General features: G+C 51.9%; 9 protein-coding genes across 17 annotated transcripts; 4 read left to right on the top strand and 5 right to left on the bottom strand.

Moving 5' to 3' along the window:
- Positions 1-22,858: 22,858 nt before the first annotated feature.
- SDHAF1 (succinate dehydrogenase complex assembly factor 1) lies at positions 22,859-23,941 on the top strand. Its single transcript, XM_082676692.1, has one exon. The coding sequence runs from the start codon at positions 22,927-22,929 to the stop codon at positions 23,281-23,283; it is 357 nt and encodes a 118-aa protein (XP_082532818.1). The 5' UTR covers positions 22,859-22,926; the 3' UTR covers positions 23,284-23,941.
- A 6,078-nt stretch (positions 23,942-30,019) lies between these two features.
- SYNE4 (spectrin repeat containing nuclear envelope family member 4) lies at positions 30,020-33,832 on the bottom strand. Of its 2 annotated transcripts, none has more exons than XM_082676341.1 (8): positions 33,690-33,832; positions 33,340-33,490; positions 32,700-32,840; positions 32,273-32,467; positions 31,953-32,201; positions 31,083-31,160; positions 30,322-30,380; positions 30,020-30,229 (listed from the first exon to the last, which is right to left on the bottom strand). In XM_082676341.1, exons 1-8 carry the CDS (start codon positions 33,815-33,817, stop codon positions 30,052-30,054), a joined length of 1,179 nt encoding a protein of 392 aa, XP_082532467.1. In that variant the 5' UTR covers positions 33,818-33,832; the 3' UTR covers positions 30,020-30,051. The 2 variants fall into 2 exon arrangements, with proteins under 2 accessions (XP_082532467.1, XP_082532468.1); XM_082676342.1 differs by having other exon boundaries at positions 32,288-32,467.
- A 529-nt stretch (positions 33,833-34,361) lies between these two features.
- Positions 34,362-39,396, bottom strand: ALKBH6 (alkB homolog 6). Of its 7 annotated transcripts, none has more exons than XM_082676346.1 (7): positions 39,374-39,396; positions 38,432-38,514; positions 38,048-38,116; positions 36,660-36,720; positions 36,145-36,317; positions 35,824-35,940; positions 34,362-34,660 (listed from the first exon to the last, which is right to left on the bottom strand). In XM_082676346.1, exons 2-7 carry the CDS (start codon positions 38,510-38,512, stop codon positions 34,397-34,399), a joined length of 765 nt encoding a protein of 254 aa, XP_082532472.1. In that variant the 5' UTR covers positions 38,513-38,514; positions 39,374-39,396; the 3' UTR covers positions 34,362-34,396. The 7 variants fall into 7 exon arrangements, with proteins under 7 accessions (XP_082532472.1, XP_082532471.1, XP_082532474.1 ...); XM_082676345.1 differs by lacking the exon at positions 39,374-39,396 and adding an exon at positions 39,304-39,373; XM_082676348.1 differs by lacking the exon at positions 39,374-39,396 and adding an exon at positions 38,631-39,282 and having other exon boundaries at positions 36,145-36,296; positions 38,401-38,514.
- Positions 39,397-39,780: 384 nt separating this feature from the next.
- Positions 39,781-51,302, bottom strand: CLIP3 (CAP-Gly domain containing linker protein 3). The gene is made up of 13 exons (XM_082676160.1): positions 51,122-51,302; positions 47,975-48,114; positions 47,796-47,889; positions 47,447-47,608; positions 46,913-47,031; positions 46,167-46,403; positions 43,746-43,881; positions 43,478-43,606; positions 42,695-42,838; positions 42,504-42,627; positions 42,232-42,296; positions 41,779-41,851; positions 39,781-41,308 (listed from the first exon to the last, which is right to left on the bottom strand). Exons 1-13 carry the CDS (start codon positions 51,285-51,287, stop codon positions 41,254-41,256), a joined length of 1,644 nt encoding a protein of 547 aa, XP_082532286.1. The 5' UTR covers positions 51,288-51,302; the 3' UTR covers positions 39,781-41,253.
- Positions 51,303-53,595: 2,293 nt separating this feature from the next.
- THAP8 (THAP domain containing 8) lies at positions 53,596-65,366 on the bottom strand. Its single transcript, XM_082677955.1, has 4 exons — positions 65,218-65,366; positions 56,399-56,591; positions 55,845-56,237; positions 53,596-54,139 (listed from the first exon to the last, which is right to left on the bottom strand). Exons 1-4 carry the CDS (start codon positions 65,298-65,300, stop codon positions 53,999-54,001), a joined length of 810 nt encoding a protein of 269 aa, XP_082534081.1. The 5' UTR covers positions 65,301-65,366; the 3' UTR covers positions 53,596-53,998.
- A 635-nt stretch (positions 65,367-66,001) lies between these two features.
- Positions 66,002-111,477, top strand: WDR62 (WD repeat domain 62; the record flags this gene model as incomplete). The annotated part of the gene is made up of 32 exons (XM_082677754.1): positions 66,002-66,178; positions 68,978-69,069; positions 70,439-70,501; positions 74,701-74,758; positions 74,996-75,166; positions 76,036-76,173; positions 76,589-76,771; positions 78,134-78,294; positions 79,730-79,919; positions 87,804-87,941; positions 89,589-89,767; positions 91,357-91,448; positions 92,984-93,109; positions 96,030-96,097; positions 96,178-96,299; positions 97,107-97,182; positions 97,964-98,075; positions 98,171-98,234; positions 98,837-98,962; positions 100,636-100,769; positions 103,186-103,238; positions 105,216-105,434; positions 107,260-107,387; positions 107,724-107,827; positions 108,182-108,289; positions 108,598-108,732; positions 109,025-109,139; positions 109,263-109,404; positions 109,486-109,546; positions 109,728-110,411; positions 110,962-111,119; positions 111,214-111,477. 32 exons carry the CDS (start codon positions 66,002-66,004, stop codon positions 111,475-111,477), a joined length of 4,641 nt encoding a protein of 1,546 aa, XP_082533880.1.
- Positions 111,478-116,075: 4,598 nt separating this feature from the next.
- On the top strand, positions 116,076-118,017 carry OVOL3 (ovo like zinc finger 3; the record flags this gene model as incomplete). Its single annotated transcript, XM_082677351.1, is given in 5 exon segments — positions 116,076-116,169; positions 116,244-116,308; positions 117,093-117,159; positions 117,162-117,293; positions 117,809-118,017. Coding segments are annotated over 5 exon segments (567 nt in total).
- Positions 118,018-118,068: 51 nt separating this feature from the next.
- On the bottom strand, positions 118,069-119,536 carry POLR2I (RNA polymerase II subunit I). Its single transcript, XM_082677205.1, has 6 exons — positions 119,226-119,536; positions 119,093-119,147; positions 118,727-118,800; positions 118,565-118,639; positions 118,406-118,457; positions 118,069-118,174 (listed from the first exon to the last, which is right to left on the bottom strand). Exons 1-6 carry the CDS (start codon positions 119,282-119,284, stop codon positions 118,112-118,114), a joined length of 378 nt encoding a protein of 125 aa, XP_082533331.1. The 5' UTR covers positions 119,285-119,536; the 3' UTR covers positions 118,069-118,111.
- A 291-nt stretch (positions 119,537-119,827) lies between these two features.
- TBCB (tubulin folding cofactor B) lies at positions 119,828-127,995 on the top strand (the record flags this gene model as incomplete). 2 transcript variants are annotated; one of them, XM_082677147.1, is made up of 6 exons in its annotated part: positions 119,828-120,029; positions 120,427-120,570; positions 123,916-124,012; positions 124,748-124,939; positions 127,492-127,564; positions 127,720-127,995. In XM_082677147.1, exons 1-6 carry the CDS (start codon positions 119,916-119,918, stop codon positions 127,832-127,834), a joined length of 735 nt encoding a protein of 244 aa, XP_082533273.1. In that variant the 5' UTR covers positions 119,828-119,915. The 2 variants fall into 2 exon arrangements, with proteins under 2 accessions (XP_082533273.1, XP_082533274.1); XM_082677148.1 differs by lacking the exon at positions 127,720-127,995 and having other exon boundaries at positions 124,748-124,890; positions 127,492-127,548.
- Positions 127,996-129,066: the final 1,071 nt, after the last annotated feature.

Genomic DNA, 129,066 nt, shown 5'->3' with positions numbered 1-129,066 from the left:
AGGGGATGTTTCTTTTCTAGGTTGAACTTGGGCATGGCTCCAGCCTTTGGTTCCTCCCTGATCATGCCTCACAAAAGCAAGGTTAAGTATCAAAGCTCAGTGTTGCCTTGACCTGTGCAGAGTGATGCTGGGAACACAGTGGTGACCAACATAGCCCCAGATCCTGCCCTTATAGAGTTCAAGTCTGGTGGAGGAAGTAAACACTCACCAAACAGTGGCAGCTCAGAGTGGTCAGGGCTGGGATGGGGGAAGCACAGGCAAAAATGATTAGGGCCTGTTTAAGCCCAAGGGACTCTGGGAGCCCAGAAGGGGCTCCTAACTGAGCCTGGAATGGGAGGTGGGGAGAATGCAAGATTTCCTGAAGGCAGGGCCGGCTTCATGGCAGCTTCACTGGCTGTAGTCGCCCAGTGCCCTGTGTTTAAAAGGACGCTGTGCTAGGCTGATGCCCTGCGGTCACCATCATGAAATTCTTAACGATATTTGAACAAGGGACTCCACGTTTTCACTTTGCACTGGGCCCTGCACACTTGAAGGATATACAAAGAGAGCCGGGAGAAGAGAGGGTCTTCCAAAGAGAGAGAACATCGTATGCAAAAGAGAGGAAGGGAAGAGAGAGGATTGTGCATTGGAGAGCTGGCCAAAGTTCTGTGTAGCTGGAGCACAGAGTGCGAGAAGGGGGGACGGTGACAGGTGAGCTTAAGAAGTGGGCGGACGCCTGCTGCCAGGCTTACGAACTGCGACTCCACGCCAGGGGCACTGGAGCCACGGGAGGGGCAGGATCTGGTTTGGACCTTAGATCTATGGTGGGGAGGGGTACACCGCACAGAACAAGGTCAGGGTGGGAGGCTCATTTGCCTTAGGAGGGGTTGGGAGTGTCTGGCCACTGCTTAGGCTTTTGAAGAGCCTTGAATGCTTGGTGACAGACACCCCAGTGTACCAGGAGACTGGCTGGGGAGATTCCACAGTCACAGGCTGAACCCCGAGCTTCATTTTCACTTGAAGATTTTCACTGTTGAGGGTGGGAGGGGAGTACACAAGGGTAGGTTAAAGGGTGTCACTGGTAAGTACTTGAAAATCTTTTTATATGAGAACTCACATGCATAGACTGATGGAGGTGAATGCAAAATTGATGAGAATTTAGAGTATAAAACGTGAGACTTCAAAGGACTTTATTCTCGGTATATTCTGGCTTCAACTCTGTGGAACCCCCGGCGTGCACTTCACTCTGGATGAAACATCAGTTCTTTGGGAACTTCCTCTTCATCCACAGTGCTGAATGCTATGGTCCCCAGGGCTGGGAACTCACCGCCTTCCTGCTTCTCCACTCACCTCTTTCTGGGGCATCACCCCCAACACACCCCAATGCCCCCGTTTTCCCTCTCTGCTGAGGCCCTCCACATCGCTGTCCCCGGCCCTGGCCCCTCTCCTAAACCCCGAGCCTGGCTTACCTTGGCTTCCTGGACATCCCCCAGGCCTCTCACACACACCGGGTCTCACACTGGCCTCAGCTGCTTCCCACACCTGCCCCTCTTCCCGGGTCCTGTCTCAGGGCAACCCCCACCCAGCCTCCTGAACAGCCCGCCCACCTCCCCTTCCTCCCTTCTCAGGTCCCATCCTGTTCTAGCTCTGGCCTCATCCACCTGGGTCCCTGCATCTCCTCCCCCTGGGCTTCTCATCTCCTCCCCCTGGGCTTCTGGCCTCAGTCTCACTCTCTGGTCCAGGGAGTCTTCCTAAAGCCAAACCTGGCCCTCCTCTGCATGGAACCCTCCATGGTTCTCCAGGGTTCCCGGGACAGGGTCCCAGTTGCTCAGCCTGGCGGCACAGGCCTTGCCCCCTCCCCTGCTCCCTTGCCTAGCTCCATCTCTAGCACATGTGTTCAGGGACCTCCCTGGCAGTCCAGTGGTTAAAACTGCACGCTACCACTGCAGGGGGCACAGGTTCCATCCCTGGTCTGGAAACTAAGATCCCACATGCCGCGTGGCGTGACCAGAAAAAAAAAAAAATGTCTAGCACATATGTTCTCCACCTCAGGCTGGAAGGGATCGCTGCTCCCTGAAAGGCCCACACCCTTATACTCCCACACCTTCCCTCACCTTGATCCCTATGCCCTCCCTCACCTCCTCTGCTTGTGATGAAGAGCCTGGGAAGGATCTTAAGCAGGTGTGAAATGAAGCTACTGAAAGAAAGTCGGTTCCTTCTTGAATTCTCCCCCTACTCCTCCCACCAAAGGCAAGGGCTCTGGGGGGAAAGGGACTAGGGGTGCAGGCTCCTGGGACCTGAGGGAGGGAGGGGCTGGAAACTGTATCCAAGGTCCCTTGCCTTTCCCTGTCTAGAGCCCCAGGCTTGCCATTCCTCCCGGATCCTCCATGGACGGTGCGGCTCCACTATTCTCCGGCTCAGGACTTTCTGGGAGGATGGGAGTGACTGGAAGCCATTGTCTTCCCTTGGGGAGCCCCACCCCCCAATCCTCCAGACCTCCACATCGGGCACATGGTGTCCTCTCCCGCCTGGCTCCAGTCCTAGGGGTCCAGGCCCCAGTCCCCACCTTCAGGTCCCCAGTCCTTCTCCCTCACACACAGAAAACCAGTTTCTATCCCCCTCCTTCTGCAGAATCCCCAAGGCTCCTGGCACCCTGGCGCCCTCCTTCCCAGGATCCCAAAAGTCCAAGCCGGAAGCTCCTCCCTCCTCAGCAGGCTCAGGAGCCCTGCTCCTCTCCTCCTAGGAGCCCTGGTATTCTTGCTTGCTCCCTTCCAGCCCCTGATTTGTAATCCTCTGTCTCAAACTTGGAGCCGTCACCTCCTCCGAACACAACCACTTCCTCCACACTCGAAGGCCCTCCTCTGAAGAAATATCTTTCCTGTCTCTCTTGGCCTTTACATCTCTCCACCACGTTCAGCCCTCTCTACATTCCTTACTCTGCCTGTCTCTCTCCCCACACCCATCTCTCCATCTCCCTGTAATTTTCTTGTATTTTTTCCTCTCCCTCTTTGAGTGTCTCTGCTCATCTCTGTCTCTCCCCTCTTCCCTCTCTATCCCTCTCCCTCCGCTCTCTGTCTGCCCCTTCTCCCTGACCCCGCCCACATAATTAGGCCTCATTATGATCCATGGCACCAGGTCAGGCTGGAGCCAGTGTTAATGGGGACCGCAGTCTGCTGACCCTGGGAGAGTGTTGAGGGCCAGGCCCAGGCATCTGGAACTATAAATGCCCCCACAATGTGCCCGGCCTCAGTCTAGCTCCTGGCAGGTGAGATCCCCAATCTTGCCTTTTTCCTGGGGCTTGGAGGTCCAAACCCTTCTCTGGGATTCCTCTTGTGTCCCCTTCCACTCCTGCAGTAGGAGGGCTGGAGGACAGACTGGCAGGAGAGACTGCACTGACTAGCCTGGATCTGTCCACTCCCTCTCCAGCCGTGGCTGCCCCGTGTGTGAGCACCTGCCCCGCTGTGCCTCGGTGCCCTGAGTTTCCTATGGGGTGAGTGACCCATGGGAGATGCAGAAGGCTGGTGAGCTGGCCTGGATCTACAGCAGAGGACTGGTTGTGTCGTCTGGGGTTGGGGGGGCTGCCTGGCAAGTTCTGCAACAGGGGATTGGCCACAGTGGAGCTTCTTGGGACAGGGCCCTGGCCAGCTGGGACAAAGGACTATTTGGGCAGACTCTGTGACAAGGAATTGGCCAAACTGCTTGTGGGAAGGGGAACAGTCAGGCCTTTCTGGGACGACGGCCCAATGGAGGCAACTTTAAGTTAATGTTTATGTACCATTGTTCCGTGGCCTTTACGTATATTATCTCGTCTAATCTTCCCATAGCTCTGTGAAGTGTGGGCTAAACACTACCTCTTACAGATGAGGCAAGTGTGGCCCAAAGAGGTTAAATACCTTGCCCACAGTTCACATGGCCAGGGAGTGGTAGAGTCAGGATTACAATATAATGTGTTTGGCCTCAAAATCCACCGGATTATGCTGACTCCTTCCTATCCCCTCCCGGTTCCCTCAGGCCCAGGGGCTGGGTTTGTAGGTTTCCAGGGCCATGACATCATCATGGCTTTCTTGGAGTACCGGCGCTGAGGCCAACTTCCGGCTGTACGTGTCGCCACCGCTCAAGGGGCCCCTGGTGCTACTGAGGGCGCACCCGATGCACCACTGCGTGGGTTCGCGGCAGGCGGCGGGCAGCGAGGTGCCTCTAGAGGCGTCGCGGCCGATGGGAGTGACAGTGATGACCGCGAGTAGGCGCGCCTCCCCGGACACGGCACTGGCTCTTCCGCGCCACCTGCTGAGTACCCATTACGTCGTGGTGACGCCGTCGCTGCAGCCCCACGACCCGCACAAGGAGTTTGCCATGGTGGCAGGCGCTCGGCCAACGTGCCTGAGCCGCAAGCCTCCCGTGCGGGTCCTGCTGGACGGAGTCAAGCACGCTGCCCGCCGGCCCCTCCTCGTACACCTTGAGCCTTTCCAGGCACTGCAGCTGCAGAGTTCAGAAGACCTGTCAGCACCTGCGTGGTGGCCACTCATCCCGTCGTGCTGCTGACTGGTCACAGTTGCCTGCAAGTGGGAGACAAGGCCTGTGGCCACGTGTCCAAACTGCTGTCCCAGGGTCTCTGAGGCCCCGTCTACGCCGTGCCTCCGTTCGCGCTGGCGTATCCCGGGCCCCGAGACCTCGTGTACTTGGCGGCTGGCAGCCCCGGCGGCGGACGTTTGTGGAGGAGGCGGCGCCGGAGGAGCGCAGGCTCTGCGCCCTGTCTCCTCACTGCACTTCGACGTGGACCTGGTGCGCTCGCTTGTGCTGCGCTCCTCGGCCCGTCTGTCTGCAGGTGCTTTTTCTGGGCGGGGCCGCGGACCTCGGCGGCGTCGCCTACGATCCTTTCTTTTCTCTCGGGCTCCCAATGGGCGCGTTCAGTCTAAGTTTAGCGCTCAAGGAGCTGCCAGGCTTTCCCAACCGGCGGCCGCTGCCCAACCTGCACTGGAGCTTCATCCCCACCGGCCCTGAGCCGCATCACGGGCGGCATTCTGGCCACAGCCAAGCCCCGGCTCAGGGCTTCGCCTGAACCGAGCTGGCCTAAGAACCGGGTCGCGGGCACAGCGCGGTGCACAGCCTGGAGACGCGCGAGGCGTCCTTCTGAGTGTTCAGCTTAAGCACCGCCCATGGCGGGGGCTTCCGGATCCAGGCCGGTGGGTAGCCGGCGGTGAGTGAGCAGCCCTGGGGCCCAAGAGAGTCCGGAGGTGGGCACGTGATGGGATTTCTGGGGATGAGGGTCGAAGAAAATCATAACAATACATTCGCTTGCTCACATAGCAGCCAGAGAGAGAGTTTCTAAATTCAAGTTACGTACCTCCCACGCAATCATTCCACCTCACTCCCAGCAAATCCAAAGTGTTTTATAAGGCCCCACAGGATCTGCTCCCATTACCTCCCTGATCTCATCTCCTCTCTTTGTTAAATGTGCACCACATTGTATTCCAGGCACTGGGCTCAAACAGGAAGTTACTGCTGAAGGTCACACGCTCTTTTTCTTTATTACAGTATGAAATGTGAACAATGGGGTGGGAGATGGGATAACATAATAATAGCTAATGTTGAGTGTTTAACCTTCCTGCTAGCTTTTGAGGTAGGCTCTATACTAATATTGTAATAATTCCTTTTTTTTTTCCTGGAGAAGGGAGGGGGAAAGGCTGGAATTCAAATCTTTTGCCAAATTCATACAGAAAGAAAGTGGCAGAGCCAGGATTTGAACCCCAGTCCACTTGCTTCCAGAGCACAAGGTTTTAACCACCTTTTTGTTTTGTTTTGCTTTTTGTACTGCCTCACAAAGACTTATAGTCAAGACTTATGAGCTGAGTGATACGTGCTTTTATATATATGTACATTATGTAATGTAAATCTCATAGCCACCGTGGAGGCAGATCTTTCTATTACTCCCGTTTTATATAGGAAGCGGTTGAAGGTTGAGGTCAAGAAATCACCACCCAAATCTGCACACGGAGCAGGTGGCAGCTGTGATCCCAAAATTCGCTCAGGATGCTAAGGAAGATGTGCCTCTCCACCAAGAACGCGGCCCTCCACGCAGATTCAGTGTAACCGGATGCTGACCATAGTCCTGAATTATGCTATGGGAATCGGGATTTTCCCGTAACGCTGGAATAAGGAGCTACCATCCAATCTCTTTCTGTCCTGAAAAACAACAGGAGAACAGGAAGATGAGAGAAAAGTGAGGGATACTCAAAGGCTGGGGTTTCTTAGAAACGAAGACATGGACTTCAATTCTTTTATTCATAATGGCTCAGAGCCAGGCTCTGCAGCCAAGAGACCTGGATTCAAATCCTGCTTAAAGTCATGTGATCCTGGGCCCATCACTTCACCCTCTGACCCTCTATTTTCTCCTCTCTGAAGTGTGGTAATAACACCAACAACATTATAAGATTTTATGGCATTTTAAAAAATGAGTTAATAGAACAGTGCCTGGCATGCAGTAAATATTTGCTGTTATTATTTTTCAATATTTTTAAAAATATTTACCTCAGGCCAGGCCTGTCCTAAGCACTGGAGATGCAACAATGAACGACATAGACAACACCCTTACCCTGGGGAGCTGACATGTAAGCTCATAATCTAATCCACACCAATACTCTATATCCCATCTTGATGGAAAATGTGCAAAGCCTTACAGAACAAACAAGGTTATTTCTTTAAAGTTCACTTTGTAGATGGCTAACTTCATGAACTAACAGCTATGAAAAAATAACTCCCCTCCCTGGGAATTAGGGGGGGATATATGTCTCTAATTCCCACAGGATATGTACACACACACGCACACACACACACACACACACACTTCTTAAGGCTGCTTAACAGGGCACGTTGCAAGTCCTCACTGACCAAAATCAACCTACAGATGTGATTGGACTTATGGGCACAGATATTTTTAAATAATTGATATGGCGTTTTTAGATGAAGCCTGTGCTCGCCCGCTCATCAAAGTCCTATTCTACACCCAGGCTGTGCTGATCATTTCTGTATTGTCCCTCAGCCCCACCCTTCTCTTTCCGCTGATATGGGCCCCAGTTCATTTTAGACTGGGAACCCTATTAGCTTCTGAATGCTGAGTCTTTAATGCCAGGGAGCCTGGATGCCAAGGGTGTGGAGGCAGGTCAGGGATAAGATTAAATGCCAGGATTCAATTCTGTGGCGTCCTCGCCTCATCTCATCTCCAGATATTCTGACTGAGGAGGCTGTGGACCCTCCCATGGAATCTCATTCCCTCCTAGCGTCTTCCCTAATGATGCTACTCCCGTTCCCAGTCTCCTATAAGGACTATGCATGCTCCAGTGGGACCACATGTCACCTTTGCAAAGCACAAGGCTAAGTGTGTGCCTAGCACACAGGCCACATATGGATTCAAGACCATGTCCAGTTCCAACTCGGTATCTCTGAGGGACTCCAAAACAGTGTCCAACTCTCAACCCTGGTAATGGCCAATCCAGGATCTGAGAGCACACCTGAACCAGGGCTTTTACCTGTGGCCATGGCTTAGCTGGGGCTTGCACAAGGGGCCGTGAATGGAGCCTGGCCTGAATCTGTAGCTGTAGTTGAACCAGCACCTACACCTGTCTCCCTGCCCATGCTCATGGCTGAACCAGAGTCCAAATCCAAGATAGCGTCTTGATCTGGGTCAGAAACTGCCTTAGTGGCCAAGCCGGGGCTCAAGGTCGTGGCAGTGACTGAACCAAGCTTAGAGGCTGTGGCTGTGGGGAAACCAGAACTTGAAACTGTATCTGGGTCCAAAATGATGTCTGTGACCAAATCAGAGATAGCAGCTGGGACTTCCCTGGTGGCGCAGTGGTTAAGAATCCACCTGCCAATGCAGGGGACTTGAGTTCAAACCCTGGTCCGGGAAGATCCCACATGCCGCGGAGCAACTAAGCCCGTGCGCCACAACTACTGAGCCCACTGCCTTGAGAGGCAGTGGGCTCAGTAGTTGCCCTTCAGTGCCACAACTACTGAAGTCCACGCGCCTACAGCCTGTGCTCCGCAACAAAAGAAGCCACCACAATGAGAAGTCCGCGCACCGCAGCAAAGAGTAGCCCCTGCTCACCGCAACTAGAGAAAAGCCCATGCAGCAATGAAGACCCAACGCAGCCATAAATAAATAAATAGATAGTGGCTGTCTCTAGTAATGGGCAGGGGACCATCACAGGGGGAACCTGCTGGGCCTCTGGGTTACCACACATCTACACTCTGGATGGCTACTCTTTCCCCATGCCTGGGGGCTGCGCCTACATCCTGAGCAACTGCCCTCAGACCCTACCCAGAGACCTCCGTTCCTTCCAGCTGTGGGTCGCCTGCTCTGGAGGGAGACAGCTCATGTTTTGTCGCAACGCACATCCCTGACGTCATCATCACTGCTGTCAAACAGGAGTTCCGTTTTTTCGGATAAGAATCACACTGTACGGAATCCTGGGAAACTCCATCCTTCTCTGTCCCTCATTTTTGTCATCTGTAAAATGGAGGCAATTATACGGGTCCACAGTTTTCTTAGCTAAAATGATCGGGGCCAGGTGCATTTCAGATCTTAGAATTTCAAAGGGTCATACCATGCAAATGCCACATATTATATAATACCCCTAGTGGGTGTTACAAAATCACAAATATTAACGTCTCTGCAGTGACATGTCTGAATATTCACACCAAATGGGATAAATTAAGACTACAAGCAGCCACATGTGAGGGGCTATTGCTGCCAATTTAGTTCTAACATCAAACACACAAAACATCGTTCAGTCTTCAGACCACTTTTGCATTGGGGGATTGTAGATAAGGGATTGCGGATCCCTAGCACCTACCTCATCAGGCTCCTGTGAGGTGGGAACGAGTTAACGCATGAAAAGCACTTGGAACAGAGTCCAGCTCATGGTAAGTGTCATATGAGGAATGTTTGCTATGTTTATTGTCCCCTAACCCTGGCATCTGGAACCTCCAAATTCTCTGAGCTTTGGACATATCCTAGGACCACATGCAGCCACTGGCATGTCCCAAATTTGTCCTCAGGGAAGGTTTGGGGACATTGCTCTGGTTGGAAGCCTGTGGGAGCTAGACTGTATTTAATTGTGGTTGCTAGCGGGGCAAACTGATGGAGGTTATGGATGTACAAAGACACCTTTCAGCACTTTTCATCACTATAGAAAGACAATGGACTCTGGAGCCAGATGGCTTGGGTTCAAATCCCAACTTGACCACTTGTTATTTATATGATCTTCGGCAAATTAGTTAACCTCTCTGGGCCTCTGTTTCTTCATCTGTGAAATCGGGATGATGTAAAGACCTAACGCATAGGGTTGTAGTGAGGATTAAGTGAGATAATATAAGGAAAGCTCAGAAGGTGTATGTTGCTAAGATGTGATGCGTGAGCCCACGATGGTCCATACTCCTCTCCACATCTCTTAAGAGCTCACCCTGCCACTTAGGAGTCAGGAGTTCCCCAAGTGCTCTTATGACTCCCCAGCATCCAGCAGCCTCCACTCCAGGTATCCAGCACCCTCAAATTCTCAGGGCTCCAGTTTTTTGTGTTTTTTTGCGGTACGTGGGCCTCTCACTGTGGTGGCCTCTCCCGTTGCGGAGCACAGGCTCCGGACGCACAGGCTCAGCGGCCATGGCTCACGGGCCCAGCCGCTCCGCGGCATGTGGGATCTTCCCGGACCAGGGCACGAACCCGTGTACCCTGCATCGGCAGGCGGACTCTCAACCACTGCGCCACCAGGGAAGCCCAGGGCTCCAGATTTTTACCCTCACCACTTGGGCCCCCATCTCCCAGGGACCTGACACTCTTGAATTCCTTCCTTGATTAAGGAATATTTTATTCTTATGTACCAGAACTTGTTCAAGAAACTGAGGACACGTCAGCAACACAGACAGACAAAACCCTTGTTCTCACGGTGCTTATAGTCTAGCAGAGAGAGAGAAGCAATAAATATAAGTTAATTACATAGTATGTTAGAAGATGCTACGTGCTAAAGAGAAAAAAAAATAGAGCAAGGAAAGTGAGATGAGGATTTCTGAGAGTACAGTTTTAAATAGGAGGGATGTAACTTAAGCCAAGTCTTAAAGAAGTGAGGGAGAGAGCCATGTGGGTATCTGAGAAAAGAGCATTCCAGGCAGAGGGAACAACAAGTGCCTAAAGTGAAAATCTGCCACCCATGTTAAAGGAACAGCAAGAGGTCCAGGCTGAAGTGGGATCGTGGTGCCGAGCAAAGGGAGAGATCATGGGAGTCAGGTTGTGTGCAGCAATGTGGGCTCTTGCGGTAACTTTGGCTTTTATTCTGTGTGAGGTGGGAACCAAGGAAAGATTTTGTGCAGAGGACGGTTGAGATCACTCGCGTGTAAATAAGATCCTTGTGGCTGCCATGTGGGAAACAGACTATGGGGCTTGTGGAGGAAGACCAGTGAGGAGGCCTGCTGCAATGTTCCAGGCAGGAGATGATGGGGGCTGGACCAGGGTGGAGGTAGTGAAGGAGAGTAAAAGGTGGGTTGGGAACCTTCTGGGGGGTGGCGTGGGGGCATAAAAACAGAAATCATGGGTTGGGAGAAGAGAGACACTCTCTGACCTGGAAGTTCTTGGAGGAGGCTCTTGGTAATTGTGGGAAAGACCTTTGGGTCCTGGCTGAAGGCTGTCCTATTAACTAGAGGAGGTGGGCACTCCTAGCTCCTTAGTGGAACAACTTATCTGGGTTCCTCAGAGGAGGACTTCTGAGTTTTGCATGAGGACAGAACTGGGTATTGGAAACAAGACTCCTGGTTAGCAGATGAGGGTGAGACCTCGCAAAGCCCCAGTACCCCAACCTTCAACCCCCTCAGCTTTCATCCCTCACCCCTCCTCAAATGCTCAGGAATTCAGCCTTTCTGGTGACCCTGGCTCTTGGGTTGCCAGGTGAACCAGCAGTGGCTACAGCTGTCGGCAGCCCTGAGTATCACAAGGCTTTGGTTGTACTTCCGCAGCTCCGAACTACGGGCAGAGGCAGGTCTGGGGCAAGAACCGCCTGCACTGCACTGTCTTTGACTGGCAGCTCGCGATGTCTCTGCAAGTGACCAAACGTTACCGTGCACACATGTAGGGCCTGTGTGGAAACTTCAACGGGGACCGGACCCATGATGTGGGAGGTCCCGATCTGCGTGTCTTCTTGCATAATTGTGCCCTGCAGCCGCCTGATGCCCCGTGCCAAGCCCCCTAGGCTGCGCCCTGCATCAGACCTGTGTCCCCACCAGAGACCCCAGGGCCCTGTGCTGTCCTCGTAGGTCTGAACGGCCCCTTTAGCCACTGCCATGACCTGATGCCACCTAGACCTTTAGAGACCAGCAGCAGTGCTTGGATCTGCCACGAAGAGACAGCTTCCCAACTACCCATTTGTGCTTTGCGACTTGCACTTTGTGCGTGGCCCTCCAGGTCTGTGGGCACACCTATCAGCGCCTGGGTGTCAGTGTCAGGAACGCATAAGTCTTGGGGTCAGGGTCTGCGGGTCCTGAGGGTGGAGAATTCTAGCTCCTGGGGTCCAGAACTACTCAGTTCTAAAAGGCAGGATTCCTGGACCTGATGCATGAAAAAGTCCTCTAGGCAGCGAGGACTCCAGGCTCTGGAGTGAGGGCTCTGTGTCCCATGGCCTGACTTTTATGTGCTGGAGAAGGGACTTCTGGTTTCTGAAGACAGAAACTTTACTCTGTGAGATGGGGTTTGCTGGGGCTGGGGGCTGGAAAGCTTCCACTCTAGGGCCACCAGGCTACCTGAGGATGCTTTGGCCTGGGCCTTCAGCCATAGCTTCTCGGTGGGTTCCCTGAGCGAGTGTCCGGATGCTGCTGGCAAGATGCTGTCACTGCCACCATGCTGTCACTCTGCCAACCACCAGAACCCCAGCCCACTTTGCCCACATGTGTGACGTCCTCTTTCACCTCGGGGCCCTTCCAGCTGCGCCCTAAGCTGCTTGCACCAAACCCCTGTGTCCAAGATTGCATGGTGGACGTACGCCTGGGCATTGGACTATGCCCAATGCTAAGTGTCTACTGTGAAACCCGCCAGTGGCTGGGTGGCCAAGTCTTCCGCTGGCAGAAACTGAGCCAGTGCAGTGGGTGTCCAGGGCCTCGGTCCAACCTCTCCATCTCTGCTCATCTGGGGCCCCCCTCCTGACCCAGTTTCAGCTCCTTGTTGCCCATCTCAGGGTGCCAGCCCCTCCCTGCACAGGTTAGTCCCTGAGACCTTGTACGTCCCACTGTGTCAGCCTCCAGCCACCCCTCCACGGCCCATTATGGTCCAACCTTTGCCCATCCTAAAGTGTCAGCCCAGCTCTGACAGCAGTCCAGCCCCCAGCTCTTATCCTTCTCACTTCTCAGTCCTGATTATGGTCCAGCTCTTCAACCCTCACCTGCTACCTCCCGCCCGGTGCACCGCTGCCGCGGCTGCCACCTTGGCGGCCAGGTGGCCTGCAAACCCTGCCGCGCAGCCCGGGGGCAGCCCAGGCCTCTGCCTCGCCTCGGGCGAGCTCTATTACCCCACCTTTGAGGGCGTCACCTTCCACCTTCTGGTCGCCAGCACCTATTCGTTGGTGAGCACAGGCACGGGTTGCCTTCGGGGTATGTGGCCCTTCGAGGTGGTACCGGAGATAGGCTCACGGATGCTCAAACTCCGTCACGTGTTGCTCCGCACACAAGGCCGCCGCTTAGGCCTCGACCCGCTGCAAGGATGGGGATGCGTCAGGGTGAGCTCCTGCCCTGTGTCTGCCACTTCCCTCCCATTCCCTCTTCACCCCAGCACGCCCACCCCACCTGTCTCTCCCATCCTCCAGTCTTCATCTCCGAGTAGTTTTTTCCTCTGCCTGGGTTTCCCTGCACCTTCCCATGCTCCCCAGCTACCATCACCTTTTCCCCACTCCAACCCAGCCTCCCCTGACCCTGGTTACTGCTTGCCCAGACGCCTTCCCTGTGTGCCCCTCTCTCACCACTGCCCTTCCTCTGGCCTCTCATCCCCTCTCCGCCTCTTGCCCCCCGCATCTCCCTCCTCTTCCCTGGCTCGACAGCCCTCCACTGCCTCCCCATCCCCCAGTCCATGGATGCCCTCTAGGTCTGTCTCCTGTCCTCCTCTCCCCTCTCATCCTTCACCCGCATGCCCACCCCACCACTCTCCCTCCCCTCCCTTCCCCCACCTCCTGTCTCCACAGGCGTCCTCCCCCTCCTCCGGCCTTCCTCCTACACAGCACCCACTCCCAAGCCCACAGCACCCACTCCCAAGCCCACAGCACCCACTCCCAAGCCCACGGCACCCACTCCCAAGCCCACGGCACCCACTCCCAAGCCCACAGCACCCACTCCCAAGCGCCGCCCTGAACGCCTCTCCCCTTGACTCCTCTCTCCCCCTTCCTTCACCTCCTCGTCAGTCCGCTCACCCCTCCCACCCCTCTGCACTCTCCCCTGTTCTGGCACACCACCTCTCTCAGCCTTTGCACACACACCACCACTCCGTCTTCTCCCTGATGCTCCCCAGGCCCTGATATCCCCCCTCACTCTAGGCCTCCTTTGGCTGCCTGCCCTTCCCACTGACCGGAGGTGGGTGCGCACCTTCGTGTGGCGGGGGCGCCGTCTGTGGTGCTCGTGGCTTGGAGGCCAGTGGCTGCTCTTCCAGTGCAGCTCCCATGTGAGCCTGCCGCTGCCTGTGACCTCCTGCAGCTTCCCATGCAGCCTCTGGGGCAACTTCAACAGCAACATGACAGATGACCTGCAGCAACCGAGGCCCGGGTCTGTGCTGCACTGTGTTCCTGCCCAGATGCCAGCCGTCCAGCAGCCACTGAGGACAGGGGCGCAGACCCAGCACCTGCGGCCTCCTGTGTGAGCCCAGTGACCTGCTGGTACCCTGCCACCCATGCCTGCCGCCAGAGCCCTTCTTCTGGGCCTGTGTGGCCGACAAGGGCCCTGCCCACAGGAACCTCAAAGTGCTCTGTGCCTGCCTGCAGGCCTCCATGGCCGCCTGCCAGACGGCTGGTGTCAGTGTGCAGCCCTGGACGGCGCCTGGCTTTCGCTGTGAGTCATTGCCGGTGGGGTCGGCAGTGCAAGACCATGTCTGGTCTTCTGTCATCCCACAGGCGTTAGTGGAGGACCAGCATGTGCCAGGCCCACGAGGGAGATACAGCGCCAAATAGGACAGAATCCTGCACACATTCTTGTTGGGAAAACAGATCTTATCTCTTAGCTACATTTACAGAGCACCCATTCTATATCGGACCCTGTGTTGAGACAGTGGGGCTCAAATTATTGTCCCTAGACCGGCAGCATCAGCAACACAGGGTTTGTTTACAGTGCAAACTCTTGCCCTGCCCCAGATTTACTGCGTCAGAAACGCTGGAGGGTGTGGGACCGAGCAACCTTTTGTAATGAGCCCTTCAGGAGATTCGGATGCTAGGCTAGGTTTGAGAACCTCTGTTTGACCTGCTTTAAGTCAGCTCACTCCATCTTTGAACCGCTCTAGGAGATAAGGACAATCATTGTCTGCTTTCTACGGTGAGGAAACTGAGGCACAGAGAAGCGAAGTACTTCCCTAGATCTCAGCCAGTAAGCAGCAGACCTGGCCTTCCCACCTGCCTCCAGAATCCTCCTGGCCCTCTATGCTTTAGTATCTTTCCGACAATAATGTAAAAACAGTTCCAGTAATAACATGAAAAGAGCAGCTGACTTTATTGAGTACTGGCTCAGTGATAAGCCTTGTTATTACCTTAACTGATTCTCGCAACAGCCCCATCAGGCAGGTTTTTTTTTTTTTAATTTATTTATTATTTATTTTTGGCTGCATTGGGTCTTTGTTGCTGCGCACGGGCTTTCTTTAGTTGCAGTGAGTGGGGGCTACTCTGTTGTGATGCGCAGCCTCATTGCGGTGGCTTCTCTTGTTGCGGAGCACGGGCTCTAGGCATATGGGCTTCAGTAGTTGTGGCGTGCAGGCTCAGTAGTTGTGGCGCACGGGCTTAGTTGCTCCGTAGCATGTGGGATCTTCCCGGACCAGGGCTTGTGTCCCCTGCATTGGCAGGCAGATTCTTAACCACTGCCAGGGAAGCCCTATCAGGCGGGACTCTTAGTGGCAGTGTCAGAATCCCAAACTGGGGAAAGAAAAAAAAGGACTTGAAGCACATGTAACTGCAAAGACAGAGGGTATTTCTATTTTCAGGCTTAGCTGGATTAAGAATTTTCAATTGCAGTTAGAAGAAATCTGTTTCTCTCCTTCTCTCTCTTGGTGTCTCTTCTGTGTCTTGGACTTCCCCTCCCTCCTCTCTCTGTGTTAGCTTTATTCTCAAGCAGATTCTTCCCTTGTGGTAGCAGCAAGGCTTCTGCAACTTCAGGCTGACAATTCTACCAGCTTCAAAGCCCTCTTCCAAAATGGAACACCATTTCCCCACTGGCCCCAGCCAAAGTCCTAGAGTCCCTACCCATAGACTTTGCTTGACCAATTATTGGGGCCAAAGGAGAGAGGAATAATCTGATTAGCCAGCCCCGATTCCTGTACCCACCCCGGAGCCTGGATGTGGAGTCATCTCAACCTACATGTTGAAAGTAAGGATGGGTGGCTGTCAAAAAGGAGGTATCATTATCAGAAGGGTGGGAGGACAAAAAAGACATCCACTACTAGAGTTTACTGACAGGTTCCGCTCAGGCCCAAACAGGTGGATAAGAGGTAGGATCACTTGGTGGTTCAAGAGATGGTCAACCCTTTCAGTAGGGGCTGGGAGTGGTGGGTGGGGCAAAACCCCAGAAGACAAAGAGCAGAGAAGCCATGTCAGTCGTATCTAGGACCCATTAAAGTAGCCAGCACACGACGTGGTATGTAGACACTGCTCAGTCGTTGCTGGTTATTATTGCAGATATGATTAATCCACGGGGGAGGTCCCTCAAGAAGGATGCAGCCTCAGGGTGCTGGTGGGATGGACAGTAGGCCCCTGGCTTGCCTGAGTCTGACAAGCTGCCTCTTCCCAGCCATGCAGTCTCCCCCCACCCCCACTCCCGTCCCCAAACACAGCCTCTACAGCTTGTGTGGAACCCCTGCCCCGTGGCCTGTCCGTGCGTTCAGGAGGTGCAGCTTCCCACTCCCTGAACTGAGGGCCGCAAGTGTGATGATGGATTCTTCCAGGCGTGGGCTGACTGCATCCCTGTGGACCACTGTTGTTGCCTCCACAATGGCCAATACTTCCCTGTGAGCACATCCTCTTGGGTCCTTGTTAGAGTTTCACTTGGATCCTTCCACTTTGCCTTTGATTCCGATGCACTTCCTTGAATGGGGCTCATGTCAGAACCTCTAGACGTCCTTCCTTTTAGTACCACCTCCCCTTTCACCCTCCCTCCCTTCCTCCACAGCCTGGCCAGACTATCCTCTTAAAGAATTGCCCCTCCTATACCTGCCAACTGGGGGACAGTGTGACCTGCAGCGGCCCTACAAAGTAGGTTTGTGGGTCACAGATGGACCCCTAGGCTGTCAATTGCAAGGTGACCAGGGCTGTGGTCTGAGGGGTCAGAGATTGGGGCATGACTTCTGGGTCTTGGGAAGGAGGGGACTGGTGACTCAGACTCCTAGGACTCTTGGGTCCCTGACCCTCTCTCTCCCCCACAACGACCTTGGCCCCTGCTCTGAGACCCATGGCCTCACTGCTGGGTTCCCCACCATTGCTCCCCGGCCCCGGTCCCCAGTGCCCAGCTATCTCCCGCTTTGTCCCACGTGGTTCTGCATGAACAGCCACATGTATCAACCCCTCAACCCCAGAGCACTGTAGCTGCCCCCGTGCCCTTACCTGCCCGTGCCTGTCTGGTCATCTGCTGCCTTGGAGGGCTGATGCGTGCCCCGTGCCCACCGCTCCTGCTTCCTGCACCAAGGCTGCACTTTCTGGACAGACAACTGTATTCAGCATGGCCACTGCCTGGCCACTGGGGCCCTGGTAAGCAACATGCCCCAGTGATGGCCTGAGAAGTGCTGTGGTCATTGCAAGGCTGCCACAGGTAGCTGGTATCACCGCCTGTTAGCCTAGTCCCCACCAAGCCCCACTGTCCTGGAGGAGCCGCTGGTCTCCACTGCTACTGGAGACTTCCACGTCCGCACATTCAGAGGAGCCCGCTGTGAATCCCTGGGCTCCTGTGTCTACCGCCTGGTGGGTCTCTGTGGCATAGCCCATGCCAACCTTGACCCCTTCAGTCTGGATTTGATCCCTTTTCTGCAGCCACATGGCTGCACCAAGGGCCAGACCCTCTCAGCCAGTCTGATACTGGACATGAGTCCGAAAGATCTCAACCACATCTGGGTGAGGTTTCTAAGGCCCACACTGACCCACCACCCATCACTGTCCCCACTACCCTCAGGTAACCCATAGTAACCCCTTTTTCCTGCTGGTGCCCCCATTATTGACTCTCCCACTGGTCCTGAAAGATATCTACTCCAATTCCCTAGTGGCCCTATTCATCCCCTACCAATGGCTACTGACCCCCCTCTCCTCATTGACTTGCTTGTTGACTCCTTCCTACTGACTTTCACTTGTCATTATTTACCACCATTGAGACTCCTATTACCCTCCCATAAACAACTCTCCTTTGAGTCTTCATTTGATTCCCTAATTGACTCCCCTTTAACCCACAGGCTCAGCCCTGACCTCCCCATTGACCCTCCCTTTCACCTCCCCATTTAACATCCCCTTAAGCCATTGCCTCCCCAAGTGATGCTTCTATTGTTATATCCACTTGCCCATTAACCCTACTTACTGCCCTGTTGACCCCACCCCACACCCTTCCCCCATTTATCTGTACTGAGCTATCTATTTGACACTCCCAGGGATCCATGACTGGCCCATTAATGGCCCCATTTACACCCCTGTGGAGCTTCCCATTGAGCTTCCTAGTGATACTGACTCCTCCATTGAATTCTTGGACCTTTCTGTTATCCTAATTCAGCCTCTTTGACTCATTGTCTCATTCACTGAGACTTTCAAAGTGTCCTATTAATTCATCGACTCACCTTCTGACTCCACCCGAATTTACCCACCAGCTGAGTCCTCCCATTGCCACCCAAAGCCATCTAAGCCTTCTCTTGACCCTCAGTGATGCATGGATTTGTCCATCCACTTCTTCCATTTGCCCTCTTCATGATCCTCCCCTTGATCTCCCACGGACCCCTCCCTACTGACTCCCTAATTATCCTTTTTACCCCTCATTGATCTTCCATTGACCCCTCATTAATTCTGACGATCTAGTCACTCTACCATTGATTCCTCATTGGGTTCTTTATTGACCCTCCATTTAGCCTCCAACTGACCTCCCGCTGTAGTCTCTTTTGATCCCTGATGACTAAACCCCCGTTAACCAACCAGAATGTTCTCCTTGATCCCTCTCTGATCCTTCATTGACATTTCCAAGAATGTCTGCTGACAGCCACTACCCCCTTCCCTGGCTGTTCTCCCCTCCCGCATTCCCTCCCTGGAGGTGGTTGGAATTCTGGAATCACCACCCTTCATTCACAGCTGCCGCCTCCTCGCCTACCGCCGGGGATGCCTGCCCTACGTGTGCGCCCCACGGCATCCGCTGCACAGTCGACCAAGCCCTGGTCGCCTACATTGTCACCTGTCAGTCTCTGGGCGTGCGCCTGGGCCCTGGAGGATGCCTGAATTCTGCTGTGAGTGTGTAGGGCTGGCTGGAGATAGTGGGTGAAGCTCTGGAAACTCAGATTTGGGCCACCAGAGGACGGACGCTGGAGGACCAATGGAGAAGTTTAAGCCTGGGTGAGCGGGGGCCAGGTGAAGAAGGGTGGGACTTGAAGAGTTAAGACTACGTTTGAAGAAGCAGCCAGACCTGGAGGGACAGCAGTTTAACAAGGTCTTTCTGTTTTTTGTGCCTGTCTCTTTTTCTCACTGTCTGTCTCCCCTTTGCCCCACAGCCTACACTGCAGGCTCGCCAGGAGGCTGGGATTCCCGTGATACCCTGGAGGGGTCCCCAACTTTGCTGTGAGTGCTCTGGCTGGGTCTGGGATGCATCCGGGCAGGTTGTGGGCTGGCAGGAAGAGCCCTCTCTCCTGATGGAGATCAGAGAAGACCTGACATAGATGGAATTGGCTGGAGAGTGTGTGGGAGGGGCATCCAAGGGAAAGGAAACTGTAATTGCAAAGTTGTGGAGGTTGGAAAACACCAAAGGGAAGCTAGCCTGACTGGATGCAGGAGGCAGTAGGACTGGAAAAGGAAACTTGAGTACCAAGCACTCACCTTTGCCATCCACCTGCAGCCCTGACTTGTCCACCTGAAGCCACTACAGCATCTGTGCATGGACCTGTCATGGGGGCTGTGTCCCACCTCTCAGCCCTGCTCACTGTTCTACCCAATGCCATGAGGGCTGTGAGTGTGACCCTGGCCTCATCTTTGATGGCACAGACTGTGTATCCCAGGACCACTGTGGCTGCGACATCCCTGTCAGAGAGGCCTCCAGGCCTGGGTGGGTAGGCACAGAGTCTCCCGTACCTCATCATAAAATGTTCCCTGAAACACACCATATCAGTAAGACTTTCAGCTGTAACTGACAGAAAATGATGCCAACTATCTTAAATACAACAGGGAATTTATATCCTTTCATTTGTGTAAAGTTGAGGCCTTCAGACATGGCTGGATTCAGGGACCCAAATAATGTCACTAGGACTCAGGTTTCCATCTTTCATCCCTGCCTTTTCCTTTTTCTGTGTTAGCATCTATATTAAGTAGGCTCTACATCCAAATGCTATAACAGAGGCTCAACATTACAGTGGCTTAAACTTGATAAAAGCTTATTTCTCATGAACAATCCAAGTATAACCAGTTTGTTTCCTCCGAGTCAGGAACACAGGCTCCTTCTATCACACACTTCTATCTAACACAGCAGGGGTCAGCTCCTGGATTGCAGGGTTGAGGAATGAGACAGCTGGAGACAGCAGGTATAGACACCTCTCTTGACAAGTTGTCCATGCAGAAAGGGGAGAATAAAGATCAGCTAGAAAGTTCCAGAGGGCAAAGGTATCTTAGAATTGATGATGATGACGATGATGATGATGATGATTTTGAGATGGGAGAAACTCAGGGATGTTTAAGTGCTGATGGGAAGAAGCCAGCCAAGGAGAGGTTGGAAATCCAGCAGGGAGAGATGCCAGGGTGGAGGATGCATGGCTCCCCAAGGAACTTGGAAGCAGGAGAGCAACAGGAGAATTGAAATTTGGGCAGGCAAAATGGATAGTATTTCTAAGTAAGAGGAAAACAAACCTGAAATCTCATGATGAGAAATAGAAACATCTATGAGTTCAAGGTTAATTGTAGGAGTGGGAGGATGGGCCAGCAAGAGAACGGCTGGGTATCTGCCACAAGCTGGCAGGTAAACTAAGCCAGAACCTTTGGTTAAAGGGTCAAGAAACCCCCACTATGTCTCTTAAACTTCTAGTGTAACTTTGGGTAAGTGACTCAACCTCTCTCTGTGCCTCAGTTTGCTCATCCACAAAAAGTGGTGATAAGAGTGGTGCCCACCACATAGGGTAGCTGTGAAGATACATATAAAGTGCTTGGGGGACTTCTGTGGTGGCGCAGTGGATAAGAATATGCCTGCCAATGTGGGGGACACGGGTTCGATCCCTGGTCTGGGAAGATCCCACATGTCATGGAGCAACTAAGCCCGGGAGCCACAACCACTGAGCCCGCGTGCCACAACTACTGAAGCCTACACACCTAGAGCCCGTGCTCCATAACAAGAGAAGCCACCACGATAAGCCCACACACCGCAACAAAGAGTAGCCCCCACTCTCTGCAACCAGAGAAAGCTGCCGCCAGCAACGAAGACCCAACGCAGCCAAAAATAAATAAATTTTTTAAAAAATTAAGTGCTTGGTATAAGTAAGTGACCAATAAGTATAAGCTGTGATTGCTCTTGCAGCCATTTTTATATTATCTTTGGTGAGGCAGTATGTATAGCAGAGTGGTTAAAAACACAGGCCATAAAATCAGATCCCTGGGGTTTGAAACCTGGCTCTGCCACTTACCAGCTATGTGAACCTGGGCAGGCTACGTTACTTCTCTGGCCTTGGTTTCCTAAGAGGCAAGAGGCATATGGTCCTGCAGATCTACCTTGTCAGAGTGTTGGTGAGGATTTAATGTCACTTAAAATATCAAGTGTTTAGGGACTTCCCTGGCAGTCCAGTGGTTAAGACTCTGCCTCCCAATGCAGTGAGCGCAGGCTTGATCCCTGATCGGGCACGGCCAAAACTTAAAACAAACAAAAAATGTTTCAAATATTCACTATTTTCAAATAAGTGTATTACATAATATAAATTAGGTGACAAGATATTAAAATAGCATCATATTATATTGCATATTTTATTAACATACTGTGTCATACATTATCTTATAAATAAAATATTAAAGCACTTGAAAGAGTGCCTGGCACAGAGTAGTGCTCTGTAAACAGTTACTAGATTATGAAGACACAGGTGAGAGAGATGTGACAGGATCCAAAGGCTTTTTTTTCTCTTTCTCTAAATCTCCCTTTTAAGAAAGTGTTTATTACAGAAAATTTCAAGCATCACAAAAGAAGAGAGAATAGTGTTATGAAACCCCATTACAGTTACAAATATTTTGCCACTCTTGCTTTCTTTTCCTCTCACTCTTTGTCGCTCCGCGGCATGTGGGATCCTCCCGGACCGGGGCACGAACCCGTGTCCCCTGCATCGGCAGGGGGACCCTCAACCACTGCACCACCAGGGAAGCACCTCCTCTCGCTCTTTTTGTTTTGTTTGTGCCGGAGGATTTTAAAGCAAATCCCAGACCTTATTCCTCTAGCAAAGACCTGGATATGTATTTCTGATAGAGACACCGAGGGGATTCATAGCGGTTTCAGATCTCCCGTTTGACTCCCAAACTCCGACCCTCTCCCCAGTCCCTGACCCGCCTCCCTTCTAGCATAAGAACCCACGCCCAGCGCAGCTCGCCGCCCAGGTGTGCCGGGTCGTGGTCGCACGCTGGGCGGAGGGTTCCGGGTTATTGTCCAGCGGCCCCTCACGCTCCGGGTGCTGGTAGGGTCCGAGGGGGTCGTGGCATTGCAGGCCTCCCAGCCCTACGAGTACGCCTCCGCGTAGCCTGCGGGGACTCTAACGGAATTGAGGCTGACCTGATACTCCCTGGACATCGGGGTGCCAGCCTAGTCGAAATGTGCCATGTGGGCTGGACTCTGGACTTCAACAGCTAGGGAGGCCGCTCCCTCTCCTACCCTCGGACCCGACTCATGTCGGTAGAGGGCGCTAAGAGCCCAACTCCCTGCGCTACAGGCTGCGTCTGGGGGCTTACAGCCCACACCATCTCTCACGCCATCTTCTCAGCACCGAGAAGCTTGTCCTGCCGGCTGTGACCCAACACTTCACCGCGTGACCCCGTCCCTCTGCCCGTCCCCAGGGTTGGGACCCTCGACGCACACCTGCTCTGCGGGTGGGAACGCATGGAGCTTCCCGAGATTGCTTTAATAAATGAGGACAAAAGCATGCCTGTGCCTGTCTTCTCTCTCCCAGTGCCCCCAGAGCCCTGAGGCACACAAGGGCTCCAACCTCTAGCTCTCTCCACTCGCAGGACCCAAGAGTCAGGTCAGGATCCCCTGGTCCCTCCCGACCCCAAACCTAAGAGCCTCAGCGCCTAGCGCCCTCCTCATCCAGGCCCTCAGAAGTACCGTCCTCTAAAGGACACTGATTTCCTGTGGGGCGGGCCAGTGAACCAGAAGCTCCGCCCCTTACTCACAACATTGTGACGTGGCAGCAGCGACAACCTATGGGACGCGACGGCGCCGCAAAGCTGGGGGTGGGTGGCGGAAGCGTCGCGTTTCACCGCTTCTCCCAACTGTTCTGCCGCGCCACTCGGTGGGGCGTCAGCTGTGTGAGCCCGCGGCCCAGCTGCTACCATGAGCCGGCACAGCCGGCTTCAGAGACAAGTTCTGAGTCTGTACCGCGAGTTGCTGCGCGCCGGGCACGGAAAGCCGGGCGCCGAGTCGCGGGTGCGGGCCGAGTTCCGGCAGCACGCCCGCCTGCCACGCTCCGACGTACTGCGCATCGAGTACCTGTACCGCCGCGGACGGCGCCAGCTTCAGCTGCTACGCTCGGGTCACGCCACGGCCATGGGTGCCTTTGTGAGTACGCGGGGCCCGACTGAGGAGTCCCCCGGCGCGGGGGCCCCAGGGACCCCACCTGACGAAGGTGACGGCCCAAGGAGACCGCTGGACAGCATGGGGGTACCGAAGACCGCGCCGGATGGACGGTGACCGTCACCCGGTGGCTCAGGGGAACCGGGGGCCCGCCTGACTGCGTGGGGGGACCGGGGAACCGGCCTGATGGAAGGTGAGAGGTCTTGAGAGACCAGATCGACAGATTGGGGGAATTGAAGAGCCCTCCTGGCAACGTAGGGTGCGATGGCGAGAGATGCTCGACTTTGTCCGATGTATGGTAACGGGTCAAACTTACCCATGAGGGCTTGGGGCAGCCTGGGTCGCCGGCTGGCTGGACTGTCAAGCTGAGAGCTACTTACCCGAAGGCCTTGGGGAGCCAGGACGCCCCGCTGTTGGACAGAAAGAGACAGACACGCCCTTCTCTAGACCCGGGAGAACATACCACTCCTGGCTCCTCAAGGAGACTCCCTTCGTTGTAACTATGAGGAGAGCAGACTTTTTTGCTGAGGAGTTTGGGAAGATGCCCTGATGGCCGGTGAGAAGCCTGAAATCCCCTTAGAAAAATCTTTCGCCCATTGTGACAAACTAGGATCGATGAGGAAGCGGGTAGGGAGTCTCTCACCCCAGCTAATCAATTAAAGACCCCCTCAAGACCTCTACGTGATACTTCTGAGGAGGACTCCCGATTCCTGCCCCTTTCCCTGCTCAGGACTGTTGGACAAAAAGGCAATAAAATTGGGGATGTGCTTACTTCCCTGTTGGTGGTCTTAAAGATTTAATGTTTGGGGGGATTTTTGAAGAGGCACACACACACCAACTAGTGACCCTCTGGCAAGGGATGGGTGTGGGGAGCTGTCTCTTCCCCTCTGGAGCCCTCTAGAATGGCAGGTTGGTTGGAGCCGCATAGTTCTCTCTCCTGGGCAGATCCGTGGAGGGGACCCAGCCTGGCTTGACCCCAAAGAAGCCCCAGTAGACTCCTTAATGGAGGGTAATGAGGCAGGAGAGGAATAGTGGAGCTGAGGAGACCTGGCTGGTAACCCCTGAGGTAGTAGTGGGGCCCTCAAACGTGGCTGAGGAGTCCAGCCTCAGCTACAAGCTGGGATTTTTGTTAGCAAGGCTGAGGGGTTGGGGAGGAGAGGCGGACCCAAAGGCCACAGGCATACCTCCCCCCATAGACCTGCCCTAGGTATTCTCTGGAGTACTGCACTTTGCAGCCCTCAGCTGTATTTGCACTGATGTCGGTTAAATAAGTGGAAAGCAGTTGAATGCAGTTGAGAGGAGGAGGAGGACCTCAGGAAAGGAGCCCAGGCCTCAGATCAAAGGTAGTACGGACAGAAGAGAAACACAGTCTCTGCCCCAATCCCAGTGGGGGAGGCAGGAACCCAAATAGTAATAAAGTTGGGGTGCAGTTTAAAGAATTATAAAGTATTTGCCAGAATGTAGGGATAGGCTTCCAAGCAGGGGGACCAGTGTGGGTAAAGGCCTGGAGAGGGCGAGGGGAGAAATGCTGGGCCCTGGAGTGCCCCAGAGCACAGGCTGTGCTGTTCACGCAAGTGACTTCTACTTCAGCTTTGTCTCTGGTTGGTGCTTGGCCTCCACGGCCATGTTCGTCTCTCTGCCTCAGTTTCTTTGGCCAGGGTGATGCTGTTAATCCTGGCCTGACTCCATTTTGGAGTAAAAGCCAAAGTCTTGAAAGTGGCTTAAGGGGTTAAGTCCTACCTATCCAGCCCCCATTACATTTCCCTCCTCTTCCTCTTGCTCACTCCTGGCTCCAAGATCTTGAGCCTTAATAAGCTCCAGGATGGGAGCTTCTGGCAGGGCTGCAGGCAATGATTGAGTTCTCACTGGGGCTGGGTATCCCGGTCAGGAAGGGAGACATTCACTTGGGTATTACAGAGGAATGGAGTTTGTCTGGTAGAGAGGATGAGGGAGGGGATTGCCTGATTTGAGGGAGGAGGTTGTAGGTGAGTGAGCAGTGATTAAGAGCATGGACCCTGGAACTGGAATGCCTAGGTTTGAATCGCAGTTTCAACACTTACTGATTACATGATCGGAGGCAAGTGATTTAACCTCTTTGTGCCTCAACACCCTTATCTGCAAAATGGGCATACTAATAGTGCCTCCCTCCTGTGGCTGTTATAATGATACAGTGAATTAAATACATGTGGCAGCAGGTGATGATGTCCCAACCCCACTTGTAGCTGCAGAGGAGGGTTCCCAAGAGGCAGCCAGCTTCCTGCTCTGAGCCCCTGCATCTCTGCTTCTCTGCTTGAGGGCTTGAGGGGAATTATGGGGGGTGGGTTAATACCCTTAGGAGCAAACTACAGCCTGTGGGGGACAGCAGTCACTGGATAAGTGCCTGTTGTCTGGTGGGACAAATGAAATGTGTTCTACAAGGTGCCTCCATGGGACTGAGCCCCAGTTGCTCACAGTGGCTATCACTCCATGAGCACGTTTTTTGATTTTACCCTGCCCTGTCTCACTCTCCCCACTCCCTAACTCCTGCCTCCTGGGATCACATCCCAAATAAACCACCTCACTTCAGTGCTGACGTTAAAGCCCCCCCGTTGGTAATCTCTGTGTCTGCTGCTGTGTTTTTCACTCTTCTAAGGCACAGGGTCAGTGCCTCTCAACCTGTCTGTTAAAAGAATCTCCTGATCTAAGAAAATTGCTATAAAGGACTTAAGGGGCTTGGAATAACTTGGAATATGGATTGTGGGTTAATAATAGACTTGAATTGAGTTTTTAAATTTCCTGATTCCAATAACTGTACTCTAGTTGTATAAGATCTGTACTTTTGATCTTAAGAACTATACACTGAAGTATTTAGGAATTAAAAGTATCATGTCTACAACTTACTCTCATATGGTTCCAAATTATGTGCACATATATATTAGTGAGAGTGTGAATGGTGAAGCCCATGGGGTAAAGTGTTAACATTTTATGTGAATGTGGGTAAAGGGTATATGGGGGTTTGTTGTACTCGTCTTAAAGCTTTTCAGTAATTTGAAACAAAACAAAAAGTTACAAAAAAGACAATGGTCATATCACTGGTCATTCCTCTTTGGGCACCAGAGATCTTCACACAGAGGATACATTTTTACAAGAGATTTGAGAAGAGTAAAGCCTGCATCTTCTGAGACTTTATAAATCTCTCATGCATACCTTCTTCGCAGATTTAACAATCAATTTAAATTAAATTTCTGACCTTTGAAATAATAACATCTGCTCTCCCTTACAGATTCTGATCTCCACCCTATTGGGAGTGATGGGTCACTAGAATATGTTCCTGTCTTGGGTCACAAGCTCAGTGGTCCCAAAGGGGCGACCAGGTGCATGAGGTGGCCCAGTGGGGCCTTGGGGAATTCTGGGAAACTCACAGTACCTGATGAGGATGAGGAGCCAGCCACACCCTCAAATTCCCAGCACTCCTGCTGAGCTCCCTCCCTCAAATAGTGACATCCTAGGCGTAAGTGATGTAGAGGAATGACTAGAATTTTTTTTATAGTAGTAAGAGCGTTGTGATTGGATTTTTTGCGGGGGTGTGGGGGGGGCACACGCAGCACAGCTTGTGGGATCTAAAGTTCCCCGACCAGGGATCGAACCCGCAAGCTCGGCAATGAAAGCATGGAGTCTTAACCACTGGACCGCCAGGGAATTCCGTGATTAAATTTTAAAACAGAATCGATCTTCTGGAGATGGTCCATGAATTGCTGGTGAATAGAAAGGTACAATGTCTAGAATTGACTTCAAAGTAGTAATCTAGGAAGAGGGGAGTGAGCACCTGGGAGCATTAAACGGGATTGGCCCTGAGTTGATAATATTTGGAGCCAGTGATGAGTTCACAAGGACTTGTAATGCTATTCTTTCTCCTTTTGTACAAGTTCAAAAATTATCAGAATGAAAGCTGACACAACAAAAGCCCCTCCAGTGCCCATCTTACTCAAACTAGAAGTCCTCACTGTGGTCCACAAGGCCTCACCTGATCTGGCCCTACTGCCTCTCTCACCTTACCTCCTTCCATTCTCGCACTCCAACCACACTGGCTTTCCCACGCGCCAGGCACACTTCTACCTCAGGGCCTTTGCACTTGCTGTCCCCTCTACCTAGAATGCTCTTCCTCCAGGCCTGTACTGTCCAGTATGGTATCTGGGAAGTACCTGTGACTTGAGCATTTGAAATGTGATTAGTGCAACTGGGGAATTTTTTTTAACTTTATAAATTTTAAGTAACTTAAAATTTTAAACTGTAGCAGTGTAAAATATTTTGTCATTAAACACAGCTGTATTGTTTTGGTAGCACTACATTTCATTTTATGCGTTGAAAATTAAGCATCTGAACTGAGATGTGCTATAAAGTATAAAACACATACCAGACTTCAGAGACTTAGTAAGAAAAAAGGATTGTAAAATACCTCATTATTTTTATATTGATTACATATCGAAATGATAATATTTTGGATATGTTGCGTTAGAGTATAAATTAAATTAAAATTAATTTCACCTGTTTCTACGGTTTTACTGTGACAGCTAGGAAATTTAAAATTATATTTGTGGTTCACATTATATTTCTGTTGGACAGCACCCCTCTAGGAGTCCCCCTGGTTTGTGTTCTCACTGCAATTTGGTATAATGACTTAATTATAGCATAATGATATAATTGTCTCCCTGATTCAACCATCCTAATTGTACCCCTCCCCCTTTGCCTTTTCCCACATTAGTTTTCTCCTTAGCACTTAACCACTCTCTGACCTGTTATGTATTTTACCTGTTTCTTTTACTTACTGTTGCTTTCTCCCACTAGAATGTCAGCTCCACAGGGACCAGGATTTTAGCCTGACTTGTTCACGATCATAGCCCTGCTCTTTGACCAGGACCTGGTTCATAGCAGACTCAGTCAATATTAAATGAATGAATGAATGAATGAATGGCATGGATTTGCTCCATTACCCAATCGGTTGGGTCAATATTGCCAAGACTCTGCCTGTCCCATTTGCTGGTAAGCCCAGGAACACCATGCCTCCTCAGGGACAGGACCTGGCCTGGCATTTGAAACAGAACAGATCTACGTTTGCATCCTGACTTCTCCCCGAACTTGGAGTCACTCCCAGAATCTGCTGCTTCCTGCCCCCTTCCCTCAGTGTCCATCCCCCCTTCTGGTGACAGCTCCCTGATTTTTTTTGGAGAACAACTTCTTCCCCTGTTTTCAGTACACGTGGTTCCGTCAAGGCTGACTGCAGCCCCCAGTGAAGTATGTGACACTGGCTTTGGGTCCTTGGCTGGAACTGTAAGGGAAGAGTAACTCTCCTATTGGCTGCTAAATTGGTGGGATGTAGGCTTGGAGGTTTTGAGGGGCACTCTGGCGATCACTTGCATAAGAGTGAAGCCAAAACAGAGGAAAGAACTGAGCCTCTGGATCCAGCTGTGCTTATAGTCCTGAACTTTTCAGTTACCCACGAAAACAAATTCCCATTTCTTTTTAAATCAGTGCGGATTTGGCTTCAGTCACTTGCTCCCTGTGTGGCCTCAGGCTGGTGGCTTCCCGTCTAGAGCCTCAGTTTCCCATTCTGTTAAGCGGGGCCACATCATCAGGTGGTTGTGAGAATTAAAGGAGAAGGGATCTGTCTTAAGTGCACATCCAGGAGCCTAGCACAGGGCTTCTGCCTTTGTTCTTGAGTCCGGTTCTGCTCTACCCCTTGTCCTGATACCTTAAGCTCTGGGGAGAGGATGAGCTTAGACACCTGGGGCTGGGGACTGGACTTCAGGACTGAAGCCTGGCAATTCAGCATGATGACCTGGGAGAAGGGGGCTTTCACAGTCGTGCATCAGTGATGGCCAGCCTGGGAGCCCACCATGTGGAGTGTTTGAACAGAGCACGTGGATGAATGCAGGTCAGGGGCTATAGCAAGTGCTGTCGGCAACCCAGCACCAACATCACCTGCACCCCTCCTGCACACCTGCACCCCTCTAGCATCCTGTAGCAAGCACCTGTGCCTCTTGGCCTGAGGGTCGTTTACAGGCAGGAGAGGCTGGAAGTGCTGGGGAGTTAATATCTCTAGGAATAATCCTTAACCAATGAAAGATGGGAGCTGGTACATATATGCCACAACTTCTTCACCTCTTGGGTGGGACAACTTTGAGTGTGTCTCACAGTCTCCCAGAGGTCCCTAGGGGGATGGCACTCTAGGTGCCCAGAGCAGCAACCAGCTCATTAACTCCTTTCCATGGTTCACTTCCCATTCCCCTATCCATTTGCCTAGGATCAACTCCCTAAAAAACTACCTGTGCTTGAATCTTTGTCTCAGGGTCTGGGGGAACCCAACCCAAGATGGGCTGATTCAGTTCCATGTTCTGTGCTCAAGGCAAAGGGATCTGTGGAGGGGGCTGTCCAGATGTACCAGGGCCATACCCAAGATTCTCAGTACTCAAGCACCCAATATCCCCACATATCCTGCTATAGACTGAATGTTTGTGTCCCCTCAAAATTCATATGTTGAAATCCTAACCCCCAAAGTGATAGTATTAGGAGGTGAGGCCTTTGGGAGGTGATTAGGTCATGAGGATGGAGCCCTCATGAAAGGGATTAGTGTCTCTTATAAAAGAGACCCCCAGAGGATTCTCTGCCCCTTCTTCTATGTGCAGATACAGTGAAAAGACAGCCGTCTATGAAGCAGGAAGTGGGTCCTCATCAGACACTGAATCTACAGGCACCTTGATCTTGGACTTTACAACCTCCAGAACTGTGAAAAATCAATTTCTATTGTTTATAAGCCACCAGTCTATGTTATTTTGTTATAGCAGCCCGAACAGACTAAGACACATCCTTTGACAGTGACCATTTATTACATATGTCTGGACTGTGTAGTCAGATTGGGGGAGGACCATTGACATAGCTGAGCACCAGGTAAGGTGTCCTGGCCAGTCGGGCAGGAGAGCAGCAGGAGTCCCCTGACATGGGCAGCAGCAATGTGGCACCCACCAGCAGAAGGAAAAGGAGGAGGAGGAGGAAGGTCAGGGGCCGCCTGGATGCAGGAGTGGGGGATCTGCAAAGGGAAATGCAGTGTTCAATGTATGGGTGGGCTGCCACCATAAGCCCTACCCCCACACCCCCAGACCCATCTCCCAGGCATCTCACCCAGGGTCTACCTCCAGCATCACATCCTGGACATTGGGAGATGCTTGCCTCATCTTGTCCTAAAGGTAGAGAGCAGCCAGCAGTAGAATGGGTGGAAGTGATATTTAATGTGGTCTTTACCTTACTCCCACAGACCTACAGAGCTGGGCTTATTTCTCCTCCTTTCCTAGCACTCCCTCCATCCCCAAGACCCCACATGGACTTGGAATATCTCCAGGTATAGTGGATGTCTGTCAGTGCCTGCCCTCCAAACAGTCTCCCTTTTCCTGGTAACAGTGGTTCAATTTGGGGAGAAGGGTATCATACCTCCCTACTTTCCTGAACTCAAAACTCCACCTCCATGGTTAGGCATGTGACCCAGATCTGGCCAACCAGAGCCCTCCATCAGCTTGGCTACTGTGATTGGTTCAGGGTGTAGGCCATGACCCAAGCTGGGGAAGCAGAAGTCAGCCCTAGGACTTGGCTGCCGTAGGTCAGTGGCACTCTCTCCTCCTGGGGTGGGTAAGCCAGTGGGAAGTGAGTGTGTAGCTGCTGGGGCAGCCATTTTGCTAGAAGGAATCCACCTTGGAGAAGTAGAGCCCAAGACAGGGAGGGACTGAGCCCTGACAGTATTTGAGGTCTTGAATTCAACACCACCTGGACTTTTCAGTTACATGAAAAAAACAGCATCCTCTTTTTTGTGTGTAATTCAATTTGGGTCGGGTTGCTGTCACTTGCCGTCAACATTCCTGAGTGATACACCTGGCCGAGGACCAACTCACCTGAGACTTCCGGAGCAGGGACCGTCTTCGGTGACCTGTTAAGTGTTTCCGGTGGCTGAGGCCTGACATGAGCATGTCCTGTGGGGAGAGAGAGGAGTGGGGTCCTTGGAGAATCAGTGACAAAGAGACACAAAGTTGGGGAAGGGCCAAGAGGGGGGAAGTGTCACAGAGATTAGATTCTGTGGGAAGAGAGAGATCTCAGGGAGAGATGAAGAGAGGGGCAGAGCCAAAGAAACCAAGAGAAGAGAGACATTATTTATTCATTCATTCAACAAATATTTAATGAGCATCTGTTACATGCCAGGTGCTATTCTAGGAGCTGGGGACACTGTGAGCATGGAAACAGGCAAAGTCCTGGCGTCCATTGAGTTTATATTCTAGTAGGAGAGAGAGAGACCATAAGTTAATAAATGTATAATGTCAAGATGTGGTAAGTGCTGTTAGGAAATAAAATAAGAGGATAAGGAGTGATAATGTTTGGAGGCCAGGGCAGGCCTCTCTGAAGAGGTAACATTTGAGGAGAGACTGGATGGAATGAAGTGAGGAGGTGAGCTCGGTGTGCCTCTGGGGGCTTCGAGATGGGAGTGTATTTGGAATATTTGAAGAGCCAGGAGGCTAGCGTGGCTGTGGTGGGGTAAATGAGGGGGAGAGTGAGAGGAAATGAGGAAATAAATATAGGTACAACAGAGACACCTGGAGGCCAAGAGAGGCAGAGGGATGAGGGAGGAGACCACTGAGACACCAAAAGCAAAAGAGACACCGGGAGAGACAGAGCCATGAAGACCTCCTCGAAAGGGAAAAAGGCCCTGCTAGGAGACACACAGAGGGTCCCTTGGGTGCCTGGGGGGAGGTGACCCCACCTGCTCTCACCTCAAGGCTTTGTCCCCTGCCCTGGGGCCCCCTGCGGCCACACAGCTCACAGGGAGTCCCTGGTGTCCAGGCTGTCCTTTGCCCCAAAGGCCCGAGGCCCCCAACGTCCCCCGCCGGGTCCCACTCCAACTCTGCGGGAGTGGGGAGGCTACTGGGTGCCCAGGGCCCCCAGACCCCACCAGGTCCTGGCCCGTCTGAGTCCCCCTCGACCTCCAAGTCCTGCTCCAGTGTGCTGGCCTCCTCAAACACCTGGTCAGAGGACAGAGGTCATGAGGGTTGGGATCGGCGCCTGCGCCAGGGACCGCCAGGGTGGGCCATACCAGGCTGTAGCTGACCAGCTGGGCCTGCAGCCGCCACAGCTGCCGGAGGATGCTGTCTCGGTGGGCTCTGAAGGCCCTTAGGACCTGCTCCAGGGATGCCCGGGCCTGAGGCTCACTCCGCTGTGCCAGCCCCTCACCGAACACCAGCAGTGCATCTAAACGCTCAGCTGCCCCACGCAGGTCTGCCTGTAGGGCCTGGGTACACATGGTTGGACATCACCAACACCACACCAGCCCATCCCCACCCCCCGCCTCCATACACACACAGCAGGGGCACCAGAGACCTGAGACCTGGAGTCACTATCCCCACCCCCTCTGCCATCCAGACACCTGGAACATGGAATAAACCCATTTCCCACCCTGGGAAGCTGGCACCCACTCCTGAGGCCCTGCCCACCCTCCCACGTTTTGGCTTCCCACTGCTCACCTGCAGCTGGACCATCCTGCTCTGGGCTGATGCCCAGGGCCCCAGGCCTTGCTCCAGGTCCTGCAGCCGGAGGCCCAGCCCCAAAAGGCAAAGATGCAGGCTGTCCTGCTCAGCCTCTAATCCCCAGCCAGAGATGGGGCGCTGGGGAACACAGGGGGCTGAGTCAGAGCCAGTGAGCCAACCAAGGCCTGGCCCGCACCCATTGCACCCAGGCTCCTGCCCTCTGGGTGCTTCTCTGCAGCAGAGTCCATCTCTGGGTCTGCACCAGGGTTGCTCCCACCTAGAGAAACTTCCCAGTGGAGCCAGGCCTGAGAACCTCTAGTTCAAATTCTCCAGGTTTTCAAGGCTCCTAGAAACTTGTACGTATAGGGCCTGGGGCTCTGGAGAGGGAGAGGGTGATGGAGCTGGATAGCCCCACGAGGAATGGGGCTACGCCAGGGCCAATGATGAAAGAATTCTCTCTCAGTTGGTAAAATACTGAATAGTGATAGTTAAAGAATCATTGTCTAGAGCATCCCTCCCCACACAGATGCCCAACATTTTTCCAGAATCATCACCTCATCCCCGGTGTGGAAGCCAGATCCTGGGAGACAGACAGGAAGTAGGGACTGGCACAGGGGCCTAGTTCACCTCAGCTCACCTCACGGTGTTTGGCCCCAGCCGAGTCCTCATGAGAAGGGGGCGTTGGCAATCTGGGGAGGCCAGCAGCAAGTTCAGTGCCCCTCGGCCCACCCTGGAAGGGCTCGGGAGGGTCCAAGGAGTCCTGCCCCAGCTTCTGGGCCTGTTCTGACCTGGGATGGTGGGGGGGGGGGGCATTGACAGGCCCCTGGGTGAGCCTAGGTGCCCGTTATCCACCTACCCTACCCCTGTCCCCAGTTACCTCTCTCATGTCCCCAGGTGATCTTAGCTACAATACCTCCTACCCTCAAAAGGCCCCTGCTACTGCCTCCACCCTTTGGGGACCACAGTTTCAAAAGCCCCAGCTCGTACCTGATTCTCTCCTCTCCAGAGGCGGAGCAGATGGTGCATCCAGATGTGTTCAGTTCCCTAGGGGCTCCAGGCGGGTGGCTGAAGGGCTCTGAGGGGGGTGTAGGGCCCAGGCGTGGGGGCAGGGCCATATTGGGGAGCCTGAGGACAGAGAGTCAGTGAGTAGAAGCCCTTTTCCTATCCTCCCAGACTTCCTCAGTAGGACTCACCCAGGCCTGAGGCAGCCAGAAGCCCAGGGGCAGGCTCAGCTCCACCTCTTTCTAGGAGGAACCTGGACCCAGGTAATTTGATGCCCAGCTCAGGTGATAGTAGCACCACTTAACTCCTTCCTCCCCAGCAGACCAGTAGCTGAACCTCCCAAGCTCACCCCACCCACCTAAGGGGTTTCCAGATATAACCCTGCCCCTCAAGAGCCCTGGGTTCTTCTCCACTCTGTGACCCGAACATCTGACCTCGGCAGCCCACACCATCCATCTAAGGTCCCGGACGCAGCGCCCCTCAGGAACCCAAACATCTGGCCCCCCACCCCAAATGTCCAAAACCAGAGTAAGATTGTTTTGTTGGTGGTTTATTTGGAATGGGGCCTTTTCCTGTGGTTCCCTCACAGGTACTGGGAAAATAACCCGGGGGGAACCGCCTCTGCCCACAGGGAGCCAGCAGTCCAGAGCAGGTGAGAGCTCGGGAATCCGAGCGGGTCCTGGGTCCTGGCGTCACTTGCTGAGCAGGAGGCCAGCGCGCAGCACGCGGGGTACGCGGCGGATGGTCAGCGAGACGCGGGTGCCGCGGACCAAGCGGGCTCCAGCTTGCGCCGAGGGGCAAGCGGCTGCGTTGCGCGGCAGGGAGGCGGCGTCGAGCGCGTCTACGCTGGCGGCTGCGATGCCGTGGAGGAGGCGCGTGTAGGCGGTGCCACGGAGCACCAGCAGGCTGCGCGGTTCAAGCAACAGAGAGGTGGCCGGCCGGGGCGGGGGCCGGGGCTGCGGGGCGGGTTGAAGGTTAGCGGGTCCCCAGAAGTTAGGAGTGGGGTGGGCGAGAGGTCAGCGGGTTTGGGGGTTCAGGGGGCGAGGGTCAGCGAGTCCCAGGGGCAAAGGCTGAGGGGCAAGTGTGCTCCTAGGGATCGAGGCTTTGGAGTGAAAATCCCGCGGGGGCCAGGGCCAGGGCCAGGGCCAGGGCCGGGCTTCCAGGGAAGTGGAGACGGGGTGGTGGTGGGGTATCAGCAGCCCCTCGGCAGGGACTAGGCTGCAGATGGGGGTGTCTAAGGGCCTAAGGGAACTGCAGCTGGGCTCTGCAAGGAGCTGGGGCTGGGACCGAGGGATCAGTGGTCCCAGGAAACTGAGTGGAACTGGGCTGAGGACTTGGCTGAAGCCAGGAAGGGAGGAAGAGATGAACAGGTGTGGTCTGGGAGGATGTGCGGATATCAGGATGTTTTGAGGACACCAGGAGAGTGGGAGGGGGTGTCAGTGCATCTAGGAGCGTGTAGGATTAAAAAGGGCAGCCATAAGGAGCAGTTGGTGTCAGGGTGTCCAGGGAGTTTCTGTGTCCAGGGGGTGTCAGACATACAGCAAAGAAAGAGGTCAGGGAAGCTGCTGTCATGAGCAACACAGAGGGGAGGCAGGATATCTGGGGGCCCTTGAGCAGCAAGTCATGTGTTGAGGTGCCAAGGAGAATCTGGGGGTGTCCTGCATGACAGATCACATTATTGGAGGGGGAGGTAGGAAGTCAGTGTTGGGGTGCCTGTGCAGTGGCCACTGAAAGGGTGTCTGGCAGGATGTCAGCGACAACCCTGAGTGGCTGGTGTTGGGGTATCTGAGGATGTCCGTGTCTGTTGGAGAACTGGGGAGCCCTGCATGCGGTACTGGAGCGCTCTGAATGTATGGAGCCAGGGGATCTGTAGGCTGTCAGGGTATTCATTCAGCAGATGGGGGTATTGGGGTACCCGTGGATATCATGATTTCTAGGGCACCCTGCAGGCAGATGGGCTGGGCATCTGGGCGGATGTGGGTGCCCTCCATGAGGGGACAGAGGAAGATGTCTGGAAGGGTATCAGGGGTACCCCGCAGGCAGGTGGGATTGGGGCCTCTTAGAGGATATGGGGTGTCAGAGTGCCCACAAGCAGCTGGGGCAACGTCTCAGGGCCCACCTGCTCTGTAGGGTCATCGTCCTCTGGCTGCCGAGGCTCGTAGAGGTCCAGCATGGTGTGGGAGCCCAAGCTGATGGTGCTGACAGTCGGGTAGTACAGTGGCCCATCCTCGTGGGGCTGGGGAGTGGGTACCAGGGCTGGACAGGGCAGGAGTCCACACACCCCCACCCTCAGGTGAAAGCGGGGCTCCCCAGCTGGGGACAGGGAGGTGAGTGTTTGGTTGGGGTATGTGGCTGCTTAATGAGAGTGGATGTGGGTCGACAGGATGCCCTGCCCCATGATGGATCCGAGGTCTGGGGGTCGGGGTGAGAGTGTGGTTACCATGATGCCCTCCCCAGGCAGATACTGGTTCACAAGGACGTGGTTGGCTGGGAGACCCCCAAAAAGGCTGAGGTCAGACACTTTGTCCACGTAACGCTGGAGCCACGGTGGCAGCCGCTCAGGAACCATCCCCCGGGGATGGGGGAGCCCACCTGGGGGAGGGAAATGGGGTGCTGAGGGCACCCAACAAGGAGCTCTGGCATGTGGAGCCCCCATTAGGGATATCCCAGTGGTTGGTAGCACTCTGACCTCCTCGGGGACCCCTAAATCTTTGGAGATCACCACCACTGACTTCTCCAAACCCCTAGAGATACCCTCCAACTCATCAGGAAATCCCTAAGCCCTCAGGACCTCCACTGACCCCTGAGAATCCTCCTGGCCCTTGGGACCCCTTGAACCCTCAAGGACCTCCCCCCGGCACCCTGACGCCTCAATGTCCTGAGACTATCCAACCTGAGCTGCCTACCCCAGTCCCCAGCCCTAAATCACCCATGCCCACAGCCGGAGACACTTACCCCAGTTCTGTAACTTCCTCCCGGAGAGCTGGGTCCACTTTGGTTTTGGGGCATTGAAGACCTGGGAGGTGGGAAGGGGGTCAGTCCTTTTCCAGGACCACCCTCTCTGATTCTCCCACCCAGGCCAACATAGGGGTTTTCACCTAGGGTGGAAATGGGTCATCTCAGTGTCTGTGGGATCATTCTCCGAGACAGTGTTCCCAGGATTTTGTTCTTGCCCTTTCCCCTGTGGAGGCCGCTGGCCTCAAAGCCCCTCTGTGTCTAGGGATTGAGGGAGGGAACCAGAGCTACCCAATCAGGGTCTGAGTCTACTCAGAGCTCTGGGCTGGGTTGGGCTCTTTCAGCCCAGCAAACAGTCTGCACTCTGTAATTTCGTGATTCCTGGGCTATCTCAGCACAGTCTGAGTCCTGGAACCTCCTTGTTCCTCTTGCCTGGGGGAGAAAACGTGCTCAACTGGGCTATTCAGTATAACCAAGAGAGTACGTTGAAAATTCTCCACTGCCAAGACCCCAAGGGTCTAAAAAGGGTTATCTCAAAAAGTCTAAGAAATCTCCTTACTTCCTTCATTGTTATGGGGCTGGAAGCGGCTGTCTCAGTATGAGAGTCTGAGTTTTGGAGCTAACTCATTCCTGGGACTCAAACTAGACAGGACTAGTTGGGATAGCACAGGGAAGATCTGTGCTCTATAACCAAGGCTCTGGGGCTGCAAAAGGCTATCCCAGTGCACAGACTCTGAGCTTTGTAAAATTCTCCTTTCCCCAGACCTTAAGAATAGAGTACAGACTGGCCTATCTAACACAGGTGGTCTGTGCTTGGTAACCTTGTTCCCAAGACTCTGGGTCTATGCTGAGCTATCAGCACAGGGAAGCGTTTAACATTCTGAGGCCTGGGTTATCTCAGCACAGAAATCTGAACACTGTAAATTCTTCATTCCCCAAATCTCAAGGGAGTGAACTGGGCTACCTCAGCCTATGTTATAACCTCCTTCTCTCTAAGGTAGCCGGATAGGGCTGTCTTAGTACAGGGAGTCTTAGCTCCATAATAACCACCACCTTTCTAAGAATCAGTTTGGGGGGTTCCCTGGTGGTCTAGTGATTCGGTACTTTCATTGCCATGGCCCAGGTTCAATCCCTAGGGGAATGAGATCCCACAAGCCACGTGGCGTGGCCAAAAAAAAAAAGAATCAGTTTGGTTTCCCCTAAGCTTCCTGGGAAAAGCCCTTTCTGACAGGCCCCAGCAGGTGCTGAGAAAGGAATAGGGAAGGTGGTGAGGGATGGGTGCCAGGTGGCACTCTCCCTCCTGCAAGAATCCTCACTGTGACCTTTCGGGCTCTCCTACGAGAACTGGGGGTTGAAGAGGTTCTGGGAAGAGGGGATAAACAGGTCACCTGTCGAAGCAAATACTCCTCCTCTTCCTTGGAGATGAAGTCAGGGACATAGTAGATTACAGGTGGTGCCTAGGATAGAGAGATCCCCCCTGAAGGTGTGACCTTTGGACCCACACAGGAATGCTGCCATCCATGAGCAGCCCCTCCTCTGGAGCGTAGCTCAGGATGTCCCCAGACAGGCCAGGGCCTTAAGTCGAGGGACCAATGGCTATTTGGAGGATGGGGAGGTGGGGTGAGGGTAGGGCTAGACCCTGAGGGTAAGGATGAATTGAGAGGGAGGGGGCAGTCCCAGCCCACAAACCCAGGAGTCAGCCTGCCTATCCCCACTCTATCTCCCGCCCTCTAGTTCCCACCTTCACCCTCTGCACCCCCGGTCCTGACAACCTGCTCCACCCTGAATGGTTCCAGAGCTGGAACCCTGGCGTCCTGATCCTCCATTGACATCAAGTCCGTGTAACCGGTCATTCCTGTGGGGAGGGGAGAACATGCTGAAATCACCAAGCCTCCCACCCGCAGACTGTGATCCAGCTTTCTGGTCTCATCATGGGCCAGGGCCTCACCTCAGCCCTCTAGTGAAACTCACTTGGTTGCGAAAACCTAGATGTCCTCAGCATCTCAAAAGCCACACAGTGCACCCGTAGGCTCCCTGCCCAGACACAATGAGCACCCACAGTACTCCCCCCAGACTCCGTCCACCAAATACCCATCAAACTACACGTCTGCCGTCTCAAGCCTCTACAGAGAACAGCCTCAGACTCCACTGGGAGCCTTTCTTAAGAGCTCCACGCATATTCCCCAGGGCTGCACCCCAGACCCCCTTTAAACACCTTCATTTGAGACCTCATCCTAAGAACTTCAGACCTGCAATCCCGAGCCCGGCTCTCTAACAATATTCGAGGTCCTCATAGACCCTCCTCCCGCCTCAAGCCTTTTCAGACGCCCCATTCTGAGCACGCTTGTGCCCCCAATCTAAGCTTCCTCAGACACATCCATTTTCAGTCTCCTTGTATCCTCCCCACTCTAGACTCCCCTCAAGACTTCTCTTCCCGAGCGCCCCTTCCCTGCAGCCCCCTTGGACCTTTGACCCTGAGCCTGACCCCTCTCACACCTTCCCTCCCTGAACCCCTTGGTTCCCCCGACTCTGTCTTCTAGAACCCCACACTTTTAGCTTCCTCGGACTCCCATCTGAGCTTCCCCGGATCCCCACTCTCAGCCCTCTTGGACCCCCATCTCCGCCCTCGGCGCCCCAAACTGACCGTCCACCAGTGACCCCTCCAAAATCCAAATTCAACACCCCCATTCCCTTCCCAGCCACTTCCTACCCACATGGCCGACGCAGGAATTCTCAGACCAATGGGAATTCTCAAAGGCTCTAAGGCTCCTCCTTCCACCCAATCGGCGCTCTCACACACTGTTGTTCCGCCCCCTCGCCCTCCTTCGGTGACAGGCTGTGCCTCCCGGCCTCTGAGCCACTGGGGCCCCTTCAGAGACGGGTCTTCGTCTGGCATCGACCAATCAGAGCTCCAGAATCGAACCTGTCCACGCTGCGGAGAGCCCAGAAAGGAGGGGCAGCCGTGGCGGCACAGGAAAAACGCGATGGTTGGAAGGACTCCCCGCAGGTTAGGCCATCCTATGTAAAGCCGCAGGGATGCGCGACTGCTGTACCCAGCAAGGGTACGGAGGCAGGGCCGTAACTCCCTAAACACCGACCCGACACAGAGAGCCGTAGAAACGTCTTTATTGAAGGGGGTAGGGGTCATGCTGAGTTTGGGGACATGCAGTGAAGGGGCAGTCGTGAGCTGTCCTTGGTTTTCAGGGCCCCAGGTCTGCCCTGGACCCCTGGGCCTTCAGGGTCTCCGTCGGGCTGTTAGTCTGGCCAGGGTGCTCTGAGGTCCTTCAGGGCCAGTAACTTAGATTTGGTGTTTTGGAGCTGTGACCAGAATGTAGATTGAAATGGGGACTCCAGGATTTGGGATCCCCTCAAGGCCTTGATGCCCCTCATGTATGAGATGGAGGCTTGAGGATTTGGGGTTCCCTTGGGGCTGGGGCTCTTGGAATTTGGGTGTCTTGAGATCCATGGACTCAGGGCATTCAAGTCCTCTGGTTTCCGGGGATGAGAATTCCTGTTTGGGGTTTCTGGTGCCTATGAATAGAGCTTGAGGTGCCCTGGGGGCCCAGGATACATATCTCCTCCATCCCAGGCACAGGAACCTCCGTGACTGAGGTTTCCTGAGGGCTTGGGATTGGATTTTTAAAATTTGGGATTCCCTGGGGATTTGGGGATTCCATGATTTGGGGATCCTGGGAGTTAGGGCTTTGGGGTCTCCTAGGGGCTCTAGGACTTGCGGGCACAGGGGAGTTTAGGACATGTACTCTGGGGTTTGGATCCTCAGAGTCCCAGAATGGGACCTCCAAATTTTGGGGTCCCCCCAAAGGGGGAAATAATTACTTTAAAAATAGAGAATTTTCTGGGAGCCTGGCCAGCACAGGTGCTGTGGGCCGCATGGGGTGGGCTTCGTACAAGGCACTGGGGGTTTCTTGAGGGTGCAGAGGATAGGAAGACTTGGGGGTCCTGTAATTAGCACTTCCAGTACTGTTTTGGTATCTGTAAATTGGGGGTGACAGTGGGCTGGTTAATGTGGGTCTCTTCTTGAGGGGTAAGAGCAGGGGGGTTCGTTAATGGAGGGAGTCTCTGATTGCAGTGTAGGGGGTTTGGGGTGACCACGGGGGTCACAACATCTTGAGGGGACTGATATTAAATGTGGGTTTGTTACTCTTGCTTTGGAGGTGTTTCTTTCAAGGGGACTTGATGGTGGTTGGGGGGGGGCCTTTGTTAACAGGGAAGGGTTCTGATCCAGTGACTAGTGACTCAGGAATGTTCTGCTGTGGAGCATTATGTAGAGAAAGTCACCGTCATTTGGGGTGATGTGGAAATCTGTTATTGGGGGGGTCTCCTCTGAGGGGTTGGGACTAGCCTGAAGGTACTACACTTAGGGAATCTCTTTCTGGGTAACATAGGGTCTGTATTTGGGGGGTTATCATGAGGGAATCTGTTAATAATGGGGCCTCAGTGATCGAGGGCTGGCTAATGGGGGTCTCTATTCTGGACGTGTTACTGGGAATCTCTATCTCAGGGTGACTCGGGGGCTCCTTGTATCAGGAGATGCTAGAGGAGGCTCTGTGTCTCTCTCAGATGTCCAGAGCCTCTAAGACTGCATCTCCGCCCTCAGCATCCAGGGAAACCAGCAACAGAAGAGCAACCTGGGGAAGAGAACTGTGTCACACGCTGGTGCAGGATGCGGAAGCATCTGGATCCATCACCACCCAGCTCTTCCCCGAGTGTCTGGGATTTGGCCTTTCTGGATTCCAGCTGTGCCCTCTCAGGCTCCCGTGGAGCCGAAGGTGTTCTGTCTCTTTTACCTGCCCCTTAAAAGTTGAAGTCACCAGGGATTTCCCTGGTGGTCCAGTGGTTAAGCCTCTGTGCTCACAACACAGGGGGCCCAGGCCCGGCGCAGCCAAATATATATATATATAAAAGTTGAAGTCACCAGAATTCACTATGGGGCCTCACTCCCTAAAGACTGCTTCTGGGTAAGCTAACTAGTCGTATGTTTTCCTAACTTCTATTTCCAGCCCCAACCCAGAACTCCAGACTCCCTGTGTCCAATGGCCTGGTGGATGCCTCTCCCTGAATATCCCACAGGAGAGGGGGACCAAGGGTTGCTACGTACCTGGAGATGGAGTTCTCTGATGCGATGTCCTTTGGGGTCCGGACTGTTGTGAAGGTGCGTTTGGGCTGCGTCACTGAAGGGAAGGGCAAGGTCTCAGGTGAGGGGATGATAGACCCACCTCTGTCCTCAATATCTACCCAGACTCTTTTTCATTAATATTTATCCACGTCCCCAATATCCTACATTCCCAATAGCCATCTAGACCTCTTGTCAATAATATTCCCTGTGTCCTCCAAGACCTACCCATGTCCCCGGTGCCTGCTCAGAGCCTTGTCGTTAACATCCCCATCCCTATAGCGCCCATCCTTTTGGGGATCCTGTCTCATCATTTTCCTGGACCCTGTGTCCCCAATTAAATACTGAAGATTCTGTCACCAGCATATACCTGAGGACCCAAGACCTTTCTTCCTATCCCCAAATCCACACTCCTCCCACAGCCAGCCCCCAACTCACTTGTCACTTGATGTACTTTTTTGGCTCCAACATTATCCCCAGGGGGGTCAGTGGATCCACCAATCCTGGGGAGACACGAGGAGTGGGAGGAGTCAGAGCCACAAGAGGCCAGGGTCTGACCAGGAGCGGAGCCCCGGGGGGCCTACAACGAAAGAGCTAGGGTGTGGGGGTGGATATCCACACTGTCCTCCTGGTCCAAGAGAAGGAGACATCCAAGCAGGGGATCAGGATTCTGGGTGGTGCCCTGAGTTGTGACCAGAGTTTGGGCTCACCTCTGAATTCGAGATGCTGGTGCAAAGACTCCATGCCGTGGGGGGCAGGTGAAGTACCGGACACCAAAGACAGAGCCATCATGTTTGCCGGTGGGCTGGTCTAGCTCTATGCCGTACCAGTAACCTGCAACAGGAGAGTGTCAGGATGCCTCAGGGCCCTGCCTGCCCCCAGCCCAGATAGCTATCCTCACCTGGGGCAAAGTCTGTCTTCCCATAGAAACGCACGATCCCTTGCTTCTGGCCTGCGACGAGCACTTGGTCTCCAACCTCAGCCTTAGCTCCTTCACGCTGCTGCAGGCTGCCCAGAGATGGGGATGATGAGGGCTTCTTCTTACCTGGCGGGAAGGGGACAAGGGGTGAGGGTGAGGCCTCCAGATGCCAGCCCTGGGGGCCCCGTGTCACCCAGAAAGCCACAAGGTAGAAACTATCCTGGTTCAAATGAGACGAGCCTTCCCCTGAAATGGGGTTGGCGGGGTGGGCTTGAAAGGAAACAATCCCAGCTGCCAGAGAATGGGGGTGGGGGCTTTGGGCCTGAGGGACAACTAAGTCAAGAACCTACAGAACCTCAAAACTTTTTCTCAAAGTTGAAGATATTTGGGCCAAGGGGAAAACTGAGTCTCAGAAGTCAGAAACCCAGAAACTGTCCTTTTAAAATGAAGGGGGGAGTTAGGTCTGAGAATAAATCAAGTCACTAAAGCCAGGAACCCCATAGATTCTTCCCTAAAACTGGGAGAAAACCTTTGGCTCTAAGGGGAAACTAAGTCATGGGGGCAGGGAACACACAGGTCCTTGCAAGAACTGGGTGGGACCAGTACTGAGTCAAAGGAGAAACTGAGGCACAAAAGTCAGGAACTCAGAGGTCATCCTCTAAAATGGAAGTTTGAGCCTGAGGAGAAACTGAGTCACAGAAGCTGGGCTATCCACAGAATATCCTCAAGAATGGCTCTCGTCACCCCTAGGGCTCCCCCTCTGACCTTTGTGTTCCCTGCGGCCTTTGCCTGTGACACGGGAGAAGTCCATCCGGGGAGTCCGCGGTGTGGAGGTGACAGATGAGGGAGGTGCATCCACTGCCTTGGAGATCTTGGACACAGAGGCAAAGAGACCTGGGGGGACAGAGCCTGGGCTGGGAGTTGTCCAAGCCTCTGCCCTCTGACCCCCCTCATCACCTCCCAACCCCAGCACTCAGCAGCAGAACTACTGAGTGGACCCCACCATCACCTTCTGGGCCCCAGTGGGACTGACCCTGCTTGGGAGGGCAGATGAAGTACCGGACACCCCCAACACTGCCATCATTCTTGCCCTCAGGTTCATCCAGTTCCACGCCCACCCACTGGCCGCTGGCGAACTCCGTGGTCCCGCAGAACCGCAGTGTGCCCGTCTGAGGAAACAAGGGAGGAAATGGCTTGGGTGCACCTTGAGAGGCCGATAAGATCACCGGCACACAGGTAGCATGGTGGGATGGACGAGGGAGCCCCAGGCTTAAATCTCAGCTTGGACATCACCATTCACTGGTTGTATAACTTAACTGTGCCTCGATGTCCTCATCTGCGAAATGGGAACAGAAATCTCACCCACCTTACAGGATTGTTACAGAGCTGCGCTGTCCGACGCAGTACACGGCCACTAGCCACATATGACAATTTAAATTAACTAAAATTAAATTAAAATATCATTTCTCCAATCACACTAGCCACACTTCAAGTGCTTAATATCCACATGTGGCTCATGGCTAGTTCACTGGACTACACAGACATAGAACATTTCCAATCTCACAAAAAGGTCTACTGGACATGAATGCTATAGAGACATAAAAGCCCTCAGAACAGGGCCTGGTGCTGAGTAAGGGATCAGTAAGTGTTGCCTATTATTATCCTGTAACTTTGGTAAAGGGACCTCACGGGGCCTCAGTTTCATTTGGAAAATGGGGATCACAGTCCACCTCAGAGGCTGGTTATCCAGTGGAAACATTTTTAACATATGTGAAGTTGCTTAGCTGCAGTGAGTGTGGTTATTATCATTTGTGTGAGGCTTCTTCACTGCTCTAAGCCTCAGTTCCTCATCTATAAAATGGGCTAAATAATAGCGCCTACTTTGGAGAGCTGGTGTGGGGATCAGAACAGTGCCTGGCACACAGAGCCAAGCCCTATTCTAAGGGCTTTACACATTTTAACTAATTTAAACCTCGAAAATAATCTTAAAAGAGAGTGGATATATACATAACTGATTCACTTTGCTGTTCAGCAGAAACTAACACAACATTGTAAATCAACTATATGCCAATACAAATTCATTTAAAAAAATAAAATAAAATAAAATAAACCTCAAACAACCCCCCTCAAGTGGGTACTATCAGCTCCATTTTACAGATGAAGAAGCTGATGCCCAGAGAGGTGAAATCACTGGCCCCACAGCTGGTAAGTGGCAAAGCTGAGATTTGCCTGAGCAAATCCCTGAGCCTGAGTTCATAACCACTGTGCTATGCTGCTTCTCTACAGGCAGAGATTGTTATTACATGTCTTCAGACAAAGAGTTTCACCTCTTGGGCTTCTTACAGTCTTCTATATTGTAAAATGGAGAGAATCAACCCATCCTGCTTTCAAAATTGTCACACTGATTTGATTAAATCATGTACAGAAACTTTCCAGGTGGGGCTGATGCATGCAAAACTCTTGATTACGAAACAAAATGTGACTTTTATGGCTTCTCACTGTACAAAGAAACAAAATTCAAATTCACTCCAGTGGCCTGCAGGTCTGGTGAGATCCAGCCCCTGCTAACGTCGCCACTTCACCCTCCCTAGATAACTCCCCTCCAGTCACACTACCCCTCCCCTCCTCTGGGATTTTGTACCTGCGATCTCCTCTGTCTCCATATTTTTGCAAGGTGAGCTCCTTCCCCTCTCAGCTCAGATATCACCTCCTCAGAGAAGCCTTCTCAGAAGACCTTAGCTAAAACCACCTCGGCCCTCAGCTAGGGCCAATTTATTAAATGCAAGCATTTAATGGTTTTCAAAGCCTTTGTTGCTACTGGAAATTATCTTAACTATGGGTATACTTTATTGACTGTCTCTTCCTCAATAGAAATGGAGTTCTATGAGAGCAGGTCTGGGGCTAACACAGGCCTTCATCCCCAAGGACAGGCTGGGTCCAGCATGGAGCCTGAGGGACACCAGGTAAATGAATCAAACTTGGAATGATTGAATGAATAAAGATCTCTCTGTCCTCTGGGACTTTATACCTGCTCCCCCTCCCTAGGGCCCCCTTCTCCCTTTCTTCTCCTGGCTCATTCCTCAGCATCTTCAAGTGAGCAAAGTATTGACCACTCTGGGAACACAAGTGGCCCCTGGATGGGAACCACAAGGCCCAGGGGGACCCAAATGGGGCAGAGTTGCACTGATCACTCTGCATGTGCTTCCTCGTGAGCCATGACAGCTCTGGGCTGTCACTGTCAGGAGATGGATCTGTCTTCCCCCTTGGACTGAGAGTTCAGCTTGGGTGGGGCACAAAGGAGGCACTCACAGAACAACTGTTAGACAAAATGAATACTGTGTGCATGACTGGGAGGGTGGGCAGGCAAAGGGGAGAGTCTGCACTCTGCCCAAAGACCCAGCTCTGAGGGATGAGGGCTGAGTCCTGCCCGCCCTTCCCTGCTCCAGTCCCTGACCTTCTGGCCATCCAGTAGCACGCGGTCTCCCAGGCGCAGGCCCAGTGCACTGAGCATGAGATTGCCTGGGACGTTGTCATAGTTGGGTAGCGTAACCTTGGGGAGGGCGCAGGAGAGCGGCACAGCCTCCTCCAGTAGCGTCCGCAGCTCCTTGGCCACCAGCGCCGCCTCTGCCTTGTCCAGGGACATGTCCATGGGGTCTGGGACCACCTCCGCTGGCACCTGTCCCTTTCGGTTCTGGGGGCCAACAGGAAGAGAGGGAGCAAAGACTCAGCGGCATAGGCTGCACCCCCACTGAGCCCATGCCCCCAGAGACCCCGGGTCGAGGTGAGGCAGAGGTGGGAGTAGGTCATACCCTGGGCCAACTTGGGAAGAGGAAGGGGTGGGGCATTAAGGTACAGCCCACGATCCCCAGGGAAGTCCACCTCTGAGACCTCAGGCTGGAGATGTCAAGTATGGAGCCAATAGGGAATGAAGGTCCCACTTCAGTGCTGTAGGTCATGCCCTCAGGGCCAAGACCCCAAGCCCGGAATGGGGCCATGTGAAGGACAAACACTGAAAATGGGCTCCTGTGGTACCAGGTTAAGGATCCAACTGGGCCAATGGGGAATGAGAGTTTCAAGAAACTCAAGTGGTCCTGCCCCGCCCCCTCCCCCGCTCCCATCCTCTGCAGAGGCCTGCTGGCCAGAAAGCGGTTGGGGAGGAAGGAGAAGGAAGGTAACAGGACTGGGCCAGGGTGGCAGTACCCGAAGCGCTGGGTTGGCACCGTGTTCCAGCAAACATTTGGCCGCACCCAGGCACAGGTTGGAGGCAGCGATGTGCAGGGCTGAGCCATGGTTGAAGTCACTGCACGTGGAGTTCACCACTGGGAAGTGGGTGAGAGGAGGGTTCCGGGTGAGCACCCTCAGCACCCCAGCCCTCCCGCTGCCTTCCAGCCTCCGAAGTCCACCTCTTCATCCATCTCTTAACCCGCAGGCCCCAGGCCCCACCACCCCACGGCAGCCTCTGACACAGAGCCCCGCCCCTCCTCGGCCACCCCCCTCCCAACCAGCTCCCGCCAGGCCCTGACGTTTTGGACCCCTGAACTCCTTCTCCCGCACCTCCCGCCTCCCGCCTCCCACCCTGGCCTCCCACCCTGGCCTCCCACGCCAGGCCCCATCAGTCGCCTTCCCTGCCTTCTCACTCGTCTCCTCCCCCCACACCTGGGTACCCTCCTTCTGCTTCCAGCCCTCCTTCCTCGCCTAGGTCCTGCCCCTCCCAGCCCGGCCCTTCCTCCTCACCTCTGGGCCGTGCACCCTTCAGTAGCACGCGCACGAGATCCGGCACGTCAAAATAGGCCGCGTAGTGAAGCGCGTTCATGTTGGTCCAGCGGCTGCGCAGGGTCACGTCTGCGCCCAGTGCCAGCAGCTGCTGCGAGAGGCGTACAGCCGCCGCGGGGTCCCCTGCGCAACAGCCCAGGTCAGCTTGGGTTCCCTCCTCCAGAGTGTGGGCCCAGAGCATGGGGAAGGCCCAGGGCTTTAGGGACTGCACTTTGGGATCTTAGGCTGTGGGGTCCAGGATGGAGGTCTGAGGGTCGGGGTTCTGAGAGTGTTGGGCGTGGCAGTTAGGTTTGGGGGTTTGGACCCTCACCGACTCCGTGGGCCCCCGCCTTGCACGCATAATGGAGCAGTGTCATGTCGGTCAGCCCATCACGATCATTCACGTGGCAGCCTCGACGCAGAATCTGGGAGTACCAGGGGACCAGGGAGGGTTACCCAAACACGTGAGGAAGCCCTTCCTCTCCTCCCTCGCTTCCCCAGCGCTCTCACCTCATTGCCAATGACATCAATCTTGTGCTGGACTTGGGGCACCCACTGGCGCACAATGGCGAACAGCTCAGGGATGGTGGTCTGCGGGTCAAACAGAATCTCCTGGCAGGCAGGGTCGTTGGGGTCGAAGAAGGTGAAGGCTGGGGTGGTGAGAGGTCCAAGATCACCCCAGGCAAACTGTGGACTGACCCCCCCGCTCCTTCCATCCTAAGGCAGAGGAGCTCTAGACCTTTAAAACCTTCTAATACAGAGTCTCAAACTGGTGGCACATGGGCCACAGGCATTTTCTGTGTGGCCAGCGTGAGGTTTCAAAATCAGGTCTCACATAAAAATGTGGATGCCTGGTGTGTCTTGAAAAATTGGAAGATCATATAGCAGCAAACTCCACCCCATGAAACAAGAGTGGTAAGGAGTCTGCATGCCCAAGGGGGCTGCTACTGCTCTAGCGCATGTCGCCCTGTCGGGGCATGCTTTAGCCAAATCTCCAGGGTAAAGAAAATTAAAAAGGCAGAAGTCACGGTTTTTAAGAAAAATCTCCCCGAATTTCAATTACTGTGCAGTCCACATAAAATGGATCCATGGGCAGGACCCAACCTGTGGCCAGCCAGGGGGTGCCCAGAGGAACTTCCATCTCCCCCCTTTAGAGTGTTGCCCTGTAGTAACGTCAGCACGCAGCACAGGGCTGGCACAAGGCAGGAGCCCAGTGCATGTTGAATGGATGAGCAAACGAATGACCAGATGACACAGAGCCCAGGGACGTACCGCATAGAAGGTGTCTCCCGGAAGCAGCCTGTGTGCTCTTTTTAAAACCCCAGTCACAGCACAGCTCTCCCTGGCTAAGCCTGCCCTGGCTCCCATCACACTCAGAGTACAGACCCAAATCCTCAGCCTGGCCCACAGGCCCTAAACAAACTGGCCTCATCTGTTCTGTGCCCTCTCCCCCTCACTCGTTCCCCTCCAGCCACACTGACCTCCTTCTGTCCTTCCAACTCGCCAGGCAAATTCCTCTCTCAGGGCTTTGTGCTTGCTGTTTTTCTTGCCTGGGCCCGTCTTCCCTGAGATCTTCCTAAGGCTTCAGAGAGGCCTCCCCAGACCACCCTGGCTAAATCAGCACCTCTGCCCTTCTTTATCTCTTGCCCTTTTTCATTTCTTTAAAAATATCACTACTTAGGGACTTCCCTGGTGGTCCAGCGGTTAAGACACTGTGCTTCCTATGCAGGGGGCCCGGGTTCGATCCCTGGTCAGGGAACTAAGATCCCCATATGCCACGCGGCGTGGCCAAAAGAAAAAAAAGAAGAAAAAAATCACTACTTAACATTACTTGTTTACTCCTTCCTCCTTCCCTCTTTTCCTCTCTTTCTCTTCTTCCTCATTCTCTTCCCTTCTTGCTTGTCCCCCTCACTAGGACGTTTCCAGGCTGCCTTGTTCACTCCCCTATCCATGCAGGAGGCGCTCTGTCAGTCTAGCTGAATTAATGTACAAATTTAATAAATACACGAGTTTCTCTTGGAGTCCACCTTAGCCCTCTCTCTGTCCTAGACTACATTTTCAGATTCCTTCACATTCTGTGACCAAACCCTCCTTGTTCTACAGGCAGGATTCCTGGGGACGGGGGGCAGATACTCTAGACTCTCTGACTTCCCAGCAGGCCACAGGTCCCAGCCACATCCAGCCACATTTCCAGTGGAGATTTTCCAGTTTCCCAGGGTGGATACCCGGCCGTAGACACCCAGATAACGTTCTTATTTTTCTATCAGACTGAGGGCAACTTATGGCCTCTCTGACCCACCTCTAGTGGGTGGCATGTCCACAGATGCCACCCCTCCTGCCCTATCCTGATGACACCTACTCTCTGAACTTGGAACCTCATTTCCGAACTTACAGCTGCCGGGGATTCCCAGCCAACATCTTTTAAAAGCCTCCTCCTATATCTAATTCTGGCTGAGCTCCACCCTCTCTACCCAGTAGCCAGAGGGAGCTTTTAAAAATATAAATCAGACCTGCCCCCCCACAAACTGCTCTCCCCCGCCATCACACTTAGAATATATCCAAAGTTCTCACAGTAGCCTTTAAGGCCCTTCCAGATCTAGCCATTGCCAACCTCTCATCTCAGCTCCAATCACTCCCTAACAGCACCACCAAGATTTTCCTTCTGCTCCAAGCTCAGTCCTGCCTCAGGGTTTTTGTACTTGCTGCTTACAGCCTGGAACACTCTTTCTCCAGCTCTCCTATGGCTGATTCCTCCTCATGCTCTGGGTCTCAGCCTAAATGCCACCTCGTCAAGGACCCACCCTGACCACTCTGTCTCCAGGTGCTGCCCCCTAGCCATTCTCTGTTATATCTCCATCTTTTCTTTCTTTCATAGCATCCACTCCAATCTGAACTTATCCGATTTATATACCTGTTACTTGCTTAGTCTTGCCTTCTCTCCTGAGAGCAGGGATCATGCCTGGATTGCTCACCATTAAATCTTCATCTCCTAGCACAAGGCTTGTCACAGAGTAGTAGTGATGGATAAAAGTGCTTGGTGAATGAGTAGACACTTTCCTTTTCTCCAAGAGGCCAACCTCTCAGCTCCACATCTTCCTACCTCAGAGCCTTTACTCCTGCGGTTACCTTGCCTGGGACCCCCTTCCCCTAATCTTTTCCCTTGTTAACCCTCAATTCATCCTTGAGTCTCCCTCAAATGTTCCTTCCTCAGGGAAAGCATATCTTAAAAAGCTCTTGCAGAATTCGGTTCTTAGCAAACACAATTCTCATCAAGTCTTGTAATTATGTACTTATATTTTTATACTTATTTGTGTGGTTGTCATTGAGGCCTGTGAGTTCTCTTAGGCAAAGACTAGATCTGTCTTGCTCCATGCTGTGCCCCCAGTTCCTAGGTCCATAGCAGGCTTTCCAAAAATGCTTGTTTAATGACTAAATGACTGAATGATGTGTCATGAATCAAATATTACGATTATCCCAATTCCATTCTCCAATGGGTGAATGAATTAATGAGGGGGGGGGAATCCAAGGGCCACGACTCCTCCAGAACACCTTCAAATCCTCCAGGTTCCTCCCACCATCTCCACCAGCAGAGTTCAGCCAAACCTCCCTGGCAACCCAAGGCTCCAGGCCATATTGCTGAGTGGGGAGGGTGGTTACCGTAGTCCTTGGGGAGGGGGGCAGGTGCCGAGGGGTGCACAACAGGCTTCTGCCGGCGCTCCTGGGTGGGGCTGGGGGGCTCTGGGACAGGCTCATCCTCCTCCTCCTCCTCTTCTCCCTCCGCCCTGAGCGGCGGGGCCATCGGGGCGGGATCTGTCTTAGTCATGGTCCTTGGTGGCCCTCAGTGGGCAGGTGCAGAGTTGGAGGTGGCCTTCAGGCAAATCCTGGGGGCAGAGGTCAGCTAGAGAGGGTGCCCCAGTCTCCGGAATCTGAGCCCCCCAGACGCTCACCGGGCTCCGGGTGGCTCCCACGCCCCCAGCTCTGGATTTTGGGCAATCATAGGGACGCCAGTCACCCATCAGAGGACGCTGGTTTGTGGGCCCAACGCCTACCACTTCCCCCAGGCCAGTCCCCCATTCTTCTCCTCCCGCGTCAGGGCCCTCAGTCTAGGCCGCCCCCTCCCCCGGTTTGTTTATCTCAGGATGCAGGATGCTTTGCCCCTCCCCTTCTCCGCGGGCCTCCCCTCTACCCATCTTACCTCGGGTGTCTGGGGCTGGAGACCAAAGCTGAAACCGGGGAAACTGGAGTAATGGGGTGCCAGTGTCTGGGGAAGTGATGGGGGAGAAGAAGACAGAGAGAAGGGGACGAGGCCCGGACGCCGACGGGGGATGGGGGTGGAGAGGGAGGGGCGCTGACGGCGCATGCGCTGTCACCCCCAACCAGGCGCGGGGGCGGAGACACTGCGAGGCTGCTTGCATTGATGAAAAGGCTGGAGGCAGCGGTGGGAAGGGTATAGACACCAAGAACGGGGAGTAGAAGAAATGGCCACGAAGAAGGATGTGAGGCATGGAGACAGGAGAGAGATGAAGCAGGGACAAGGGCAAAAAGACAGGGATGGGAAAACGGGCACATGGATTTTTGTCCATCCCGCTGTGATAGCGCCTTTGCGAAGGCCTGCAAACCAGACCAGTTTGGGCAGGGGTCTCCATGTGTGGTAGTGGTGGGTGTTCTCTCTCTGACATATCAGACCTGACCTCTACTCCATGTCCACCCTAGACAAGGGATGTCTCAGAGGGATGATTTTGTGGAGACTCCTATAATCACTGTCATTGTCATTATCACATAGTGCGCACACAGCATTGACCCAGAGAAGTTAAGCCATTTACCCAAGGGCATACAGCAAACAGGTAATGGAGCTAAGACTTGAATCCCAGTGGCCTGGCTATAGAGCCTGGGCTTTTAATCACCGTGCTACATGGCTTTGGCAGTGCCTAGGGGATAGATCTGCCAATGGACTCCTCCCCCCAGAAAGACCTCCAGGAGCCAGCCCAGGGATGAGGCCTTCCCGGCCCCATCATCCTGGCTGGGCTGTCACACCTGACTGGCTGTGGCCTGCACTGTCCACAATCATCCCAGCCTGAACAGGGCTAGCTGACTTTGCCTTCCACCTCTCATCCTTCTAATGTACAGGCCCAGTAGCTCCATTAAGATATTTCCAGAATTTCATCCCTCACCCCAGTCCCAGGCCCTAATCCTGGTCCATCCTTCATCCTCTCCCACCTGGACTATGGCAGCTCCCCACAACACTCCAATATGCAGCCAGAGGGACCTATTAACACCTATCAGGGCTTCCCTGGTGGCGCAGTGGTTGAGAGTCCGCCTGCTGATGCAGGGGACACGGGTTCGTGCCCCGGTCCGGGAAGATCCCACATGCCGCGGAGCGGCTAGGCCCGTGAGCCATGGCCGCTGAGCCTGCGCGTCCGGAGCCTGTGCTCCGCAATGGGAGAGGCCACAACAGTGAGAGGCCCACGTACCGCAAAAAAAAAAAAAAAAAAAAAAAAAAAAACACCTATCACATCAGGACCTTCCTAAAGGCATCTGCTTGCTGCACCTCACTGCAGGTAACAGCCAATGTCTCAACCACAACCCACAAGTCCCTGTGGGAACTTCCCTGTCATCTCTCCAATCTCACCTCCTCTCACTCTCCCCCTCAGTCACTCCACTCTAACCACCCTGGCCTCCTTGTTCCTCCTCACCCCAGGACCTCTGCACTGGCATTCCTTCTGCCTGGAATGCTCTTTCCCCAGATACCTGGTTCCCTTACTCCTCTCTTTTAGGCTTTCGCTTATTGGTACCTTTCCAATGAGACCTTTTCTGCTCTATCTAACATTGCATCCCAACCCCACCCTCCTCACACACAAACACTCCCTTCCCTGCTTCAGTGTTCGCCATAGCAACACTGTCTTCCTCCGGCTTATACCTTAGATGGTAGGGTATGTGCAGAGGCTGTTCTTCTCCCTGGAACATCCAGTCCACGTGCCTTCCAGGCCAGCTCCTTCTCATCATCAGGTGTCTGCTCAAACATTGTCTCCTTAGAGAGTCCTCCCTCCCACCCAGCCCATTACATTTTCATTCAGTCTTTACGGCACTTACCACAACCTGAAATTATACTGTTTATTAATTTACTAGTTCATCTTCTGCTCAAGCAGAAAGTGAGCACCACGAGGACAGGACTTTTGTCAGCTGTGTTCACTGCTGTATCCCCAGCTTGGCACCAGCCTTGGCAAAGGGTACAAGGGGCTCTTCAGAACCAGGTACAACTCTCTCCAAACAAACAACCCTTGCTCTGCTCTGAGAATGTTTTACTGACCGCAAAGATTGAAGGTGGGGTTGGGACCTGGTTCCCAGGGTAATCACTGCTGACAGGGGTCTTGGGCCCAGGTCAGCCCTAAGGTTCAAGGGGTCCCTAGGAGGAGGTGGTGGGAGCCAGGGCCCTGAGGGAGGCACTGCTATGCCCCAGTCATGGGTCATGGGGCTGGGCCAAGCCCACGTTTGATGCGTCTCTCTTCCTCTGTCTTCTGTCATCTGTCCTGGTCCTTATGCACTGGGAGTCTGAGTGTCCAGGAGCTCAGGCTTGGCGTCCAGGGTGGGAGGTGCAGGACCTTGGGTGAGGACCACAGCTATGTCAGGCCCTCCACAGATGATGGTGAAGGCTTGGGACTCCTCAGGTCCAGGGAGCTGGGCCATCCCAGGCAAAGAAGTAGTAGAGATGGAGGACACAGGGGAATGAGGGGAGTGAGGGGAGGGAAGGAGGGAAGGAAAAAGTGGAGGCAGGGGGAGAAATGGTGAGGAACAGGGAGGTAGAGGTGGGAGGGGGGTGTCAGGAGACAGAGAGAGATATGGGCAAAGAGAGATGTGAGGAGAGAGATGTGAGAACCAGAGAGACATTCATGAGGGTATAAAGAGGTATGGGGAAACAGGGAGAGAGATGTGGGGGAAGAGAGACACAGAGAGACAGATATGGGGGGTGGGAGAAATGTAGGGGCAGGGAGACAGGGATATGGATATGGGGGATAAAGATGCAGATGAAGAGAGACATGGGAAGTGGGGAGATAGATGTGATGACAGAGACATGGGGGCAGAAAGACAAAGATGAATGTGGGAGAGAAGAGAGACATGGGAAGTGGGGAGATAGATGGGATGACAGAGACATAGGGGGCAGAAAGACAAAGATGAATGTGGGAGAGAAAGGAAGAGGTTGAGAGACAGGGATGGAATGGGGACAGGGGAGGCAGAGAGAGACACTGTCAGCCCAGGGGCCCTGGCAGGCTCCATGAAGAGCCGCAGGCCTGAGTCTGAGTTATGTCCTTGCCCCCACCCCCACCCCCTCGTATGTCCCTCTTGTGCTCCCGCATGGTTCAGGCCACAGTCTCAAACATGAAGCCTCCGGGGACAGCCACTGCAGCTCTAGCTGACTGCTACTATCTGGGGATGCGAACCCAGTGCTGCTAGATTTGCTGAGCCTTCAGGAAAGACCAGAAAATATTTTACAGCATTACTGAGGCCAAAAGAATAACATCTGTGAGTCAGGCCCAACCCACTGGCTGTCAGGTTGAGACACCTTAGCTACAGAGGTACCTCAGGGGCTTTCTGAAACCCCCTCCCACCTCCCTTGTCCAGGCAGGAACAAGGGCCCTGGGATCTCAAGCTTGACCCTGGGGTTTTAAGCAGGAAAAAGGCCTGGTCAAATTTTGATTTTTAAAGACATGGTCCCCTTGGGAATTCCTTGGTGGTGCAGTGGTTAGGACTCTGTGCTTCCACTGCAGGGGGCATGGATTCGATCCCTGGTCGGGGAACTAAGACCTCACAAGCCGCGTGGCGTGGCCAAATAAAAAAAGACATGATCCCCTCCACTCCCCACGCCAGAAAATACTCAGCAGTAAAACATAGGGGCAAAATGGCCTTAGATAGGGCCTGGGAGACTCTAGTATAGAGTTGCAAACTCAAGCTCTATAGGGGCCAGGCAGGGAGCTCTCCCACAGAGGAGCACAGGCCTCCTCTGGGACCAGACACCTGGGTTTGAATCCTGGCTCTGCAACTTACTGACTGCCTGGCTTTGGGCAAGTTACTGGACCACTCTGTGCTTCAGTTTTTTCATATGGAAAATGGGGACAAGAGCAGTTTCAATATCAAGGTCATAGTGAGTTTTCAATAAGTTATTTACTCTGTGTCTAGAAGAGAGTAAGGGCTGCTTAAATATTATAATATTATTAATAATATTAGCAGCCACTACTCAGCTCCCACCGATAGTTGCTTGGCATTGCCATACTGATTTTTTTCAAGCCAGAAATTTGGAAACACGGGTGAAATGTTCTGACTTTCAACTCTGGACTCTAGTTTAGCTGAAAGCACACCCACTGTGTGGGCCAGGCAGGGCACTCACCGCGCGCAGCCGGCCCCGGTGCGCCGGCGCCAGTAGGCTCTCCGCGCGCAGCTGCTTCGCCAGCTGTTCCAGAGCCCGCAGCCGCGCCTGGTGCCGCTCGTGGCGCCGCTGGAGCCTCCGCACCCGCCGCTGCAGCGCTCCCAGCGCCGCGCCCAGCCCGGGCCAGGGGTGCTGGGCCGACACTCCAGGGCGCGGCCCCGTGGGAACCGGCGGACGCGGCAGGGGAGTCAGGAACACGGTGGCTGGGACCTCGGGGCCCCCGGATGCTGGCCCCAACACCACAAGCTGTACGGGGCCAGGGGCCGGGACGGCTGGACCAGGGGACAGGGACGTGGCCTCCTGCGGAGTTGGAGGCACGACTGATTTCTCGGTGCTTCGGGAATTCGTCTGCCTCTGGAAGACAAGGCAAGGGATGGGGGATCGAGGACATCAGGGCCGGACTCCAAGGAAAATTCCTCAGGAGTGGAGGGCTGAGAGTCAGCCTGCAGGAGGGACCTCCCTCAGAGGGGAGGGCGGGGGATCAGACTCCAGCAATGGGACTCTCCTGAGCTCACCTTGGCGGGCGGCGCTCCGGAGAAGATGGAGGGCACAGCATCCGGCCGCAGGTAGCGCACGCCCCAGCGCCACTGGAAGCAAGAGGGGGCGAAGTGCTCGCTGCACAGGTGCTGGTGGCAGCTAGGCACCCAGTGCTCACACCCCATGTGCCTCAGCCAGGCCTGCAGCCGGGGACCATCCTTCAGGGGGAACCTGCCGGGGGGCGGGGTCAGCGAGATCAGGTCCAACCCCACCCCTCCATGAGGATACGCACACCCAGAGGTCCCTGAGCTCCAAACCTCTGCCTCCCCTGGGCCAGAATCTGGCCCTGCCTCCCAAACAGGCTCTCAACCTCCTACTCACATCCAGTTCTTCAGGCTCCACCTTTTAAACACCCAGCATCAGCCCACCTCTCCCACCTCCGCTGACCCTCGCATCCAGCCTCCAGCCTCCCCTGGCTGGGTTTTTGCAACAGTCTCCTTCCTGGTCTCTTTACCCACTGTCACTCTCCCTTCCCCTCCAGTCTGTTCCTCCATATGAATCTCGGGAGGCAGTTTACAGAATTGGACAAATCTAGAATGTGGGAGATCCCATATTCATGGGGGTAGGGGTGGGATTATAGATTAAAAGAGATTTAAGAAACATCAGTCCAAAGGCAGATGTGGACTTTGTCTGCAACAAGCCATTCTGTAAAAAGACATTTTAATACAATTGGGGGAAACTGAGCATGAATTGGGTATTAGATGATTGTAAGAAGTTAATTTTGCTAGGTGTGATAATTATATTGGTTTAACCTTCTAAATAGTCATCTGTTGGAAAAATATTCTGAAATATTTATGGATAAAAGACCTAATGTCTGGAATTTACTTTAAAATACTGCATTAAAGATGTACATGGGAGGAAGGTGGATGAAAAACATTAGCAAAATGTTGACAACTGGTGTAAATGAGTGATAGATGCACGAGGATTCATTTAAACAACTCTATTTTTTGTGTATGCTTGAAAACATGTTAAAAAGTTTTTAAACAACTTAACAACAACAAATAACCCGATTAAAAAATGGGCAAAGGACTTGAATAGACATTTCTCCAAAGAAGATACAAATGGCCAACCAGCATATGAAAAGATGCTCAACATCATTTATCATCAGGAAAATGCCAAATAAAACCACAAGATATCACCTCATAACCATTAGAATGACGACTATACAAAAACAAACAAACACAAAATAACAAGTGTTGGCAAGGACGAGCAGAAACTGGAACCCTGTGCACAGCTGGTGGGAATGTAAAATGGAGCAGCCTCTATGTACGGCTGTTCCTCAAAAAATTGAAAATAGAATTACCGTATGATCCAACAATCCCTCTTCTGGATACACACCCCCTAAAAATTGAAAGCAGAGTCTCGAAGAGATATGCGCATACTCATGTGCATAACAGCATTATTTACAATAGCCAAAAGTGGGAAGAAACCCAAGGGTCCATCAACAAATGGATTAGCAAAAGGCGGTATATACATACAATGAAATATTATTCAGCCTTAAAAAGGAAAGAAATTCTGACACATACTATAACATGGATGACTCTTGAGTACATTACGGTAAGTGAAATAAACCAGTCACAAAAAACCCAAATACTGTATGATTCCACTTATATGGGGTATCTAAAGTAGTCAAATTCAGAGAAACAGAAAGTAGAATGGTGGTTGCCAGGGGCTGGGGGGAGGGGAGGGAAATTGGGAGTTCTTGTTCAATGGGTATAGAGTTTCAGTTTGGCAAGATGGAGAAGTTCTGGAGGGACTTCCCTGGTGGTGCAGTGGTTAAGAATCTGCCTACCGACGCAGGGGACATGGGTTCGATCCCTGGTCCAGGAAGATCCCACATGCCACGGAGCAACTAAGCGCGTGCGCCACAGCTACTGAGCCTGCACTCTAGAGCCCACGAGCCACAACTACGAGCCTGTGTGCTACAACTACTGAAGTCCGTGTGCCTAGAGCCCGTGCTCTGCAACAAGAGAAGCTAGGGGAATCCTGCGCATGGCAATGAAGACCCAATGCAGCCAAAAATAAATAAATAAATATTTTTAAAAAAAAGAAAGAAAAAGTTCTGGAGATTGGTTGCTCAACAATGTGAACATGCTTAATACTACTGAATTTAAAGATGGTTAAGAGGGGAGATTTTATGTTATGTGTATTTTACCACAATTAAAAATTTTTTTAATTTTAAAGTTTTTTTTTTAATGAATTAAATAAAAGCTTTCCCAGTGGGAGTGGATAGGGATTATCTGATAAGGCACCCTCTACAGGCGCCCAACTACTTCTGTGTCCATAAGAAGTAGTGCCACCCGTTAACTGGTGCCACTGTCCCCAACGTCTCTTTTTGCCCTCTTTTATAGCAATTCACTTTCTATTTGGACCTTGGTTCAAGACTGTCCACAATAAAGACCTCATTTCCCAGCTTCATTTGCAGCTAGAGGTGGCCACATGATTAAGTTCTGGCCAGTTTGTTCTGTGGGAGCTGCCAGAAACTGTGAAACATTAAAGGTTTATTTTAAGCTGCTAAATGTTGGGATAGTTTGTTATGGAGCATTAGGTAACTAATACAGTCAGTCATCCACATCCCACCTTCACAATGTCTTCCATATCTGTGACTTTTTTTTTTTTTTTTTGCGGTACGTGGGCCTCTCACCGTTGTGGTCTCTCCCGCTGCGGAGCACAGGCTCCGGACGCGCAAGCTCAGCGGCCATGGCTCACGGGCCCAGCCACTCCGCGGCATGTGGTATCTTCCCGGACCAGGGCACGAACCCGTGTCCCCTGCATCGGCAGGAGGACTCTCAACCACTGCGCCACCAGGGAAGCCCTGTGACATTATTTACTTAATATTTTTCTTAAAATTGACCAACTTAAGTATTAAATGAAGATACCTAAAAGAGAAACTTTAAACCACAATTGAAAATGGAATACCAGTATCAATTCCATAAATAGGAGTTAACCATAAAAACACCTGATACCTTTACTTGCTGAGGGCTTTAAGGCCTGCTCTCTCTTCGTTAAAAAGGAAGAGTAAGGAGTGTTAGAGGGTGGGGGACAATCCCATCCATAGGAGACAGGACAAATAAACTCAGGCATATGCACACAAAGAATACCATGCAGCTCTAAAATAGGCTGAAGGCACTGTATGAACTGATATGCTATTGTCAGGCATACATTATGTGAAAAAAGCAAGGTTCCAAATAGAGTATATCAGCTTTTCGTAATTGTGGCAGCCTGAATAACGGTCCCCCAAAAGACATCCATGTCCTAATCCCCGGAGCCTGTGAATATTGCATTTCATGACAAAAGATGTGATTAAGTTAAGGATCTTGAGATGGGTAAAATTATCCTCTACATCATCCGGGTTGGCCCTAAAAGCAGTTGCAAGTATTCTTTTAAGAGGGAAGCAGAAGAACATATTACCACAGATAAAAGAGGAGACGCAATGTGATGACAGAAGCAGAGATTGGAGTGATGTGGCCAAAAGCCAAGGAATGCCTGCGGACACCAGAAACTGGAAGATGCAAGGAACAGATTTTCTCCTAGAGCCTCCTGGGGAATGCAGCCCTGCTGACACCTTGATTTTTGGCCCAGTAAAACCGATCTGGATTGTGAGAGAATAATTCCTATTGTTTTAAGCCACCAGGAGTTTGTAACAGCAGCCATAGGAAACTAACAAAGTAATAAAGGGGGAAACAAGAACATATGTTCAGATTTGCTTGCATTTACATAAAGAAACACTGGGAAAGACACATAAGAAAGTAAAGAGGCCACCAGTGGGTAGGAGGTGGATGGGATGGACAGAGGTTGTTGGTGGGGAGCAAAGGAAGGCTTCTCAGGCGAAAGGCAGACAGAGAGGGAAGTGGGGGATAGCTGGTGAATGAGGACAGAAGGGCTGACTCAGAGGAGAGCGTGGCATCCAAAGAGCAGAACCCCAGGGCACAGAGCCAGGAACTCTGGCCGATGCAGTTCCTTCACCCTCAAACTGAGATCCAAATGTTCTCACCAGCCTCCTTCTGCCTGGACACGAACATGAAATCCCTTGTACCAGCACTTCCCACCTACTCCTGGGCAGAGACTGCCAACTGATTACTCCACGTCCACTCTCTTCTTCTTCCTAACAAACTCCAACTTTTTTGAGGCCATAATGTGCCCTGTTAGACGACTGTCTCCCAGGTTCCTTTGCAGTAGGTGGGCCACGTAACTAAGTTCTGGCCATGTTGGGTGATACATCTAGGATGGTACCTTAAAAGTGAGAGGGTTATCAAATGGAATCAGAAGCAGCTCAAGGCGCAAAGGAGGAAAGTAATATCAGAAAACCTCTTCCTAATTTGGTCTTGGTTTTATTCTCTTTTGTTCCTCTAGATGGCAACATTTATGATAGGAAATGTCCCTCTCTAAAATTCTACCTTAAGTGCACAGCCAGTGTCCTCCTTTTTTTATAGAATATTTTAGTCTTGTTGGCCATTCTATCTACAGCACTGCTAAGAGTTCTTCTTTTCTTCCTTACTAACATAACTCAGGATGTCTTCAGGGTGGTTAACTGCCCATCAAAAGACTACATTTCCCAGGCTCCTTTGCAGTTTTTTGGAGGGGTGACCAATGATGAAGAACCTACCCTTGGGTGGGATTTCTGAGGCTTTGTAAAGGGGACCAGCTCAGTTTAGAGTTGTGTCTCTTTTGCTCTTCATCCCTTCTCTTTTCTCCCTACCAGAAATGGTTGGGCATGATGGCTGAGGTACTTGGCAGCCACTGGATGGATATGAAAGATGGGACCCTCATCCCTGATGACTGTGGAACTGCCACACCAGTGCTCATCTGCCAACCTCTATACTTGCTTCATGTGAGAGAAAAATAAACCTTGCGGTAGACTGTATTATTGTTCAAGACATTTGCTGCCCTTCCCCACACGAAGATACACATTTCCACTCTACTGACCTGACGCTTGCCATAGACTTGCTGTGGCCAAAGAAGTAAAAGTGATATGGGCCACTTCTAAGTATGCAATTTACCAGGAGCCACTGGGTGATTCTCCCCACTTTCTCTTTTCCCCCCTCCCACAAGACCACCAATACTCCAGGTAGGGGAGGCTCCTTCAGCCTGAATCCCCAATTAAGATACAGTAGAGAAGGGCCACAAATGGCCGACAAAGGACATTAGTGTGAGTGAGGAATAAACCTTTGCTGTGGTAAGCCACTGAGATTCTGTGAATTTGTTACTGTAGCATAACCTAACCACGCTGATTCCTACAGACCCCGTAATTTGGTAAATCCACTATTATTTCAGGACTTTGTTACTGCCAGACAGATGCAATTCCTACCTGTGAGACACCTCCCCCTGCCATGAGAGATGACTGTCACTTGTTCCTGAAAGGGCCTAAATCACAACTAATGAATGTTTCCTTTGGCACCCAGGCAGGAATTCTGAGTTACTTCCTAGCAGCCACTTCCCTCAGTGTTTCACCTTGTTCCTTCCTAGCATCCATGCCCTCTCTTGAATCTCCTTTGGAGGCTGCTCCTCACCAAACTCTTAGCTAAATGGCTTCTTCAAGAGTGACTCAGGGATGGACCTTGAGGTGGGAATGGGTCAGCCTGTGTGAGGAACAGCCTGGCAGCCACTGGTGGGATTTAAACAACACGGGCATGAACTGATTTTTATACGGTCACCTGGCTGCCATGCACAGTTCTCACTGTTCTCCTTATTATTATGTGTGAAGCACTTAGAACACTTACCTGGCATACAGTAAGTGCTCTTTAACCAAGTTATTATTGTCATCGCTGTAAGGGAAGCAAGTGTAGAAGTAGGGAGACCAGCAAGCATCTATCACAGTGTCTCATTATGAAATGATGGGGACTTCCCTGGCGGTCCAACGGGTAAGACTCCGCGCTCCCAATGCAGGGGGCCCGGGTTCGACCCCTGGTCAGGGAACTAGATCCCACATGCATGCCACAATTAGGAAGTCCACATGCTGCAACTAAGAAGTCCGCGTGCCACAACTAAAGATCCCACATGCCACAACTAAATATCCCGCATGCTGCAACTAAGACCCAGCACAGCCAAAATAAATAAATAAAGAAAGAAATATTAAAAAAGAAAGAAAGAAAGAAAGAAATGATGGCAGCCTGGGCTATGCTGTGACAGCAGAGGCGATAAGAAGTGGTCAGACTAGGAATGTGGTGGGTTTTCTTTCCTTATTTCCTAATCCTTATTTCCTAATAGTTTAGTGAGGATTCTGCCATTTGCATTTATAACTGTATTGCCAAGGAGTTAGGGCTTTTGTTGTGATTGCTGCAGGATGGGACTGTTTTGGAGGGTAGAGTCAAAGGATGGATTAATGGACTAGATTGGGGGCAGTGGTGCTGAAGAAGAGAAAGGATCAACTTGTGTCCTCAGTTCTCAATGAGTGACCCCGCACCTATCCATGAGCTCTGTCAGGGCAGGAACAAGATCTGTCAGGGTCCTTTGTGTCCAGCAGGAGCTTACTTACTACAGGAGACACTCGGAGTTGCTGACTTAATAAACGATGTCAGAGTGATATATATTAAAAAGCAAGTCTGGACATACTGGTTTAGGTCCAAAAACTCCTCTGCCCTCCTCCCCTGAACCAGGGTCCCTCAAGGGATAGCTGGGACATGGCATTCTGAGTTTCCTAAGGAGCCCACCTGAAATGCATTCATCGAATTCATCCAACAAATATTTACTGAGCACCCACTACATGCCAGGCACTGTTCTAGGTGGTGGGGACACAACAGGGAATAAGACAGAAAAACATCCCTGCCTTCATGGAGCTGACATTCTAGTGGAGGAGCCAATAAATGAATATATCAAATATGTGGTATGCCAGAAAGTGGTAAATGTTAAAGGGAAAAATAAAGCAGGAGGCGAATAGGGAGAATATGTATGTACGGGAGAGGGTTATCATTTTACAGAGTGGTGGTCATAAAGGGAAGATCTTTCCAGGCAGAGGGAACAGCACAGGCTGTTCAGAACAGGGAAAGGCCCTGGGGCAACACTGTGCCTGGCATGCTAGAGGAACATCGAATAAGCCAGTGACACTGGAGCGGAGTTAAGTAAGGGGCAGGAGGGAGGAGATGAGGTCAGACAGAGAGTGGGGACCCAGCTCCTGTAGGGCTTTGTAGACCTGTTCTCTGCCTGCTCCAGCCTCACCTTCTTGTCTTTACAGAGTCAGGTGGGAGCTGGGGAGGGGATCTGAGCCCTGAACAGACTGTGGGAGCAGGTTGACAAATGGAGAGGCTACTAAAATAGTGCAGTCATGCAGTCGGGAGGTGACACTGGCCAACACCAGGGTGGGGGCAAGGAAGGGGGTTAGAAGTGGTAAATTCTTGATAGACTTTGAAGGGCGAGCCAACAGGATTTGCTAATGGACTGGATGAGGAAATGTGTCCTGGCCAACTTAGACTAAGGCCACCAGGGACAAACATGTAGTCTAGGGAAGTCACGTTTATTTACCACAGCAATAAGGGAACTGTACACCAGAGATACTGTGGGGAGTTTCATCAAACAGAGGAAAATAATTATTATTTGGGTTTGGTGAATAGGTGAAATTTAGGTGAAATGTAAGTGAAACAGTGTTTGGATAGGCTCAAAGCAAAGCAGAACTGTGTGTAAAGGGATCAATATCAGACCTGGATTACAAAGTGGACCCAGGGTCCGTCTCCTTGGAAGCAATAAAGTTTGGATAGATGAGGAATACTGTGTCCAGAAACCCCTTACCTGAAGCTCTGCACCTGGACTGTAAATCAAGGTTGCTTCTCTGTGTCAAAGTGACTCAACTTCTCCAAACCTTAAGTAAGATGTTTCATTCTTACTGATGTAATTTCAAACAGCAGTTTGTGATGGCCTACGATTTTAGAGAACAAAGCTTCCTAGTAAGAAAGCAGCAGTCACTCAAAAGAAGGGGAGTTTTGGGCTTCCCTGGTGGCGCAGTGGTTGAGAGTCCCCCTGCCGATGCAGGGGACACGGGTTCGTGCCCCGGTCCGGGAGGATCCCACATGCTGCGGAGCGGCTGGGCCCGTGAGCCATGGCCGCTGAGCCTGCGCGTCCGGAGCCTGTGCTCCGCAACGGGAGCGGCCACAACAGTGAGAGGCCCGCGTACCGCAAAAAAAAAAAAAAAGAAGGGGAGTTTTGTCACTTTACATCTGCAACACGTCCCTGAGAAAAATACAGAAAATTTTTTTTCCTATTAACTCTTCAGCTAGCTTTTCCCGTGTCTGTCATTCCAGCCAAATAAATGAGAGCAGGTTTTTCGTTATTGGGTTTTTTTTGTTTTACAGTTCAAGCTAATTTTTACTTTCTCAAGTGTGAGAAAAGAGAAGAAGTAAAGGTGACTCTAAGGGTTTCTAGCCTGAAAGACGGTAAGGATGGAAAGCTATTAACTAGGATAATAAAGGATATGGGAGGTTTTAGGAGAGACAAAATCAGGAGCTTGGTTTCGGATGTTTTGAGTTTGAGATGCCTCAAATCCGTGGGGATGGCGAGTGGGCAACTGTAGGCTCTTTCTGAGCCTGGACCAACCTCACTTCTGTCTTCACGGCCCTCCCATTCCTCCGCTCGCCCCGTTCACTACCTGCAGTTAATCGTCTACCCCTGCTGTTTCACACATCTGCACCTTTACATGTGCGGTGTCTACTGTTAGTGAAACACTGGGAACACGGTCTCTTCAACCTGCTAACCCTGCTTCCAGACACCGGCAAGATGGACTAGGTCCCCCGCCCTGCTGCATTTACCCTCGGGCCCGCCCCCACAGGGCCCCGCCTCCCTGCAAGGCCCGCCCCTCGCTTGTGCTCACTTGTAGAAGCTCACCGGGCGGTTGTCCGCGCCCAGTTGGCCCGCATTGTTGGAGCAGTTCGGAGCCCGGCAGTACTTGGGCATGGCTGTCCAACCCAACTGGCTTTTGCTCGGTCTGAAGTCGCACTTTGGTCCTCGCCGGGCGCCGCAGAACCCCGCCCCGCCCGCACGCTTGCAGCATGCCTGACGTAAGGGGCCTCGTCACGTGCCTGCGTACTGCGCGCCAGGCCGTGTTACCACAGCTACGCCCTCGTCACGTGGCAAATGGAGACAAGCGAGAATGTCTGCGCAAAGCCGGCTCTTAGCCACCCGGACCTCATCACATGATGGGGGAGAGGTGGCGTCAAGGCGTTTCTGAGTCTGCGCCAACTCTTCAGTCTTTTTCGGCTCCACCCTACGCTTACATCCGGGCGACTGCCACTGCGCGGATAGTCGCCCTTGGGTGAGGGTGGGGGGGCAGCAAAAAGCGAGGCGAGGAGGCTTTGGCATTAGCTTCGTAAAAGTTAAAACCTGATATTTATTGAAAGATGAAAACACAGACGGGATTTAAAAAAAACTCCACAACGCTCGATCAAGTATCAAGCTGAGGAGCCGTGGCTCCACCCTGCCAGACCCTCCGCTCCGACTCTTAGCTCTCATTGGTCAAAAGCGCCGCCTGGCAACCCTGAGATTGGCCAGACCGGCAGCCGGCCGCGTCCAATGGGCGGCGGCGCCGGCTTTCCCGCGGCCGTTCGCTGTTCGGTGGCAGTTGAGGAGTGTAACGGTCGCCGGGCTCCGGAGTGACGATGGCGGCCTTGGGGCCCGGAGGCTACGCGCGGAACGATGCAGTCGAGAAGTTGCCATCCATCATGGCGGGAGTTCCGGCGCGGAGGGCCCAGTCCTCCCCGCCCCCCGTTCTACCGCTCTGCCTCCGGCGGCGGACGAGACTCTCGGCGGCGCCCGAGGACACGGTGCAGAACCGGGTGAGGAGCTGCTTGCCTTGCCCATCTCAGTTCCAGGTTCCCCTGGGTCTCCCTTGGTCCCGCCCTTAGATCTTTGGCCCCGCCTCTCAGCCCCCGGTTGGTACCCCCTCTAGTTGCTCTCTGACCCGACTAGTCCTCTAAACCCCGCCCCCTTTGCCAAGGCTCATCCCACTGCCCTGTCTCCTCCTCTCTCGGGTAGTGCCCGTCGTTCCTACTCCCACTTCTCAAACCCTGGCCACACCCTTAGCCCTTGGAGCGTTGCCGGGGTTCCTCCCTGGCCTTGTACCCTGGAGCGCATTTTAGTTTTGCTAATCACCTCCTAGTTCTGTTTATCCCTTTAGTTACCTTTAGACGTATCTCTGGGCCACTTTTGTATCCTTCCACTTTTGTTGACCTCACCCCCCTCTTGGTCTTTAGGGTCCCTACCAGGGTTCAGTCCCGAGTCCTACTTGTTCCAACTCTTCCTCAGCTCTAGCCTGCCTTCCTTCATCCGCTGCCTTCTCTTTCCTTCTCCTTTACCAAGGTGGGATTCTTAGTCCATATTGCCACCCTAAATTATGGACAGGATGTGAGTAATATTTGTAAAATCTCAGCAGCACTGCCGGAGTTAGGGAGACGGCGTGTGGAACAGTTCCTTAAATCCTGAGACACAGAAACAAAGATTTTAGAGTAGGTAGAAGAAATTCCAGTAGCACAGCAGCAATTTAAAAAATCGTTTTCCAACTCCCTGAGCTGCAAAGTCTGTTTTTATAAAATGGAGATAACGATAACCATGGTGTTGCAGGGAGATGCGACAAGATTGTGAATATGACCTACTTGGCACAAAGTCCAGGTAGAGGGTCAGTACTTGGTAGCTGCTGTGGATCTTGTTCCTCCTCCGTGGCTTTCTGCTACACTCTGATTATATCACCCACTCCTGGGTGCAAGGCGCTAGGCAAGCGGCCTCTGCCCACTTCTCTCGCCATACTTCCCTTGGCTTCCCTCTCATGAAGGTTCAGTCACACTGGCCTGCTTTCTGTTTTCCTGAGGCTCCAATCTCTTTTCCGCCTCTTAGCCTTTGTGTTTGGTGAGTCCTCTCTCTGGGCTTTTTGCTGCAGTCGACCTGGCTGGCTCCTATCCCTCGAGTCTCAGCCTGAATATCCCTACCCTGAAAGGCCTTCTTGAACCCCAGCCTAAAGCAGACCCCCACCTAAGTCTCTCACCCAGAACCCTGTACTTCATAGCCCTTATGTTGTATGTTCCTGAAAGTGCCTTGTGGGCTCTAACGTGTATAAAGGAGAGGAATAACAATAGTAATTTCAGAGATGCAGTATAACAAGGTGGTTAAGAGCACCGCCTCTGAACCCAGACTGCCTGGGCTTTAACCTTAGTTCTGTTCTTCCTTTCCTGATCTTTTCTGTGCCTCAGTTTCCTCATCTGTAAAATGAGGATAATAATATAAGTGTTCCCTTATAGGGTACTGGTGAAGATTAAGTAAGCTCACATATCTTAAGTAAGCTCACATATCTTAAGTACTTAGAACAACAGCTGGCACACTGTAAGTACTCTCTTGGTGTTAGTTACTGCTGTGATTGTGTATTCAATATTTTGGGTGATTGATGTCATTTATTTTTCTTGTTTGGTGGTGTAGGGGTCCATCCAGCTTGCGAAAGACCTAGTCTAAAAATTACCAGCTATGCTAATGCCCAGTAATGCTGATTAACAGATTAAAAAAACGTGACTGCCATTGCCTGGTTGCCTGGGTTAGTCCTGGCACTGCTCCTTCCAGATGGATTACCCTCATGGGCCTCTGTTTCCTCATCTGTAAGGTGGAGATGATGATGATGATAGTGACCACATCACAGGGTTGTTGTGAGCATTAAATAAGTTAATACAGTATTTAAACAGTGCCTGTCTCCTGGTTAGATGCTCAATAAATATTAGTTATTACTATCTTATATTTGCCTTTCATTTCTGAGGCCCACCACCTTGCTTGAGAATGTTTTACTTTATAATAATTAGAAACTAGTCTCTTCAGAATATGAAAATACCACAGTTTGTTAGTTCATCCTCTAAATTGTTTAATCAGCCATGATGGGGACTGGCTTATTTGACTTATCTTGCTTAGAGAATTTTAAAATTTTAAATGCGACTGTTCAAGTTCACTTGTTTCTTTACTCGTTGAACCTCTAGACTGTGAATTTATTGACAGTGTCCACTTTTGTTCACTGCTGTAAGCAAAGTGCTGCACAAAGTGCTGGCTTTGAAGCCAGAGACTACCTGGGTTTGTATCCCAACCTTGCCACTCCACGGGGGTGGGACCTTGGGCCTCTGTCCTCATCTGTAAAATAGTGGTGATAATAGCACCTTCTTTGCAGTGTTGTGGGCTGTCAAGTCTTTCATTCATATAAAATACTTAGAGTCTTATTCACCTTCTCAGTGAGGCCTTCTCCCCTTCCTCTGTACTCTCAATCTCCTTCCTTGCTTAATTTTTCTCTAATGCTCCCATCGTCACCTGACATCTGTTTTACATATTTGTTCTGTTCATTTTCGATGTCCACCATCCCATCACCCCCAGAATGGGAGCTCCAGGAGGACAGGGATTTTTTTTGTCTATCTTCCTCACCATCCTGTGCCCTTCACCTAGCACTGTATTTATCAAAGCAGCATTTGAGGAGGACAAGCTTTAGTTGCTGGTAGATGACTCTAGACGCTCAGTGAATGTGTTGGAGTGACAGGGATTGAATGGGTGGCTGAGGTGACTGTGCCACGTGGGGCCTGCTGGGGCAGCTGCTTCTAATTTGGGCCTTTTCCCTGCAGGTATCACTTGAGAAGGTGCTTGGCATCACAGCCCAGAACAGCAATGGCCTAACCTGTGACCCCAGCACAGGCCACGTGGCCTACCTGGCAGGGTGAGTGAGTGGGTGGGCCTCGGCCTCTGATCACCGATCCTGAGTTCAGAGCCTGAAGTCTTCAGTGAATCTCTCTGGGCCTCGCCTTTTCCGTCTGTAGAATGTATAATGCTGCCTACCTCTGAGGGCTGTGGGAAGGATTCCATGGGCCCTTCTGTGTATAGAACAGTACCTGGCATGCGTGAGTGCTAAGAAAGCCTTATTGTGACTGCAGGCGGGAGGTGGCAGTGATTCTGGGAAAGGTAGGTGGTTAAGATCCAAGCCATGGTTGGTGTCAGCCATCTGGATTTGTGTCCCAGCTCCACCGTGTGTGCCCTTCTCCAAGCCTCTGCTTCTGTAAAACAGAACTAGTGGTACCCTCCCCTTGGGTAGTTAGTTGAGAGGACTGAAGGACATTTGCAACTGTTTATTCCACAAATACTGGTCTAACCTGGCACTCTTCTAGGCACCGAAGGGACCCCTCACCCCCACAGGGCAGGGCAGAGCAGGGCCATAGTAATTCCTGATGAACAGTATCTGTTACTGAGTCTCTGGGAAGCAGCCAGAATAGAGGACAGGGTTGGGCTCTTGAATCTGACAGGTGTGGATTCACTTACCCACCCTGTCCCCAACCTGCTGGGGAGTCTTGGGTAAAGGACTTCCCTCTCTGTAAAGGGCTTCAGTTTCATCATCTATGAAAAGCGACAAAGATTCCTGACCTCATCTGGCAGTTGTGAGGATTTAAAGAGATTGTGCACAGTATGTCTTTATTAGCCCAGAACCTAACAGTTACCACAGAGGAAGTGTTGGCTTCTATTTAAGATTATATTGATATTAATAATAATGTTGGGACTTCCCTGGTGGCGCAGTGGTTAAGAATCCGCCTGCAAATGCAGGGGACACGGGTTCAATCCCTGGTCCGGGAAGATCCCACATGCCGCGGAGCAACTAGGCCCATGTGCCACAGCTATTGAGCCTGTGCTCTAAAGCACACGAGCCACAACTACTGAGCCTGCGTGCCACAACTACTGAAGCCCGTGCGCCTAGAGCCCGCACTCCGCAGCAAGAGAAGCCACTGCAATGAGAAGCCCATGCACCACAATGAAGAGTAGCCCCCGCTCGCTGCAACTAGAGAAAGCCTGCATGCAGCAACGAAGACCCAACACAGCCAAAAATAAATAAATAAATAAATGTGTAAAATAATAACAATAATAATAATGTTAAGTGCCCAGAATCCTCAGCATAGATAATGGGGGAGAAGGAGACTGAGGAGAGAAGCATCGGTTCAGAAAGAGCCTTGTTTATATGTGGGCTCTTGTGTTGGGAATAGAATCATCCCTGGACCCCAATACTCCCCTTAGTTTGGGCACATTTTCCTCTTTCTCCCCAGCTGTGTGGTGGTGATTTTGAACCCCAAGGAGAACAAGCAGCAGCACATTTTTAATACAGCCAGGTAAGCTGGGACCTGGGCATGGGGTAGGGGTGGGACCAGGGTCCTGGCACATCCCTCCTTCCCCACACTGCCTGGAAGTGCTTGTGGGTGGGTGACTCATTCATTAACCTGGTGGTTCAGTGACATTCACCAAGGGTCTGCTCAGTGCTAGGTACTGTTCCAGGTGCTGGGGACATGGAAGTTAACAGAAGAGATGAGAATCTGCTCTCGTAGAGCTGACAGCTTGGGTGGTGGGGGGAGGGACAGACTAAACTAGTTCGCAATTCCTAGCCGACCATGAGACCATGACTGTTGCTATGGAGGAAATGACGAGGATGTGTTAAGGCAGGTTTGCAGGCAAAGGACTCTCGTCAGAGTCTTATCAGAGCCTCCCTGAGGCTGAGAGCTGAAGAAAGTGAGGGGGTGACCCATGTGAAGGTGTGGGGAGAGCATTCCAGGCAGAGGGGACAGCAAGAGCAAAGGACCTGCAGTGGTTAAGAATCTCAGGATGTTTGAGGAGCAGTCAGGGTTCCATGGGTGAGGGGGAGGTGGGGCTGGAACCAGCAGAAGCCACATCACAGGGGCCTTGGGAGGGGTTGGCTCTCATGCTGATTGCAAAGAAAAGCCACGAGAGGGCATTTGCAGGCAAAGGATATACTTCACGCACCCCAGCCCTCCAGTACACTCTATCTCCCTTCCTTGCTTTACTTTTTTCCACAAAATGCACTCCTTTTTGATATGCTGTCTGATTTCCTCAGCGATGGTATTTACTGTCTCTTTTCACAGTGTGAGCTCTCTGACGGCAGGGACTTTCTCTTAGTTAATTTCTGTGTCCCTATACCTTGGGTCAGTGTCTAGCACATTGATAACACTTATCGTTTCCTGAGTGAATGAGTGTGATTTGGGTTTTAGAAAGATCTCTCCAGCTGCCAGTTTATTGAGGAAGGCCCTTGGCTTTGAGCAGGCCCAGGATGATGCCCGGGTCTGCCTTGGGGCTGATTGAACACTGTATCCTCCTGGGGCTTTGGTCCCAACCGGGTTGTGACCTTTGGGAGGCACCTCACTGCAACTTTTTATTCCACAAATACTGCACAAATAGCTCAAGCTTAGCTCCTTTGGCTGGGCTCTCCAGGTGGACGGATAAGTTGTGGGTTTTCTTCTTCCCTTACGATCCCTAAGGCAAGGTCCCTAAGATACGGTTTGGTAGATACAGATTCCCTCTCAGAAGGGGCTTCTTGGACCCTTGACTCTGACTGTGGGTTCTGTCACTGGTGGTGAGGGCAGAGATGGGTTCCAATCCAGACTTAAGTGTTTATTCACTATGTGATCTCAGGTGAAATACTTCTTGTCAATAATCACAAACTAGGGGCCCACAGACTTGTCTGACAGTATGTTTTAAATATTGGACTTACTTGACAACGTTTAAAGTTTTCTACACAAAAATTCAGATGCCCTCTCGTTTTAGAAATGTGAGAGATTCAGATCTCTGGGGCCCACATTCTCCTATGGCAGGGATGGGCTGGAGCTTGGTGGCATTTGTCAGAATGCCCCTTGCCCAATTCTTCTCATCCTCCCTGTTGCCTCCCTGAGTCCTGTAGGCGGTAGAGTAGGTAACCTTGATCCGAAGCAGATAGCATAGAAGTATCCACTCTCAGTCACAGATGGGTCTGTCTTAGGAGGCAGTGTGGCCAGAGTAGAGGTGTTCATTGTGGCTGCATTTCAGAGTCACCTGATCCCAGGCTTCACCCCCAGAGAAGGCTGAATAAGTTAGTCTGGAGTAAGACCTAAGCACTGCCAATTTTTAAACTTTTTATATTGAAATAATTTCAGACCTACAAGAATAGTACAAAGAGCACCTGTACACCTTTCACCCATATTTCCCAAATGCTAACATTTTACCACATTTGCTTTATCATTCTCTGTCTATGGGAATTCCCTGGCAGTCCAGTGGTTAGGACTCCGTCCTTTCACTGCCGAGGGCCCAGGTTCAATCTCTGGTTGGGAACTAAGATCTCGCAAGCTGCACTGTGCGCCCCCCACCCCCAAAAAAAGTATCATTCTCTGATTCTTTGTCTATATACATAGTAATTTTTTTCTGAACCATCTGAAAGTAAGTTGCATACCTGATACCCCTGTACCTCTAAATACTTAAGTGTGAATTTACTGCAAAAAAAAAGTATGACCTTTCAAAACCACAAAGATTGAGCAAAGTCAGGAAATTAAAGTTGGTACATCACTACCATCTGCTCCTCATTCAGCCTTCACCATTTGTCCCAAGAATGTCCTTTACAGCAAAAAGGATTCTGTCCAGCATCACGCATTGCCTTCAGTTGTCTCTTCAGTCTCCTTCAATCTAAAGAGGTTTCCTCCATCTTTTCTCGACTTTCATGACCTTGACACCTTTGAGGATTGCAGGCCGGGTGTTGTGTAGAATGTCCCAGCGTTTGGGTTTGTGTGCTGTTTCCTCATAGGTAGAGTTGGGTTCTGCAGGACCACCTCCGAAGGAATGCTGCGTTCTGCTCAGTGCGTTCTGTCAGGAGGTGCGTGATGTCGTTCTCTCCTGTGGCTCGTGGTGATCACCTTGAGCCCTTGGTTAAGGTGGTGTCTGCCGGGCTTCTCCACTGGGAAGCCTCCCTTTTCCCCTTTGTGATTAGTGAGTATCTTGAGGGGAGCTTCTCTGAAACTATGCAGATACTACCCTGTTCCTTACCAAACTTTTACTCACTAGTTTTAGCATGGCTTTGATATTTTTCAAAAGCTCCGTGGGGAATTCTCATCTGCCCTGTCTGGTTAGGTAACCTTGGCACGACTTCCTTGTGTTGAGGTCTCCTCATCTCAAAACTGGCTAGGAAGGGTCTTGACTGCATGGAGTGTGTGTGAGGAATCAGAGTAGCGCAGGCCCGTTTGGCAGAGGGCCAGGCGCAGGCTCAGGCGTGCAGTAGGCTAGGGGCAGCTGCAGACGGCAGACCTGCCCTCTTCCCCACCCCCAACAGGCATGGCTTAAAACACAAGGGTGTGCTCTTCCTGCACAGACAAAACCAGGAAGTGGGCACTTAGGGGGCTGGTGTCTCTGCCAGCATCAGGGGCCCCACTCCTTCTGTCTTTCTGTTCACCATGCTTATTGGGAGGCTTAAGATCACCTCCTGGCCCAAGGTGAAATTCTGGTTGTCATGTGGGAGCAAGTGGGGAGCAGGGCAAAGAGTTCCCTTTGAGAAGCTTTTCTGGAAGTCCCACACAACACTTCAGCTTACCTCTCATTGGCCAGACTGCGTCATGTAACTGTGCCTGTGTGGCTGCAGGAGAGGTGAGGAGATGTACTCCAGCTGGGGCCGTTGCCATCCCCATGAAAACTGGGCTTCCCTTCGTGAGGAAAGAGAGACGAGTGGATATTGGATGGGCAGCACACCTTGGCTGCTACCTTAAGGAGCAGTGGAAGCTGCAGAGGGTTGAGTTGATGAAGATAAATATTCTATGAGATTTTCAGTGACTCACTTAGAGGCCTCAACTTAGTTATCTGCACAGCAGTTTACTCATTCGAGGTGGACAATTACTAGACTGCTAAGGAACAGAGGTAAAAGCAGGATTAAAAGAGAGAGGAGAGAAAAAACAACACAGTCTGGGAACAGTGAAACTTGCTGCCACAAAACATGCAAACTAGACTGATCATTCAGGGTTCTTGCAGGCTAACTGGGAGTGTCAAAGAGAAATGTGTTGGTTGTTTACGGGTTTTCCAGGACACCTTCAGCGTTTAGCAGTGGAGCACAGGCTGCAGGCTGTCTCAGTGTGATGTCTGCCAGGATCCTCCATCAGTACCACCTGCATAGTTAGGCCAGATCTGTACCATTTCCTGCATCTACATTTCTCAGGGTTACAGGGTACATGGGGTCTTAGGGAGCCCACACTGTCAGAGGGAGAGGGAAGGAGGGTTTCCATACAGCATCCACCCCGTCAGGGTTTGGGGTTTTGGGGAGGAAGGGCCCTTTGCTTTTACAAAACCCCATTTCCCTGTGCCGCTGCCCCCACTTCTTCCAGCAGGAAGGAATGCACTGGGTGCTATGCTGGGCAAGGACATAGCACTCGCTCTCTGGGAGCTGCAGGCGCTCACCTCTCCCGGCCTCTTGGGAGTGAGGAGTGGGCCGAGTGCTGTGAGCACAGCCAGGCTGGAGTCTGGCTGCCCACCCTCAGTGGAATCAGTAATCAACCCCTTTCCTTGCCTCCAGGAAGTCTCTGAGTGCCCTGGCCTTCTCCCCTGATGGAAAGTACATAGTGACAGGGGAGGTGAGTCGTGATCATGACTGAGTGGGTGGGGAGGGGCCTTGGGGCCATTCCTTCTACCCCCAGGAGGCCTGAGGAATCCCTGGAATAGCTCCTTCCTGGGCTAGAAAAGCCCTGTGACAGATGGGGGAGGTGGCTTTCGGGCGCACTCTGGAGCAATGCCAACTTCAGCCCCTCAAGCCCCTCAAGCCCCACCTGGGTGCAGAACCCGGCAGCAGTAAATGGCCCCATCTTCCCCAGAACGGGCACAGGCCTGCTGTGCGCATCTGGGACGTGGAAGAGAAGAGTCAGGTGGCGGAGATGCTGGGCCACAAGTACGGTGTGGCCTGTGTGGCCTTCTCCCCCAGTATGAAGCACATTGTGTCCATGGGCTACCAGCACGACATGGTACTCAACGTCTGGGACTGGAAGGTAAGAGCTGACTGGTAGGTGTGTGACAGGCAGCCAGCTGCCAGAACACCCTGAGTCTTGGGCATTGGGAGAACTAAATAAGGTAACTTGGTAAAGTGTTTAACCAGCAAATATTTATTGAGCATCTACTACATGCCAATGCCGGTTCTAGGCACCTGTTGCAGGGCATGTGACAAGTTGTCAACCCAGGGAACATATAATTCTTTTTATATTGACCAGCTGTGACCTTGAGCAAGGGACCTAACCTCTCTGTGAGTCTGTTTCCTCATCTGTAAAATGGGTATAATAGTATCTGCTTTGTTGAGTTGTGAGAATTCAGTGAGTTGATATGTGCTGGAAGGCTGGACTTTGGAACAGCTTGGGGAGGACTTGAAGTCGGCAGAAGTGGGTATCAAGTCCTGCCTCTGTTCATGACCTGCTGTGTGACCTTGAGCATGTGACAGCCCCCTCTGAGCATGACAGGGTGGTGGGGAGATGCACTTCCCTTGTAGGACTGCTGAGGGGATTCCACGAGTTATCCTGTGAAGGGCTCAGCAGGGCCCAGAGTAAGAGCCCAATATCCGGCAGCATGGGTCGTGTTGTCCTTACCTTCCAGCTGTGGCTGTCCTCAACACCATGTATGGGCTGCAGGGCTTGGCCTCTTGAGGAGAGCTCTGGAACTTACTCTCACGTGGGAACCTTTCCAGGCCTCAGTCTCCTCTGTGTTGGGAATGATAAGAGTGTCACACGTAGGTTTCCCCAAAAAGGAGGGCCCAAGAAAAACAGACTTGGAGCAGGGGAGGGTGGAAAGACGCAGGGCTGAGGGCAAAGGCTCAAAGAGTCTGATGAGGTGGGTGCTGGCATGAACTTCTCTGCACCGATTCTTCCAGAAAGACATCGTGGTGGCCTCCAACAAGGTATCATGCAGGGTCATCGCCCTCTCCTTCTCCGAGGACAGCAGCTATTTTGTCACTGTTGGGAATCGGCATGTGAGGTTCTGGTTCTTGGAAGTCTCCACTGAAGCAAAGGTGAGTTGCTGTCCCTGCCACCTCATCCGGGCCCAGGGGAGGAACTGTCAGGGGCAGTAGGGACTCCTGGTTCTACCTGAGATTCAGGGGCAGTGGTCTCAGAGGCTGTCTAGCCTCTCAGGGGTCTGCCTTCTGCTTCTGGGCCTGCTCTCCAGGTGCTGACTGACTGGTAGGCCCTGCTGGGTAACCTCTCCTGCTGGACCCTGGGGCCAGACTTCATCCCTGGCCTGCTGCCTCAAGCCACTGTGCCTGGAAGTGTGTGTTCTCTTTGTTCTTCCCTTCTCCATTTGGAGGAGTTTCTGAGAGTTCTCCTGTTTAGCTGTGTCGTATCCACTGGTCATGAGAGGCCCGCCGTGACCTTGCTGGGGGCTGGGCCATGTGGACAGTGTCTCACTGTGCCCTGCTCTGCCTCCAGGTGACGAGCACAGTGCCCCTCGTGGGGCGCTCAGGCATCCTGGGTGAGCTGCACAACAACGTCTTCTGTGGTGTGGCTTGTGGCCGGGGCCAGATGACAGGCAGTACTTTCTGTGTGTCCTACTCGGGCCTCCTCTGCCAGTTCAACGAGAAGAGGGTGCTGGAGAAGTGGATCAACCTAAAGGTACCCCAGCCTCCCTCTCTGCTCTCAGTGGGGGAAACACTCCCCATGACATGTGTCTACAGGGACACTCAGCAGTCCCCCTGCGTGATAGTTGGTCACAACAGCTCTGGGTCTGACTTCCTGTTCTGCTTGTACAACTCTGGGAGAGTGACTTTCCCTCTCTGAGCCTCAGGTTTCTTATCTGTAAAATGGAATTACTGCTGCCTACCTCACAGAGTTGACAGGGGAGTCATGCGAGATAATATATGTAAGGCACTTAGCACAGTGCCTGGTTCCCCTATAATAGGGGTCAGGGTTACAATTGCTTTCCCATCGCCATTTGACCCAGTTCACATTTCTTTTCTTCACTGGGCACTCTTGGCTGGTGGGAGGACCGCTTTTTTTTTCTTTTTTAATCTAAGGTATCATTGACGTAATAACTTTTATATTACTTTTATCGTTAAAGACTATATAAAATACATAAAATTTTAAACTAAAAGGTGACATATCAATAAATTACAGAACCACTTTTCTTCGGGATCTGAGGGTCTGAATCCAAGCTGTCTTCCTATCCTGGGCTTGGATGCCTGTTTGGCTGTTAGCAGGAGCATCACAGTTGTGCTCCTTGTCCTATTCCTGCTCTTATGACTCCCCTCTGGAGCTCAGCTTTAGGGTTAATGGCATGGCAAGAGGTGTGTGGAAGAATTCCGAGCTTTATCTGTCTTTCCTAGTTGGTTAAACATCATTTATTTTTCTCATTTGAATCCTCTTGCTAGAACTCATGCAGCTTTTAAGCAAGTCAGAAGCTTTGGATAGATAGATGTTTAGCCCCTGAGCAGGTGTCTTAAATGACCCATAAACTTAGTCCCTCTAGATTTGGAAAAGCTCCTCTAAGCTCTGTCCAGAGGTCTGGCAGTTCCTGCCCCTTCTATCTGCATGCCCTGGCAGAAGAGAGAGTCCTTCCTGTATATAATAACTTTTTTCTGTGCTGCTTTAAAGTATAATCTCTATGAAGGTATTTTTAAGCAATAAGGAATAAAGCCTAAAATTTAATTTAAGCCTAAAATTCAACGCTGCTACTGCAAGCAACCTATCTGAAGTCACAATCGGCTGAGATATTTTCCACACACAGCTGAGTTCCTCTATAACAATGATAACTCTGTCCCAATTTGTGCCTCTGTCTGCCTGCTGCCCCCTTTCCTTCAATAGTGACTGAGCACTATATCCTGATTTCAAAAATCTTAACATTTGCAAAAATGGGTTTCTTAGACCCCAAAGCTGTAAGGCTTTTCTGGAGGCCCAAAGCTGTTCTGTCAGCCCCCATATCCCTGAACTGGGCCACACAAAACACGAAGTCCACTTGGGTCCCCTTTGCCCCCACAGGTCTCGCTGTCTTCCTGCCTCTGTGTCAGCCAGGAGCTCATCTTCTGCGGTTGCACAGATGGGATAGTCCGCATATTCCAAGCCCACAGCCTGCAATACCTCGCCAACCTGCCCAAGCCGCACTACCTTGGAGTGGATGTGGCCCAGGGCCTGGAGCCCAGGTACTGCCTGGCACGGGGAGGGAGAGGGGCCTACCTAGAGTCTGTCTGCTGATATCCATCCATGCTTCCAGATCCATCTACCTACTGGCCAGCCTTGGGCTGGAAGCAGGATACAGGCTGTAAGGAGGCAGCAGGATCTCGTGAAGTCTGCAGTCTAGTGAGGGTGCTGGATGGTAAATGAGTGCATAAACAAGATCATTTCAGATAGTCGTAAATGCTTTGGTGAAATAAAGCAGGGACTCAAGAAGGAGAGTGTCTGGGAGTGGGGCTGTTGACTGGGTGGCCAGGGGAGGCCTCTGGTGAGAACAAGCCAGCTGTGTGGAGAGCTGGGTCCTGACAGCAAATGCAGAGGCCTTAAGGGGACAGCACACTGGGCTCCATGTGTCACAGGAACGGCTGGGGGCTGTGTGGCTGGAGCCCAGTGTGCTGTGGGGAGGGTGGTAGGAGACAGGTGTAAGCATTGATGGAAGCTGCTGAGAGGAGCTTGGAGCCTATTCTGAGGTCACTGGGCAGCCACTGGGACCTTAGGCACTGGTGTTACTGGGTCAGGCCTTGAGTAGTAGCTCCTCTGGCTGCCATGTTGAGAGTGGGTGGAGGGGCTGAGCTGTGGTGTATCTTCCCTTTTGTAGTAAGTCTGTTTTGTGGGGGTTGGGGGGCTACCTAACCAGAGAGTTCGGGGTGCCTGGGGCTGCCTCTTCGTAGGTTGCTGGACAGTGCCTCCTGGGTGTGCCTTTTCTAAGAGAGCGCGTGGAGGGGCTTACTGGATGTCGCAAAGGAAAGAGAAGGTGGGTGAGCAACCCACAGACAGTACTGTGTTGTAGTGGCCGGGGCGCTCAGCTCTGCCACCTTCTGCTGTGTGCTGTGTGGCCTCGGGCAGGTCACTGTATCAACGAGTGCTTCAGTTTCCTCATCTGTAAAATATAGTACCTACCTCTCATGGAGACTGCGGGAATTCAGCACAGCTGCAGCTCTCGGCTCGGCACACAGTAAGTGCTCAGTCAACTGTAGCCTTGGTAGGAAGGCCCCAAGCCAAGGGATGGCTCACCAGCCCCCTTACACAGGGAATTTTGATCATGTGTTTGTGAGGCTGAGAGAGAGAGGGCCTGATCTTTGTGCCCATTATCCTATGCTCAGAGAGAGAGGATGGAGCTTGGGCCGAGTGAAAAGAGGGGAGAGGAATGTTAACAGGAGTCGAAAATTCAAACACTCTTAGGGGCTAGGCAGAAGCTTCCAGTTTACAGTCTCTGTATTAGAAGCAAAGCAAAGAAAGAAGATGGAGGAGTGAGAAGTGGAGTTGGAGTAGGAGAGATGGGTCACCACAAAGATCATAAGGGATGGCATTGCCAGGCAGGAGGCAGCTCAAGCATCACCAGAGGCAGCTGTTACTACTCACAGTGACATTGATGGTCATTGATGACTCACGTGGCCTTGTCAGCTTCCTTTTCAGCAGGAAGGCAGGAGCCATCTACCCGGATACAGTGGCGCTGATCTTCGACCCCATCCACCAGTGGCTGTCCTGTGTGTATAAGGACCACAGCATCTACATCTGGGATGTCAAAGACATCAACAAAGTAGGCAAGGTGTGGTCAGAGCTCTTCCACAGCTCCTACGTCTGGAATGTGGAGGTGAGCCCCTCTCTCCCTCCCCCTCCCCCTGCTTAGCCCCCAGCTGGGGCTCAGCTGAGGAAGCTTCTGCAGAGTTTGGGGAGCCCATTCAGCCATACCTGCAAAAGATACTCATGGACCCCTACTATGTGCCAGGTGCTGTTCTGGGTGCTGGGGACACAGCTGGGCAGGAAACTGACAGAAGTCCTGATCTCCTGGAGCTCACATCCGGGTGGTAGAGTAAACCTGTAAACATATCAATATGGAACGTGCCAAGTACAATACTTCTCTGAAGAAAAACGAAGCCGCCTAGGGGAAAGGGGGTTCAAGAGTGCTCTTCTAGAAATGAGAGTGGTCAGGGCAAGCCTCTCTGAAGATGTGATATTCGAGTGGGGGACCTGCAGGAAGTCAGGGGTGAGGCGCGCCACCATTGTGGGTACGGCAAGTGCAAAGGTCCTTCAGCAGCAGCGTGTGTACCCCAGGGAGCTTTCTGTCGAGGGTGTGCGTAGTTCACGACTGTTTTTTTTTAATTGATTGATTGGCTGTGTTGGGTCTCCATGGCTGCGTGCGGGCTTTCTCTAGTTGCGGCAAGTGGGGGCTACTCTTCGTTGCAGTGCGCGGTCTTCTCATTGCGGTGGTTTCTCTTGTTGCGGAGCAAGGGCTCTAGGCGCGCAGGCTTCAGTAGTTGTGGCATGCGGGCTCAGTAGTTGTGGCGCATGGGCTTAGTTGCGCCATGGCATGTGGGATCTTCCCGGACCAGGGATAGAACCCGTGTCCCCTGCATTGACAGGTGGATTCTTAACCACTGTGCCACCAGGGAAGGCCTTTTTTATTTAAGTGTTGAAAAAGCCTTTATTTTCTGAGAATGAATCTGTGGGGATTTTTCATTCTGAAGCTGTTCTAAGTATAATACTTCTTGCAGATAAGACTTGTAGATAAGATAAGGTAGAGAAAGAATTGTAGTCTGCTTTTTTTTTTTTTCCTGAAAATTTCTTATTATTAGGAATGTTTGTTCTAGAGAAATTATGTTTTCAGTGGCCCAGTTCAGGATTGTGAGAAATAACTTTATCCTTTTGAATAGGCATTATTCAGCCCTTTGCTTGAATACATCTCCTTTCGTGGATCTGACATGTCTGTTGATAGCACTTTTCTCACTTAACAAGAATGTTTTTTAAATAACTTTTGAAATTTATATATAAATATATTATCCTTAAAAAAAGGTGAGATATTACAGATCAAGCTAAAGTCTTTTTTGATCACCTCCCCAACCCCCACTCTTGCTGTCTCTCTCACCCTCACTCTTGTTATCAGTTGATTATGTGTTTTATTTTCAATTCATTTTCTTTGCATCTGCTGGTTATTTATATATATATTCTCAACAGAAATATCTGTGGGTAGATCTTTTAATCAGTTCTGGAAAGTTCTCAGCCAATATGGATTTAAGAGTTGCCTCTACCCCATTCTCTCTTTTTCTGTTACTCTAATTTGCTGTCTTTTTCTATCCTTCATATTTTTTTCAATAAAACAGAGATCTAGAAAACCACACGAAAGGAATGTGCAGTTGATTGATTATTGTTAGCAGCTGTTGACACTCGATGCCTAGATCCCTTTATTCATTGGGGTTGCAATATGGTGATATTCTAATTCTATCATTTCTTTTTATTAGTTGGACTGCTTATATGAAGAGAAACTTCCCTTCATCTACCATTTGGTCACCCAGTGGTACACTTCCTATAGGAAAGGCAGGATAAATGCTTGATTCTTTCCCTTTAATTACCAGTTTCCAAGATAATGAATTGGTTCCTTGTCCTCTAAAGGTAACTAGTTGTTTTTATTTAATATCATTATAAATTCACATATTTGAATATATTGGATATATTTTAATTGACTGCAATTACTAACATTATTGGAGCTCAAATTGTCCCATCTTTGGCCAGTGGAAGCCTCTTCAGGTTGGCTCCTGAGTCCTTTGGACATGATGCCAGTAGTCTTTGATTAGCTACCTTGCTAACGACAAGGGATGACAAGGTGTTCTAGCCTCATCTTGTGCATTTCTTGCCCCAAACCTGGAATCAGCCATTTCTTGAAGAAGCCCTGTTTTTTGTTTTGTTTCGTTTTTTCACTTTGGATTGGCATGTCAAAGTCACAGTCTGGTTGCTGGGGATGCTTATAGCTGTTGGATTGATCCTTCCAGAATCCTAGTTCTCAAAGACATAGGGGGATGATGGAGTTAGAGTAGCCCCAGTTAATCATTTCCTTGTTCCCACATTATAATACAACAGCCTAAGAATGATAATTCAATTCTGAAAACAGTTAAAACAATTTTTTTTGCAAATGTTCTCCCCATTCTCCCCTAATTTTTAGATTAATTATTCTGTATCTATATGATCTGATCATATAGTCATTATATACTATATTCTCTCCCTTTTGACCCCATTTATTTGAGGGGAGTATAAGTGTACATATATATTACGGTAAAATATACATAACATAAAACTTACCACTTAAATCATTTTAAATATACAATTCAGTGTTATTTAGGACATTCACAGTGTTGTACAACCATCACTACTGTCTAGTTCTGGAACTTTCTCATCACCCCAAAAGGAAACTCTGTACCCATTAAGCGATCACTTTCCATTCCTACTCTTCCCAGCCCATAGCAACAACTAATCTGCTTTCTGTTGCTATGGGTTTGCTTGTTCTGAATGTTTCATATAAATGAAATCACAGAATATGTGGACTTCGTGTCTGACGTCTTTCATTTAACAGTGTTTTCAAGGTTCATCTATGTTGTAGCATGTTTCAGTACTTTATTCCTTTTTAAGGTTGAATAATACTATTCCATCATATGGATAATACATTTTGTTGTGCATTTATCAGTTCATGGGCATTTGAGTTGTTACTTTTTGGTTTATTCCCTATTAATAATAGCCAAAATAACATTGTGGCTATTGTGAATACTGCTATTGTGTAAAAGCTTTGTTTGAACACCTGTTTTCACTTCTTTCGGGTGTATACCCACCCAGCAGTGGAATTACTGGTCATGTGGTAATTCTATGTTTAAGTTTTTGAAGACCCACCACCGGACTTTTCCATGGCAGCTGCATCATTTTACTTTCCCACCAGCAATGTATGAGAGTTCCAATTTCTCCACATCCTTGCCAGCACTGGTTATTTTTCTGTTTGGTTTTTTAAAAATTATAACTATCTTAGTATTTGCAAGGTATTGTGGTTTTGACTTGTATTTCCTTAATGATTAATAATTTTGAGCCTCTTTTCATGTGCTTGTTGGTCATTTGTATATCCTCTTTGGAGAAATGTCTATTCAAGATTTTTGCCTATTGCTTTTTTTATTTTAATTAATTAATTTTTAAAAATTTATTCTTGGCTGCATTGGGTCTTCGCTGCTGTGCACGGGCTTTCTCTAGCTGTGGCGAGCAGGGGCTACTCTTCATTGCGATGTGTGGGCTTCTCTTTGCGGTGGCTTCTCTTGTTGTGGAGCACGGACTCTAGGCGCACAGACTTCAGTAGTTGCAGCACACGAGCTCAGTAGTTGTGGCATGTGGGCCCTAGAGAACATGGGCTTCAGGAGTTGTGGCGCTTGGGCTCAGTAGTTGTGGCTCATGGGCTTGGTTGCTCCACAGCATGTAGGATCTTCCTGGACCAGGGATTAAACCCATGTCCCCTGCATTGGCAGGCGGATTCTTAACCACTGCGCCACCAGGGAATTCCTGCCTGGTTTTTTTGGTGTTTTTTTTTTTTTTTTTTTTTTTTTTTTGCGGTATGCAGGCCTCTCACTGCTGTGGCCTCTCCCGTTGCGGAGCACAGGCTCCGGACGCGCAGGCTCAGTGGCCATGGCTCACGGGCCCAGCCACTCCACGGCATGTGGGATCTTCCCGGACCAGGGCACGAACCCGCGTCCCCTGCATCGGCAGGCGGACTCCCAACCACTAGGCCACCAGGGAAGCCCTTTTTGGTGTTTTTTTAACATCTTTATTGGAGTATAGTTGCTTTACAGTGTTGTTAGTTTCTGCTGTATAACAAAGTGAATCAGCAATATGTATACATATATCCCCATATCCCCTCCCCCTCCCTATTTCTTAATTGGGCAGTTTGTCTTTTTGCTTTTGAGTTGTAAGAGTTCTTTATATATCCTGGATACTAGACCCTTAACAGGTATATAAGTTGCAAATATTTTCTTCCATTCTTTTTTTTTTAGAAGTTTTATAGTTTTATTTATTTATTTAATTTATGGCTGTGTTCAGTCTTCTTCGCTGTGTGCCAGCTCTCTCCAGTTGCGTCGAGCGGGGGCCACTCTTCGCTGCAGTGCACAGGCCTCTCATCGTGATGGCCTCTCCTGTTGTGGAGCACGGGCTCCAGGCGCATGGGCTTCAGCAGTTGTGGCACACGGGCTCAGCCACTCCATAGCATGTGGAATTCTCCCAGACCAGGGCTCTAACCTGTGTCCCCTGCATTGGCAGGCGGATTCTCAACCACTGCGCCACCAGGGAAGCCCTTCTTCCATTCTTTATGTCGTCTTTTCACTTTCTTGATAGTGTCCTTTGATGAACAAAGGTTTTTAATTTTGATGAAGTCCAATTTCTCTATTTTTTGTTTTGTTGCTTGTGCCTTTGGTGTCATATCTAAAAAACCATTGCCGGGCTTCCCTGGTGGCGCAGTGGTTGAGAGTCTGCCTGCCAATGCAGGGGACACGGGTTCGTGCCCCGGTCTGGGAAGATCCCACATGCCACGGAGCGGCTAGGCCCGTGAGCCAGGGCCGCTGAGCCTGTGCGTCTGGATCCTGTGCTCCCCAACGGGAGAGGCCACAACAGTGGGAGGCCACAACAGTGAGAGGCCCACGTACCGCAAGAAAAAAAAAAAAAAATTGCCGAATTCCTAGTCATGAAGATTTACTCCTATGTTTTCTTCTAAGAGTTTTATTATTTTAGCTCTTCCACTTAGGTATTTGATCTCTTTTGAGTTAATTTTTGTATATCGTGAAGTAAGGGTCCAAATTCATTATTTTGCATGTGGATGGATAATCCCAGCACCACTTGTTGAGCAGACTGTTCTTTCCTCCTTGGGTGATCTTGGCACACTTGTTGAAAATCAACTGGCCATAGATATATGGGTTTAGTTTTGGATTCTCAATTTTATTCTACTGATATATGTCTATCTTTATGCCAGTACCACATTGCTTTGATTACTATAGTTTTGTAGTGATTTGTTTTGACTATTTGGGGATCCTTTGCAATTCTATATGAATTTTAGGATCAGCTTTTCCATTTCTGCAAAAAAGACTGTTTACGTCCATTGTAATCTTTATATTTTCCTTTCTTCTGCTAGCTTTTGGTTTAGTTTTCTCTTCTTTTCCTAGTTCCTTAAGGTGAGAAGTTAATTGATTTGAGATCTTCTTTTTTTGTAGGCATGTACAACTGTAAATTTCCCTCTGAGCATTGCTTTTGCTGCATCCCATAAGCTTTGGTATACTGTATTTTCATTTTCATTGGTCTCAAAGTATTTTCTAATTTCTTTTTTGATTTCTACTTTGACCCATTGGTTATGTAAGGGTGTGTTAATATCCACATATTTGTTAATTCTCCATATTTCCTCTGTTATTCATTTGTAATTTCATTCCACTGTGGTTGGAGAAGATTGTTTATATGATTAAAGCCTTTTAAGGTTATTGAGACTTACGTTGTGGCCTATATGTGGTCTATTCTGGAGAATGTTCCATGTTCATTTGAGAAAAATGTGTTCTGCTGTTACTGGGTGTTCTTTATCTCTCTAGATCTATCTTTTTTTTTTAAGCTGAAGCAGTCATTCATTTTATTTATTTATTTATTTATTTATTATTTGGCTGTGTGGGGTCCTAGTTGCGGCACGTGGGATCTTGCGTTGAAGCGCGTGGGCTCTTTGTTGTGGCACGCGGGCTTCTCTCTTGTGGTGCATGGGCTTAGTAGTTGTAGCATGTGGGCTCTATAGGTGTGGCACGTGGGCTCGGTAGTTGCGATACATGGGCTCTCTAGTTGTGGCGTGTGGGCTCTCTAGTTGTGGTGCACAGGCTCTAGAGCACACAGGCTTAGTTGCCCCATGGCATGTGGGATACTAGTTCCCCGACCAGGGATCGAACCCACGTCCCCTGCATTGGAAGGCGGATTCTTAACCCCTGGACCACCAGGGAAGTCCCCTAGATCTATCTTTTATTGAAAATGGAATATTGAAGTCCCCAACTATTATTGTAGAACTGTATATTTCCTCCTTCAATTCTGTCAACTTTTTCTTCATATATTTTGGGTCTCTGTGTTAGTTGTATGTTTGTATTTGTTATACCTTCTTTATAATTGACCCTTTTTTGTCACTTGTAATAATTTTTTACTTAAAGTCTGTTTTGTCTGGCATTACTATAGACATGCAAAGCTCCCTTTTGGTTACTATTTGTATGGAATATCTTTCCATACCTTCACTTTCAACCTGTATGTATATTTGGATGTAAAGTGAATCTCTTGTGGGCAACATATAGTTGGATTTTTTTTTTTTTTTGGCGGTACGCGGGCCTCTCACTGCTGTGGCCTCTCCCGTTGCGGAGCACAGGCTCCGGACGCGCAGGCTCAGCGGCCATGGCTCACGGGCCTAGCCACTCCGCGGCATGTGGGATCTTCCCAGACCGGGGCACGAACCCGTGTCCCCTGCATCGGCAGGCGGACTCTCAACCACTGCGCCACCAGGGAAGCCCTGTTATATCCTTACTTTTATCTGTACTTCTTTACTTTGTCTCTCTTGTCCCTACCCTGATCAATTTTGTTTCCATTCCCAGCAGTTTCTCCTCAGTATAGGCCTTTGTCCTGAAAGGAGCCCTGGTAGGTTAGTTTTGAGAGCTCACCAGGCCTTGATTTCTCCAGCCACTTCAGGCCTTACTGCTGAGCCCTGCACTCAACCACTATTGGAGTGGATGACCCCCCACCCCCACCCTGCCAAATTCAACTACTGTTCAGTTTGGCCAGTTGTGCTTTCCAGTGAATACCTGCTGGCTACTTTGAGGTTAGAATACCTCATTGCTCCTCTCTGCTTTCTCCCATATACATATTGAGAACACGTAGGTCTTATGACTGGAGGTAGTTTGTTCCTACCTGCTTGTATTTGGGGGAGTTATGAGAATATCTTGTTCACCTACTTTTGTTATAAATATTGTCCATGGGGTTTTGGTTTTGCTTTCAGGTTTCTCTTTTTCATGTGGGAATTTTGAATTAAAAATCTGTGATGCTGCTGTCATCATCATCTCAGAATCCAGGCTTCCATATTTTGAAATTTCTTTATATGTTATCTCTTTGTCTCTCTGAGTTGCATTCTGAATAACGTCTTTAGTTCTATCTTTCAATTCAGTTAATTTTCTTTTCAACTGTGTCAAATCTTTGGTTTTTAATATGTTTTATTTTTCATTTCTAGGAGTAGTTCTATTTTGTTCCTTTTCAGCTCTGCTTGGTTGTTCTTTATAGTTTCTGGTTGGCTACTCATACTTTTAATCTTGTCAAAGTTCTTTTATTTCTTTAAACATAGTAAACATAGTCATTTTAGAGTCTGTTAGATAATTCCAGTATTTGAAGCTAGACTCTGTTGTTTCTGCTGCTTCTTGCTCGTGGTACCTTGTTTCCTTTTGTGCTTAGTGTTTTGCGCTACCCATTTTCCTTAGAAATTGATTTGTGGGGATGTTTTATGGACTGGACTGAAGATGGGGCATGGTAATATATGGTAGCATTTTGTGTCTTTTTTTTCTTGCAAGGCGTTACACTAAGGCTGTTTATCTGCAACTTACTTTTATTTCACCATGCAATAGTATATCATAGTGCTGTCATTGAAGTGCTTGTAATGAATCTCCTTTGCCTTGTTCTCTGGGGACTGTAGGTGTATCCTGAGTTTGAAGATCAGAGAGCTTGTCTGCCATCAGGATCTTTTCTGACTTGTTCCTCAGACAATACCATCCGCTTCTGGAACATGGACGGCAGCCCTGACTCTCACTGGCAGAAGAACATCTTCAGTAATGTAAGGGGCTTCATTGTGAACCATCTTTTAGGAGGAACAAAGGCCTACTTGAATCTAGGATAGGGGGGTAGGAGGGAGTTTTATGGAACCTCAGTGTTAAGCTTCACTAGGGACAGGAACCAGGAACCAAGGCTGGTCACTCTCTGTCTCCTATCTCATTTCTCTCTCTCTCCCTCTCTTTCTTTCTAGGTTACATGGTCTTTCCTGTCTGCTTTTTTTAAAAAAAATATATATATATATATTTATTTATTTATTTATTTATTTATTTTATTTTATTTTTGGCTGTGTCGGGTCTTGGTTGTGGTCCTCTCTGCTTTTCTTTACCACTCAGCTCCTGCTGTCTCGGTGTGTGTGGACACAGCCACTCCAGGCAACCCGACATACTCAACAAAGAAGAAATTGCTCCCCAAGTCTTGAGTTAGAACTCCCTGGGAGAGCACCTGATGGGCCAAACCAGGCAGGGGTGTCTCCTGTCTAGCTAGCTGCCACGCGGTGAAGCCTGAGGTGGAGGTGCTGGCAGGATCCCAAAGAGAGCCATGATGAGAGGCTGGGGAGAAACACTTTACTGAAGAAATGGTTGGTGTTGCTAGGTCAGTGAAGGAGCTTCTCTGAGGAGCTGAGGCCTGAATCATGCATTCACTGATTCTACAGATAGTTATTAAGGTCAGTGCTAGGTGCTGTGCTGCATGCTGGGGACATATCAGTGACTAAGGCAGACCCTTCTCCTGGCCCCGTGACACCTACAGTCTAGTAGGGGGAGGCAGCCAGCCAATAACTGCACAAATTATGATATAATCACAAGCATAATAAGCACCATGAAAGAAAGCTGTAAGGTATGAGTAAGATATATCTAAAGTCAGTCATCTGATTTTATCTGTGGCATTAGGGGCAGCCTCCTGGAGGAGGAGATAACTGAACTGAGATATGGAGGATTGGGAGGAGTAAAGAGGGGAGGAGAGAGTGTTCTACACCAAGGGACAAAGGCCTTACGGCTGCAAAGAGCTTGATGAGTTGGAAAACCCAAAAGAGGTTAGTGTGGCTGGAACAAAAAAAGCTCTTAATGCAGGGTGTGTATAGCAAATGCTCCTTTACGACTCCCCTCACCAGCGCCCCACGTCCCCCTGCCATACTAACATCTTCTCTTCTGCATCTGTGATAACCATGTTATATTTGGTTGCACACAATAGAAAAACCCGAAGCGAGGTAAAAGTTTGATTTTCTGACTTGTAAAAATAGTCTAGAGGTAACTAGTCCAGGCTGTTTTGGCAGCTGTAGGAAGCCCTTAGAGACCCAAGAGCTGTCCAGCTCTCCACTCTGCCCATTTTGAAGGAGTGGCCCTTGTCATCGTGGTCCAGGATGGCTGCTGGTGGTCCAGTCATCACATCCAAGTTCCAGGCAGCAGGATAGTGGGAAAGAAGCAGAAGAGTTTTCACTTGCTTTATACCTCATTGACCAGAATTTATTGACACAGCTTCATCTAGATGCAAGGGAGTCTGGGAGACATAGTTATTATTCTGAGTGGTGAAGCTCCCAGGTCAGAATTGGAATTCTGTTACTAATGAAGAATGGGAGACTATCAGGAGAAAAAATTGCAGAGGTGCTCCAGAGCTTCTCATAGCACTGACCTAAGTCCTTTCCCACTTGCAGACCCTGCTGAAGGTTGTGTATGTGGAGAATGACATCCAGCACCTGCAGAACATGTCACACTTCCCAGACCGGGGGAGTGAGAATGGGATGCCTGTGGACATGAAAGCTGGGGTACGAGTCATGCAGGTCAGTCCTGATGGCCAACACTTGGCTTCAGGCGACCGAAGTGGAAATCTGAGGCAAGTGGGCCCTGGCGTTGTCTAGTGTACATCTCCCAGCTTGGGCTCAGGTACTAAGGGCAGTGGGGAGGAGCCCTGGCCTTGGCACCTCCAGCTGCCTGTTGGGAATGAGGGACTGTGAGTAGCAATCTGGTAGCCAGCCACCCCTGGGAACATAAGCTGAGAAGGGGCTTCCAGAAGGGCTAGCTCAGGGTAGATCAGGGTAGCTACCGGGGCCTCAGCAGCTGGACCATGTGAACTCTGCCTGCAGGGTGGACAGGCAAACTTGCATGACTCTCGGGCATGGTGACACCTTCTCAGCCACATGGTACCACTGCTGAACCATCAGAGAAGATGCCAGCTGGAGCTTGGCATTTCTGGTGGCCCTGAGAGAGGGACCAGAGGATGGGACATCTGAGGGCTCGGGCTGTTTACCACCCTGCAGAGGTTTTTCAAGATGTGACAGGCCCAGTAGGTGCTGACAGAATATGAGTCCTGTCACAGGGATCAGGTTTAAGGTGGCGAATGTCAGCTATGACCCCCTGGGTAGTGGAGCTGTTGCAGAATGGGAGGGACTGGGGCACTGAAGAGCATGTGCCCCATAACGGGGCAGCCACCACGCAGCACCAGTAGTATAGCCTCCAAGTTGTCATATCTTCCCATTGTCTAAGAAGAACATAAAGTGCAGACTTTTTCTGTGAAATTCCATGGTTTTTAAATGTTGGCAACTGTTGTGATGTCAGTCACTGCATGAGGCAAACTGAACGTGTCAGGGGGCTGCTCCCGTTGACAGCACTTGGCTGTCAACGGTGAAAACAGTGAGGAGAGGTAACGTGGGCGTAGCGATCTTCCCCCAGGCTGGCCGCTGGCCTGAGTACCATGGGTATTGACTGATTTAATCCTCTCACCGACCCTCTGGCGTAGGTGCTGTTATTCACTCCACTTTCAGATGGGTTCCCTGAGGAAAGAGAGGCCAAGTGGCTTGGCTAAGGTCACACGGGTAGAGAGTGGAGAAGCTGGAATTATTATTTCTTATTTCAGTCCTGGATGACCTGTTGTCTGATTTCATTTGGCAAGAATGTGAGGAAAGTCTGGATCTGAGACTCTTTAAGAATGAGAGGGAGTTCCCTGGGGGTCCAGTGGTTACGACTCCACGCTTTCACTGCTGAGGGCCTGGGTTAAATTCCTGGTCAGAGAACTAAGATCCTACAAGCCACAGAGTGCAACCAGAAAAAAGAAAAAAAAAAGAATGAGAGGTTGGAATCAAATGTTCCCACCCATGGGTCCTATCCTTGAGTATGACCTCTGACCCCTGCCCCAGCCCCAGGAATCACCTCTGATATATCCCTATCCTAACCTTTGTTCCCCCAGAAGACCATCCTAGGTGTTACCCATGGACAGAAGGGGCGGGGTGCCCGCTGAGGTTCTCGCAGGCTTGGCAGGTTTTTAGATGAGAAACTGGTTGGGCACCTGTAGACTACTTGGCCAGGGTAGGGTGTTCTCCACGTCACCTACCTGGCTGCTCTGACCTTTTCTAGTAGTGGCAGAGCGTCTGGAGCTGAGGGGTGGGGGCGCCAGGCAGGGTACAGCAGGCAGTGTGTATCTCTCAGGATCCACGAGCTGCACTTCATGGACGAGCTGGTCAAGGTGGAGGCCCATGATGCTGAGGTGCTGTGCCTGGAGTACTCCAAGCCTGAGACAGGTGAGCCCATGGCAGGGGAGCAGCCTGCCTGGCAGAGCCACAGGGAGGAGTAGTTGGTGTCTGGTGGGACCGTAAATGACAGGGCAAGACTCGACTTGTTTACCCTGGTCCCCAGTGCCCCGAACAGAGCTCAGGCTAAAGAGGTGAAGGTTGAATGAGTGAATATATGAATGAGCTCCTCCTCTGCTGGAGAAGATAAAGATAGATCAGTAGTCAAACATATTCTTTTGAAAAAGTTTGACGCTTACAGAAAAATTGCAAGAATATTATAATGAATATCTGTAGCCTCTTCACCCAGGCTCCCCAAGTTTTTTCTTTTAAATCCTGTCTGACCTGTGACAGAATTATCTGCTTCCCCTCTTTCCATTTCTGTGTATTTGCGCACCCGTGTATATATACACTTGTAATAAAATAATAGCATGTGCATTATTATTATTAAAGCGTGTATATTATTATTATTATTATTTGCTGAACTACTTGAGCGTAAGTTGCAGGCATGCTGCGCTTTCACCCTTAAATGCTTCTGTGAGCATTTCCTAGGAAGGGGGACATCTATTTACATGACCACAGTGCACTTATCAAATGTGCATCTTACCAAATCTGTCATCTCTCTGGGGTTCTTATTCACATTTTGCCAGTTGTCCCAATGCTGTCCTTTATAGCACCTTTGTTTATCCAGTCCAGGTTCACATTTCAGTTGTTGTGGCTCTCCTGTCACCTTTGTTTTGGAATATTTCCACAGCCTTATTTAATTTGTCTTTATGACTTTGGCTTTCTGCAGAATATAGATCAGTCATTTTATAGAATTTCCTTCAATTTGGGTTTGTTGTTCTCATGATTTGATTCCGATGATACATTTTTGGCAGGAATATAATGTAGGTGGAGTTATGTCCTGATAATGTTAATGTGCGTTCCCATGCTCTTCCTTCCCCCACACCCTCTGCCCCACCAAATTTTCTTTAAATTTCTTTTCATTCAGTACACCTCTCCCGAGCTCCGCTCCACCTCAGGTCATGTGTTAGGCCTCAGACGTAGCAGGTGTCCCGGCTAGGCACTGTCTGAGGGGGCCAGCACGAAGGTCCAGTGGCTGAAGGAAAGGTGGCAGCATGTGGTCAGTAGGGCCTAGATGAGGCTTGTGTAGCCAGAGCTCAGAGAGTGAGGGGGCAGTGTTTTGGGGAGGTTGAGAAATTGGCAGGGCCTTACGTGGCTGCCAAGTAGCTGGACTTGGTAGGGAGGAATGCTGGGCTCTGCTGGAATGTCTGGTGTGGGCACAAGTGGAGGAGTGTCCACGTGTACATCAAGATTCATCCTGCAGGAGCTGGTGGCAAGGGATGTGAAATGCCAGGGTTTGGGGCTCTGGGGAAAGACTGCGCAGAGTGGGGGAGTGGCCCCTTTCCGGGTTTGTGGCAAGTTGACTGCAGTTAAGAAACCGAACTCCTTCTTCAAGGCCAGGAAAGCTCGGTCACACTGCTCTCTGGGAGGCCAAGCCATCAAGCAGCCTCCCAGAGACCCAGTGGCACCCTTTTCATCCACAGGGTTGAGCTTGCTGGCCTCAGCCAGTCGGGACCGACTGATCCACGTGCTGAACGTGGAAAAGAACTACAACCTGGAGCAGACCCTGGATGACCATTCCTCCTCCATCACAGCCATCAAGTTTGCTGGTGAGCCCTTTCCTTCTGCGTCCTGTGCCTCATTAGATGGGCTCCTTTGACTGCACGTAACAGCGAAAGCCACCTTTAGCCTAGAGAAGAAAGGGAGAGGCAAGCTCTGGATTCAGGCACAGCTGGATCCAAAGATGGAATTTTTATTTATTTATTTATTTATTAAAAAAATTTTTTTTAGACTAATTTTTTTTAATGCTTTTGGAGTATCGTTTATTTTGGCTGCTCCACGTGGCATGCAGGATCTTAGTTCCCGGACCAAGGATTGAGCCCGTGCCCCCTGCAGTGGAAGCACAGAGTCTTAACCACTGGACCACTAGGGAAGTCCCCAAAAGTTGAATTTTTTAAAGTTACCTGGACTCTCTCCCTCTGTCAGCTGTGCCTTTCTCTCGTGGGCAGGATCTCAGTGGTCACTGTGCCGCTGGAAAGAGATTTCCCCTCTTCCTGTCAATTTTGGCAGAAATTGGTAGCTGACTTACCTTGTGCTGGCTTGAGGCACTTGCCCTTTCCAGGGCAGGTGGTGCCAGAGCTTTGGAGTATCCTCTTGGGCTGGGTGTGACTCGTGTGCCCCCAGCCTCCACCTGCCTCCACCCCTGATCCAGGAGGACTGACATTAGGTGAGTGCTAGTCCGCAGAAAGAAATCAGAATGCCAGTCCAAGGTGGAATGGGTTTGGGTGACCTTGGCTGAAAAATAGATGACGGTGACAATTGCTGGAGACTAATTCTGTGCTGGGTGATGTGATCCTTGCACTGCCCCAGCAGTTACTGTACTTTACAGCCAGAGTCACACAGCCAGTAGGTGCAGGCCTGGTATTTTGCATAAGGCTGTCCTTTCTTATAGCCCTCGCTCAACCAGGCAGTTGAAGGGATCCCTCCAAGACTCGAAAGATCCAGTACAGAGATCCCTGGCCCTAAGGGATTCCAAGAGGAGGGGAAGTAGGCCCTGTGGGGGTTTAACTGATCAGAACCCAAGAACATGTTCAAAACTATATTCAAGAAGAATCCATTCATGGAGGGAATACGTCCACTGACTCCAAGTTCTTGACTATGAAGTGTTTTGTACATATAATCTTGTGGCTGAGAATGTATTAATGTCCTTGGTCTTCCCCACTTTCTGCCCTGTCTCTGTCTAACTCAGGTGGTCGGGAGCTGGGCAAAAACAGGTTAACACGTTTGCTATGTCTTGATGAGGACCTGACAAAAGCTGATCAGCTCAAACTTCTCAGACACCTGTAAAAAACTGTTCAGACCATCCCATTCCACAGGGTAGAGGTAGTTAGAATAGATTGGTAAATCTAGCAGTTTGGCCAGCAGTGACCTCACCTTTAATGAATGGTCTGGATCCAGGAGAGGTGATAACTGGCCAAGGGGGTGGCCCAGGAGTCGGTCCTTTAGGTCACCTTCTGAAGGCGTGGGCCTCTGTTAAAGCCCCAGCCGGTCTGAGAGGATGCACATCCTAAAACCAGTCCTGTGAGCCCTGCTCTGGCTGGGCTGACTCAACTGGGCGTTACACTCAAAACATTGATAGTTCATATAAACTGGGCACCAGCCAGTCGGAAACTGTCTGAAGCTATCCAGCTAAAGAATGAATCAGTCTCTTAATTCTTTTCTATGAAACATATATCCAAAAAAGTGAACAGAAATATCTGTGAATAGTTTACAGAATAATACAATGAATATCCACATCAAGGTTCATAGTCAGTAGATCTGAACTAGACACACCCATTGTTTATAGCCAGCACCTGTTCTGATTGGTCCTAGTCCTAATATTGCTAAATACTTGGACTCACCACCCCAGGTTAAGAAGCAAAACATTACCAGTAGTAACTTGCAGGCCCTCTCTGGATTCCTCGCCAACATAGGACTCGTTCCCTTCTATAAACCAGTGACTTCTGCTCGAGTAACATCTTAACTTGTATGTCAGGCCTGGGTGCTCTCAAATGTCCTGTCATGAAGGAGCAGTGTCTATTGTACCAAGGTTGTACATGTTTTATCTTTGTTCTGTCTCTTCATCCTCACCACAACTCTGCAAGGTATTTGTGCTGTGATTATTCTTATTCTATAAAGAAAGAAGAATAAAAGTAAGAACATCGATCTTGCTTACCAGGTAGCAGCCACTGTCCCAAGGGCTTCATACCACTCCACGGGGCAGTGGCTGATACAGCCTTATTGAACAGATGGGAGCTGAGGCTCGGAGAGGAAGCCTGGCTTCAGAGCACAGTGTTTAACCAGAGAATGCCTGGGATCAGCCCTGGCCCCATCTTGACTCTCTGCACCCTGGGACAAGGACTGTGTGACTCTGAGCCCCTGGGTTCACATTTGTACAAGTGGCTGGTGACAGTCAGGAAGGGGAGGCATGTGGCACAGGACCTAGCCCGAAGTCTGTGTGGATAGTCCTTTTTATTTTGGCTGCACCGCATGGCTTGCGGGATCTTAGTTCCCTGACCAGGGATCGAGCCTGTACCCCCTGCAGTGGAAGCGCAGAGTCCTAACCATTGGACTGCCAGGGAAGCCCCTGTGTGGATACTCTGATCCTTCTTGATGGTGTGAGCCTCCCAGTGGTCTGACTGTCTCCTCTTGCTCCCTGCTTCACTGATGCCTCCATTGTGAGCCCAGAGTCACCTCTCCAAATCCCAAATTAAACATGGTGCCCCTGCTGTGTCCCTGGCTTCTGTTTCCCTGTCTGCTCTTGCTCTGCAGATTCCTGCCTTGCCCACTGCACCATCTGTGCCCCCCTCACACAGAGCTCACAGTTTACAGAGTCCTACCGGCACCCAGCACTCACCTCACCTCCTCCGGGAAACCCTCTCTGACCCCCAGCGGAGTGCCCTTATAGTAGAGTTCCCTAGCTAGGATCCCCAGCCCCAGTTGGGCCCAGCAGTGGCCCAGCCCTGCCTAAGGCACTGCTTCCTCCTCCAGGCCACAAGGACATCCAGATGATCAGCTGTGGGGCAGACAAGAGCATCTACTTCCGCAGTGCCCAGCAGGTAGAGTGGGGCAGCCTCCTTGGGAGCTGGGTAGGGGGCTTGTCAGGGGTATCCTCTGAAGGCCCTGCCTGCCCTGCCAGGCCTCAGATGGACTACACTTTGTCCGTACCCACCACGTGGCAGAGAAGACCACCTTGTATGACATGGACATTGACATTACCCAGAAGTACGTGGCTGTGGCCTGCCAGGACCGCAACGTAAGGTGAGGAACTGCCCTGCACTCTTAGTCAGCCAGACTAAGTGGGGCCTGGTTGGGTCTGTCTTCTCATGAGCGCTCTGCTTTCCTCCCCCTGCTCACCTGGTCCCTGAGAAGCTGGGTGGAGTGGTGGGACCCAGTGGGTGTTTCTTAGGAGCTGGGTTCACCCAGGCCTAGTCTCCAGGTCAAACAGAGGGTTCTCCTAGATCTCAGGAGCCTGTGTGGGGCAACTGAGAGCTGCTGATGTGGCTCATAAACTCACTCATCCTCGTTCCCTGAGCTCCTGTCTGGGAGGGACAGTGGGGGAGTCACAGGCCCTGCCTTCGTGGAGCTCACAGTGCAGTGGAGGAGAAGACAGACTGACCAGACAGTGACAGCACAGAGTGGTCAGGGCTGGGATGCAGAGAGCCCAGGGGCTTTGGGGGGCCCTGGGAGGACATCCGACCCTACCTGGGGTCGCTGGAAGGGACATCTAAGCTTAAACTGGGAAGGATGTGGAGGAATAAGCATGTGCAGAGAGGTTCTCCATCTCCTTCATTTGCTCACTCAAGTTGGGTGCCAGGCACTCAGCTCGCTGTGTGGCAGGGAGATGGATGTTAACTCAGTGGACACCCCAAGACGTAACCTCTGTGACCTCAGCCCAAGACAGGGTCTCATTCCCTGATACGGGGTTTCAGTCCAGGCATCGGGTGGGGGACAGGAGGTACTGGGGGCTTCCAGGGGAGAGGAGGGCAGCAGGTAAGGTTGGAACAAGGGAGCAAGAGAGGGTGGTGGGCAGGGCCATGTTAGCCGCTTCTGCTCTCACCTTCCCAGAGTCTACAACACCATGAACGGGAAGCAGAAGAAGTGCTACAAGGGCTCCCAGGGTGATGAAGGGTCCCTGCTGAAGGTGAGGAGCTGGGGCCCCAGGTGAAAACCGTACACGGACACCCACACACAAGGCCCCCCTGTCTGTCCCCTGCCCTGCTGGGCCTCCTGAGACCTGGGTCCTCCTTGGCACCTGATCAGAGGGATGAAAGGATCACATGCCGGCCAGCATCTACTCAGGCCTGGCTGACCAAGGGTGCTTGGGAGCCAGGGCTGGCCCTGACTGCTCTACCTTTACTTACTGAATCCTTCCCCACGTGGGGACATTTAAGTGGCTTCCATTGTGAGTGGCAGTAGAGAGTGGTGGGAGGAATCAGAGAGGCCTCTCCAGGCTTGCCCCTGTCTATGTTATCCAGGATGAGGTGGGGACCTTCTCAAGAGCCTCTGGACTAGGGGAGTTATGAGCTCAGGCTCCAGGGTCAGACCCTCTTACAGCTCTGCCTCGGGCTGACTGTGACCTTGGGCAAATGTCATCTCGTCTCGAACCTGTTTCATCATGTGTAAAATGCAAATAAAAATTGCCTCTATCACAGGGTTCTGTGGGGGAAATAAGTTCACACACGTACAGCTCTTAGCACAGGGCCTGGCTGCCATTAGTGCCATTGTTGTGGTTGGTAATTTCTTCACTGTGAAATGGGAGCAGGAGCTTCTGCCTACCATGGTGTGTGTCGTGAGGGTTACCTGAGTCCATGTGCCAAGCGCCCAGCACAAGGCGTTCCTCAGTTAGTGGGGTTGTGTGTTGAGACCCAGGCCTATTCCAGAAGGAGGCAGCCCAAGTGTCACGTGGGTCCTCTTCTCGGCAGGTCCATGTGGACCCCTCAGGCACCTTCCTGGCCACAAGCTGCTCTGACAAAAGCATCTCGGTGATTGATTTTTACTCCGGGGAGTGCGTTGCCAAGATGTTTGGCCATTCAGGTGGGTTTGCCTCCTTGCTTGGGACACCTCCCCACCTACCCCAACACAGCCTTCTGGCTCAGAAGGCCAGCATGGCTTCTCTGCTCTGCTTGCAGAAATCGTCACCGGCATGAAGTTCACCTACGATTGCCGTCACTTGATCACAGTATCTGGAGACAGGTGGGAAAGGCCTGGAGGCTGCCCCAGCTGGGCCTCCCTCTGGGAGTGGGTGGGACCTATCCTGCTGGGAGAGCAAGGGCTCAGACACCGGAACCCCATGCCCACGGCCTGCCTGTGCAGAGAGCTCTCTGAGCATGCCAGCTTACTCTCCTCGGATAGTGTGTGCCCAGCCCTGAGTTCAAATCCTAGCTCTGCCACTTATATTTCCCCTCTCTGACTTTGTAAAAGAGAGATGACCCCATCTACCTTGAAAATCGTATGGTGAGAGTCAAATGAGATGACATAAGTTCCTTAGCACATGGTTGGTATCCAAGGACGTCCCTTTTGACGCTCTCCTCAGTTTATCAATACTACACTCCTTCCTCACAGCCCCCTTCCTTGGGTCTCAGGGTCTTCAGAGCAGCCTTGGTTTGCTGGGATGCCCTGGACCCCTCCCAGGGTGTAGACCTGACTTGGTCCGGAGCCCTGTGCTAAGCTGATGAGGGTTGTTTTCCGGGCCAGGAAATAAGGTCTTGGCAGTGATGAACCAGGTGGCTCTGGGGTCAGATGGCTTCCATATTCACTGTTCCTCCCTCTTCCACATCCCTCCTTGGCCTCTGCAGCTGCGTGTTCATCTGGCACTTGGGCCCGGAGATCACCAGCTGCATGAAGCAGCACTTGCTGGAGATTGACCACCGTGAGCAGCAGCAGGAGAACACGAACGGCAGGAACTGGAGCAGCCACCCCAGGTCCTGGCAGCCACCTGTCCATTCACCAGAGGGATGTCTTCCTGCCCTGGGCCCCGTGAGGAGTGAGGCTAGGGAAGCAACCACGGCCCAGACAGCCCCCGGCCCTGCCCTTTGTGCCCTCGGGGCCTAGAAGGGGAGATGTACTTTGAATAGGAAGTTACAATAATGCATATGAGAAGGGTTTTGAAGTGTAAAAGCAAAAGTGCTTGGAGAGCCCATGAGCACTCTGGTGGGAAGCCCCAGGGGGCTGTGGGGACCAGGGGAGGCCCCAGACCCAGCCCACCCAGCCCATGGTGGGGAGGGAGGAGATCAGAGAAGGGTCCAGTGGAGCAGAGATGTCTTCTTAATCTTTTTTTTTTTTAAGGTATTTTTTTTGTTTGTTTTTAATCTTTGGCTGCGTTGGGTCTTCATTGCCGCACACGGGCTTTCTCTAGTTGCGACGAGCTGGGGCTACTCATCGTTGCAGTGCGCGGGCTTCTCACTGCGGTGGCTTCTCGTTGCACAGCATGGGCTCTCGGTGTGCGGGCTTCAGTAGTTGTGGCACACGGGCTCAGTAGTTGTGGCGCACGGGCTTAGTTGCTCTGCGGTATGTGGGATCTTCCTGAACCAGGGCTTGAACCCGTGTCCCCAGCATTGGCAGGCAGATTCTTAACCACTGTGCCACCAGGGAAGTCCTATCTTAATCTTTTTTTTTTTTTAAGATGTTGGGGGTAGGAGTTTATTAATTTATTTATTTTTGCTGTGTTGGGTCTTCGTTTCTGTGCAAGGGCTTTCTCTAGTGTGGCAAGCGGGAGCCACTCTTCATCGCGGTGCGCGGGCCTCTCACTATCGCGGCCTCTCTTGTTGTGGAGCACAGGCTCCAGACACGCAGACTCAGTCGTTGTGGCTCATGGGCCTAGTTGCTCCGCGGCATGTGGGATCTTCCCAGACCAGGGCTCGAACCCGTGTCCCCTGCATTAGCAGGCAGATTCTCAACCACTGCGCCACCAGGGAAGCCCTTCTTAATCTTTTAATGTAAGTTATTCCTTCACTTATATCTTTGAGTTTCCTAAACATATTTCTTAAGTCTTTATGTTGCAAGACCAGTTTTATTTGGAGTGAATTCCTGTTCTGGTTTTTGATTTGGGATTTTGGTTTGGAAGTTTCAGTTGGAGTGGGAGGTTTTGAATTTTCTTCTCTTCTGCCTCCGGAGCTGTCCCTATCTCTCTCTCTGTGTCTTGAGGCTTTGCATTGCTTCCCCACGGGGACCAGGCCTGACATGGGCCATCTATTTTGCAGTGATCTTGAGGTAATGCAGATCTAGGCACCAAGAGAGTGGGCAACTCTTTGGCTTGTGGAGCTAGAACCTCATTGCTAACCCCACTTCCTAGAACAGAAGCCAGCAGCTCAGGACTCATGCCCTACTATCATCTGCTTTGCTTTTTGTTCCATTGCTGTGGCCCTTGAAGAGTTTGTCGTATTTCTTGAGCCCAGCCTTTGTTACATCTCATTTTTTGTGGCAGTATGTTTCTAGCAGAGGGGGTGTGGCAGGTGAGACCTTCCAGCACCGTCTTGACCAGAAGCCAAGAGTATGTTCACATGGACCCCAGCACAGGGCCCAGCCCTAGGCAGGTCCCCTCTACCACCCCATTTACCTATGTTTCTCTCCTTGCTGTCCTTTTTCCTGGCTTCAGGCAGGAGACATATGCATCCATGCCCAACGAGATTTGCTCCCTAAGCCCTGGAGAGCAGACGGACGATAAGCTGGAGGAAGAATGTGAACCTGAAGAGTTACTAAAGACACCATCGAAAGAGAGTTTGGATCCAGGTTGGGAAAGGGGCCCTATTTTGACCTCTCAGTGTAAGGATCATTGCTGGGTTTTGGCCACTACTCTGTTTTCACAGCCTGGCACATATTGAAGCTCAGTAATCATATCAGTCAGGACTTTTTCAGGGTAATAGCACCTAGACTCTCACTGGCTTAATTTGGAAAGAGAATTTATTGGTTCTTGTAAATGAAAATTTGAGAGTATTGGTTCAGGCATGGCTGGATCCAGGTAGTCAGGTGATGTTAAAGAAATAGATGTATCTCTGTCTCCTGGCTCTGCTTTTCTCCATGTTGACTTTGCTCTCAGGCAGAATCTCCCTGTACAAGGGGCAAAGTACCCCCAGCAGCTCAAGGTTATAACATTCTAGAAAAGAGAGCACTTCTTTCCTAATAGCTCAAAGTCCTGTGTTCATGACTCATGTTCCTGCTGTGAGTCACCTGCCCATTTCTGAGTCACTGTGATTGGCCAGGCCTGAGTTATGTGGTCATCCCTGAGGGTAGGAGGCTTTAGTCAGCTCCACTTGAACCACCTGACCAAAGGCGACGGGTGGGTGTAAGGGGGTGTCCCAGGGGTAAAACAGGGTGACGTTCACCAGAAAACAGACCATATTCTCTTGTTCAGGCAGAAGGGAGGGTGGTAGCTAAGCGACTTTATGAGAGGCCAGGCGCTCTATAAATTTCTTCCCCTCTGCATATCGCCTTGGCTTAGACCCATGTTACAAGATGGCTGCTTAAGTTCCAGGCATCAGAGACATTTTTTTTTCACATCTTTATTGGAGTATAATTGCTTTACAGTGTTGTGTTAGTTTCTGCTGTACAACAAAGTGAATCAGCTATATGTATACATATATCCCCATATCCCCTCCCTCTTGAGCCTCCCTCCCTCCCACCCTCCCTATCCCACCCCTCTAGGTCATCACAAAGCACTGAGCTGATCTCCCTGTGCTACGCAGCAGCTTCCCACTAGCCTTCCATTTTACATTTGGTAGCTTATATGTGTCAGTGCTACTCTCTCACTTTGTCCCAGCTTCCCCTTCCCCCACTGTGTCCTCAGAGACATGGTTGAAAGAGGACATTCCCTCCTGGAATCTCCTGTACAGAGGAAACTCTTTCCCAGAAGCCCCTGCAGGCTTCTCACAGGTCCCATTGGCCATGATTGCTCCAGCTGTGAGAGAGGCTGGGAACAGTGACCAGCACTGGGTGCTCTTAGCGAGGGTAGTGGGCTGCCAAGAAGGAGGAAACAGGCAGGGGCCAACTGGATGGCTGACTAGTAGGCAACAGCAGTGTGAGGATTCAGCCTTGGGAAACAATCGAATAGAGAGTAAGCTCATTCTCTTTGTCACCACCCACACATCCAATTCAGCGTCCTCTCCCAGGTGGCCACTTTGATGAGTTTGGTGTGAACCCTTATAGGCCTTTTCCTGAACATTAATATACACGTGTGCATATCCATAGGAAACATCTGTGTCCACAAATCGTATTATACTGCAGATATCATTCTGTATCTTTTTCTTCTCAAAACTATCTTACTGACCTGTAGGTTGGTGAATACAAAACAGAGGCCTCCCTCTTTTAACCAGAAGCATAACCAGTGATTTTGCTCTGGGTGGGCACTTGTGTGTTTTCTAACTTTACACTGTTGTGAATGAGGCTGTGCTGACCACTCCTTGGCCTCAGGCCGAGGACTGGCATTGCTAAATCCTGGGGTTAATACACTTTTTTTTTTTTTAACATTTGTTTTATTTTTTTGGCTGTGCCATGTGGCATATGGGATTTTTATTCCCCAACCAGGGATTGAACCCATGCCTCCTGCATTGGGAGCACAGAGTCTTAACCACTGGACTGCCAGGGAAGTCGGATATACTTTATATTTTAAAAGAGAACCCCAGGGCTTCCCTGGTGGCGCAGTGGTTGAGAGTCTGCCTGCCGATGCAGGGGACACGGGTTCGGGCCCCGGTCTGGGAAGATCCCACATGCCGCGGAGCGGCTGGGCCCGTGAGCCATGGCCGCTGAGCCTGCGCGTCCGGGGCCTGTGCTCCGCAGCGGGAGAGGCCACAACAGTGAGAGGCCCGCGTACCGCAAAAAAAAAAAAAAAAAAAAAAAATTAAAAAGTAAAAGAGAACCCCAGCGGCCCTCCAAATCCAGTTACTGCCCCACCCAGCAGTCAGTGTTAAGCCCTCTGTTTCCCCACACTTTTGCCAACATTTGATAGTTTGAAGCATTTTAATTTTGGTCAGTCTTAGGGTAAAACATTATATCCCATTGTTTAAATTCACACTTCCCTGACAGTTAGTGAGGTTGACCATCTTTGGATGTCTGTCGTTTCCTGTGTTGTCTCTGGAGAACTGCTGTTTATGTTACCCGTTGTCTCTTGGGTTGCTTATTCTCTTTTCATGGTTTCCATGTGTCTCTCCAGATCCTCGGTGCCTGCTGACCAACGGCAAGCTGCCACTCTGGGCAAAGCGGCTGGTGAGTCTGCCCGGAGAGTGGGACGCCTAGGAGCGGACAAAGAAGGGGTGCCCTCCTCCATGTTCCTCATTCTTCTGGGAACACTTTTCCCCTCCACATGTCTCCTTTCCCTGGAGAACCCCTGTCATCCTTCCACTCTCCGCTTAGACAGTCCTTCTTTCATGCAACACATATTTACTGAGTGCCTACCCTGGGCTAGGCCTTGCTGTGGCCCTTAGAGATAGCAACCAGCAGGGCAGATGAAATCTCTGCCTTCACAGGCTCATTCTCTACTTCGGGAGGTGGACAATAGCCACATTAAACAGGTAAATTATATAGTGTTTGGGGAACTGATAATCAGTGCTATGGAGGACAAAAAAGTTGAGAAGGAAAATACAAAGTGTTGGGGGTGGTGACAATTTTAGGGTAAAAAGAAAAGGCTTCACTAGGAGGACTTCACGTATTTGAGCAGAATTAAAGCAAGTGAGAAATACAGATCCTGGGAAAGAATGTTCCAGGCAGAGAACCCAGTCTGCAAGGGTGAGGGCCGTGAGGCAGGATCATGCTTATTAGCATGTTCCAGGAAGTGCAGGGAGGCCCGATGCCTGGGTCGAGGGTGAATGAGGGCAGAATGGGGGAGAAGGGCTCGGAGAGGCAGTGGGGACCAGGTGGTGAGGAACCGTGTGGGCTTGCTGCATCCCCTCAACACCCCTTATTGTCCTTCTCCACTTATTTCTTCCCCTGTAGCGCTGAGTGAGATGGACAGGAGGGAGAGCTCTGAGCCAAGGAAGGTCGTGTTCTAACTCAAGCGTTAACAGGTCCCTATGGCTGCCTGGGCAAAACAGACCTTGAGGGGCAAGCAGGGGGACCAGGGAGGGGACTGCTGTGATAATCCTGGCAGGAGAGGTTGGAGGCTGGACCTGAGGGGAGAAGTGGTTGGATTCTGGATGGATTTTGAAAGTGGAGCCAAACAACTGGATGTGAGAGAAAGAGAGGGACCAAGATGAAGGTAGGATTGAATGAGTGATCATTAATTGAGGGAGGGGCAGGCCAGGCGCTGGTGGGTTAGAAGTTGGCAGCAGAATCCTAAACCCCAGGTTGAAGGGTTTATTTTAGGAACAATGTCAGACCTCAAATCAAAGCCTAAATGTCAGCTCTTCAGGGAAATCCTCCCTGTTATCAGCCTCTGCACTGCTGACCAGGTCAGGCATGTGACTGTGCTCAGGCCCCCAAGCTTTCCCTTATCAGTGCATATTACAATTGGAGTTACATCCAACAAATATTCACAGAACACTTACTCCGTACAGGTTCTATTGAGTCTTTTATATGTATTGTTTAATCCTCCTGGATGTATGGGCTTTTCATATCCCCTGTTATTTCACAGATAGGGAACTGAGGCCCAGAGAGGTTAAGTAACTTATCTGGGGTCAAGCTAGGAATTAGGGGAGGTGGGGTCGACCCTAGAAGGCTGACTCCAGAGCCTAAGTTGTCAAGCACCCACCCTCCACTGTCTCTCAAGCAAGTCTTGGTAGGAGGCAGTGGTGGGCAGGACCAGGGTTAGGGTTAGGGACCGTGGAAGAGAAGTGGCCATATCTTGGATGTGTTTGGGTGGCAGAGTTGAAGAAATACAATGGGAAGTGTGAGGGACAGAATAAGAGGAATGAAGGAGAACCTCAAAGTTTGGGGCCTGAGCAGCTGCAAAGAATCACTGAGACAGGGAAGGCGTTAGGAGGAATAGGTTTAGGGGGAAGGTCAGTTGTTGTCTTCAACATGTTTGCTTTGAAAGATCACTAAACATCCATGTGGAGATGTGGAACAGTTGCATGTGCACTTCCAAAGTTTAATAACAAGGTTCAGGCTGAAAACAAATATCTGGAACTTGTTTCTGATTGATGTTTAAAGCCACGAGGCTGGATGCAGGTCCGTGCAGTGTCCCGGGCCCTCACTGGAGTTGGTGAGCACTTGGCTAGCTGCCTGACCATCCCCTGTCACCCTCAGCTAGGAGATGATGATGTGGCAGACAGCTCGGCCTTCCACGCCAAGCGCAGCTACCAGCCACATGGCCGCTGGGCGGAGCGGGCTGACCAGGAGCCTCTCAAGACCATCCTGGATGCCCGGGACCTGGATTGCTACTTTACCCCCATGAAGCCCGAGAGCCTAGAGGATTCTGTTCTAGATACAGTGGAGCCGCAGAGACTGGCGGGCCTGCTGAGCGAGGTATAGACTGCCTGCCCCAGCCCGGCCTACAGCCCCTGCACCATGACTGCCGGCGCAGGACCTGGGGCCTCAGTGCTCTCGTTCTAAAGATAAAGCTGACTGTCCCACTCCAGGGGTGCGAAAGGGTTACATGAGATGGTAGAGGGCAGGAGGGTGAGCCTCGGACCTGGTGCACAGTGAAACTTCCCAGGGCAGACCAGAAAGCGGGAAGATGGGGTCGCTCGGGGGTTAAGAGCTTGGGCCCGAGGGCAGGCCTGTGCCTGAGTTGGGGGCATTTGAGCAGGTGGAGCCCTGGTCCTACCCCTTCCCGGCTCTGTAACCTGCAGCAAGGCTTGATTCTCTGGGCTTTGATTTTCAAAAATATGGTCATTTAAACAAAAAAGAGAGAGAGACTTCCCTGACGGTCCAGTGGTTAAGACTCCGTGCTCCCAATGCAGGGGGCCTGGGTTCGATCCCTGGTCATGCCGCAACTAAGAGCCTGCATGCTGCAACTACAGATCCTGCACGCGGCAACTAAGACCCGGCGCAGCCAAATAAATAAATAAATATTTTTTAAAAAGAAAAGTGACTGGGGCTTCCCTGGTGGCGCAGCGGTTGAGAGTCCGCCTGCCGATGCAGGGGACACGGGTTTGTGTCCTGGTCCGGGAGGATCCCACATGCCGTGGAGCGGCTGGGCCCTTGAGCCATGGCGGCTGAGCCTGCGCGTCCGGAGCCTGTGCTCCGCAATGGGAGAGGCCACAACAGTGAGAGGCCCGCGTACTGCAAAAATAAATAAATAAATAAAACCATTTAAAAAAAAAAAAAACAGTGACTAAGAAAAGATTTCAGAAAAGGTCATTTTTAAAAATGGTCATTAAAAAAAAAAGTGCACAGGGGGCTTTTACAGTAATCCAGTTCTAGAAACAGGGTCTGGGCCCTAAAAGGCGCTGAAGCAACTTTAGCTCTTATTCTATTATTTTTCAAACAAAATTCTTTTTTATTCTATTATATAAGTTTGCTTATGTGGCATAATATAAATAGTTATGTGCATAAATGATAAATATATAGTTTGATGAATTGCTACCTGTGTACACACCGATGTATCCACCACCCAAGTCAAAATATAGAGCATTTTCTACCTCTTGGAAGGGGATCTTGGAGGACCGCCTTGTGTCTCTTCCAGTCAGTACCCCCACTGAGGTAACCAGCATTCTTTTTTTTTTTTTTTTGGCTGCATCGAGTCTTCGTTGCTGCACGCGAGCTTTCTCTAGATTCGGCGAGTGGGAGCTACTCCTCGTTGCGGTGCACAGGCTTCTCGTTGCCGTGGATTGTCTTGTTGCGGAGCACGGGCTCTAGGCGCGCGGGCTTCAGTAGTTGTGGCTCACGGCCTCTAAAGTGCAGGCTCAGTAGTTGTGGCGCCCAGCTTAGTTGCTCCGCGGCATGGGGGATCTTCCCGGACCAGGGCTGTAACCCGTGTCCCCTGCATTGGCAGGCGGATTCTTAATCACTGAGCCACCAGGGAAGCCCTGGTAACCAGCATTCTGACCTCTTTCACCATGGATTGGTTTGCCTGTTCTTGGATTTCATATGAATAGACTCTTAGTGGGTTCGAGCCATACCTATTCCTTATCTGTAAAGGGGCTGATGATAATGCAGGGGCAGCACAGAGTGAGCTCCTCATGGCCCCAGCCCAGGCCCTGGCTCACAGGGAGCATCCAGCAGTGAGGGCTGCCATCACTACCTACATCTTTACCGTTACCGTCGGTGTTGGCGGAACACCTAGCAGCTTGGGAGGGCCCTGGTTGCCACAGCTGCCTCTCATGTCTGTGCTGTCTTCCCCCCCCAGTCAGAGAGTCCCCAGGACAATGGCTGTGGGCCTCCCTCCTTACCACCCCTACAGAGGGAGTCTTCTGAGGCCAGCGAGCTCATCATCTACCCCCTGGAGACAGAGGTGACAGTCACAGGGACAGACAGGTGGGTGTCTTTTGCACCAATGAGAACCTTAGTTGGAGAGAGGAAGCCTCAGCTGGTAGGCACACCGTGGAAGAACCACTCTCCCAGTGGGCCTGTGGGAGGGAGGCGGGCGGGGGGTGAAGCCCGGATGGTGCAGGAGCCCAGCCCTGCAGCCTCTGCTGCAGCCTGTCTTCCTGGTTCCAGGAGAAGGTGCAGGGGCCCCTGGAGGCGGCAGGAGAGGTGAGGCTATACTCCCAGCAGGAGCAGGTGCAGATGTCTAGGCGTTCTGGGTGGGGGCCACTTGTTTACTAACCAGTACATTATCATTCCCTCGCCCCACGCCCACGGGCACTGCAGCAAGTACTGTGCGGAAGAAGTAGAGAGGGCGCCAGGAGACCAGCAAGGTGACTCCTACCTCAGGGCCCCCTCCATCGACTCGAAGGACCAGAGGCCACCTGAGGGTGAGTGAGCACCAGGCAGTACACCCTGCAGTAGTCTGTTAATGTGGCCAGGTCCCTTTCTGGGCACTGATGGTGACCTTGACCAAGCCTTTCTGAAGCCCAGAGTCTGTCACAGAGACAGGCATGGTCCCTGCTATTGTCACTCTAGAATTCTGGAGCCCAACTTCCCACCAGTGGGAGCCCAGCTCTGCACCTTCCTCGAAGTGTAGCCTTGCTGGTCCATAAAAATAGGGGGCGGTCTTATCATCCCCTTTCTGCAGATGAGGAAACTGAAGCCCTGAGACCCAGAGCGCCTTACCTGACTCAGTCAGGGCCCAGCTTTGGACTCCTGACCCCTCCCACCCTGTTTTCCAGACTCAGGGGAGTCAGAGGCCGACTTGGAGTGCAGCTTTACCACCATCCATTCCTCCCCTCCACAGCCAGACCCAGACCCTCAGTTTGATGTGACGCCCCCTACACCAGGTAAGTAGGGGCCAGATGTGGGGAAGGGCAGTGTGTGGGCCTGGCCAGGGGCTGGTCACGATAGATAACCACTGGCCCAACATCAACCCTGCATTTGGTGGCCACTGAGCACCAGTTTCCTCCCCTGGAAGACAGACGCATTAGCCCTTCCTTCTCCGCCTGGTGGCAACAGGGTGTGTGATGGGCAAGTCCAGCTTTCTCCATTGTTAAGTGGCCAGTGGCTTTTTCAGAGCATCTGCCATGATTCATGGTGTTGATGGTTCTCTCCTGCCCACTCCCTCTCCCAGACCCCCTTCTCCTCTCCCCAGGATGCCCAGGTACCACAGAAGAGTTGTCCCAGCCCGAGGTGCCAAGCATATCCAACGGCTCCCTGCCCCAGACCCCTGAGCAAGAGAAGTTCCTCCGCCACCACTTCGAGACACTTACTGACGCCCACCCTGAGGGTAGACCATGCCCCTCTCTGACCCGTGCCTGGGCAGCATCCAGGGCTGAGCTCAGTGTGGGCTTCTCTGGGGCTAGGCTTTCCCTGGCAGGACTGGTGAGGGTGGTGGGAGGGCGTGTGTTTTACTTGCGGGCCCAGCTGTATGGTTTCTCTGCCTGCTCCATTTGCTCCCAAAGTGTGTGTTGTCTATTGATGGGGGTTTCTGAGGATTGTCTGCTGGTCTGTGGGTCTGCCTGGGCCCAGGGCTGGCTGGCTGGAGGGATTCTGAGGGCGCCCTCGGCATCTTGCCCTAGAGCCCTTCCACGGATCCCTGAGAGACCTGAAGGCCTCTGAGGCCGAGGACAACTTCTTCAATCCCCGGCTGAGCATCTCAGGCCAGTTCCTCTCCCGCCTCCAGAAGACATCCAGGTGGGAGCTGGTGAACTAGTGAACCCCATCCCGCCTTCCAGCTCTCTGTCTCTCCGTGGGAAGGGGCTGTGTGCCCTCAGGCGCCCCCAAGGCAGCCACAACCACCTGTTTTCCCCCCTACAGGTTCACCCACACCTTCCCTTCCCGGCTGCCCCTGCACCTCGTGAAATCCCCAGAGGTCAAACTCATGGATCTCAGGGGGAGCCCGCCCAGAGCAGAGCCCCTGAGAGCAGGTACTGGCTACACCTGCCCAGGCAGGACCAATGTGAGTACTGGGGCCGCTTCCCTCGAGACATAGGGCTGGGAGCCTGGTGGCCTTATCCTCACCTCAAGGCTATGCTTGCAGGTCATCTCTGGGGGAAAGGCTGAGGAGCCCCTCGAGACCCTGGAAACCTGGTCCCCACTGAGTGAGTGTCCCCACCCCCAGGTGAAAAGCCCTAGCCTTCTCAGCAAATGGCCCTGGGTGCCTAGCTGAGCCATGGTGGGGATGGACAGGATCCACTCAGACCCTGCAGCCACCCTGGCTGGGGCTCCCTGTCCATCAGCTCTGAGCTGGGGTGTGAGAGTAAGCTGCCTCTTCCTTTCTAGCCCCCTGCCTCACAGGCCTGGCGCCCTGCATCCTGCCCTCCTCTGTGCTGCCCACAGACAAGAAGCCTCCGACACCCACAGCTCTACCCACTCCAGGCCTGGCTCAGGGTTTCCACACCCCCGCCGCCCGCTCCTGCATGGAGGCCACTGCCAGTTCCTGTGCCAGGATACCACACAGCATTTCCATTGAGGACAGTGAGGGCCCTGTCCTGGCTGAGCTGGCCAGGCCTCTGTGCAGGTCCTCGTCCCTGGGGGAGCTGGCCTCCCTGGGCCAGGAGCTCCAAGTCATCACCACCACAGTGACACCCAGTTCTGACAGTGAGGGCCAAGAAGCTGCCCTGCCCTCCCGGGGCAACCATGAGGCCCGCGCCAGCCTGAAACTCACCCTGCCAAGCATCTGTGACAGGCTTGTGTTGCCCCCACCCCAACTGGAGCCTCCCACCACGTGTGTCTGGTCCCAGGAGCCTGTGGCCATCCAGCCCAATGTCATGGTCACAACAGCCAGCTTCCTGGCCCCCAGCCCTGTGGTTGGGAGTGCCCCAAGACTCCACAACGCCACCTTTCTCCCAAGGTTCCTGGCCACCGAGTCCCTCAATACCCCTTCCCATCCCAACAGCCCCCCACTTCCAGAGGCCAGGCCTGGGGTCCCTGGCAGCATCACCTCCCTCCTGGAGCCCACCCCTGGTGAGTACCATCCTTGGGACAAGGGATTGTCCCCTAAGCTCATCGCATGTAACAGCTGGCTCAGCTCCAAAGGTGGGCACTTGACCTGGCCACGGGCGCTGTGCCACTCACTCATTCATTGCCTTACATATTCAGTGAGCACCTCGTTTGTGCTGGGCTTTGTCCTGGGCCCTGGGGACGCGGGACCTGGTGGTAAACAAGACTACAGAAAATTGACAACTTAACTGGGGGAGACACCCAGACTAAATCTAGTAAGGAAAGTGTTCAGTGCATCACAAAGCGATGTGTGCTGAGAAAAAGAGAAAGAAAGGGTTTAGGGAGTGACAGGTGGGAGCAGTGGTTAGTTTTAAACAGGATGATGAGAAAAGGCTTTAGGGAGAAGGTGGCATTTGAGCAGAGACCTGCAGAAGGGGTGGGAAGGTAGCCTTGGGGACTGAGGGAAGCATCCCAGGCAGAGGGACAACAATTGTGGTCGGCCCAGCAACACTGGCCTCTTTAGACCAGCTAAAAAGTAGAAGTGTCTTTCTCATTTCGTCCCCTCCACCCCCAGATGCGCTCAGTCCAGTCCAGGGCTGCCCTGGACACTGCGGGGAACCGAGGGGGCCAGCCAGGGTACTGCCCCCAGATCCCCTTGAGCTGAGCAATGTGGGGACCGTCGTGCACAGACTGCAGACTACCTTCCAAGAAGCCCTGGACCTTTACCACCTGGTGAGCCAAGCCCCAGGGTCAGGGGAAAGGACTGAGGGGCTCCCTGGCACTGCCTGGCCCAGGTGGCCCCTAACAAGATGGGCGCCCCTTGCAGATGGTCTCCAGTGACGAGGTGGGCGCCGAGCAGCGGCAGGCACGGACTGAGCTGGCCTCCACTTTCCTTTGGATCCACAGCCAGTTAGAGGCCAACGACTGGCTGGTTGGGACCGATGTGGCCCCAGCCCAGGCCCTGCCCAACCCAGGCCCCCCCTCCCCACCTATACTGTGCCCCCTGGCCAGCCCAGACTTGCGTGCCCTGCTGGAACACTACTCAGAGCTGCTGGTGCAGGCCGTGCGGAGGAAGGCACGGGGGGACTGAGAGCCAGCAGCCCCCTCCACCGCAGCCCTGCTGCTTCTGAAGAAATAGTTACTTTACGCAAATAAACTGACAGCTTGGAGGAGTGGTTCCTGGTGCCTGTTCTGGCGCATCCACAAAGCCCCCTTCAGATGGATGCAGGGAGAGAGGGTAGAGAGCCCAGGGAACTCACAGATGCCCCGGTGCCAGGCCCTGTTCCAGGACTCTGTCGTGGGCAACACAGGACTGTTGGGGAGCTGCAATAATGATGACCCCAGCACCTGGCTCCCACGTCACCTGTCCCCAGCCCACTGAGCTGCTGTGGAGTCACATGTGGTCCTTGCCCAGTGGGGCCCAGCTGTACTCTAGGGAGGGCCCAGCCCTTCTTCTCTGCCCCCTACTGATGCGCAAGAACCCACTGGAGCCTCTGTGATCACCATGTCCCAGACCCTGGCCACCAGTTCACATATTGCCACAACACTGGCTCACGGCCCCTGGGCCAGTCCCATGCTGGATCCTATGAGCTTCAGGCTTTTGTTCCCATTTGCAGCAGGGTAAAGTGAGGAAGGACAAATCCAGGGAGCATACCTAGGCCACCCAGCAGCTGGGACCAGTAATTTCTTCCCCAGCAAGACTGTGTCCAGCTTCAACATCCCATGAGCTCCCAGCACTGGTACCAGCTTCCCTAGGCAGCAGGCATCTAGCCACGTGGCAAGTCTGCTAAGAAGGACACTCTTGTGACAACAAAAGCCCTCACTGTCCCAAGTCTGTAAAAAGGAAGCCGGCAGGAGCAGAACCCTCCTAGAGCACAGTCGTACTGTGCAGCCTGCTTGGCCTGAACCCCCACTTGCCTGTGAGTTCCTCACTGCTCTGTTTGGTGATCACGGCCCACCAGAAACAGGCTCAGAGAGATCCAGTGCCTTGCCTCGGGTCCCATAGAGTTGAGAGTCAAATGAGGCTTGCCTGGTGGTAGAGCCAGACTCTTTAACATGAGGATGTGGCTCTCTGTTGGCCCTGTAAACACTGAACCAATCATGCAGTTGTTGAAAAAAATCCTACCAGCCCCGAGGAATTGCTGGTCCCAGCTGCTGTCACTGCTCTACACGGTAGGGGTAGATCAAGGAACAGGACAAGCAAAGCATCTGCCCTCGTGGCATTCACCTTCTAGAAAGTGAAACACGACAGAAATTAAAATAACTGTCTAACTGTAGGTAAACTGAGGGCATTCCCTGTGCTGGTTACAGGACTTTCTTAGGTGATGTTGGAGCTGAGGCTTGATAGAGGGCACAGGCCGTGTGGACACTCAGGCAAGTATCCAGGCAGACAAAGGCCGGTGCAAAGGCCCCATGGCAAGCTCAGACGTACATGAAAGGAATAGCAGTGAAGCCAGCAGGCTGGAATGGAGTGAGCTCAGGGCGAGGGTAGGAGAGGAGGTGGGAGGAAGAATGGGTCCCACTGGGCAGGGCCTTGTTGCTTCATGACATTTAAGTCCAAGACACATTCACAATACAGTTTTTTTCCCCTAAATAAAATGCCTGATCTTGGTGTTTGGGAAGATGCCCAGTATTGTTTATTTCTCAAGGCTCCCTCTCCCTGCCCCGGCCCACTGGCCACCCCTGCAGACTGGAGACCCACTTGACCTGCCCCTGCCTGCCTCGGCCACAGGTGCCTAAGATCTCTGAGGTGTTTGGTTTCCAGGACCCTGGACACCCAGGGGACCACCTTGAGCCTCGGTCCCTCATTGATTTTACCCCTCCTCCCACCCTGTATCATAGTTAACTCTTCAACTCCAGGTAGCAAACACCTGGCTTAAGGGGCCCCAAGCTAAAGGGACATTTGTTACTCTTGATTCTGTTCCTGCTGTATTTCACCCTCTGTGAGTCTGAGTTTCACTCTCCAGCTTAGGCCCTCATGGTGGCAACATGGCTGCCATAGCTCCCAGCAGTACACCTTCACCCAACCAGGAGCAAAGACACAAAGCAGGGCAGCCACCAGGATAGTGGGGGAAAAGTGCAAACCTTCTTAGATGCCTCCGCTTTCAGAGCAGTTGCAGGCAACAGGATTGGAGATGCCTTTAATTTGCTTGGACCAGCCACCTCCCCTGTCCTGGGCCTGTTACTGTTGCAACAAAATTGGGTTCTCTCAGCACAAAAGGAAGGTGGGCTGGTAGGATCCAGTGTGTCTGCCAGTCTCCACCTCGTAATGCCAAGCTCTTCAGCCCTGGAAGGACCAGACTTTCCTCAGACAAACCGACTGGTTAAGAAACCACAGCTGATGAATGTGTGTGCATGCGACAGTGCGCCAGCAGCAAGAGGACAGCATGCTCACGTGGGATATTTGAAAGAGAGCTTAGCAGAGGGATCATTTGCAGAGAAGTGGACAGGGAACAGGGAAACCTCAGGGCCAGTGCATGACCCTAGACTGGTAACAGAGGAGAGGTGTTACTCCCCACACAAGGCACAAGGGAGCAAAGTGGAACCCAGAAGAGCAAATCCTGGAGACAGCTGCCCTGAGGGGAGTTGTGTTCCTGGCAACCCCACAGGGAGGGAGTTGGGGGAACCCCTCCCCCATCTTCTGCCAGGCTCCCCATTGTCTAAACCCCACTGGAAGCCAGAGGGCCCAGGAGCCCAAATGATACTGACCACCCAGGTCAGCTTCCCAGGACATAGAGCAGGACAGAAAAGGGACCTGGGGGCAAGTAAAGATAGCCGGCCCCAGGGTTTTTCCCTAATGTGTTTTCAGCAACAACTCAGGAACCAGTTGTCCCAAGAGATGTGGTGTTGGGCATGGAGAACTGGGCACCTGAGACAAACAAAATGGCTCCCATAACCTGCTCACTGGCTTGTTCTTCAGTGCCTCTGGCCCCAGTGCATCTGGCCCTGCGTCGGTCAGGTCCTAGATACTGGGCTGCCGACCCAGGCCAGGCACACCAGTCACAGCTGCGTTAAGTCCAACAATTGGGAGATGGAGACACTTAAAATCCCACTTTACAGGGACATCCCTGGCAGTCCAGAGGTTGAGACACCACCCTTCCACTGCAGGGCGCACAGGTTCGATCCCTGGTCAGGGAACTAAGATCTCGCAAGCCATGCAGTGAAGCCAAAAAAAAAAACCCATTTTACATGGGCTGATTGAAACTCAGATGCTTGCCTAGCCACCCCACCCTTCAAGACTTTTGAACAACCCGCATTTATATGTCTGCTGCATGCCAGATCCTCGCCCTGGGTGATCTACATGGATTTTCAACACAAACTAGGAAGACTCAGTCCCATTTCCAGATGAAGAAACAGGCTCAGCAAGACAAGATGTGACTTGCCCCAGGTCCTGCAGAGAGAAAGTGGCAAAGCTCTGGGCCAGCAGGCTTCCAGCGCTTCCTCTGTTGCTTCCGCAAATGAATTTAGCCGGACTGACTCTCAGGGAATGTGAAGAAATGAATAAGTATTGCTTCTTTCACCATCAAGCCTTTTATAGACTGTTGCTCTGCCTGGAAAACCCTCCCTGTTTACCAGAAACCTCTTCTTCCTTCAAGGCTCACACCTAGGAAGTCATCCCTGAACCCTTAGACTGGATCAGGAGCCTCTTCTGGGTCCCCTGAGCCCCCTGGCTTTTCCTCATTGAAGCTTGGGTCACTCTGCCTGTGCTTCCCCCATCACAGCCTTGGTCATTCTGGACTGTCACTGGTGTGTCTCCCCCATGGACCTTTATGTCATTTTCAGTGCTGAGCTAGGCCAGGCCTATAGTTGGAGATCAGAAAATTGTTGGGTGAATAAGTGAAAGTAACTGCATGGGGAATATTCAAAATCCTTAACCCCTGGCTAAGAAGCCAATGACCAATCTAGAACGGAGCCTGGCCAGAGTGCTGGGGTAAGGGTCCTGGGAGCCCCTGGCTGTGTCAGGTGACCCCTTATAGTTCCTGGACCGTAGGAGAGTGAGGGAGTTACTAGGAGCTGCACTAGTAACAAACCAGTATTGTGATACCCCATACACTTGAACAGTGCTTCCGGCTGAACGTCGGCTCTGGGCATCTGCGGATCAGAGAGGTAGAGTTTCCCGCCTGAAGATGCACAGGCTGGATCCTCACTTTGACCTTACCAATTGGACCCTGCTGTCTCTCCACCCTCTGGAGCAAGCAATCACAGTCACCCCCTCCTCTGCTTCCTCAGACGGCTGCTGTGATTTGAATAACCAAGCAGGCTGTTGGATGTCAGGTAGTGACTGATTTGCTTGGCAAACAGACCCTCAGGTCTGCTGGTAATATGGAAAAACACTCAGCCCCACTGGGGTCTCTGTTTCCTCTCTCCACCCCCAAGGGCTGCTTAGGTTCCAGTCTTGCCCTTGCTTGACCTCCCGGGGGGCCCTAGTGCTTGTCTTCCCCTGGAGGCTGGAGAGTACCCTCAGGAACCTGGCAGAGGAGAAGGCGGAGGAATGGCAGGGCCCAAGGCAGAGGTAACTGGAGCCAGCTAAGTCTGCCCCCTGGGCCTGTCACAAAATTTGCATGGAGAGAATGAGACCTCTCTGTGACTTCCCCCTCCCTTCCCACTTGGAATAGTCCTCCTGGGCCTGAGGTCTGACAGCAGGTGGAGGAAGCAGCCCTGTGTGGGGGGGAGCTGTTCCCGGTGGTGATGCCCCGCGCCTTCCTGGTCAGGAGTTGGCGTCCACAGCCACCCAACTGGGGCCACCTGCCTGACCAGCTCCGGGGACATGCCTATGTCCCAGGTGGGCCCCTCACTGGGCCTAGAGGTGAGGGGCAGGGGAGACACAAAGCATCATCATCTGGCTTCTCTCCTCAGACTGCAGCAGGCTGGGGGGGCCACTGGCACACCAGTCTTCTGGCCTCCGGGACTCTTGGGCAGCGGTGAGTCTGCAGCTGGCCCACAAGACCCTGCTCAGTTTCACCCCTGCCCGCTCTCAGCCTCCAGAGAACCTGCCTGCCCCTTACCCCCTCGTGCCACTCCAGCCTCGGGACCTTCCCACCCATTGTCCTCTCTGCTGGAAATGCCTTTTCTTTTTTAGTAGTGGGCTCACTGTTAGCCCTCACCCCAAGTACCCTTTCCCCAGGGTGGGCAGCCACAGCCCCTGCCCCCAGGGATTCTCTGCCCAGTGGGGCAGAAGAACAGGATTCAAACCAATAATGGGTGGTGGTTTGCATTATGTCAGAGAATCAGACAAGGTGACAGGAGCTGGATGGGGGATGGGGGAGGAGCTTTGGGGTCTCTCAGAAGGGATACTCAGCTGTGCGTGCACTGGAAGAAGGAAAGCCCTAGGCGGGATGTAAATGTGCTGGAGATTATTTCAGTTTTTATTGGGAGCCAGGACTGTCCTAGGCAATGGGTGTTGAGGAGTAAGACAAAAACTCATTCCTTCCTGAAGCTTATAATCTGGTGGGAGCTGCAGGTATAGATAATAAAATTGGGGAAAAAAATATTATGTTGGAAGATGGTATGTACTATGGAGAAATAGAAAACAAAGGGCGATGGGGGGCAGGGTGGTCAGTGAAGACCTTGGGGAGAGGGTGGCATAAGCACGCACAAACTGCAGTCTCCAGCCTTCCCAGACCTCCTTGGTTCCCAGTTCTAGGTGCTCCATTTGGTCCAGTGGAGGGGTGGGGTGGGGTCCTAACTCCCATGTCCCTCCCACAGCCCTCCCAGGGCACACTGACTGCCACTCCTAGGGGCCCTGGGATGCCTGGCTGCCCCCTCTGCCCCAAGGCTTCCCGTTGCAGCGGATGCTGACCCGGCACCTCAAGTGCCACAGCCCTGCCCACCACCACGTGTGCCACTACTGTGGCAAGGGCTTTCACGACGCCTTTGACCTCAAGCGGCACGTGAGGACTCACATGGGTAAGCGGCGGCAGGGACTGACTGGGAGGCGCTGCTGGGGGGGGATGGAACGAAATGGAGGGAGGTGCATGGGATGTGGAGTTTCTGTGCACTTGAGTTCCGTGCACAAGTGGGGCATGTGTTAGTGGGGCAGAGACTCAGCCTTCAGGAGGCTGGGAATACCATGCACCTCAGCTCCCAGCCAGTGGGTGTTGGGGTGGTGCCAAGGTGGGGGCCTGCTGAGGGATACAAAGAGAAAACAGGTACTGGTTACAGGATTCAGGTCGCATATTGAAGGGTGCAAGGGAAAGCCTCCCTCCTTCTCCTCCAGGGGAAGGAACATCCTGGTGAGGAGGGTGGGGACACACAGCTCCCACGTTTGCACGGGGTGGAGGTAGCAGATGGTGGGAAGCAGGCCGAGGTCTGGCGAACCTGGAGTAGGAAAGGGGGAATGCTCACGGAGGGCGAGGTCGGAGGGTGCTGGTCTGGGGGCCATTGCCCTGTCTGTCCTCTCTCCCTCTGGCCCACCTGCGCAGGGATCCGGCCATTCCGCTGCGGAGCTTGCAGGAAAGCATTCACGCAGCGCTGCTCACTTGAAGTGCATCTTGCCAAGGCACACGGACAGCTGGCCAGCTATGCTTATCGTGAGCGCCGTGAGAAGTTACATGTGTGTGAGGACTGCGGCTTCACCAGCTCGAGGCCTGACGCCTACGCGCAGCACCGCACCCTGCACCACGCTGCTTGAGACTGGGAACCCTGTGTCCAACCCATGAGAGGGAAATAAACAGAGGAAAGGCACGCATAGAACACAGCATTTATTACACAAGGGGGAGAGTGGTTCACTCGGTCCAGCGGTGGCCGCAGTGTGGGGCTGTGCACACGTAATACAAGCGCATGGCATCCTGGCAGAAAGGATGTACGGTTAGGAAGGGTCTGGATCCACAGGGCTGGGTACAACACGAACCTCCATCCAGAGAAGCCTCACCCCAAAAGAACAGACTAGGGGGCTTTCCCCACTACTAAAGGTCCAGCTCGAGATGCCTGGAAGGGCAGGATCTCCCCAATATTGGTATCCCCACCCCTGGGAAGGACCAGGCCCAGGTCACTCCTAAAGCCTTGCTCTCACCACTCACCTCGGCCCGGGCACTGTGTGACTGGAAGAACACCGCCTCCTTGTGGCCGCACCTGAGAGGACAGTCAGCCACTCAGAGCCTGCCATACCCTTCCCTCCTCCCTTCTCCGTCCGGTGAGGATGAGCCACCTTCCCTCCCCAATACCAGCTGCGCGCTCACTTTTGGCAAGGGTGGTCTTCGGTCCGCGGCAACGTGGGGTCCTGGGACACGTCAGCGATGATCTGGGTCAGTTCGCTGAGGGAATAAAGGGTGAATAAGTATGCTTAGACGGGGCCTTCCAAGCCAACAACCCCGTCTCCGAGCTCGGGCCCTGCCACTCACTCCACTTCGTGCGTGATTTTGTTGACGTAGATGCAGCTGTTGTCGGCTTCCTGCTGGTAATCACAATTCCGGCACTGCGAGAGGGCGAGAGTGGCGGGAAGGGGGTCACAGAGAGATCCCCGATGGGACTGGGAGGGCATGGCCTTCCCCCGAGGGGATGACTAGGGGATGGAGTCTTGAGGTTGGGATCATTGGGTGTAATCGAGAATCACGTCGCGGATGGGCAAGACGAGAAAGTCGGGTTCACTAGGGGGACAGTTGGGAGGGTAGACCAGGATGGGGCGGCACTGGGAGTAGGGCCGGGCCACGTTGGGAGCCTGTGGGCCGGTCACGGAACACCGGGGCGCCCGGCTGGCTCGCGCTCACCGCGTACAGCAGAATGCGGTTCTCCTTGTCCTCCTTGGGGTAAAGCATGTTGTTACTGTGGGGAGGGGGGAGGTCTGAGGTCAGTACTGGGGCCACTACTTGCTCCCCTTCCACAGTGCTGGCCGGGTCTCACCATTCCTGGCAGAATCGAATACCCACGAAGCCCGGCTCGTAGGTCCCATCGGGTTCCATGGCGACTCACTGCCCGCCTAGCCTTCAGCGCTTGCTCAGCCGCGCGACAGGTCGCGGGAAGGGTCAGATCTCTTAGCTTCGCCAAAAGAGGGGAGGAGCTGCGCACATGTAATGGCTCCCAGTGGCTTTGTGCTGGCTGATCTGAGCTGAGGTTTGTTTAATTACTTGCTTCAATCGTTTGATATCCTAGAATATGGCTTCCAACTTCTGGGCCTTTCTTCCCCAGTTTACAGAATAGTGTGGTACGAGAACCGGGAAAAATGATGCGTCACGTAACCCTCAAAGTGCTGAGTGTAAATGGAGAGGCCTTGGCTCTTTGCAGGTTGAAGGCCAGTGCACATGCGCGCACAGGGGTAGCTCTTGCCAGTCCTTCCTCTCGGCTTCAGCCTTCGCCCGCCAGGCCGTTTCCCGTGACGCTATTGGAAGAACTGTGCACTGTGAGAGACTTCTCAGGATTGGCTGGGCCTACCCAGGACTTCTTCCAGGCGGCGGCGAAGAGACGCGGCGATTGGCCAGGTCCGGGAGCAGGGGGAGGGGCTGATATCCCAGAAGCGGCGGCGGCGGCGGCGGCGGCTGCGGAGCCGGTGTGAGGCGGCTGACTGGGTTGCGGGACCCCGCAGGGCGCGGCGAGATGGAGGTGACGGGGTTGTTGGCGCCTACAGTGAACATTTTCATCAGCAGCTCACTCAACAGTTTTCGCTCCCAGAAGCGGTACAGTCGCAGCCTCACCATAGCTGAGTTCAAGGTGTGGCCGTGGGGGCGGGGTCCTGAGGGGCGGGGCTAGTGTTGAGGGGGCGGGACCAATAAGAAATGGAGGGTCTTCCCCAGCGCAGGGAAGGGGCTAGAGATAAGCCGAGGTTGCAGAGGTTCTGGACTGGACCTCAGCGGGCGGGGCCAGAGGGAACCTGAGGTTCCAGAGAATGGGTGCGGGGCCAGAGAAAAAAAGAGGTTTCAGGGAGTGGGGGCAAGACCAGAGGAGGTGGGGCCAGGGATAACCAGGTGGGTCCTAAATGGTAGGTCTCTTGGAGGAGCGAGGAATGGGTGATGGTTATTGATACAAAGGGCGGAGCCTCAGGTCAGCGAGTGGGGCCACTGACAGCCTTCCACCTCGTCCCCGCCTCCCCATCTTGTTATCCCCACAGTGTAAACTACAGCTGGTTGTGGGCAGCCCTGCTTCTTGCATGGAATTGGAGCTGTATGGACCTGACGACAAGTTCTACAGCAAGCTGGATCAGGAGGATGCACTGCTGGGCTCTTACCCCGTAGATGACGGCTGTCGCATCCATGTGAGGCCTCCCTACCTGGGATCCCTCCCCTCCGTTCATTTATTTATTCAATAGATGCTTGATGTGCTTTGCGCTGTGTGATAACCAAAATAGGCCCTAACCGCATGGAGCTCCCAGTCCAGCAGTGAGAGAGACAGACCCATCACCAGACATTGGCAGCCAGATTGGTCTGGACTGGGCTGAGAAAAGCCTAGGGGACTGGAGGCATCCAGAAGAGGTGCCTGACCCCACCTCGGGGTATCAGAAGGGACTTCCTGAAGTTAGGGATGCCTGAGTTGAGATCTGAAGGATGACCTAAGAGAAGAGGCAGGAGGGGCATTCCAGGCAGAGGGAACAGAGTGTGAGGTGGGTCAGGGTGAGCAAAGAGGCTCACATATTGGGAGAAGCCAGAACACAGAGGACCTCTGCATGCATCAGCTCACACCATCCTCTCTGTCCTCAGTCTTCCCCGCCCCCCCAAAACTCTGCAGACGTCCTAGCATCCCAGGTGAACTTTGCATGTGCTGTTCTCTGTGCCTGAATGTTTCTTTTTTCTATGCCCACATGGCTCACTCCTTCCTTCCAGTCTTTACTTAAATGTCACCTTCCGGGTGTGAGGGCTTCATTGCCCTCAGTATAAAATTTAAACCTCCTCCCTTTCCCACTTTCTTTGATTTTTGTCCTTCTCACTAATCACCTGTGGCATACTGTGTATTTTTCTCCAATACCTGGAACAGTGCCTGGCACAGAGGATGCTCAGTGAAACATTGTTGAATGATGAGTTGAATGCATAAAATAATACTTGGAAAATGGCGTAATTAACCCTATTTTGCAGAAGAGAAAACTTAGTTTCAGTATGGAATTTACTTTCCTGAGGAGAGACATAGCTAGAATTTTTACTTCAGTCTGCATGGCTCCAGAAGTTAGTGTACCCAGAGAACTGGGTCTTTTTTGTCTCTTTCAATTATTCATAACTGTTCACTGAGCATCCACATTATGCCAGGGATATAGCTGTGAATCAAGTCTGGGAAGGTCTGTGTTTTAGCTCTGTCCAGTGAGTGCGGTAGGCGTTAGCTAAATATTCACGGGAACAAATGTAAAGGGTTAGTGAGATGAGGGCCATGCAGGAGGAGATCACAGAGCTGGGAGATCCTATACTGGGGAACCTGACCCATCAATGAGATCCAGGAGGACTTCCTGGAGGAGGTGCTGCCTGAACAGAGACCTGAAGTTAACTGAAGAAGGGGAAAGCGTGCTTCAGGAGGAGGGCACAACATGTGCAAACACTCTGAGGTGGGAGGGAGCAGAGTGGGGTACAGGGGTTGAAGAGTGACCTGTCCTGTTTTGGTGGGAAGTGGAAGCCAGGGGAGGACTCTGAGCCAGGAGGTCCTGGTCTGACTCAGGTGTTCACAGGCTCCCTCTGATTGCATGTGGGGAACAGACAGTGGAGGACAGAGGAGTAGGGAGACCAAGGAGGAGACTGCTTCCATAGTCCAGTTGAGGTTATGGGTCCTGGACCATTGTGGGAGCAGGTCGGGACTGTGCTGAGCCCATAGGACTGACTTTGGACTGACCTGGGCAGTCTCAGCCTTGGGATGCTGGGGGGTCAGGCAGGGCAGTGGCCTCCTCAAACAGGAGGGTTTCACACATGGATTCAGGTATAGACAGGGTGCTGACTTCTGAGGCCATACAAGGAAAGTTTCCCAGAGGTGGAGCCTCTGGAGAATTTGTATTTTTTCTAAAATTCTTTTTCTGTTTATAAATATCACCCATATTTCTTTTCTTTAAATTTATTTATTTATTTTTGTCTGCGTTGGGTCTTCGTTGCTGCACGCGGCTTTCTCTAGTTATGGCGAGCGGGGGGCTACTCTTTGTTGCAGTGAGCAGGCTTATTGTGGTGGTTTCTCTTGTTGCGGAGCACAGGCTCTAGGCGCGCGGGCTTCAGTAGTTGTGGCTCGTGTGCTCTAGAGCACAGGCTCAGTAGTTGTGGTGCACAGGCTTAGTTGCCCTGCGGCATGTGGGATCTTCCCGGACCAGGGCTCAAACCCATGTCCCCTGCATTGGCAGGCAGATTCTTAACCCCTGCGCCACCAGGGAAGCCCTCACACATATTTCTTGCAACAACGAATGACAGCAACCTCAAACTTAGAAAAACCCCTGATATAGAAAGTGGAACTTCTTAGTGATCGTTAGCCAGAAATAAGGGCCGTTTCAGTTTTGCCCAGTGACTCAGACCAAATGCTTTAGGGTGTTCCTCACCCTTGTCTTTCCCTCACACCCACATCTAATCTGTCCGCAGATCCATGGGCTCCACCCACAAAAATCTATCCAGAATCCAGATTCTCCTCCCTCACTGCCCCCACCCTGGCCCAGCCTCCATCTTCTCCCTCCTGGACCATCACACAAGCCGTCTCCCTGCTCCCATCCCTGTGCCCCTCCATCTGCTTCCCACACTCAGCTGAGGGAGCGTGTAAACACTTGTGTCAGATCAGAGCCTTCCTGGCTGAGCCCTTCCCTGGCTGCATCTCATTCTAGGTAAAAGCCAAAGTCTGCAGTGATCTATTGTGTCTCCCACTCTCCCCCTGGCTCACTCCACTGCCGCCGTGCTGGCCCTGCTGTTTCTCAAAGGAGCTAAAGACATTTCTACATCTGGGACTTTGTGCTTGTTCCTTCAGGCCTGTCTCAGACATCCCCTCCTTCCAGAAGCCTCTTTGTTGTATTTGTCTGCATAGAACCTTGTTGTCATCTGGTGTTTAATACCCATCTCTGTGCATTTGTTTCTGGTTGGCCTCCCAGCAGAATGAGCACTCCTTGAGGGCAGGAATTGATCTATTTTTGTACCGTGTCCCTAGTACCCAGCACGGGGCCCAGCTGGGTGCCTTGGAGGAGCTCATCAGGTGATGAGTGAATAAATGTTGGGGGTGGTACAGAAGAGATGCACCAGGATCTGGAAGTTGGGGTCAGCCTAGGAGGGTCCCAGAGGTCCAGAGAGGATAGACACACTGCCCGGAGGGTTCATGAGCAAGGCCCGAGCTCTGCCCTTCGGTTCCAGTGTCCTGGGGCCATCAGTGATGTGGATGTCAGTATGTAGGGGTCATCTGGAAGCAGATGCAGCCTCCAGAGCCTTGGATGGGTGGTAGAGAGGGAGATGGCCATTGTAGACACCTGCTCTCACCCCTTCGGCTGGGCTCAGGGCAGGCAAGAAGGCTGGGGTAAAGGTGAGGGTAGAGTAATGTGGTTTTTCCGAGACAGGAGAGACTTAAATCTACGGAACGCTCCAACGTGCAGCCACACTCGCCCCCCGCAGCATCCCAGGCCTCTCTGCCCAGACCCTGATCCCCACTGACCTCCCTCCCCTCACTACAGGTCATTGACCACAGCGGTGCCCGTCTTGGGGAGTATGAGGACATGTCCAAGGTGGAGAAATACGAGATCTCACAAGAAGCCTACGACCAGAGGCAAAGTACGGGGTGCACAAGGAGGGGTGGGGGCTAGGGGAGGGGGTGGGGAGCAGACAGGATAGACGGGGACACTGAGGGCGAGTCGGTGGTGTGGGCAGTGGGGCAGGCAAGCATGGGGGAGTGGAGGGGGCGGGGTGAGGTTGGCGTGGGGACAGACGGCTCATGGGAGAACAGTCAGGGGTGGACGGGCATGAGGTGTGAATGGAGGCTGGGGGGTGTGGCCGAGTGCAGGCAGGCAGACAGGGCCATGAGAAAGTAGAGGGGGCCTGAGAGGAAGGTCTGGGGTGTGTATGTGGGGTCAGATAGGGGGGCGGTCAGGGTCACGCTGGGGGCACGGTGTAGGGGACAGAGCATGGTAGAATACGTGGAACCGACAGGACAATGGGGTGCGGGCATGTGGGGACAGGTGAGAATGTGTGGTGGGGAAGATGAAGGTTTCCGAGCCTGGGTGGAGGCAAGCATGATACTGAAGGGACGGGAGGATGGGGTGCCGCGAAAGACTGCAAGCAGGCACCTTCCTTTTAGTTTCGGGATTGTGGGGAGGCCCAGGGGTCCTGGGGAGAGGCCAGGGCTGTGGTGGGAGACTTGGGGGGCTTGGGTGACAGCCCTTCAACACCCAGCACGGAAGGGTTTCCCTCGGAGTGTTGGCCCCATGCGGGTGGCAGATTATCTCGTTAGGCCAGAGGTCTCCCAGGTGGTCTCCCATGTCTGACCCTCACCCCCTACCCCACCCACAGACTCAGTCCGCTCCTTCCTGAAGCGCAACAAGCTAGGTCGATACAGTGAAGAAGAGCGGGCACAGCAGGAGGCCGAGAGCTCCCAGCGCCTTACTGAGGAGGAGGCCCAGGCCAGTGCCATCCCCGTGGGCAGCCGCTGTGAGGTGCAGGCGCCTGGGCAGCCCCCTCGCCGGGGCACCGTCATGTATGTAGGTACGTGGCTCACCGGGGCCTCGTGTCCTGCCTTGAGGTGGGCAGTGCTGGGGACCCAGCCCTCAAGGGGATCTCAGTCCAGGAAGGGAGACGGACCCAGGGGCTAACTCTGACAGCCTGGTATGTTCACGGCAGGGAAGTGGGAAGCAGAGGCCACATGACCTGAATTGTGATGGAGGAAGTGGAGGCCAGAGGGATCAATTCTGAGGTGAAAGCCTGGGGGCACAGTGGTCAGAGCTGAGATGGGGAAACAGGCAGAATTATTAGGCCTGTGATAGGGGAAGCACAGACCGAAGTGATCAGGGCACACCCGGGCCATGGGCAAGGCTGGACTGTGCTGGGCCTCGGAGACAGGAGAGAGCAGTGTGGGGTTTTTTTGGGTTTTTTAATAACAGTTTTATTAAGATAAAACTTATATACCATAAAATTCACCCATTTAGGGAACTCCCTGGCGGTCCAGTGGTTAGGACTCCACACTATCACTGCCAAGGGCCCACATTCAGTCTCTGGTTGGGGAACTAAGATCCTCCTAGCTGCGCCACACAGCCAAAAAAAAAAATCACCCATTTAAAGAGTATCATTCATTAGCTTTTAGTTCACAGGAATCGTGCAACCGTCACCAGAGTCAGTTTTACATTTTCATCACCCTAAAAGGAAACGCTATAACCATTAGCAGCTACTCCCCATTTCTGAAACCCCAGCGCCCCCAGTCCACATAGCTGGCTACTAATCTATGTTATGTCTCTATAGACTTGCCTATTCTGGAAGTTTCATTTAAATGGAGTCATATAATACGTGGTCTTTTGAGACTGGCTTCTTTCACTAGAACGATAATTTCAAGGATCATCCATGTTGTAGTATGTGGCAGTATTTCATTTCTTTTTATTACCAAATAATATTGCATTGTATGCAACACCACATTTTATTTATTCATTCATCAGTTGAAGAACATTTGGCTCCTTCCCACTTTTTGGCTATTACAAATAACGTTGCTTTGAGTATCCTTGTTTAAGTTTTTGTGCGGACATGTGTTTTTATTTCTTTGTACCTAGGAGTGGAATTGCTGGGTCACAGAGTAACTCTTTCACTTTTTGAGGAGCTGCCACACTGTTTCCACAATGGCTGCACCATTTTACATTCCCACCAGCGATGAATGAGGGCTCCAGTTAATCCACGCCCTCATCAGCACTTACTATTACCTGTCTTTTTGATTACGGTCATTCTAATGGGTATGAAGTGGTAGAGCATTATGGTTTTGATTTGCGTTTCTATGATGGCCAATGATATTGAGCCTCTTTTCAGGTGCTTAACAGCCATTTGTAGATCTTCTTTAGAGAGATGGCTTATTCAGATCTTTTGCCCAGTTTTTAATTGGGTGGTTTGTCTTTTTGTTGTTGATTGGTGTGTTAGGGCTGCCGTATCAAAGTACCACACACCAGGTGGCTTAAAAAACAGAAATTTGTTTCTCACAGTTCTGGAAGCGGGAAGTCTAAGATTAAGGCTTTGGCAGGTTTGATTTCTTCTTAGGCCTCTCTCCTTGGCTTGCACATGGCCACCCTCTCTGTGTGTCCTCACATGTGTCCTCTTTCCTCTGTGGGCTAGCACATCCCTGGAGTCTTTGTCCAGATAACCTCTTATGAGGATGTCAGTCAGCCTGGATTAGATCCCACCCTAATGGCCTTATTTTAACTTAGTTATCTCTTTAAAGGCCCTGTCTCCAAATACAGTCACATTTTCAGCTACTGAGGGTTAGGGCTTCAACATGTGAACTTGCGGGGGACACGGTACAGCCCATAACAAGTTGTAAGAGTCCTTTATGTATTCTAGATACAATTCCTTTATCAGATATATGATCTGCAAATATTTTCTCCCATTCTGTGGGTTGATTGTCTTTTTACAGTCTTGATAGTGTCCTTTGAAGCACAAACATTTTTGATTTTTATGAAGTCCAATTTTTTTTTCTTTTTTTGCTTATGCATGTGGCATTATATGTAAGAGGTTAATGCCTAATAGAAGGTCACAAAGATTTAAACCTGTGTTTTCTTCTAAGGGTGTTATAGTGTTACATATTACATTTAGGTCTTTGACCCATTTTGAGTTAATTTTGGGTTATGGTGTGAGGTAGGAGTTCAACTTCATTCTCTTGCATGTGGATATCTAGTTGACCCAATACGATTTGTTGGAAAGACTGTTCTCTCCTCATTGGACTGTCTTGGCACCCTTGTCAGAAATCATTTGGCCATAAGCAGTGTGGGTTTTATGCTGAGCAAGACGGGCAGCTTTTGAGGAATTTGGGACAAGGCAGTGGTGCTGTTTCCCTTTGATTTTTACAGAGCCCCCTTTGGCTGGGGGTGTTGAGTGAATGGGGGTCAGGGTAGGAACAGGGAGACCAGTGAAGGGGGCTACCATATTGACGTGGGCAGGAGGTGGTGGTTGTCCTGGGTGGTAGCAAGGAGTGGTTTTTGCCAGGACAGGCTTTATACTCAGTGGGCAGGTGCGAATCTGGGGTGAACTGCCTAAGGAGGTTTCATTGGGATTTCTCCCCTGGGCAGGACTTACAGATTTCAAGCCTGGCTACTGGATCGGTGTCCGCTATGATGAGCCGCTAGGGAAAAACGATGGCAGGTAGAGATCCCCCGTGTAGCGTCTGTGTGTGTGCCTCTGTGTGCGTATGTGTGCATTTATGTGTAAGTGCATACATGTACTACTGGGGGAGCCCAGCCATGCTGGCATCTGGAGTAGGAGCCCTCTGACACTGCCTTCCCCATCATGCCCTGCAGTGTGAATGGGAAACGCTACTTTGAATGCCAGGCCAAGTACGGCGCCTTCGTCAAGCCATCCGTTGTGACAGTGGGGGACTTCCCCGAGGAGGACTACGGTTTGGACGAGATGTGATGCCCAAGGAAGGGCACCCCCCTGCTCCAGCTAACTCACCTATTGTCCTTCCCTGTGTGTGTCCATGGCCCTTTCCCCATGACCCCATTTTTATTTTATTCACTTGACCCTCGCCATTGACTTTTGAGACACATGTATTAAATTTGCCGGAAACCTGGGAAGTGTTTGGAAGACTCAATGATTATGGGGGGGCTGGGGACAGCTGGGTAGGTGAGGGGAGGGAGAGGGGATACCCCTTGTTTTTTTTCAATTTTTTAATTTTTTTTATTTTTTGCGGTATGTGGGCCTCTCACTGTTGTGGCCTCTCCCATTGTGGAGCACAGGCTCCAGACGTGTAGGCTCAGCGGCCACGGCTCACGGGCCCAGCCGCTCCGCTGCATGTGGGATCTTCCCGGACCGGGGCACGAACCCGCGTCCCCTGCATCGGCAGGCGGACTCTCAACCACTGCGCCACCAGGGAAGCCCTACCCCTTGTTTTTAAGGAATATGTATATACAACTCAAAACTTGTTCCTATTTCATTGGCCAGAATTCTGTCTCATGGCCACTTGTAGTTGCAAAGGTGGCTGGGAAATGTAGTTTTTATACTGGGTGGCCATTTCCTTGCCAAATATCAGAAGTTCCTCCAGCTACAGAAGCTGGGGAAAAGGGATATTGGGGTCAACAAGTAGTTCTACCACTGTCCCTGTGGGTGGGGGACCCGTTCACTTAATATTTAAAAGAAAAAAGAAATCTCAAGTCTTTAGAAGTAGCATGAGGCCCCTCACAGCATCGTAGAGCTGGGCAAAGAGGTCTGCGCCCTCAGATATGTGACGTGTGCATGCAGCCCAGGCATTCTAGGGAGGCTGTTCCACCATGTGTATGTCTGCATGTGCAGTGACTCCTCATTAGCTCCTTGAAGGGATTCCTGATGGAATGACTATTCGGGAGGTTCTACTTAATTGTTAAAATGACTTTATTATAGCTTCTGGAGAAGAAGTTGGCACTGGTGGGAGCAACCGCAGTAAGCAGAATAAGGTTGAAATGCTTGAGAGCTGAAGGGGTCCTTGGGGAAGCTGCTCACGTGCACATACAGCCTGATGCATACATCCTCTCATGCCCACTGTAAGGTACGTGGACCCACTCAGATACACAGAACATTCACACACCTGGACTCATACTCAAACACCGGAAACACAGACACTAGAGGTCACATGTACAGAAATACAGTCAGTGCACAAAGATTCTGTCCCC

The sequence above is a fragment of the Grampus griseus genome (genome assembly GCF_964374135.1).
Source record: "Grampus griseus genome assembly, chromosome: 19".
Taxonomy (NCBI): Eukaryota; Metazoa; Chordata; class Mammalia; order Artiodactyla; family Delphinidae; genus Grampus; species Grampus griseus.
This window is presented reverse-complemented; position numbering and strand designations above follow the sequence as displayed.

Coding starts and splice junctions, on each gene's coding strand:
- ALKBH6 (XM_082676343.1), bottom strand. CDS start 38,754: ATGGGTATTTGGTGGACGGAGTCTGGGGGGAGTACTGTGGGTGCTCAT. Junction 38,515..38,630: donor ATCTAGGTTTTCGCAACCAA/GTGAGTTTCACT, acceptor CCCTCCCCACAG/GAATGACCGGTTACACGGAC. Junction 36,721..38,047: donor AGGAGTATTTGCTTCGACAG/GTGACCTGTTTA, acceptor CCCACCTCCCAG/GTCTTCAATGCCCCAAAACC.
- POLR2I (XM_082677205.1), bottom strand. CDS start 119,284: ATGGAACCCGATGGGACCTACGAGCCGGGCTTCGTGGGTATTCGATTC. Junction 119,148..119,225: donor ATTCGATTCTGCCAGGAATG/GTGAGACCCGGC, acceptor CCCTCCCCACAG/TAACAACATGCTTTACCCCA. Junction 118,801..119,092: donor ACCGCATTCTGCTGTACGCG/GTGAGCGCGAGC, acceptor GCCCTCTCGCAG/TGCCGGAATTGTGATTACCA.
- SDHAF1 (XM_082676692.1), top strand. CDS start 22,927: ATGAGCCGGCACAGCCGGCTTCAGAGACAAGTTCTGAGTCTGTACCGC.
- CLIP3 (XM_082676160.1), bottom strand. CDS start 51,287: ATGACTAAGACAGATCCCGCCCCGATGGCCCCGCCGCTCAGGGCGGAG. Junction 47,890..47,974: donor TTGATGTCATTGGCAATGAG/GTGAGAGCGCTG, acceptor TGGTACTCCCAG/ATTCTGCGTCGAGGCTGCCA. Junction 47,032..47,446: donor GAAGGGTGCACGGCCCAGAG/GTGAGGAGGAAG, acceptor CCCACTTCCCAG/TGGTGAACTCCACGTGCAGT.
- SYNE4 (XM_082676341.1), bottom strand. CDS start 33,817: ATGGCCCTGCCCCCACGCCTGGGCCCTACACCCCCCTCAGAGCCCTTC. Junction 33,491..33,689: donor TCTGGAGAGGAGAGAATCAG/GTACGAGCTGGG, acceptor CCACCATCCCAG/GTCAGAACAGGCCCAGAAGC. Junction 30,381..31,082: donor CCCTGCTCCGGAAGTCTCAG/GTGAGTTGGTCC, acceptor CTCTACCTTTAG/GACAAGATGAGGCAAGCATC.
- THAP8 (XM_082677955.1), bottom strand. CDS start 65,300: ATGCCCAAGTACTGCCGGGCTCCGAACTGCTCCAACAATGCGGGCCAA. Junction 56,592..65,217: donor CGCCCGGTGAGCTTCTACAA/GTGAGCACAAGC, acceptor GCCCCCCGGCAG/GTTCCCCCTGAAGGATGGTC. Junction 54,140..55,844: donor ACCGGGGCCGGCTGCGCGCG/GTGAGTGCCCTG, acceptor GGGATGGCCCAG/CTCCCTGGACCTGAGGAGTC.